The 127,494-nt window shown below is 36.5% G+C and overlaps 1 long non-coding RNA gene across 7 annotated transcripts; it reads left to right on the top strand.

Annotated features, from left to right (window-relative positions):
* LOC110396260 lies at positions 6,040–79,146 on the top strand. 7 transcript variants are annotated; one of them, XR_002436891.1, is made up of 6 exons: positions 6,040–6,164; positions 13,446–13,510; positions 25,130–25,299; positions 25,506–25,655; positions 51,579–51,687; positions 77,454–79,146. It is a non-coding gene; the product is annotated as an uncharacterized LOC110396260 (long non-coding RNA). The 7 variants fall into 7 exon arrangements; XR_002436888.1 differs by lacking the exon at positions 51,579–51,687 and adding an exon at positions 7,605–7,643 and having other exon boundaries at positions 6,056–6,164; XR_002436885.1 differs by lacking the exon at positions 51,579–51,687.

Genomic DNA, 127,494 nt, shown 5'->3' with positions numbered 1-127,494 from the left:
AAAAAAAAAAAGAATATTCTCCAGACCATGACTAAATCATCCTTTTTGTATCTCAAAGTATTGAAAAGTTTGAGGCAATTATGTAAATTAGACCTTTTGAACAGAAATGATGAATTAAGGACAGTATTTCAAAACAGTAGAACATGGCCTCTAATAGATCTTATTCTTTTGTTTTGTTTGATGATTCATTTTGCTCAGTAATTTGTAACATAGCTTCTTTGAGAATCTAGAAATACACTGTTGTTCAACACCTGTTTTTGGCAGAAGGTTTCTGGAGTAATTTTTTGAAAAATGTGAATCTCTTATCTTACCAATGAGAAAAGTTACCGGCAAAGTAATAAGCCTCAAGTCCTAAGAGAATGAAACATGCTAGGAATATTGGCACGTGGTTGAAGTAGGCATAACTAAAATATATTTTCTTAATCCAGGAACTAATGGCTCTCGTAACTGGATTCAAAGATGTCACCTCAGTTAATAAATTAACTCTTTTATACCTCTAGCTATTTATTTAGTCTGTGATATTATAGTTTCTAAAGACTTATTTACACAGCAGTAGCATCTGCTAAAGAAGTAGCTTTCAAAAACATAGAAAATTCGGTATAGCAACATGCGATGCCTCAGCCTTCTTTTTGGAATATGTTTTTTATTCTCACATTCTCTTTACACACATCATTATTGTTGTTGTTATTGTAATATTATCATTGCAGTTATTTTGTAATTGAAAAACATTCCCACCATGGTCTCTTCAGGTGAAAAAAAATCAGCATAGTTACCAATTATTGAGGAAATGCAATGATTTCTACCAGAACAGAATCTGGTGGCTTTGGTCTAAAAGTGGGATTTTAGGAAAAGGAAAATCAACCACATTTCAAAAAGTATCGTCTGAGACTATGGACTCTAAATGTCTGATCTTCTCAGCCTAAAGGATAATTTAAATATGTAGGCATATATTCCTTACATGTAAAATAATGTAGCATCCTCATAAAAGAAAAAATGTGTATAATTATATTTTCTAATTATCATATCCATTCTATCACTGACAAATTATAAAATTTTGATAGAGCAGTGGAGTTTTCTTCAGATTGCAAACCTGAATCTATTGAAAAGCAAGATGGCATAAGTGAAATCCTCTAGAAAGAAACATGAATGATGACATGAATGAAACATGAATGATACTCTTCCCGCTGAAAAGTAATTATAAAACAAACAAAAAAACCACTTCTTCCTTTGTAAGAAGAGTATTTAGCCTTAATTTGTATTTTTAAAATGACAATTAGCTTTAAAATTACCTGTATTTCTGATTAATTTTATTCATATTTAGTATTTTTAAAAGCTATTACAATTTTATTTGCTTTAAAATTGGAAACATATGCGAGGATAAATAATTTTCCTGAAGCAAAGTTAGTAATTGACAAAGTCTTGTTGACTACAACAGAAGCAACTTCCTGATACAAACCACTTTAGAACTTTATAAAACCTTTATATTTACTATTGAGACTTCAGCAAAATTAATCAGCTTCTTTTTTTTTCCCTTAATGACTGATCATCTGTTTATTGATCGCCATTTATGGGGGTACAAGAAGTCACTCGTGGAGATAAGGAGAGCAAGTTTTTGATGAAGTGTGTTAATGATTTCATCATTGCACTATAATTATACAACTGAAATCTACAGGCATTGTTTCAACCTTTTTATGTCTTTATGCAGTCAAAACATTTAGATATTTACCTCACTAGGATTCAAATATTCAGATATTTTATATAAAAAAGAGATTATGAAATAGTAATAAGCTTGCATATTTTCTTATTTTTCTTTTCAGATTTCACAAAAAGGTTTTTGTTTAAAAAGGAAATAATTCTGTTTGAGAAATAATGAAGTAAACAGAACATCTTACTATATTTAAATTCTCCTGATATGTGGAATTAAAATTTTTATGTTACTATGTAAATAATGTGACAAACATGAAATCATAGTGATATATTTCTATATTTAAAGTCACTGCATAACTCTATTGGCTATCTACAAAATTATTTTTAAGGGCTATCTACAAAATTATTTTTATAGTTTTTGGAGTGGCAAAATCACGAGACGCCCCCTTTTTCCCCTTCTGCTCGCCCCTGTTTTTAAGATAGTCCTGTTACTTTTTTGCTGAAGAAATGTAAAATACATTACAACAATGAAAATCAAAAGAACTAAAAATATATATATAATAACATTTCTTTACCATTTTATTTTCTTATGGGTTACACATGAAACTAGATGTTTTCCAATTCCTCCATTTCAAAAAAAAAAAAACCTCCCATTTTCCTTGATGAAAGTGATATGAGATCACAATTTTCAGTCCCTCAGGCTCTATTCTACGTAGTTCCACCGTTATTCATGATTTCTTAGGAGGTATAATCATTTTAGTTTCTTCTGAAAATTTGTACGCTGCTTTTTTAGCATGATACTGCCATTGTCATCATAGTTGTATCGTTTAGATTTGGATTGTCCACTCCTTGACAGTTTTTATATCTAGCATAGGGTATGCATGTTTGGCTTGTGATGTGTTAGAGATTTTTAAGATCTAGAATTTTATCCATGGAGAGTATTACATCATCTCTTTTACTGTATTGCAGTTCCTATTATTTCTTTTACAGACACAGTCAATGAACGCAAAGTCAGTGAGGGGAACTTTCCTTTCACTCATTGCTAACTTGAAGGGACCTGAATATGCAATGATTCTGTGTAAAAATACAGACTTTTATTTTTGTTTCTGTAAAAATTACCTGAACTTTTCGATTTCTGAGTCATACCTTCAAATGAAAGCTGCAAAAATACCTAGAGCCTTCTAGTATCAATCTTCCTAGACTGTTTAGTGCATGGACAGTATATTTACTGAGAGAAATAAACTGTTCGTAAAATAGATGCAGGTCAGGGAAAAATAGATATCTTGAAATATCTTCACTGAACATTTCTAGAGGTCATTCAGTACATCTGTGTGCTTTGGATACGTTACATTTGACTGCAAAATAATCTCTCTTTGTGCTTCAGTACAACCAGAGCTACTGAGAAGCCCAGAACAAGAAGGGGATTTAAAATATTTTCCTCCATATTTGGATGAAGGCTTTGGATTTTCTTTTTTTTCTATTTTCTGATGTTCATATACCCATATTTGATCAAAAACAAACTAATCACATTGAAATCAAAATGCAGTTTATCCTCCTGTTAAGTCAACATTCTGACTGAAGCCAATAACTCTGTTGATATCCTTTCATTTCAGTCACTTTCCTAACTTCTCATTCCCTTGTTTACCTTTTAAACTCTTATTTTAATTAAGTTACTTACCTCCAACACTATTTGTTCTCATTTAAAGTGTTAAATCATATTAATCCTTTTGCACACAGCTTCATATCATGCCATTCCAGAAGCCAGCTTTTTCAGATTATTCAAGGCTTCTAATTCTTCTGTTCTCTGAATGCTGTGCCATTAAACTCAAATGACATTGAAGGTACACTGAGAATGGAGGCATCTTAGCTATCAAGACATTTACATCTGCAGAGAACCAGACTAGACAAGCATGTAATTTTGAATATTTCTCTACCCTAATATTATTATAAAGTATATGATGTATTTAAGGAATTTGAGAAATGTTGATCATCTGCTTATTTCAAACACCTGATGAATTTTAATTGATTTATTGATACTTTTATTTCTGTTAGTAGAAACATTATTTTCAAAATATGTTTGTTAACTTTTGGACTAATGTTCTGCTTCATTTTTCTGTGCTCCTGTAATATTTGATGTTATCTGAAACATTAGTTTTATCTTGGTTTTTTTTAACTGTATAAACAACTTATGAAATTATTTTACAGTAAAAGTTCATAAAAAAATTAAAGTTAAAAGAAATAAACAATGCCGTACTCGAAAGGCTCTTCTTAAAACCTCAAACCTTAGAAGTATACTTGATCTTCCAAGTCTTTAATATATTTCATTCATAAGTGTCATGGTTTTATGATTTTTGGTCATTGGTTTTCCACATCATAACATCATGTAGTGCACTGAGAGTTAAAGAGTTAATGCTCCAGTTCTGTGGATCATCAATACTTCTATTGATAGATTCTATAGAAGAACTACATCTCCCAGAGGACTGTTTGCTGTTCTCTTACTATTTTTCCATTCAGCAGGAAAGGTAAAACTGTTTGCAGATCACGAGACATCCCCTTTTTCCCTTCTGCTCCCTTCCGTGTGGGTGCTCTCTAGCCATCTGCCTTCAGCATTAGAGTAAGTCCTTTGGTCTTCAGACACTATCTCTCTCATTTTATTTCATTTATTAGCTTCAATTTTAATTATATTGTATTATATTTTGTTATCTTGCATTCTGATATCTTATTTAGTAAATTAGTTTGTTTCTCCTCAGATCGTTGCTGCTGTTTTGTTTTTAGGTCCATCTCCCTACCTTTCCCCCCTTTTCCCTCTCCCCTTTCCCAGGGCATGGGTCTGTGGGTCCCCCACCCCATTAGTTACGAAACTGGGCCAAACCAGCTCATAAACCGCTGACTATAAGGAAAAGCAAAGAACAGCAACAGCACTTATTTTCAGTCATCATCTGCACCGTGTTCCTCTTGCCATAGACACTAAACTGTGGCTTTTTAGATATACAAATATATACTTTTTTTCTTAGGGATTTCTTGATTTTATGAACAGAATAAACTGCTTTGTTTGTGTAGGATGGGGAGGGCATACTTTCAGTTGCTAAGTCTCACTCTGTAGTCCCTTCTCACTTATTCTGTATCTTTGAACTCTAGAACCATGTATTAGGAAAGCTGTTAGCCTGTTAACTTCCTTCCTCTTCTATGGTCCAGTCCTTCCACCTCTGTCAATTTAAACATGCCATTTTTCTCCATGATTCTAAATATCTGATGATTTCTTCATGCAAGCAGTTTAAATGCTATAGATTAGAAAAAAAAGATGTGCAATTTTGGATGACAGCCTAGGTGAAAGAATAGTTCAGAAAGCCTGAATAAATTAAATTACTATATTATCTCAGGAAACAAATAACTGAACATTATGATATTAAATTTCTTCTTTTAGAAGTTGCTGTTAGTTATCTAATTATTGAATTAGATAAAGATTATAATCAGTACTGCTTGTATGTTTATGATATGCTATATTGGGCTGTAGGCTACTAAGTCATAGAAGGTTAGGCTGACAGAATTCTTTGGAGATCCAGGGGTCTGACAACATGCTATGCTTAGAGATGGGAATAACTGAAGTTACATGCAAATTCAAAGTTAGATTATATTCAGGATCTTGTAAAGCCAAATGTCAGGACGCCCAGGTATAGAGATTCCACAAACTCAATGGGCAACTTGTTCAATTGTTCAACCACTCTGTCTCACTCCAGTTATTGGAGGAGATGGTTCGATATAATATATATATATCTACCCAGAGGAAGATGAAGGCAGCAAACAAAGCCAATGTTGTCCAACTGATTTATTACAAATTCTAAGCAATTAAAGGATGTGGGGAAGATGGGGAAGTTAGTGATAGTAAAGAGAGAAATTCTAGCAAACTATTTGCAGAGCCAGCATAGTCACCACCAGAGATCCGGCGACATCTCATTGGTCTGTAGGGAGGCAGCAGGTCGGTCAGTGACATCTTATTGACCTGCATGGCCGCAGTTCAGCAGAGGTGGTACTTGTTCTTCCTCAGAATTCTTCAGGTTTCTATCCTCTCCATAGCATCCTTTTGTTACTGGCAGCAGCAGCTGGTTATCAGGGCACTCCTCTCTACCCCAGTTATCAGCAGCATCATGTCCTGTTTGTCATGGTGACAGTAGCTGTTGGTGTACCCACATTTTTTTCATCATGAGGAACAGCACGTCTGTCCTCTTACTGCTGTGCTCGAGGTAATTAACCATTAACTCCAAAAGCTTCTTGAGCAGGTTATGTCTCAGAAGAGTGCCACCAAACAAGCTTTGAGTGAAAAATTGTTCCAGCTCTTTACACACCCTCATGGTGAAAAAATTATTCCATCTAATGGAATTTACCTTGCTCCAGCTTGCAGGCATTGCCCCATGACCTTTCAGTGTGAACCTCAAAAAAGAATCTCAATGCACTTGCTCTGTATCATCTCATCAGAGACTTGAAGTCAAGTTGAAATTTCAAATGACAGTTATCAACAGGTAAGTTATATCAGATTTAGTTCTAATTCAGATCTAAGAAAAGTATATGTGAAAAGAAAACGTAAGTGGCAATTTGAAATGAATTAAAACTTTCTCAAAATGTGGTATCACCTTAACTTTTCTAAACCAAGTTCTGAGCTCCAGCAGCTTTAGTATTTATTTCTTCACAGGTTACAGGAGTTGTTTCATGTAGTTTAAAGGGAAAATGTGGATAAAATATGAGAGTTTCTCATGTTATTTCTCCCAGTTTCTAAAAGCTTCTCTTAACTGTCATGAAGTTACAAATAGCACCACGTGAGCTTTCATGACAAGTACTAAAAAAGAGATTAAGAATTGCTTTATGGTCACAGATATCTCTCTTAGACTTCACAGTTTTATTGTAACAAGAAACAAATCAAATTTGAAAGAAATTAAATTCATTAGCTTATTCTGATCTTAAGCACATAACACTGTGTGTTCAGAGTACATAGTTGCCTGGGTAGAAGTATTCAAACATCTAAACATCCTAAGAAAAATGAGCAAAAAGAAACTAGAAAGAAATGGGAACTGTAGCTGTATCCCTTTATTTGCACCATGACTTATAAGAAGGTGACATGTTGATTCCTCAGCTCATCTTACAATTGTCATTTGTAAGGTAAAAGGAACATATGACATCCACAGTTTTTCTAGTGTAATGTATTTTAGTATGTTGTGCTGCATACAAAAAATCTAACAGCAGTTTTCTAAATTAAGAAAGAATGAATCCTAAGTATACCTTGGATTATAATCAATTTTTAGATGCATTAGTCTACTTTAAATTAAACTGGATTCAAGATCTTTTTAGTATGAAACTGTAATGTTACTGGAAAGAAGATAATTTCTACAGCTAAAACATAAGTTTCTGTGCATTTATGCAAGTAAATGTTACACTGACATAAGAACTTTTCAACTGTATCACAACTGAATGTCTGGTTCGGAACTCTGACTACCAATACACCAAGAGTTTAGAGTAAAAATATCAGTAAAAAATATGAGAACAAATTCATCTTTCCTGCGCTATTTTGTCTCAGCTTCTGGGATTCAGCACATCAGGAACTTCCAGAGATGGAGGTTACATGTTGGCCATTGCTTCTGACACTTCCAACTACCTTCATAAATTTCTTAGTGACTTTTTCAACCTTTTTTTATACTTATGGACTTGTTATACCATGACAATTTTTCACTCAAGTTCTTTTCCTGCTTTGTTGAAAAATACTGCTTTTTTGTTTTACACCTGCTACTTCAGAATTTCATGTTGGGACCACTAGCACTTATTCTAGATTTTCAGCTTCACTATTCTTTATTATGTAGATTTATTTATGTAAAATACTACTATTGCTGCCTTGTCTAATCCTTTCCCATGTAGAAACTGTTCCATATTTATTATCATCTTTTTTTTTTTTTTTTTTTTACTTTTTCTAGTTTATTGAAAAAGAAAACAAACAAGCAAGCATGGTATAGGTAGGTTTTAAGATATACTTTGGTAATAATATCTGTGATAAGGAGTACAGGAAAAAGCATACTTTTAGAAAAATAAGTATGATTATTTTTTCACTTTTATATCTTTCACAAAGATGTTACTGCAGTGAATTACAATAACTGTTCCTTGTTTACAGAGCTGATAAAGAAGAATCATAACCACAATATTTATCATGACGATGCTTAATTGTAGTATTACTCTAGTGAAAAGAGCATACCTTCAATACGGATGAATGTTATAGGAAAGGCTGTGATATCTTCTCCATTTGAAATATCTTTTACAACTGATTTTCAGAGATTTTTACAGGATTAAATTGATTTTAAGAGTTTATTTTTTAATAATCTGTTAGATTCACAAGTTAAAATTAATTTCAGGACCAGGTACAAGGACTTCAAATGTAGGAAAAAAAATACTTAATTGAGTTCATAAACAAAGAAGCTAGTGTTTATTCATGTTGCAATCAGAAACTCTTGTAGTATTAAAAGCTTTCATTGTTTCCAAAATTGCATCAATATATTTAGAAACATTTTTGCTGAACAATGGGTTAAAATACAACAGAGTGAAGAATTTAAAGCACTTAACTATCTCTTATTTTGTACCAATTTTATACAATAGAAAGTCATGTTTGTTGTTATTTTTCCAAGTATAAAACCCTTCCTCTCTGAAAGATTCAAAAGTCTTGAGAAAATAGACTCAGATTCGGACATTAGATGCTTATGATATAACTCAAAAAAAAAAATCAGCAATATAACGATAACTTTTTTGTTTGAGTACTTCAGGACAAATTTCAAAAAGTATCCTGGAGGTATTGTTACAATCTCTCATTCAGTACAAGTAGTATTCAATATTCTTATAATTTTTTTTTTAATTTGAAAATTAAAATTTAGTTAAAAATACAAAGGAAAAAGTAATAAGTTACAAAGATTTCATTTTGAATACCGAAGAAAAAACAAGTAAAAATAGCTTTACTGTTTTTCTACTGCACTACAGTTTTAAGTCAGCTGTGATAAAATCTTTAGTCAAACAGCAGGATCATGTCTACTGTCTGCACACTACTGCTGACTGTACATGTACTCCCTATTAAACTGATTGTGGGTATGGAATCTGCATTCTGCTGAAACTGATCACTTTTCTTCAAGTTTTAGTATGTCATGTTAATGCTTCAGGGAAGAACTAGTGTCTTCATTCTAATTCTCCTATTGAGAGGTAACTACTGTTTTCAATTCTGCACATCATATTGAGAGTGGACAAGAGAAAATGTTTCTTTACTGACCTAATAAGTTGCAAGAGTTGACAATGCTTAAATAGTAGACTTCAGTGAAACTATTAAGTGAAAACATGCCATGGAACGTAGCAAATGCGTGAACTTCTTAGCTTTTCTCTATTTATTCTTTTATTGCTTTGTATATCTGCTGGAACACAAGGAATATTATCATAATCACATAACTGTAATCATATAACATCTCAAGCAGAAACAGACTATTTTCCTCAGTAATTATCATCCCCTAATCTACAGACAGAATGCTATTTTTTAAATTCTATCTGGCTCTTTATTTGAAAATGTAACATAGCATTACTTATATAGAGGGTTATCTGTACATTCAGTGAAACCAATAAAGTTTCCAAGAAGACCAATATTATACCAGTATTAAAATATTTAGCCATTGCATATTTCTTAGAACTTTAAGAACTTCATTTTATGGATTTGCATGCATAGCTCAGCAATACAGTATTGACAAATAAGACCCTAAAACTAAACCAACATTCTACTATCAGAAAGTCCCAAACTTTGTACAGTGCAATTGAATAAAAAATTTACAGCTCAAGTGTGTCTCTAATTAGAACATAGAGATCAGCCAAAATAAATATTTGATATATGACTTCCTCTCTGCATTTAAATAATTTAAACAGCATTTCAAAATTGTTTTTCTAAATATGCGGATGGTTGAAAAAATGTTTTTAAGGTGGCTTAACAATGTGCAGATCTGCTAATATGCCAAATGCTTCTCCTTAAAACTGATTAGGAAATCTATTTACTAGGCGTGTCCTATTTCCTAAAAAGTGCAAAAGATTTATTTAACATCCATACTTAGTATAAGCAAAATAATAAGACTCCAGGGAGAAAAAAAAAAATACTACACCATATCTTGATTTTGGAAATGATCACACTTCTGTGAAGCTTATACCAAATTATATCAGGAATATATTAGTAAAGGGAATAATAGTATGCATTTGAAATACATCAAACTAAGAATCCATTTTACTGAGGTTTCTCATGCTTGATTCTTCTTAACATGTAAGCAAGAATATCCTAAAATTATTTGAGGATGTCTGTCACAGAATCACAGAATCACAGAATTGTATGGGTTGGAAGGGACCTCTAGAGATCGAGTCCAACCTCCCTGCAAAGCAGGCTCCCTACAGCAGGCTGCACAGGTAGGCGTCCAAGTGGGTCGTGAATATCTCTAGAGAAGGATAATCCACAACCTCTCTGGCAGCCTGTTGCGGTGCTCCATCACCCTCACTGTGAAAAGTTCCTATGCATATTGGTGCGGAACTTCCTATGCTCCAGTTTGTGGCCATTTCCCCTTGTCCTATTGCCACGCACCACTGAAAAGAGTCTGGCCTCATCCCTTTGCCTCCCACACCTTAGATATTTATAGACATTGATCAGATCCCCCCTCGGTCTTCTTTTCCCCAGGCTGAACAGACACAGGTCACTCAATCTTTCCTCATAAGAGAAGTGCTCCTGGCCCTTTATCATCTTTGTGGCCCTCCAATGGACTCTCTCCAAGAGATCCCTGTCTTTTTTGAACTGGGGAGCCCAGAACTGTCCATTTTGTAGGAAAGATACACAGAATTCACAGAATTTCGTTTTACTGGAAGTGCTGTATTGTTGAATAAGAAATGTCATGTATAAGGATTCTGTAAAATATGATATTAAGCAAACACATGAGAAACTTATTCTGCAGAGAGTCTAAAAAATGTTTCAGTGATTTGTGTTCGATATTTGAAAATGTTTGAACAAAACGTTAGAACTGCATAAGTGAAAGGGTTGAGTTATTTTGATTTAAAAATGCAGTTTAGTCTATATATGTTGTGTTGTTTATGTTTGCTTTTTGTACAGCAAATACCAAGCAACAAGTGTTTCCTCTGAAAATATTACTTTAATGCTGGCTTTACACATTCATGTTCTTCATATTTCCTTAAAGAAAGTAAATAAATTTTATTCCAAAGAAATTTCTTCCATGATAATGTAAAAATATAGCGTTTGTTGTTTCAAAACACAACTGCATCCACTAATGAGTTTTACCTTTTACTCACAGTCTGAATGTCAACTGCAAAAGATGTTGTGATAATTTCTTAAACCTTTCAATGCTTTTCACATGTGCTTCTGTTGCATTAATGATAGAAATTTAGGAAAGAATCCTGGTCTGATAGTGAAAGGAAAAGAAGGAATGGTTTTAAACTAAAGAGGGCAGATTTAGATTAGATATTAGGAGGAAATTCTTTACTCAGAGGGCAGTGAGGCACCCAGAGAAGCTGTGGATGCCCCATCCCTGGAGGTGCTCAAGACCAGGCTGGATGGGGCCCTGAGCAGCTTGGTCTGGTGGGTGGCAGCCCTGTCCATGGCAGGGGGTTGTAACTGAATGATCTTTGAGGTCCCTTCCAAAGCAAACCATTGTGTGATTTTCTGATTCTCTGATTCTATGAATGAAAATGCTGGAGTAACATGAGAATTGAAAACTCTTTACCTGCAGTTTGGTCATGTTGTTTTTAGCTGTGGAGCAAATTTTTCTCAATTTAAAGTCATATTTCAACAATGATATCCTCGGGCAGCCTTTTTCCTTCCCAGTTTCTGCTGACTTTTTATCCAAGCAAAAACTGCACATGGTACATATATTTGTGGATCAATATAAAATGTTGTGAAGCTGATAAGTTATTTTTTTACATTGTGGCTTCTATTGACTAGGTAACGAGAATTTGGGAATGGGATGGGGCAAGAATTTGAAAATAACTGAGATTGGATTTTTCAGAGCATTTTTGCAGTAGTCTAGGGAAAGTTCTAGAAGAACAATTTTCCATTTGCCAAAGCGACCAGGGCAACAGTTCTTCTCCCACACTATTTACCTGCCTTCTAGATCTCATTCTTCCTGTTTTTCCTTTTTAAGCTTTGTTATGTTTATATTTCTTCTCTGTCGGTCTTTTTTTTCCCCTTCTAATTAATAATTTGTGTTCCATAAAGTCCTTTCCTTAAAGTGGATCTCTTTTGTGCAGGCTCTCCGTAGGTGCTTTGTTTAATACTCCCTTCTATCTTCATTTTCACTGTTGCCTTAGTACTTTCTATCTTTCTCCACTCACTCCTTCCTCTAGTACTATAAACACACTGTTACATTTTTTCAGTACTGTAATCTTAATTTCACCATTTGCTCTCTGTTCACCTATGATAAAGACTCACTATACAGAAAAATCTGAGAATGTTTATCCCTTGTTACTCTAAAAATTAGGAAGAAGCATCCTCATGTTGGTACAGCTGAAATTATGCAGCTGAAAAAGCTCTCCTCTGTCTTCCTTGTCAGCTGTCAGAGGAAACACTCACTTCATTCCTCTTGCAAGCTTTGGCTTTCTACTCTCTCCTCAACTTGTTTCAGTGGTAGACTCTTTAATGCCATTTAGAGGCAGCAGCCCTAAAGTACTTTGCCACAGTAATAGACAATGTATATTACAATTGATTAGAAAATAAGTGTATGTTGTTGTTCAGATCCGGTTAAAGTGGCCTCCTAATTTAAAAGATTGTGTTGTTGAAGAAGACTGAAGATTGTTAGAAATAAATTTAGTTATTTTGCACTTAATGTATATCTATCATGTTGCATAGTCATGAATGTTTGTCCCTGTTCATTACAGTGAGTTGGACTAGATGACCTTTAGAGTTCCCTTCCAACTCAAATGATTCTATGATTCTATGATTCTATGATTATAAGCATGATGTTGGAAAGCACTGAGATTACACTTGGTCTAATGAACCTGACACTGAAACCAGTGGCACTTAGTAGCTGACCTAAAGGGTTCAAATTTGGGGTCTTTAATATATTCTGAAAAGAAGGCAGAAAATTTGTAGAAATTCAGCTGCTATTAATATATTGATAATCTCTCTTGAATTATATGGACTAGTGCCTGCTATGACTTGTTTTATAATCCACTCAGATGGAAGTGTTTTAAGAAGTCTCTTGATGTTGAGAAGATAAAAATTTTGTGATGAATATCTATCAAATGTAGCAAAAACCAGTTAAGAGTCTACACACAATATAGCAACAGCAAAAAATAAATGAATAATATTGGGGTGTTTGGTTAAAAATAATCCAGCATATTTAAAAGTAGCTGCTCTTTAAAAGTGTTCAAATTTCTGTGATTATGGTAGTAACTCCTAAATTTCCTTCATGATGGACCATTACTTGACACACTTTCTTCCTCCTTTTTTTTACTAAGGTTAAGGCAGTTAGCGACAGGATGAGGGGAAATGGCTTTTAACTGGAAGGGGGTAGATATTAGGAAGAAATTCTTTACTGCGAGGGTGGTGAGACACTGGAACAAGCTGCCCAGTGAGGTTGTGAATGCACCCTCCCTGGAAGCATTCAAGGCCAGGCTGGATGGGGCTTTGAGCAACCTGGTCTAGAGGGAGGTGCCCCTGCCTATAGCAGGGGGGATTGGAACTAGATGGTCTTAAGGGTCCCTTCCAACCCAAACCATTCTGTGATTCTAACTAATGGCTACTCTATCTTCAGTTCTAACAGAAAGAGTTTACACTACCCAGCAACTTCATGAAGAAGAGTCAAGATAAATATTTGCTGTAAGTTGTTTGAATTATGAATGTTGTAAATGTTCTCTAAAGAACTGAATATTTCAGAATAGGTAAGGTAATAAATAGAAAGTGAATCATTCTTCTTTCACTTATGTGTCAAATTTTGCAAATGCTTACTGTTGTATTCTGAGATGTTTTAAGTGTTCTTGAATTCTAGTGAACATAAAGATATATGAATTTCATTTTAGTTCAGCAGGAACTGAAAATATGCTTTATCTTTTCAAGTTATCTTGAAAATTTGGCTTACTGTTTTGAGAGGAAAAACCACTAAATCCAGTAAAGGGGTTTGTAGAGTTGATTTTCATTCATATTAATTATGTGTTATTTGCAGTGACTAATTGGTGAAGCGATTCTTAGATGGGTATGCATATCTATGGTGAGAGCTGGCAGAAAAATAATTATTTTTAAAACAAATATTTTAAGAAAAAAGATCTGTTCTTTTTATAGATTGAATTTGAGATTTGCTGACACTTAACAATATATACAATGGGATTTTTTCTCACTAGTAATTAACAGAGTTCAGTGGTACTAATTTTCTTTTTGATGGCAAGTACTAAGGTGCTGAAAATAATAATCCATCAGTTATAAATAGGAAATCATCTTGTGGATGATTTAATTTTTTGAGAGCAAAAAAATGAAGTTTAGGCCCTGAAATTTGACAGAGAATGGCAAACTTCTAAGCTGGTAAGTACTGTGGTTGAAGTTTGAAAACTGTGTGATCTGTGTATCACAGTGCTGCTTCAAATAGTTACAGAAAATTGTTTTTAAATTAGATATGATTTAGCCCAGGGATCTAAAAGATGGTAATATCTTCATCCTCTGTGGAAAACAAACAAAAAAAGGATATCTGCTATTTAAAACTGAATCTGCAAAACTCTTGAACACTTTTGACCTTACTCCTATGCACTTGTCTTCATCAATAAAAATTTCCATCACTTTAATTTGCCTTATAAACATCTCATCTTGTAGGCAGGTAACATACAGATTTTAATCAAAAATTCCAAAGTATTTTCAGAAAGCTTTTCTTCTTAGAAGTTTCACTTTCACTTCTAAGTGGACACAAATAATGCCACGTGATAAAGGTGGCCAATCTCAGAGTAAAAAAAGCAGTGTCAGCAGCATGTCCTTGTGGCTCAGAAGGTCAGTGGTATCCTGGGTTGCATTAAAAAGTGTATGGCCCCTCTACTCTGCCCTGCTGAGGACACGTTTGGTGACATTCTTTACTTTGAGTGTGACAGAGCACTGGAACAGGCTGCCCAGAGATGTTGTGGAGTATCCTTCTCTGGAGATATTCAAAACCTGTCTGAACTTCTTCCTGTAAATCCTACTGTAGGGAACCTCATTTAGCAGGAGAGTTAGACAGGATAATCCCCAGAAGTCCCTTCCAACTCCTATGATTCTATGACTCTGAAAGTGCCGAAAATTTTATCATGGATAGAAGTGTTTGAATTGAACTGTCACTGACAAAGCTGAAGGCATAAGCAGATTAATAAAAATCAGCATTTAAAATTGGAAAAAATGCATTATGTATGGTTGAAATATATAGACTGTTTTCACAGTTCAGTTAAGTCTACTCATAACTTTGGAGCTGACAAGCATTAAAACACTGACTGTCTTTCTCTTCATGTCTCTGACAGGACTGGGATTCAGAAGTTTCTGTTTCATTAATTCTACCCCAAAACTGATACATTTACTTTATTATTCAGGAAAGTTGCTATAGATTCATGTGATTTAGAGCATTTTTTTTTTTAGTCAATATTAAAAATACATTATATTCCATAATGCCCTCGGTAGGAGTTTGGACTACTCTGCTCCAATTCTCAGTCAACTGAACATGTATAAACCTGGAGGAAATCTGATCTGGATTAATTGATTTTGGATGTAGTTACTCAAACCATATAAAATATGTTCTGCAAATCTATCATCTGACAGTCAATCTCAATTGTTATCACATTTAAAATACAGAGTGTGTCACACTGGGGGTTTCACAGAAATAAAACGTGCCCTCTCTGGAAAAAGGCCACTCTCATAGTAATTTAAGTAACAAGATAGAAATTTCTACCTATTTAGAGTCTTGATAAATAGAATGCACAATTGTCTCATAGGTTCGTATTTCTTTCTTTCTGGAGTTAATTCTTAATTTCCTCAATTTAAGATGTTAAAAATAACTTTAATACTGCCTTGGAATATTAACTCGATTACAGGATTGAAATGGCTTTAAATGATCTCATAGGTTTTTCAGAGACAGAAGTTTTCATGACATATTATGTGGGAACATTGCAACACACAGAAACACTACTAAGACACTGCATTACTTTCCAGTACTGTTCAATAGGGACTTTAATAAAGTACATAATTTCTTCAAGCACATAAACTGAGTCTATGTCCAGTGGCTGCTGAGAATCATGGAACTGTAGAATATCCAAGTTGGAAGGGATCCATAAAGATCATCAAGTCCAACTTCCGGCTCTACACAGGACAACCCAAAAATCAGACAACATACCTGGTAAGATGTAGACAGTTGTTGGCAGATGGGTGCTTTGCACAGTGCGCTCAGTGGTGGCCATGTGTACGCTGACCTACCCAGCAGCATTCACGTTCATGGTTCTCGCAACCTCCATCTCTGCTGTGTTGTTCAACATCTTGTGCGGGCATAACGTAAGATTGTGGCACCCAATGTTCCTCTTCTTTCTCCTTTAAATATCAGATAGGTATAAAATATACCTGATTAAAGTAGTTAAACTGTTACATTTACATGTAATTACATTTAGTAAAACGTAAGATCATGTGTCATAGAAACTATGAATACAGATTGATTATTCAATTCTTACCATAATTTTTTTGACCATTATACGAAATTATAATTAATGTATTAAAATCAAATCACTCTTCTCCCCCCGTTTTTTTTTTCCAAAGTGTAAATGTTCCATACAATGTTGTGGAAAGCCAAATATTTATATGAATTACAATTCAAGAATTAACCAATTATTCACAGGGAACTAATTTGTATTAAATCAAATTTGATTAATTTCATTTCCCTGTTGTTTTTGTGTGTGTGTGTGTGTGTGTGTGTGTGTGTGTGTGTGTGCAGTTGTGTGAATAGTCACACTGTTATAAGAAGAAGGCAGAAAAACAGGAGAAGACATAGAGTCCAGGACAGGTGCTTTCAGTGTTTACCTCACTGTTACATACTAACCCAATATTTGCTAGTATCTGAGGCATGATACTGGATAGAAAGGACCTCTGCTCTGATCCTTTGTGGATTATTCTTGCACTCCAACATGGTATATAAGATAGCCATTAAAAAATCCTGAATTCTTAGATAGTTTAGAAAATTATTAAAGGCACACTCCAAGATCTTTAAATTATAATGATGTTTCCTTGAGAATCCTTTCATTTTTTTTCTAATACTTACTTGGTACATTCTGATATGTTACTCAATTGCTGTATCTAGAACAAGAATTCTGTCCAAATAGTTTCTAAATTTCTACTCAGCCTGAGTTTATAAAGAGTAACACACATCATATATTTCATTGAGAAAAAACCAGGCCAGCTTCCTAAGGCAGCATGAAACTGTGAAAAAGCATACTGAAACTGAATGAAAACTGTTCGTGAAAATAAGGTAGTAATAAATTTTAAAATCTTGTTTAAGGAAAATAAGAAAATATCAGTAGAGGAGTATATTTTTCTGAGTGATTTTCAGAGATACTACACACTTCGTTATATTCCATTTTTGGAAGGAGACAATTTTCTTTGGTTCTACAGCTTTCCTGCTTAAATATATATTCGTATAGCTTTGATTCTTTTGAAATACCTTGTGGAACCTGCTAACGTTGTGAAGAATAACTCATTTTAACAGCAAACATTTGCTCCATACTTTCAAGTATGTAGCAAGTATTGTCACACAAGAAGAATGCTTGTAGAGCATCTGCAGTAATTTTTAGTTGGGACACAAAACATCATGTCAGCATTGGCTAGGTATTCTTTGGATTTGGAAGGTGTGACAAGGCATTTGTATTCCAAGTTTTGCAGTTGAAACAGCTGCACCATGGTGATCAGCATTGTTATGGTTTTGTGATTTTTGTCGTCGGTATTCCACATCATTACATCATGTAAGGTACGGGCAGTTAACGAGTTAATTCCCTGGTTACTGCAAACTGCCTTTTTTGGTGTGGCTCTCCGAGGGGGAGGGGAGGAGGTGCACTCCCCAGAGGTCTTTGCATTGGAGGGGGTGGTGAAGCCGCCTGGGAGGTGCAGGGTGGAGAAAGCATGTGGTCCTCCTGCAGTTTACTGTGTAAGATTTTCAGCCTGTAAACTCTCTATTATAATTCTACTAGCCTCATTTTGATATATTTAGTAAAATTAGTTGTTCCTCCTCAGATTGGTGCCGCTGTTTTTGTGTTAGATCTGCCTACGAGTCCCCTGCTTTTCCCCTCTTCCCTTTGTTTTCCCCAGGGTGCAGCTCTGCAGCTTCTCTGCCGCTTTAGACGCCGGACTGCCCGGGGGCCGGCCCCTACTTGCCCGCAATTTTTTTTTCCTTCCTCATTTCTCGTTTTTTTTTTCTTTTGGGCCTGTCCCCCTTGTCACGGATGCAGACCCTTAGATAATACCGTGACAAGCATAAAGAACTAAATACATCTAGTCTAGTTACTGAAATAATTTGCAGCTTCAGTCTTTAATTCCTTTTCCTGATCTATACATTATACTTTGTTGTTGTTGTTGTTAAATCTTGGAATCTGACAACACCGTGGACAACATCTTAGTGTGACAAGTTTCTATGTTTATTAACTGAAATAAAGAAGAAACTATTCATAACACCTCTGCTTATCCATTATATGTAGAGCATAGAACCACAAACTTAAAGCTGAACCAGTAAGCTTTGGGACTGGAAAACTCTATAACTACATTACATACCCCATTGACCCAGCTAATTCGACTACATATGTTGCCTCACTAATATATCAGAGAGTTAAGAGAGTTAAACTGCTATCAGAAACAGAATTCGTTCTCCATGGAGCTGGGTTGTGACAGCTAGTTCAGCATACACACTTTACACTACAAAAGTTTGGATTATAGGATTATGTTTATTCAATAAGAGGAGGAAGTCTCACTTATTCTGACTAGTTTTGCCTAGTATTTGTCAGTCTATTATGAAAAGACCTGCTTTATTGTTACAGGAAACCTCTGTCTTCATGGCTGATGGAGGCCTGAGGTTTTGAGCTGGTGGAGGTGCTTTCACATACCCTTGAATAAAGTAACTTAGTCTAGGAAAAAATGCAAAAGTCCTCTGGCAAAGGATCATCAATCTTGACACACTGGGCTTGTGTATCTCATCCTTTCTTACAAACTAACTTCACATTCATGTTGTCTAGTCCAGTTGGATGCATCAGGTGTTCTCCAAGAAACATTTCTAGATGGATCCCTACAGGAATTTGCCAGAGCGATGCCAGGTTTCTAGAACTCTTCAAATGTGAGAAAATAGACACCTAATATACAAACCTATTAGGAACAGTTTGGAGCTTCTAATGGAACTTGTGTTCTCCAAGTCATAAACTTGAAGTAGTTCTTTAGAATTTATAGGTTTCCAAAATTTAATTCTAACTGAAGTTCTTGATCAGAACATTGTGAAAAGATGTATATCAGATACATGTAAAAGAAAATTTACATATATGGACATGTCAAGCAAAAACTGAAATGTTGATCTAATCTCATTCGTTCCTCTGTGAGTAGAGGTTTATTTACTGGTATCTCTACTCTGTGCTGGTGAAACCTCAACTGGAGTACTGCGTCCAGATGTGGAGTCCTCAGTACAGGAAAGATGGATTGTGTCCAGAGGAGGACCCCAAAAATGTTCCACAGAATGGAACACCTCTCCTATGAGGACAGGTTGAGAGAGCTGGGGCTGTTCCCCCTGAAGAAGAGAAGGCTCCAAGGTGACCTGATAGCAGCATTTCAGTATCTAAAGGAGGGCTGCAGGAAAAAAGGGGACAGACTCTTTAGCAGGGTCTGTGGCAACTGAACAGGGGGAAATAGTTGCAAGCCTAAAGAGAGTAGATTTAGGTTGGATATAAGGGAAAAATATTTTACAGTGAGGGTGGTGAGGCACTGGAACAGGTTGCCTAGTGTGGTTGATGCCCCATCCCTGGAGACTTTCAAGGCAAGGCTGGATCAAACCCTGGGCAATCTGATCTAGCTGTGGATGTCCCTGTTCATTGCAGGGGAGTTGGACTAGATGGCCTTCAGAGGTCCCTTCCAACTCTAAGGATTCTATGATTCTATAGATGTTAAAAAGGAGTGACAAATTTTGAGTTAAAAAGAATTATTTTTTACAGGTTGGAGTACCATCATAGGGCTTATACTGGTCAGGATGGGAAGTTGGTATCCCATTTTGTAGATTAGGGAATAGTCTATTTCATAACAGAATTGCGAGAGTTTAGTACAGCAAACTTCTATAGCAATAACATTAGATGCTCTGTAGATTTTTTCCTGACTCCTATTCTCTTTTGGCCTATTTTCCACTTTCTTACTTTAATTTGGTGAAAAGCACTTTTTCTCATGCTGCTATGAGCAGCAGAAATTCAGAAAGCCTTTTTGAGCATGACATTCACTCCAAGAATGTCCGTAGGTACAGAAATTGCACTGATCTCGGATGGCCCCCGCTGTTTCTATGCATCAATAAAAAGGAATTTGTAGCAAATTTGGATTCACATCTGGAGAAATCCGTGAAACATCAATAATAAGCCAATGTGAGTATTTGAGAACTGCAGAACAACAACAATCTTTTATTTGTGGATGAAATAATTGGATCATATAATTGCTTGAGTTGGAAGGGACCTCTGGAGATCATTTAGTCTAACTCCCCTGCTAAAGCAGGTTCCCTACAGCAGGTTGCACAGGAAAGTGTCCAGGAGGGTTTTGAATGTCTCCAGAGAAGGAGACTCCACAATACCCTTGGGCATTGTTCCAGTGCTCTGTCACTCTCAAAGTAAAGAAGGTTTCCCCTGTGTTTGTATGCAACTTCCCATGTTCCTGTTCGTGCTCCAGAAAGTAATATTAGCCTGGAGAAGAGAAGATTCTGGAGATGCCCTATTACAACCTTTCAAAAAATTAAAGAGGGCTAATAAGAAAGTTGGAGAGAAACTCCTTATAAAGTAATTTAATGATAGAACAAGGGATAAATATTTTAACCTGAGAGTAGTTTTAGATTTGATATGAGGATGAAATTTTTCACTATGAGGATGGTGAGGCACTGGAAAGGTTGTCTAGAGAAGCTGTGGATGTTCTAAGCCTGGAAATGTTTCAGTTCAGATTGGGTGAGGCTTCAGGCTTTCAGTTCTAGTGGGTGATATCTCTGCCCTGACAGGTGTCTGGAACCAGATGATCTTAACGTTCACTTTCAACCCAAACCATTGTTTGATTCCATGATTCTCCAAAGGTCATATTCTTCAGAAAAGCACTCCTTTAGAGTGCTTGCATGAGTGAAAACTCAGAGAAATCCCTAATAAATATAAGCTACAGAGATAACATTGGACAAATATTTCTGTGCAACATCCAGACAGATTTAGAAATTTTATTTACTCTCCAACAATTACAATATGCTACTAAAATCAACTATATAAAAAAAAATCTAACATAACATTTATGAAGTTCTAACAATTTTTTCCCTAAAATAATCCAGGAAATATTTTTGAAGACTACAGTCAGCCAACACCAAACTGTTCTGAAAAAGCTTCTGAAGGTCATGTGTTTGAGCTCTGCCGCACTCTTCTGCTCAGCAAACAAGCAAGGAAAGGCATTTGAAGCCTGCATAATTTATGCAGGTCGGTGCTAGACAGAATGGGGAAGGAGAGTTTAAGCTAACAAGTTATTACTAATGAGTTCATTATGCAGATCTTTCCCTTTGCAGAAACTGCTCTTGATTCTTGAAACTCTCAGGTACATATGCACACATGTATTCTTATATACACATGCGCAAGCATAGAAAGAGAGAGAGACACAAAGAGGGAGAGATGTCTTTTTCAGATTAGAAAATGGCTTTAATGAATGTTGGTTTCTATTTTTTCCAGTTATGTGCCTGATTCTTGCTGGTCATGTGCCTATATGTGCTTAAACACCTTAACTCTTTCATACCAAAATAAATAAAAATACCATTTTTATTTATTTTTCTTTGATCAAAAGAGAATAATTTCCTTCCATTTTTATTTTTAATGATGACAGTGTAAACTCTGTAATACATCTTTACGATACATACAGGATATCAGAGTCTCCATTAAGCCTGGTTATTTACTTATAAAGGAACAATATAGTAACTGATCTACTATCAACATAGTAACTGATCTACTATATATACTCTACTAATAGCTTTACCAAACTTAATAAAAAAGAAGTTTCTTTTACATGAACATATATCCTCTCTTCACCATTCTATATGAGAGCTGAAAGTCTGAAGGGACAAATTTTCCTTCAGAAGGTCTTCAGTAGGCTCTCTCCATTGGATACACAGGCAAAATATGCATTTACTGAGGGAGTAACAGTTCAGTAAGTGAAACAGGCTAGATAGATCCCAGCCCCCTGTGGCTGCTGAAATGCCTTTTCAGCCGGCAGGTGATCCTGCAGCAACAGTGGCTTCTTACTCTGCTGTTTACACTGAGCAGTTCCAATTAAGGAGGAGGATTATCCCCTGCATGGGAGCTGGCAATGGTTCTAATGTCAGAATCATCAGGCGGATCACACAAAAAAATAAATTGCGAAGATGAAAAGCACTGACGTGATTGCACTTCAGCCAAGAAAAAGTAAATGGCAATCTAGGGTAACTAGTACAACTGGCTCTGACTGCTGGTTGCTGGCACAGGAAATAGTAGGCAGGTCTTTTATATACATAGGTTGCTCTGAAAGTAATGTCTCCTGTTTATTTCCTTGGAAGCTACAACAGATACAAATAGCACAACTACATTGTTTGATAGAGCAAATTCTCAGCTGCAAAACAGTATTTTTCACCACCATTAGGTATGGATTTTCACCAATGCTGAATAAGAGCCTTTATGTCGTGCTTGTAAATATCTGCACGGCCAACAGGAACATAGCTTGTATTTCATGTCATTGTCACCACTGCTGAAATGCAGCACCCACTGCCTCACTGTGCTCACATACACTGTTTGGTCTCCATAAACATTCAGCAAGTGTCAGTGAATATCAGTGGGTGCCATTTTTTTCACATGAAAGAATTCAGTTGCACATCTTTCCATCATATGTATTTCCATGCCAGACACCATTTTGTCAGACTGCGCTTCTGCTGCCATCTGTTGCATGGCAACAAAACTGAAAAGAATATTAGTGGGAAGGTCCAACCTCTACTGCCATACTATCAACATCCCCCCTCTGAGATCACAAGCCAGCATAAAACAGGAGGTATTACTTTCAGAGCAGCCCTCATATATATTTGGTATGTCCCTACATGTGATGATTGTGCCCAGTCTCTTTATTTGTTTAGCTGGAGTGAACCATAGCATAACATACATCAGTCATTTGACATGATTTGAAATATTCAATTAAGATACCTGCCTGCTTGTAAATATCTATCTAAATTAATATGGAAAAAAGAGGTTCTTCAGAGGGCAGCTTTACCTTCTTATAATTTGAAGTGCTTAATATTTGAGTCGTTGATTTCTATCTTTCTTTACTGCGTACTGAAAGACTGAAAATTAGATGCTTTGGTGACTAAAACTGTTACAGTGAAACCAGGCCTTACCAGATTGTTGTTACTAAGATAAAGTTATTGATCTGCTATGTTATTAACTTGGTTTTGCAAGAATCATAGAACAATACATCAAATGCATAAACTACAGACAAAAAAAGCATAGTTTTTCAAGTTTTACAGAGATAATCTACAGTTTATTAAGCTTGCAAAATATCATTCCAATTTTTTTATTATTTTTTTAATTGTTATGTAGGGAAAAAAAACAGCCAGAAGTAGCCTTACTGTGTCATTCCATGTAAAATTTATCTATATTAATTCCCTTGGTTCCACAAAGGAACAATATTACATTGAAATCAGAGGAAGTTCATGTCTTTAGAAAGTAAAATTTAATTTATATAAATGCCAATCTGAAAAGTCTGCTGATATTACAGACCCACTACTTTATAGGCAGCAATTCACATGTGAATGGGCCACACAGTTTATTAACTTGCCAAAAAAAAAAGTCCTTTTTAGTGTGTTCTATAGACATTTACTATAATCTTTGTTTCCATAATGACTGCTAGAAATCTTTTAATCATCTTCTGGTGCTGAATTCTTTATTTTTATGAAGCAAAGATAAGCCTATAGAATCCATATTTAAGATGTGATACTACTGCTTACCCATGAGAAGCTTCATTTGAAATGCCCTATGATATCTCAGAAATCCAATTGAATGAGAAAATACAGAAAGGATCTTGGAAGACATGCTCCTTGGGAGGCACAACTGAAAGTCAGGCATCTGAAATGATGCTAGACACCTATGTTTATGTAATCCAATCCTATTTCTGTGTTGTAGTTTAACCCAGCAGGCAGCTAAACACCACACAGCCTTTCACTCACTGCCCCCTCCCAATGGGATGGGAGAGAGAGAAAAAAAAAGAAGTAGAACTCATGGGTTGAGATAAAAACTGTTTACTGAAACAGAAAAGGAAGAGAGAAGTAATGCTGCTGTCCCCTCCCAGATCCTTTTGCCCCCCAGTCGCCTTGCTGGCAGGATAGTACAAGAAGCTTAAAATTTGAAATGTCTTCAGCCTCTGTACAGCACTGCTCAGCAGCAACTAAAACATCAGTGTGTTATCAACAGTGTTTTTCTCCTAAAGCCAAAACATAACATCATACCAGACATCATGAAGAAAATCACCTCTGTCCCAACTGAAACCAGGAGACCCTGGTACATGTGGATGGGCTATCAGTAAATGACTAAATATTTGGTCTCTTAGTAATGAACAGAATGCAGTCTTAACATAACTACAGCATTTGAATGTCAGGTAATTTACTTAGAGGTGTATTAAATAAGACATCCTGGGTTCAAGTTTTTGTAGGCATGAGCTCTTGTGCATATATATAAATATGTAGATAGATAGATGAAGATGACTGAGTTTATTCTTTCAGGGTTCTCACTGAAACTTTCCTGATCTTTAGTAGGAAGTCCTTCGTGTTCTGCATAGCACAGCAAAGACTTTTTGCCATCCAAAATGACACCTTCTATTCCCCAAAAGAATATAAGCGGCTCAAGGGGCTAGTCAAATTCTTGTGCTCAGATCAGTTCCCAGATTGGCACAGATCAGGTAGTCTTGTTACCCAAATTAATTTTCAGTCAAGAGTTAAACAGATATCAGACAACTGAAGAGCCAGAACTTGTATTTCTGAGAAAGTTAATGAAAGCTTCTTATAAGAAGCCTGGTCCTATCTACAAGATTTTACAACTCAGTCTTCAAATGTTGCTAAGCATGACTCTGAATATCTGATGATTCTTTCTATTCATAAAAAATATGCAGAATATGCACATTGGCATGCATAGACATCATTGTCTTGACTTGTAGATATTTATGTATATAAACTCATTAACTGCTGTATGGGAATTGCTACAGATTGAGCACCCGGTGAAGAGACACAGTCAGCCCTGGGAGCACAGGTGAAATCAATTTGGAACTTGATTCCACCCCTCCCTAAGCCTCATTTAAGGACTGGCTGCCACCAAGGAAGAATTTTGACCTGGAATCCTTTTGGAATGTTCAGGGAGCCCTGATCCTTAATGTGGGTAAGCAAATCTTTCTTTAACTGCATTGTAATCATCACTCCTTTTTGGGTAATTTACAACTGGTTATCTGCCACTGCCTTCCCCTACGTCCCCATATATGGATGGGGCCATATGTTTTTTTTTGTGTGTGTGACTCACAACTGATCTACTTATGGCTGAAATTTTTGTCTTTTCCATGCTTATTGATGTGGAACATACGAATGAAGAATTTTCTGAAAAAAAAAAAAAAAAAATTAAGCAACAGGAAGTTGAGAATATCTTTACATTGAGGAACTCCAGTGTAGACTGCAAAGGAAAATAAACCTTACTTCACTGCATGACTTCTGTAAGACCACAAGCCTGGAATTATATAGGAGGTAAGAACAATTACAGATATGTACTTCTAGTTTGCTTTAAACAGGATAGCAGTCTCCACTGTGGGAGAATTGCCAATATAGCCTACAGATGATGTTTTTGGTCAGCAGGAAGATTATTTTAGTGTCAGGTTGGAAGATTTAAAAGTAATTTGTAGAATTGTTCAAGTATGGTCCCTCTAAAAGTGAGGGACAGCAATTGTGTCAGATCAGCCATGTATTATTCTTTAAAACACTTAAAAAATTTTTCACTTTTCATTTTTAACATTTACTAGCTGTTCAGTACTGATAACAGATTATCAATGTTAAATGCTGTGGAATTTCTATGTTGATTTGTTGCAGAGCAGTGCGCCCGGGAGCACGTAGCCACCGTAGCTAATGATTCACTAATGACTTACAATGTAATCCTAGATGAAAGAAATAGATTGATAAGTACAGGTGCAGGTGCAGTGGTGTGTGTAGTACGCTACAGTTTAGCAGGGTGTTCTGTGCTCGAAAATTGCTAGGGAAACACCATTGTTCTTTGATGCGCTCGGTTGCATGAAACTTGGATTCTGTAAACAGGTATACTATATAAGATGGTTTGTTGCTACAATAAAGTTGAAGCTGCATGAACTCATATTGAGTGTCAAGCTTCCCGCGCTACAGGAGGGTAGCCCTGGGGAACGTGGGGAGTTTCCCAACATTGATTAGGTAGGAAGTAAAGATTATAAATAGACAACAAAGTTAACAATGGTATGAGTAGGTGATAGTATAACAACTTCTTAAAAAACATTGCCCAGCTCAGCAGTATCAAAATGGCATTAACTCCTAAATTCCAATCCGAATTATGAGCAATGAAAGTAGTTCAGGCAAAGAAGCAATTTTAAATTTTTCACTGAAAATAATTAAACTTGTACAAGACTTTAGAGTTTAAATTGGTGGTGTGCAAACAGCTTTTTACCTCAGTGTGATCCTCAAAATAGTTATATTTCACAAATACACTTTGGTTTTAGGTGTTGAAATATTCAGTGTTTAATTACGTTAGAAATAAATTTTTGTTATGTAAGGAAAACATATTCAAAACAGCCAGTGTATATTATGCTAGTGCTTCTCTTTCATATGAGCAAATGTACTTTTAAAGGTAAATGGATTTATGATTCCGTAAAACAATTTGTTGATATACATACATCCTATGAATGTGTATGGCTACCAAATAATTCATTATAGGCTGTAATTTCTACATTAAATATTATCTTAGATATTCTGTTAGAACTGTATTTCAGTAATATTAACTGAAAAGGAAAACATAATGTAAGTGACACATAACAAACATTCACAGTTAACTTCTATTTCATGAGTAATTCTTTCAAACTCCAGAGGACTACTGGTCATATGTAATTAAGCACATGTATTTGCAATTCTATATCCTGCCTTTAGCTGTGAGAGAAATGTCATTCTGGTCTGACACGGGAAATTGCTTCACATCCCTACTTAAGCAAACCTCCCTTCTAGATTTTAAAGGATAGCATTCTGAAGGAAGGAGGTGGCATGGAAGGGAAGGAGATATGTGCGATTACTCGACTCCGTTTTACAAAGCGCTGTGTGTGTGTGTGGGAATACTGGTCTGGTCTGATAATGTGTAACCATAGCAACTGCTTCAGAAGCCAGAGGTGGAAATAGAATATTAGGGATCTCCTTTGTTCAGACACCATTGCAGCACAAAATGAACAAAGGGAGAAATAAGAGTGGTACACACTCTTGTTGTGTCCCAAAAACCTCACTAATGTAAATTTGAGAAGCTGCACTTTTCCATCCTCTACTGAGACTGTAAAAAGTTTCTGCTTTTTTAGACAAATTCTAAAATAATATAACTAAAATATTTGAGTAGAGGACGTAAGATTAGAAGTGTAGAAGAATCTTCATTGAAGTGCTTAATTATGCCAAGAAGTTATTCATAAGGCATGTGTTTTTCCTATCTTAAATTTATTTAGCCAATTTAATTGTGAGGAATTGGTGTGTTGTTTTTTTTTTCCAGCCATGGGATACAAATGATGTTAATGTTTTTGCTTTCATGTGTAAGAGGCAGCCTTCAAAAGTGAAATGAGTACTGCAATATGCGTTCTTCTTGTGTGCACAAAGCCCTTTCCTTCAAACACTTTGAAGAATATACATCTTTTTCCTAAGGGAATTGCTTCTAATAAGAAAATCTGAATTTATGATAACTCACTTCTCCAGTTAATTTTATTGCAGATGCTGATTTTTCTGTTTGGAAGTCTTGTGGATCAAACAATAACTTTGTTAAGAAATCTTTTGCAGTATTCATAGAAATGCTGAATACCATTCTTAACAGTACTATACCATGCTATTGGGTTGTTCAATCAGCCAAAGCATATAGAATTCTATAATTACAGAATCATAGACTCCTTGAGGTTGGAAGAAACCTCTGGAATTCCTCTTATCTAACCTTCTGCTCAAGCTGGATCATCCAGAGCAGGTTACCCAGGACTGTATCCAGTCAAGATTTGATGATCCCCAGGGATGGAGGCTCCACAACCTTCCTGAGTCACCATCCTCATAGAAAAAATGTTTTCTGTTTGGTGGAATTTCATGAGTTTCATTTTGTGTTCATTGTGTCATGTTCTCTTGCTTTTAAGCAGACTTTGTGCCACTCATAACCCTCTGAGACAAGTAGTTTAAACAATCTGCTTCACTGTCCATTTATCTAACCTGTTCTTCCTCAATTTGTCTATGAGAATGCTAGAAACAGTGTACAAAAATCTACTAAAGTAGATGTAAACAATACAGTGAACATCTATGAAATTGAGGTAATATTTTGCATTAGATAGAAGTATATGTTCTGCAGTTTTTATTTATGTTAGCTTTACTGATTAATTGTATTATTTAACCAATATTTACATGTGTTATAAATAATTGAGCTGATTTGATGTATTATTAACTTGGAGTTTTTATAATGCTCTGTAAATATTAACATTTCATTGAATTATCACCAAAGATGGAACATGTTGTTCAGGGCCTAAAGAAGCACTTGGACTCTATACTTCAGGTTCAACTACTTAAGCATGAGCATAGTAACTGACATTTTAAAGAATGCTGATATGGTTACCCAATATAAGCAGACAGAAAGCTTAGGGTAAACAACTGTAATATACCACGTCTCACACATCACATTTGCTGATGTTGGGACTTGTTAAAACTTGAAATTTCCAATGAAGTCTGTACAGAAATTTGAAATTCTTTTGGTGGGAGTTTAGCTTTCCTTGTGCGCAAACATGAATGTGAACCATCAGTCTAGAACCCTCATGATTCCTAGTTGTTTTTTTGCCAATTTTTGCTTAGGTTTTTCATATGACTCTGATTTCAAATAGAAATGTGAATTTTGGTTTGTCTTGTAGCACAACAAATAAGCATTTTTCTCTGCCAAATGTTCCATCTGCTAGTTTGAACTTGCACAGATAAATTGCTGTCAGAACCTGAGCTCACCCTGGACTCAGTAATGTAGATTTATCCTTAAAAACTCATGGGAAAAGGAGCCATTTCCAGGAAAAAAAAAATGGGAAATAACATTGTGGTGATTTTTTTTCAGTTCTAAAGATGTTAATTGTTACAATGCATCTGCTAAGGAAAGTGACAAAAAGAGATATAATAAGGAATTTGTTACATGTATACATTTCCATTTTGTTTCTCTACATTTACATCCATATTTCCTTGTCAGTGGTTTATGGGCAGGTTCAGCCTGGTTCCGTGATGAATGGGGTGGGGGATCCATGGACCCACGCCTTGGGAAAGGGAAAAAGGGTAGGGAGATGGGCCTAAAAACAAAACAGCAGCAATGACCTAAGGAGAAACAAACTAATTTACTAATTAAGATATCAGAATGCAAAATAGCTTAAATTGTAATTATACTGTATTATATTGAGCTAATAAATCCAATAAAATGAGGGAGAGTGTCTAAAATTAATGTAGGCCTTACTCTAATACTGACAGTGAGATGGCTAGGGAGTGAGATGCTGCTGGGATGAGAGATGGGAAGAGGGAAAGTTCTTGTGATATGTGAATAGTTTTACCTTTCCCTCTGACTGGAAAATGGTAACAGGTCAGCAAAGTCCTCTGGGGAATGTAGTAGTTCTTATCTTCTGGGAACCAGGTACCTGGAACTATCCATGATCCAATTGGAGCATTAACTCTAACTCCCAGAACACTACATGATGCTATGATGTGGAATACTGATAACCAAAAATCATGGCATTCCTTTAATTTTTTTAACCTAAACAATATGAAAATATGACAGTGAGCTGCCACTTAGAAGGATCATGATTTTTCAGATACTGTAGGATGAAAGATTCATCCAGATGAGATGGCATCCCTTCTATTGTGTCAACTGTACCACTCAGCTTGGCATCATTAGCAGACTTGCTGAACATATGCTCAAATCCACTGTTTATGTTATTGCTGAAAGTGTTGAAGAGCACCAGCCCCAAGACAGACCCCTGGGGGGCACCACTCATGACCAGCCTCCGTCTAGGAGTGTCAGTAGTATTTTTTCCTTAATGGTATTATTTGGTTTATATTTTTATTCTTGCCTCCAAAATTGGAGATCACAAGAGGGTTTATCCCCCACACTTCATCTTATGATTCATTCTCATAATTGAACGTGCAATACTGGCATTGCTGCTATCAATATCTAGGTTTCCCCACAGGAGAAGCAAGGCCATACCACCTGCTCTACTTGTTTCCCTTGAGCTACTATATTTAGACATGTAGCTGCTCATTTCACAAATTTTGTGAGTACTTGTAAAACAAAATGTTTTGTCCTGGCTGGAACCCCTGTCTCCAGCTCTAGAGTTTTCTCACAATTTGCGTTTAATAGTGTAAATGCTGATCTTAATAAACAGCACTTCAGTCACCAAGAATTTAGGGTCTCATTAGAGAAAGTAGGATTAGATAAAGAACACCTTCCTAGTCTGTATATTCAAGCCAAAAACAGTACTATCTATCCTCAATTTATTTTTCATCTGGTAAGTAACATCAGAAATTCCCTAACTTTAAAGAAATGTTACAAATTTCTCTTTTGACAAGAAGCTGTATTTTTTCATTTTTGTCTCATCATTTCTCTCTCACTGCAAGTTGCATGATGATTGCACTGCAATTATTTGACTTGACTAAGTAATGGAAGCAAGGCCATTCTGAAGAAACCTGAAAGTAATGAATCTTAGATGTTACTAGGAAAAGTTATAAGAAATTTCTGTTGTTCATATTGAACTTTTCAGTTAAATTGTAAATATGGAAGGGGAATTCTGAAATCTAAGGCTGAAAACAACTCCTTAAAAATACAGTAATTAAACTTTTCAATTTATAGTAAGAGAAACAGAGAAAACAAAACGTAAAACCTAAAATAGGCATGTTTGCATATGTAGTGAGGACTGAGAACTCAAACTGGTATAGAATCATAGAATTAGCTAGGTTGGAAAAAACCTACAAGAACATCTAGTCCAACCATCCACCTACCACCAATATAACTCCACTAAACTATGTCTCCCAGCGCTATATCTAAATGTTTTTTTTAAAACCTCCAGGGATGGTAACTCAACCACCTTCCTGGGCAGCCCATTCCCGTGCCTGACCACTCTTTCAGAAAAGTAGTATTTCCTAATGTCCAGCCTAAATCTCCCCTGATGCAACTTGAGGCAATCCCCCTTGTCCTGTCACTAGTTATGAGAGCTGGGGCTGACCCCCAGCTCACTACAACCTCCCTTCAGGTAGCTGTAGAGAGCAGTGAGGTCTCCCCTGAGCCTCCTCTTCTCCAGACTGAACAATCCCAGCTCCCTCAGCTGCTCCTCATAAGGCCTGTGCTCCTGCCCCCTCACCAGTTTTTTTGTCCTCCTCTGAACACACTCCAGAGCCTCAATGTCTTTCTTGCAGTGAGGGGCCCAAAACTGAGCACAGTATTTGAGGTGCAGCCTCACCAGTGCTGAGTACAGAGGGATATTAACTTCCCTACTCCTACTGGCAACACTATTTCTGACACAAGCCAGGATGCCATTGGCCTTCTTGGCCACCTGGACACACTGCTGGCTCATGCTCAACCGAGCATCGACCAATACCCCCAGGTCAGTTTCCTCCACAAAATCATCCAGCCACTCTGCCCCAAGCCTGTAGTGTTGCCTGGGGTGGTTGTGGCTGAAGTGCAGGACCTGGCACTTGGTCTTGTTGAACCTCATCCCATTGGCTTCAGCCCAGAGATCCAGCCTGTCCAGATCTCTCTGTAGGGCCTTGCTACCCCCAGGCAGATCGACACTTCCTGCCAGCTTGGTGTTGTCTGCAAACTTACTGAGGGTGCTCTCAATGCCCTCATCCAGGTCATCAATAAAGATATTGAAGAGGACAGGCCCCAGCACTGACCCCTGGGGAACACCACTCGTGACTGGTCACCAGCTGGATTTAACTCCATTAACCACCACTCTCTGGGCCCGGCCCTCCAGCCAGCTCCTTATCCAGCAAAGAGTGTACCTGTCCAAGCCACGGGCTGCCAGTTTCTCCAGGAGAATACTGTGGGAGACAGTGTCAAAGGCTTTGCTGAAGTCTAGGTAGACCACATCAACAGCCTTTCTCTCATCCACCAGACGGGTCACTCGATCATAGAAGGAGATCAGGTTGGTCAAGCAGGACCTGCTCTTCACAAACCCATGCTGGCTGGGCCTGACCCCTTGGTTGTCCTGCAAATGCTGCATGATCTCCCTCAGGACAATCTGCTCCATAACCTTCCCTGGCACTGAGGTCAGGCTGACAGGTGTCATGGTTTTATGATTTTCGGTTATTGGTATTCCACATCATAACATCATGTAGTGAATGTACCTGGTTCTCAGAAGAGAAGGACTACTACAGTCCCCACGGCACTTTGCTCCTCTGTTACCATTTTCCAGCCGGAGGGAAAAGATAAAAGCTCGCAGTATAAAAACTTGCAGATCACGAGACCTTGTCCCTTTTTCCACCGTCTCTCGTCTTGGCAGCACCTCGCTCTCCAGCCGCCTTATCGTCGGTAGTAGAGTAAGGCCTACCTTGATTTTGGGACATTCTCTCTCTCTGTATTGAATTTATCAGCTTAAATTGTAATTATATTGTATTATAGTGTGTTGTTTTGCATTCCGATATTTTATTTAGTAAATTAGTTTGTTTCTCCTCAGATTGTTGCCGCTGTTCTTTGCTCTCAGGGCCATCTCCCTACCCTTTTCCCCTTTTCCCGGGACGTGGGCCCTTGGGTCCCCCGTCCCCTTTGTCATGGAATCGGGCCTAACGCCCGTAAACCGTTGACAACAGGCCTGTAGTTCCCTGGATCCTCCTTACAACCCTTCTTGTAGATGGGAGTCACACTGGCAAGTCTCCAGTCTTCTGGGACCTCTCCAGTTGACCAGGAACGCTGATAGATGATGGAAAGCGGCTTGGCTATATCCTCCACCTGCTCCCTCAGCACTCTGGGATGGATCTCATCTGGCCCCATGGACTTGTGGCAGTCCAGGTGGAGTAGTAGGTCTCTGACCGTTTCCTCCTGAATCGTGGGGGGGTTTATCCTGCTCCCCATCTGAGACTTCCAGGCCAGAGAGTAGAGTACTCTGAGAATAACTGGTCTGACTTTTAGAGACAGACATAAAGAAGGTATTGAGAACCTCAGCCTTTCCATTGTCCTCAGTGGCCACATTCCCAGCCGCGTCCAGTAAAGAATGGAGATTCTCCTTGGTCCTCCTCTTATTGTTAATATATTTGTAAAAGAGTTTCTTGTTCCCTTTTATCCCAGCAGCCAAACTGATTTCGAGCTGGGCCTTTGCCTTTCTAATTTTCTCCCTGCACATCCTAACCACCTCTTTGTACTCTCCCTGAGTTGCCCGTCCCTTCTTCCACAGGAGGTAGATTCTCTTTTTCTCCTGAAGCCTCAGGAAAAGCTCCCTGTTCATCCACGCCGGTCTCCTTCCCTGCCGGCTCATCTTGCGGCTCAGGGGGACAGCCTGTTCCTGCACCTTCAGGACTTCCTTCTTGAGGAGTGACCAGCCTTCCTGGACCCCTTTACCCTCCAAGACCGAATCCCAAGGGACCCTCCCTACCAGTCTCCTGAACAATTCAAAGTCTGCCCTCCGAAAGTCCAAGGTAGCAGTTTTGCTGTCCCCTCTCCTGGTTCCACCAAGAATTGAGAACTCTATCATTTCATGGTCACTATGTCCAAGACAGCCCCCGACTTCCACATCTTTCACCAGACCTTCCCTGTTTGTAAACAGTAGGTCTAGCAGGGCACCTCCCCTGGTAGGTTCTCTCACCAGCTGCAGAAGGAAGTTATCTTCCATACACTCTAGAAACCTCCTAGACTGCTTCTTCTGCGCCATGTTGTATTCCCAGCATATATCGGGGAAGTTGAAGTCCCCCATGAGGACAAGGGCTGGCGATCGTGCAACTTCTGCCAGCTGTTCATAGAACGCCTCAGCTGTCTCTTCATCCTGGTTAGGCGGTCTATAACAGACCCCCACCAGGATGTCTGCCTATTCAGCCTTTCCTTTGATCCTAACCCACAGAAGTTCAACATTATCTTCCCCAGTTGCAAGTTCGATAACATCAAAACACTCTCTAACATAGAGAGCCATGCCACCACCCCTCCTTCCTTGCCTATCCTTTCTGAAGAGCTTGTAGCCATCCATCACAGTGCTCCAATCATGGGAGCAATCCCACCATGTTTCAGTAATGGCAAGTAAGTCATAGTTTGCCTGCCGCACAAAGGCTTCCAGCTCATCCTGTTTGTTGCTCATGCTGTGGGCATTGGTGTAGACGGACTTCGGCTGAGCCCCTTGCCTCACCCGTAATCCCAATGCTCCCCTGGGCACACCTCTTTCAGGTCTGGTTTTATCCCCTTCCTCTCTAGTTTAAAGCCCTCTCTGTAAGCCCTGCCAGCTCCTGGGCAAGGATCAGTTTCCCCCTTTGAGACAGGACAGACCCATCAGCAGACCTCAGGCCTGGTGCCGAGTAAACCGCCTTGTGATCAAAGAACCCAAAATTCTTGCATTTGCACCAGCCTCTCAGCCATGTGTTTACTGACTTCACTGACTACAGTAGCACACAGAAAAATCAGGCCAATTCATTTTTATATAGCAGAAGCTAAGAGGATAGAGTGTGTATTTTACGAGAAGATAAGATGTATAAATCTAACTGGAGTAAAAGCACAGCAGTAGGAGTTTGAATAGTTTAAGCATACAGGAATCTTCAGGATGGAGGGACAAATCTAATTTTAAAAGTAAATAAATTGTATGCAATTGAAAAATATTATTGTTAAGAAAGCATGTCATCACAATCCCGGTAATATGCAAGAAATTGGGCACACAAACAGTTACATGTGAATTTGTGATTATTGAACATTGATGATTACTGCAAGGTGGAAAGGGATAGGAAGCTTATGAGTAGCCAGGAATACGTGTAAGACAAATGAGAGGGGGGGGGGGGAAAGAAAGGACCTTTTCTTTCCTTAGTTTTTTTTTTTTTCAGAACACCTTGTCTCTCTAAGCCCAGATCCCATCGCAGCAGAGGATCCTACTATTTGGAGTGCATACTATGAGATGAAGCCTAACTTCTTGTGTATCAGTGTTATGCTTATCAAAAGACAGTGCCACAGCTTCTCAGGAAGGTTACTGGCAAGATGAGTGAAACTACATATGGACAGAAGGAGAGGCAGAATGGGGCTAAAATATCATGGTTTTGTTAAAAAAGGTTTTTAAGGGACTGCAGGGAATCTCTAGTCTGGTAGACACCATAACTGAAGCCCAAGGCAAAGGCAGCACTGAGCCTCAGCCTTGTACCACTGAGTGACCCTCCTAATTCAGCAGTGTTCTCATATTTTCCTTGTTTACTCTTCTCCTAACAACGTAGCAATAGAAATTTTTCTTACTGTCTTTGATGTCCCTTGCAAGCAACAACTCACATTGAAGTTTGGTGGCTCCAACCTTACATGCCTAGGTAACATTTCTAAATTCGCCTTTTTGTTGCATATTATCTCCTTCTTCTTCCTATATACTGCTGATGTAAGTGAAGCATTTTCAAAGTGTCTGGAATTCAGAAAAGTAAGTTTTGCTACTTGTGAAGTGTGAATGCAGACGGTTTTCATGAGTACATTAAGAACTTATGCAGCATTCCCCAGCTGAATTTGTAGTGCTGAGGATATATTGGAAAATTTATTTCCCATTTTTTAACATTGCAGGTTTAGAAGATAGAGAAGCTGATAATATTTGCATGGATTCAGGATGATATTAGATTCAACTATGCATTCTGGCTAAATGAATAAGCAGTGTTAATTTCAACAATAAAGAACAGTATTAATTTCAAAAAATAAAGAATTGCAATTCATACCTTAATTTATGATGAAATCAACTTGTCAATTCCTTTCATAATTTCAGCATGACTGTTCATCTGGGCAAGCCTTGCAAAGTATCAAGTGTATAAATGATTATTTTCAAATAAACTGACAACAGGGTGGACTCCAAAATGATAGTACTATTGCTTAAATAAGCTTTATGTTTTAAGTAAATAAAATTGGAGGTAGCCTTCCAAACATTTTTCCTCATCAATCTCTTCAGTCTTTACTAAGATCAACATAGACTGAGTTCTTCTGAAATCCACTTCTACTCTTTACTAGACAAAGTATATTTTCCATGAAGAATATGCAAAACCAACAGTTACTGCCTTCATAAACAGAAAAGCACATCACACATCAAACATCTCAGAGACATACCTGTTAAAGACTTCCTTGGAGAGTTTGTGCAGTTTTCCTGGTAAAAAGAAATAAGTTTCCCATTTAAAATATGCAATGCTGATTTGTGGATGGTGTGCCTCTGTGCAAGATAAAGCAGACAGCAGAGGTAATGGTTTATGAAATGTTGTTCATGCTCTGCAGTGTGATTAATAGTCTGAAAGAGGTTGAAAGTGGAGAACAGAAGTCCTTTGTATGTCTGTCTATCTAACCATGCATCTGTGGCGCTTACTGAAGTTCAAATTTTTCAAAGCAAGTTTATCAGCTCACACTGCTGGCTGATGTTGTCCACCAGGACCCCCAAGTCCTTCTCTGCAGGGCTACTCTCATGGAGATCTTCCCCCAGTTTGTATAAATAACTGGGATTGCCAAGTTGCTGATTGTTGTAGTGACCTGGTCATTGCCACCAAGAATACCCTGCAAAATGCTGTGTGACCTGAATTAACCAGCCTAGGGATTCCTTCAGTGTTACTGTAATTCAAATAAGAACATAGGCTGTCCTTTTCTATTTACAGTCTTAACCCTCATCACAGCACTATAGTGCTGATTCCAAGTATTTTAGAGATAAGCTTAGCACCAGATGACTCAAAATTTGAGGTGTAGTTGTTTTTCTAGACAAATAAAGTGTCCTACATTTCTACTAGCTTTGTCTTGTTAGTAAGATGTCAATTTCTATAACCAACACAGAGAAGAATCACTTCTGTCAGCTGTGAAAATTGACATAACTGGTATAATTCACACATCTACACCTTATTGAAGAGACAATGAATTGTATATACATTCAAAGAGAATGTCATTTGATAGCAGAGCTGACTTCTGTCTGTTTATGGCTCTGCAGCATCTGCACCATGGATCAGATGGGCAGAGTGCAGATATTCACAGAAGTGATGTGCCAGTAAGCCCTTCAGCACAGCTCAGAGAGAGTAAATGGAGACAGCTGGGCTGCCGAGAGCCTAACCTATGATGGCAGGCTCAGTCACTCTTTCTGAAGGCAGTCCTTCTGTAGCAGAGAGAAGTATCATTTGTTTGCAAACGTGTAACTTAAACTTAAAAAAAAAAAAATCAATTTTCAGTATTTAAATGTATATAATGTTCAAGAGCATTCTTTTTTTGTTCTAATAAAATCTAACTTTGAAGATTGCAAGCCTTCAATGTTACTTTTTTTTTTTTTTTAACTCTAGTTCGGTGTTGTGTTATCAAACACTTTGTCATATGGGAAGGTAACACATATAAATACACATATCTACCACTAACCCAACAGTCTCACATACGCTTCTTTAAAACTCTAAGTTGCTCAGCTCAGGAGTAGAATAAAAATAGAATCAGATAGAATAAAAGAAAATGCTTTGCATGTTATGACTTTATTACAATAGCAAAGTGCAGTGTAGAGCAAACCAAAAAGGAGTATGACAGCAGGGACACTGCAAAGTAATAAGTTTGATCATTTCATAATCCTTAACTCAAAAAAGAAATGCTAAAATAATTCTTCCCTCTCCATTCTTTCTTTGCTTCATTGTCACAAGATCCTAAATGCCTTTATGCCTCTGTTTTCACTACATGCAGAATATTTTATGTATCTTGGACACGCATTTTTTTCTACTACTTCTTGTGGTCTAAGCTTGGTTCAATTTCAAGTTTTCATTTCTGTGATGACCAATTACATCATTTTCAGTTTATGTTTATTCCTTTGGGGCTTTTACCACTTTGTGTTTTTAAGTTCCTGCTAACATGTTTCTGGTCCTTGATTCATCAGAATCTCTCCGGTTTTACCCCCCCAAATTTAAGAAAAATAGACCACTTTCCCTCTTGTAGAGTCCCATCACAGCAAGTAGGCAGTATATTAACGTACCAAGTTGCCATATTTTGGACTGATACATATCTTTTTCTGCCTATTCACTAGAAACCATAGTCATTTCCTTGTTCCTCTACCAGCACTGTACTGCTGATTAATTCTCTTTTCTACTTTGTATGTAACTATGGTGAAGACTCTGAGGATACATTTTGTGCTTTGTCCTCTACAGGGATCACAGGTGTAAAATAAACTGCAGGGAACAGAAATTCCACTAATTCAATAATGAGGTTATGTAACTCAAATGCTTTTCTAGGTAACATCAAAACTAAATTTTCCTTACTCATCTGTTGGAAAACTACTTGAGAATAAATACAGCCCCGTTGTACTCTCCCTGTGGGCTAGTAACACCAGACACAATGACTTGTTTATACCGGGGTCTTTTTGTAATTTGATCAAGGTCAGGACTTGGACTCAAACACCTTCATATAACTGTGTATACTATAAAGTATCACCATGGTCTCATAAGAATTTCAGCTGGGATCAGCTAGCTAACTCTGTAGCAGTAAAATTTTACATGGTCCAGCAACCTCTGGATGCGGCTGTCCTACTCAAAAGAGGAGCAGATTCCAGTTACACAGATGTAAAACATGCCATCTCTGTTGGCTTCAGGCCTAAAGAAAGTAAGCAGTCCAATTTATTTACTAATATAAACATGGTTGATAAAAAACAACTGTATTCAATCAGCAATTTTCCAGAGAGTGTATTCACTACTCTGCTAGTCTTTTGTGTTGCATTACTCTTACTCTAAGAGGAATATAGTATTGCTCCTTTTTAACTTTAAAACTGTTGTTACCTTGAAACCCTGAAGTTATTCTAGCTCTTACTTATTCTTTATTATTATGATTGATTTTCTGTGCATTTTAGAAATGTTAAATTGTTTTCATATTTAATATCTTTTTTATTATAGTTTTGTCTGAATGATGTACTTTTTTTTTTTTCCTTGGTTTAGTTTCCTCTGGTTTGGTATATTCTTAATTTGTATCTAGTTATTTTGGCCACCTGGACAGTTTCTTGTCTCTCTTTCAAGATAACTAAATTAATTCTTTTCAATTATTTTTCAAAAGATTATTTAACATTTCCTTTCTTTTTTCTTTTTTCTTTTTTTTTCTTTTTTTCCTTTTCTTCTTGGAAATATCAAGGTAAAGTTAGCACAGAAATTCTCCCCACTTAATCAAATATCTTAGATAATCTTTCTCTCACTAATATCTCCAGATGCGCATAGAAAATCCCACTGCTTTTTGGTCTCATATTACAGATCATCACTTCCTATTAAAAGAATGGTGAAGATTTGGTGTTGTTGTTTGGTCATTTCTAATATAAACACCTAATTTGATATTTCAACTACAAATGCACCAGACTTTCAGTTTCATGGAAATACAATGTAAGCATTTGGTACATTTTCCCTCCAAAACAAACAAACAAACCAAACACGGAAGATCTATTCATATATAGATTAAAACCATGGCCATGTACATTGCTCTGTTTGAGAGCATCAGCATATTCAGCTCATGATCTATCTTTATTTTTCACATACTGTTTTGGTTAGAAAAAGACATTACTGACCACGCAGATGCCTCGTATTGTATACACAACAGATTTTCATCCACTATGTCTAGCAGCACAAAGTCTGCAGCTCTTTCTTAATGTTGTATGTGTGAAATTATGATTTGTTGGGAAAATAAGGAAGTACATTGCCTCTGATTTTTCCTTTCTTTGAAATCACTCAGCTTTTGCTGTTGCTATTTTTCATTATTCATTTTGAAATTATTCAACACAACATGTCTCTATTCCCTCTCATTTTGGTTAAATCAGCAAAAGATTTTCTTCATGGAAAATGTTTTAATCTAAACAAGCACAATAATTTCAACTCTTACACTAAGAGGAGTAGTTTATTTACTCGTCAAAATGCAACTAAGAAACCTTTCAAAATATATTAATAATTTCTAAAAGCTTTTTGCAAGATGCCATTTCAAATTCTGTCAGGAATGTAGATCTATTCATTTACATTAACCAGTTTAAATATTGAAGATACATTTTAGATTGCATTCCATAGTATAGTGAAAGTCATTGTGGGATACAGTGTCCTAAAATTCTGTTTGTATTGTAGAATTCACGGCTTAATATGGAGCAATTCTGCTCAAAGAACATTCAAAAAAAAAATAAGTTAAAGGGGGGAAAATTAATGGAAACATATTCTCCGTGTCCATCTCATTGTAATCTTGTTCTCCCTTTCTTCAGTGCATGTGTTTAAAGTAGTATTTAGTTAAATGTTAGTTATACAGTTAATTTGTCTTTACATAACACATGCTGCTATCCAGCTAAGCAGAATATCAACTTTAATTTCTTCTACTCCATACTGGCAACATTGGACCCTTATATTCTTTTATCACTATAAAATTCTGAATGATATACTGGAACGAATTACAGTTTATAGAAATATCATATTCTCTTTAAAATAATGTCTTCCATTTTTTTTTTCTCCTTCCTTCTCCTTATTCATCATTATTATATGGTCCTTCACCGAAGTTCTGCATTCTGCAAACAGTGCATACTGAGTAGTGGGTCAAGTTGCCCCTGTAATTCGGGTTAACCCATACCTCAGTGGTGAGAAATAGCTTGTATTTTGTCAAGAAAATTAATGGTTGGTGTCATTTTTGTTTATTTTAGCTTGCATTTTTGATGATGATTAGGAAGATGTTGGTGGTACTGTATCTTTCCTATGGCATAAGGAAGGATGAAAGCAGGCATTTTTGCCCCATGATCTACATGTTTTCTGCTTTGAGCCTAGTTGTAGTTTGTCTCCAGTATGGTTGAGAGAAATCTACCTTGGCATAAAAAGATTGTGGTCTGGGATGAAAAATGGTTGGCTTTCTCTGTGACTGATCTTTAGCAGTCTGGGCTAGTAGTTCTCTGTCTCTATCTGAACTTTTCCAGGTGATAATGCTTGAGATTCTGACTTGGTTTGAAGGCATGTTTAGATAGTGTGAACTTTATTAAAGTCTTTGTTCCAGAACAAACACACATCCTCAGCTAACACAAGGATGTGTGCTGAGTCAGTTTGAATACTGTGGCAAAACTGTTGACTACTGCACACAGTAATGCTCCGTGGACTCAACATTATGTGAGTAGCATGGTTAGTAAAGAAACAAGAGCTTCATACCTTGCCATGGTTCCCACAGGCACTTTGTGTTCCAGCAAGTATGTGACACCAAGTGCTGAAGGGCAAGCTTTTTGAAAGCAGGCTTAAAGGACTTGATATAGTAAAACTTTTTGAGGTGTTTCCCTTGTGTCTGCTCTGCACAGATAGAACATCTCAGAACATCTCATTGCTCAATATAGCTGAGTGCCTGAACATAACACTCCAGAGAAAAGTATCTTAATTTGCAGCATTTGAAACGATTTATGACTGTATTACATGAAAAAAGGGAAGAAACATAAACATTTACATAGCCAGACAACTGGCATTTTACAAAGACAGCTCTTGCAAATCTAGAAACCAAAGATAAAGATCTTCAAGTGCCCAAAAGAGTAAAAAAGTACTAGTCTGTGTCATCCCAGGGAAAGGATGAATATACAAACATTGCAGAGGTGACTCCCTAAGCTCTGCTTGACACTGCAGAATACTTGATGTTCATTCTCCTATCCCTTTAAGAATTTCTTTTATCTGTAATTAACAGAAATTGTGCAAACTTTTACTTTCATTTCTTGTCATAAAATCATTGTTATTTCCAGATGCAAATGAAAACATGCCTCATGAAAACTTTACATCTTGAGACATCATATTTACTTTCTTCAGTAGGTATGGCTTCAATCATAAAAATGACTTTATTTATTAATATCTAGTAGCAGAATAAGGAGGAGATACTAAAACATTTGTATTAGTCAATTTTCTGGATGGATTTTCAATTCTTTAGCAGCAGACTATACGTTATAAAATATCAAACATTAATTTTGCATTTGTTCATTGAAAGATATGCTGTACACTGGAATTTTATATCCAATGATATTCTATTCTTTCTTTTTTATTGCGTAGATCTCTGATTTTTGTTAGCATTATATTTAATCATTTAGACATAGATAGTTTGAAAGACATTCTAAATTGAGGATTCTTTTGAATTTGATTTATTCTTTGGATTCTTTTTGATGATAGTACTATAAACATTAGACTTTAAATATTCCCATAGCAGCCACAACTAAGTATTCTTCTTAATTCTCAGTGGCTGGGCTCTCCTACCATAGTCAACGGTGAGTTCAAAATATTGTAGGACAGTTAGACAGTGAAACACTGACAGTGGCCTCTGTGATTGTTTTACTACCCTCTTTTTAAGAAGATTGGCTGAGAGGTATCAACACCTGAAGAAGCTACCCAATACCATAATTAGTGACACCCTGGACATGTTTTTGAGATATCATATCTATTCCCTTCTCCTAACTGTAAGATTGCAGCAATGTTTAATTAATACCAGTTACTGACACAGTTAAAGAAACAAGATAATGAAAGGGACTATGATTCATCATGTCATCTGTCAGTCATATTTATATTATTAAGTATTGTATTACCACTTCTCTGCATACACAGGAGAATACGTAAAGACAGCATTGCTGTGTAATCTCTTGAAAATTTTACAGTAAGGTCATTTTCAAAAAGCCTTAGAAAACCTTAGATGAAGCTTTAAGCATATGACAGTTTTTGCGCACTATAACTTCACACAAGTTACTGAATACATACATGTCAACGGTTTACGGGCATTCAGCCCAGTTCCGTGACGAATGGGACGGGGGACCCACGGGTTCACACCCCGGGAAAAGGGAAAAGGGGTAAGGAGATGGCCCTGAGAGCAAAGAACAGCGGTAACAATCTGAGGAGAAACAAACTAATTTACTAAATAAAATATCGGAATGCAAAATAACACACTATAATACAATATAATTACAATTTAAGCTGATAAATCCAATACAAAGAGAGAGAGTGTCCCAAAATCAAGGTAGGCCTTACTCTACTACCGACGATAAGACGGCTGGAGAGCAAGGTGCTGCCAGGACGAGAGACAGGCGGAAAAGGGACGAGGTCTCATGATCTGCAGGTTTTTATCTTTTCCCTCTGGCCAGAAATGGTAACAGAGGAGAAAAGTACCTTGGGGAATGTAGTAGTCCTTCTCTTCTGAGAACCAGGTGCATTCACTACATGATGTTATGATGTGGAATACCAATAACCAAAAATCACAAAACCATGACAATACAGTATTTCCCCATTTTCTCTTACTTTAATTTATCACAGATACTTCAATTTTACATCTCCTGCTAAGCAGTGGTTGGAAGATTGTGTGGAAGAAATGGACTTGGGAGCGTTGGTCAATGCTTGGCGCAACATGAGCCAGCAGTCTGCCCAGGTGGCCAAGAAGGCCAACGGCATCCTGGCTTGTATGAGAAATAGTGTTGCTAGCAGGGGCAGGGAAGTGATTGACTGTCCTCAGCTCTGGTGGGACTGCACCTCGAGTACTGTGTTGAGTTTTGGACACCTCACTACAAGAAATACATCAAGGCTCTAGAGCGCATCCAGAGAAGGGCAACAAAGCTGGTGAGGGGTCTGGAGCACAGGCCTTATGAGGATCAGCTGAGGGAACTGAGATTTTTTAGTCTGGAAAAAAAGGAGGCTCAGGGGAGACCTTGTTGCTCTCTACAATTATCTGAAAGGAGGCTGTGGTAAGGTGGGTGTTGGCCTCTTCTTTCATGTAACTAGTGATAGAACTAGAGTGAATGGCCTCAAATTGTGCGAGGGGAGGTTCAGGTTGGATACTAGGAAAAATGTCTTCTCTGAAAGAGTGGTCAGTCATTGGAATGGCTGCCCAGGGAGGTGGTTGAGTCACAGTCCCTGGAGGTGTTCAAGAAATGTTTGGATGTTGTACTGAGGGACGTGGTTTAGTGGGGAAATATTGGTAGTAGGTAGACAGTCGAACTGGACAATCTTGAAGGTGTTTTCCAGCCTTGGTGATTCTGTGATTCTATGAGTCTATGATTTCAATCCTTTTTCAGTCAAAAAAAGTGTAAAATCTATATGGTTTTACCACAGCTGTCAGTATTCCTGATAATGTTCATAAAATTAATTTAAAAATGAAAAGTGGAATGTTCGCAGTAACAAAAGCAAGATTTTGCTTATTACAAGAAATTACAATATTCAGAAAAGACTACTCTAGTGCCAAAAAGAATACTAATAAAAAAATCTGATGAAATAAAAAGGGCCTAAACTGAAACAACGTCATAAATCTGAGAAATAGGGGAGATATAATCATGCACCTAAGAGGGATATGTTAAAAATTTCCCCTGAATGCACTTTCAATAAAATGCTTAGATGCAGAGCTTTTAAATCTATTTTTCTCTTATGAAGTTTTTAAAAAGTATCTTCATGGGGAAATCTGGCAGCTAACCTCAGTTCTTTTGATCTCTGTACACTCAGCCAGCGTGTTTATTTGATCTTCAGCACCCTTGGTCTCACAAACATCTTGAATAAAAGCAAAGGCACACTTTTCATATTACATTGCTGTCTTCTCTGGATTTTGCAAGATCTTGGAAAGGATCTAGAGCATAAAAATTGGCTCCATGATGTAATATTTGCATATATTTTCTTTCTCTATTGTTTTCTTCTTTCCTGCCTCTGTCTTTTTTACCTTTGATAAAGAAAACCAGCTTAGTGAAGCAAGACTATCTTTATCACAGAACTGCTGTGAGCCACAGGGAAAGAGCAGCTGAAAAGCAATCTCCTAGGTAGCCTGAAGTTTCTATGAGTTTGGAGGGTCTTAGAGGAGCAGCTGAAACTGCCTGTTGTGTGTGCTGTTCTTTTCTCCAGCCTTTTGTGTAATTTGTCTTATTTCATCTTGAGCACAGGAAAATCTGAATTCAAAAGGGACAGCAATAAAAACAGCTTTTGACCTTCTCAGCTAATAGAGCTGATTCTGCCTCAGGGCAGGAACTAGATGACCTTTCCAGACCTACAGTCTAATATTGTCCATTATAACATTTTCTCAGTTTCACAAAAGAGAAACTTATTACCACCTTTATTATCACATAAAAGATTGTCCAACAAGAAGCTTTCCTTAGAAAAACACTTAACACCTAAAGGAAAATGAAATAAAGGATGTTGTCAAATGAAAACCTTAGTGAATACTGAGAATTTTAAATACTTAATTGAATTCTTGTTGTAGATGTTGGAGAAAATTATAGTTATATAGGAATCTGAGCAGAATTATACATTACTACCTGAAACAGAAAACCAATCTGAATTCCTTGGTGGTCAGCAGTGACACTGAATGGACTTAGAAACTTATTTTCCATTACTCATGGAAGGTGCCCTTGCACCTCTACAAACTGGAGGGAAAAAATGTACAAGCTGAGCAGGCAATGGCAGAAATAATTGTGTTTTTCTTTTATTTAAATCATTTTCTTTAAATTTTATGCAGAGTTTGACATAAAAAAATTGTGAAATCATGAATCAACAAATATTTGTTCAAGTGTGCTGGGTCCATCTGAGATGGAGTCAGTTTTCCCCACAGCAGTCCATACAGTGCTGTGCTCTGCAGTTGTAGCTAAAAAGTATAGATATCAACCCATTGTTTTGTCTAATGTTGATCAGTGCTGGCATAGCATCAAGGCTCTCTCCAACCCCTCACAAAAACCTATGGGGCTAGGGGCGGTCAAGATTTAGGAAGAGGACAATGCCAGGGCAGCTAACCTAAACTGAACGAGGGGTATTCCTTACTATATGATGCAACGCTCAGCAGTAAAGATCAAGAAGGGGAGAGGGGAAGGAGGGGGACTCACATGAAAGCATTTATTTTTCAGAGAAAATGCTATGTGCATTGACACCTTGCTTCCCAAGATGTGATTGAAAATTGCTTACAGATGGGAAGCAGAGAAGAATTTTCTTCTTTTGCTTCCATGTGGGCTTTTCTTTTTCTTCTTCTTTTTACTTTAATCAAACTGCTTCTCATCTCAACCCATGATCCTTTTATCACCATATTTTCTCTCCCTGTTCTTTGGAAGAGGGTAAGACAGTAGAGTAATGGAGCTGAGCAGTCTACCAGCGTGAAATAAACACATCAAGATTGCGTACAAACTCAATGAAGTAATTATACAAAAATCTGGAGCAAATGTTAATGCCACCACAAAATTTTCATATTTGTCTGTCATATTCTGAAATTTTTTAGTGATCAGCGTCCAAGTATCACATATTTCAGAAAGTTTTCAGTTTTCCTATTTACTGTCATCAATTCTGTTATTTGTATGCTTTATTTTAGCCATACTTGAATTTCCAATGAGTAGTTTGATTTTCCCATCTATAGCTATGATAGCTGTGTTTTTGTGTGTGTTTTTTTTTTTTTGTTGTTGTTGTTTGCTTGTTTTTGTTTTCAACTGGAATAGCTTGGGTTAAAAAAAAAGAAAAAAATGTAATTTTCAAATGAAATATATTGGTTATCTTTACATTTCTTAATGAGTGAACACCTAGCAATACTTGAAAGAAGAGAAATGCACTTTATTTAAATAAAGAGAATTAAGTCCAAGTGAAGAATTCACAAATTTCATTGCATAGCTCATTTGTTATACCATACCTGGAATATTGTATCCAGTTTTGGGCTCTCCACACTAGTGGAAGGATAAGGATGTAGATAAACTGGAGTTCAGAGGTTGTCAGTGGACACGGTCTTGGGGACATTTTACAGCAGCCTACCCATGCCCATGACCAGGTTTTTTAGGAGGCAGAACCAGGCTCTTCATAGAGGTGCATGGTGGGAGGATAAAGGACATTGGACACATGTTGGAAAAATAAAAAAGATTAGAAGTATCTATAAATAAAACTTTTTCACCAATACAACAGCCCAACAGTGGTGCAGGCTTCCCTGAGATGTGGTACATCCTTTGAAATTTCCAAGACCCTTATGGTTGAAACCCTGAGCAACCTCGTCTTACTCCCTGCTTTGAGCAAGAGTCAGGATCAGAGACCTCCTAAAGTCTCTTCCAACCTGAATTATCCTACAATTCCATGGCTCTGTACTTCTGACATAACATTTGTGACTGCATCTGCTGAAGAAAACTTTACAATTTTTCATATATTGAAGAATTTCTTGCTTGAGTCCTTCAGGGATTTTAATGATATTCTGTTTCAATACTATTTTAGTCTATCAAACAGTAGGATAAAAATGTTCTTTTTTATTTATACTTTAAATATTTTCTGGGAATTTTTATCTAGGTTATGAGAAAATGAAAGACTGTTGACACTCTTCTTTTTACCAAAGAATTAGCCTTTTTGTTGTTGCTGTTGTTTTAAGAATTTCATTTAAAGTAAAAATTTGAAAGAATGAATGGAAAACTTCATCTATAATACCACTAGACTATCTTGTTTAATGGGGCTAAGCTCCCACTAAGGAAATTAAGGGAATACTGTCTTCCAAGGAAGAAACTTAACGGAAAGTACAAGTTAACACGTATGGTGCATTTTTATATGAGTATGGAAAATGTGGACATTGTTTGAGAGTGAACTAAGTGTTAAAGCCCTGTATAGCCTAGAAGTCAAATGAAATATATTCCAATTGGGAGAGTCTCTTGGTGTGGATTATCCTCTGAGTTCCTAGAGAGATTGTTGGAGCAATTCAGAGCAATTTAGAGCAAACTAAAATTGAAATGGTATAGAAGATCAAAGGTCAAATACTACAAAAAATTCAGGAGTTCCATCTCTTCATTTCAACTTTGATAGATAGAAATTTGTACAGTTGTACAATTTGTAGAGTTGTACAAATGATACAACTAAGAATAAAGTGGGGAATTCTGTTAATGTAACATTAAACTATAATTGGACAATCATACCATCATTATGAAGCTGTTCATAACAGTAGCCTTGAAGTACGTTAGATATGATTCAGCACTCATGAACTGATTCAGTCGATATTAAACTTCAAGACAGACAGAAATAAAGCTTGCTAGAAACAAGCTTTGGGATTTTAAAAAGATAAACTTCAGGATCCTGACAAATTTATCAGGCTAATTGGCTTGATAAAAGTTTTGAATTAAGCGAAGATCTGGAAGAACTCTTAAGTAATATGTGTCAAATCAATTAGAGCATATATTCAACGAGCAAACTAAATATTTGTATGACTTTCAGTATGAATATTCATTTGAAAAAGGATTTAATGGGAACAGAGACAAAAAAAAAAAGGGAAATGGGATGCATTAGGAAAAAGACAACATTTCAGAGGTTAAAGAGGTAAAGACTAAATACTTTGTAGAGCTTAGACTAGCACTGGAAACTAAAACATAAAGACTTTTTTCATGTTGATCCTTACACATTTTTTCTTTAGATAAATAAAGAGGAAACTAAAAAGAATGGAGAATTCTTTATACTCAGAACAAAAAGGTAGCAAGGATGACCTAGAAATGGCCAAAAATGTTAATTAATCTTATTCTCCATGTTTTGTTTTGCTTTATTTTTTTTAATTTGAGAGTCTTTTTGAGGGTAGTATAACATTATCTACTGCAAATGAGAGGATCATGACACAAATTAGAATACAGAAGTTAGAAGCAAAAACACGATTTCTAAGTGTGAAAGAATTAAAGGTCTTGATAACATCTATTCAAGCCCACTAAATGAATTCATGCATGGTGTTGAAAATCTAGTAGAAACCATTTAAAAATAATCCATAAATCTCACAATACCAAATATGGAGAACAAATTTAGTAGCAGGATAAAAAGCAGTGGAGAAAGAACATTATCCAAGTAGTTAGTTTTACTATGATTCCATGCAAAGCATTAAAGCAGATTTTGAACAAGAACTAATTAGGGGCATGGAGGTAAATGAAACTCACATTACAACAGGGTGTTATCCAGACTCTGTCAGATTAACTTAATGTCTTTTTAGATAACTGACTTCCTAGAGCGTCTAATAAAATAAAGCTAATCTATTCCAATTTAAGTTAAACATTTGATAAGATTCCTCAAAGAAAAATTTGCACTGAACATAGTGATGACAATGATTAATGCAAGGTGCAAAAGACACTTGTTAGAAGGGAGACTGTCCCTGGCTGTACTCAAACAGCTAGACAGGCTACAGAAAATTCTGCACAGATATGTCCCAAGCGTCAGCCTTGGGACTGACCATATGTTTTAGACATAGAAGTAAAAAAGTATGTGTATGCTTTGGAAACATCTAAGAAACAAAATGCTGAGATCATTTAAAAAAAGAAATGACACAAATAGCATGAAACTTAATGCTGCAATGTTCAGAGGTGTATTTTCAATAATTAGTAATAGAAATTTTGAGGCAACAGGGAATTTGTCAATCTACTATGAAGAAATGTGTAAGAATAGCTGGTTATACTTGTTTTAGTTGAGTATGAAGTTCCAGATGATGTAGATACAAAACAAAGCAAATGCTGTTGTAAAATGCATTGAGTGAACAACTTGTTTGAGAGAGAGGAGAATGTAAATACCTCTGTAAAAGACCTCACCTGGAATATTGTTTACATCTCTAATCACTTATCTCAGGAAAGATTAGTTTAAAAGGGACTAGTTTCAGGGAAGGGATATGATTAAAGGAATGGAAATTTTATCTTACAAAAAGGGATTAAGGAGGGCTCTGTTTATTTAGTATAGTCAGGGAAGGTTAAGAGGGGTTATAATGACTTTTTATAACTAAATTGAGAGGGGATATATCAAGGCAGGAAAAATCCTTTAATTTTAAGAACAATATTAGCACATGATAAGTGGTAATGTCTAGACTGGATATTATATAAGGTTTCAAGTCATCTGGAGAGTAAAGTTCTGATATAACCATCTGAATATGCTTGTGAGGAAAAATTCAAAATTTCTTTAAAAAGCAGTTTGTTGAGGCTATAGAAGAATTTTCAAAAACTAAAAATAAAATAAAAAATCATGGCACCAATAATCTCTTGTTAAATTGTGTTTTAGTGCCTCTGTGCAGTTTGAAAACGTATTAGAATGTATGCTGATTTTTTTTTGTAAGCTATCTATATTTTATTTCATCATATATGGCTATATATGGATTGCCTGTTCACACTCAGGATTAAATTGATTATCTAATCTGAGGTAAGAATGCCATTTTTTCCCCAAAACTGAATACTCAAGAATGAATAGGAGTCTGTGTGTGTTGCTCGGTAAGATCTTTACATGAAACCACAAGGAATTATATTTCATGAGTTATTGAATGGACCTAGATCAGCCTTGTTCTTGTCTCCTATGTTTTAAGTTAAAGTTTTCAAAGTTTATGTAGATTTTGCTGTGAGTTTATTTGTTTTGTGGGTCCCTCCACAGTCATCAAATAAGGTATATTAACTTTACATATTTTTAAATACATTAAAGTTAAATGTATAGTTCTGAGTCACTTCACCTGCCAATATATAGACACTGGGAACTTCAGAGAGTGTTGTATATGATCTAATTCATCAATTCAGCCACCTTTTAGACACTTAGACCAAAAAGCAGTATTATTCTTGTATTATTTTGTGCTTGAAATTTCACAGGATTAAATAACCTGGGAGTTCCTCCTCAGGCCTATTGAAGGCCTAAGTGTCAGAACTTTTAATCTGTTCTTCATTTCAGAAGAATGGAGAACTAGAGTATTAGCTTGTATAGCATAAATTCAGAGATTTTGTGCAATATTTGTCAGGTCTCTGGTGTTCTAGTAAAAGAAGAAAAAGAAAAGCAGAGAATTTGGAATATTTGTAGCACTTTCTTTTGTCCTGTGTACTGCTCTTTTTCCCTTTGTACCATCAATAAACCTAATCACATAGCTGTTTGCTTTGTTTTCCAAGTTCAATGTTAGTAGCTCATGTAGTATAATACTGAAAATATTTGGAGAGAAAGGAGGGCTTCCTGGAATCTACAAAAGCAACACTTATCTTGTTGAGCTTATCTTCTTTAACTTCCATCTTATAATCTCCCATCTTATAATGTGTATGCCCAATCAGTAATTTCAGCCAAATGACAAAAGGTTCAAACATCTGAAATTTTTAAGAATATTATGAAAAGCAGAAGCTGCTTTTAGATAAAGATCTAAATCTGTGTCCAAAGATAGGAAAAATCAATTACAATTCAACCTCTTATCTACACTGTGAGACAACAGCCAGCTGCCAATATCCATTATTATCAAGTAGCTTTCAATATATAGAGGCTGCTTCAAAAGTAATGTCTCCTATTTTAGTATGTTGTCCTACAATGTCAGAGGCAGATGTTGGTTATATGGCAGTAAGTGCTGAAACTTCCCACCGATATTCCATTAAATTTTGTTGCCAGGTGCCAGATGGCCGCAGAGGGGTACCCTGACAAAACAGCTGCCATTTGACCAGCTGACAAGGAGTGTGAAATGGAGACAAGGAGGGAAAACTGCAAACAAAAGAGGAAAGTAAGAGCATTGAAGAACAGAGTATAAATTCCTCATCAGTTAACAAAATTGCCTCAGATACTCAGTTGGAATTGCTTGTATTTCCTCCTAGTGAAAACTGAATTTTAGGTAACAATTCAGTCAAACAAGACAATTTTAAGAAAACAGAGACAACCATATGCTAATTTTATTTGTACTTGTAATATTACTGGGGCTGTTATTAGATTCTGATGCAAACCATTTTTCATTATTTAAAATTTTAATAGATTTATTCCCCCAACTCTAAACAACTATGATATTGTCATAAATAAAATTTCTTTCTTTCCTTCTTACCAGAGAAGATGCTGTTCTGAGAAAAACAGATCTGACAAGAACTTAAGAATAAGTAGATGCATTTTGTCACTAAGCAAATTATTAAAAAACAAACAAGGGAAGCAAGAAAAATCAGCACTGTGAAGATGCTTCTTATTACAGCATATCTTTAAAGGAAGTGACAACATTAGCATGCATACTTACTCTCTCTTTGCATAGCAAAGTACCATACTATCAGGTACTTGAACCTTATTTTCCAGTGTTTTGTCTTTGTCAATTAATCATATCATTTTAATCCCATTAAATGTTTTGAATTTTCATTAGTTTGTAGCTACTTTATCCATCTGTATATATACAAAATAAAGCAATTCAGTAGAACTGCAGTGAATATTTGTGATGATCAGTAACCTAGGATTTATGAACATCAATGTAATAAGAGTCAAATTTATCAAATAATTTCAATCCAAATCTCATATTTTGTTGAATGAACAACCAGTTTTACAAATTATAAAAATGGAGACAGACAGAAAGATATCACATACACGTATATAAAAGTCTTGTTTTACAGGAATATAGTCTTAAAAGGAATGTTTCCATATTTATATATCAGCTTAGATTATTATACAGGTTATCTGAGCTCTGCTCCCTTTTCTTAGAATTATTGATATAGAAAACTCGCTCCCTTGTTTTCCTTTTGTCTGACTTGCATACCAATGACACCCTTGTTAATAAATACTTAATATAACTGTTGGTATGAGGAATGCAAAAGCTACTTTGATTGCAGAGTGAGTTGCTTAGTCATTTAGCAAAGAAGAAAATAGGAAATACATAAGAAATTTGGTTCAAATGCATACACATGCACACACACAAGGGCTGCACAGAAAGTAATGCCTCCTATTTTATTATGTTGTCCCACAGCTTCAGAAACAGATGTTGGTGGTACGGCAGTAGAGGTTAAAACGTTCTGCTAATATTTCACTACATTTTGCTGCTATGTAACAGATGGCAGCAGAGGGGCAGTCTTGCAGCTTGGTGTATGACATGGAAGTGTATATGAAGCAAAAGTGTGGAACTGAATTTCTCTATGTGGAAAAATTTGTACCCACTGACATTTACTGATGCTTGCTGAATGTTTGTGGAGACCAAACAGCGGATGTGAGCACAGTGAAGTGGTAGGTGTTATGTTTCAGCAGTGGTGACAGTAGGTCACCTCCACTGGTACAGATTTTAACAAGCATGGCATGCAGTCTCCTGTTCATCGCTGGTAAAAAAGCATAGCTAGTGGTGGTGACACTGGTGAAAAATAGTATTTTCTAGCTGAGAATTTGCTCCAGAAAATAGTGTTATTGTGTTCTTTGTTCTAGTTTCCATGGAAATAAATAGGAGGCATTACTTTCAAAGTGATCTATGCACTTATGCATATTTATAAATATATATATTCCTAGTTATAGAACCAAAGAATCATAGAATTGCTCAGGTTGGAAAGGACCTTCAAGATCAAGTCCAACCACAACTTAACCATATTGCTCTAACAACCAACAGCTAAATCATGTCCCCAAGCACCACATCCAAACGGTTTTTAAACACATTCAGGGATGGTGACTCAACCACCTCCCTGGGGAGCCTGTTCCAGTGCTTAACAACCCTTTCTGGAAAGAAGCTTTTCCTGATATCCAACCTAAGGCCATTTCCCCTTGTCCTGTCACCTGTCACCAGTGAGAAGAGACCAGCCCTGCTCTCACTGCAATCACCTTTCAGGTATTTGAAGAGAGCAATGGGGTCTCCCGTCAGCCTCCTCTTCCCCAGGCTAAACAGCCCCAGTTCCTTCAGTTGCTCCTCATAGGGCATATTCTCCAAGCCCTTCACAAGGCTTGTTGCCCTTCTTTGGACCTGCTCCAGCACCTCCATGTCCTTTCTGTACTGAGGCGCCCAAAACTGAACACAGTATTCGAGGTGAGGCCTCACCAATGCTGAGTACAGGGGCAGGATGACTTCCCCTAGTCCTGCTCACCACACCATTCCTGATCCAAGCCAGGATGCCATTGGCCTTCTTGGCCACCTGTGCACGCTGCTGGCTCATATTCAGCCGACTGTCCATCAGCACACCAAGGTCCCTTTCTGTCAGGCAGCTTTACAGCCACTCCTCCCCTAGCCTGTAGGGTTGCCTGGGGTTGTTGTGACCAAAGGGCAGGACCCGACACTTAGCCCTGTTGAAACTCATACGGTTTACCTCAGTCTATCGATGCAGTCTATATGGTCAGTTTGATCTAGTCATACTGTGCCTCAGGTCCCAACAAAATAAAAGACTTTCTTTACACTATCTGCATATCTCTCTAAGTTTTTTTCATTCTGTTCAGTCCCTCTTTAAGTACAAAGATGGCACGTTCTGCTTTTACTTATCCTAGTGTATATCATGTCTCAATCATAAAACATGTTTTTTTGTATATATACAAAGGATTATAGGAGAAAAAATTGCCCTTTTAACACTGATTTACAGAAAGATTACATTTATATTTATTTAGCTGCAAGCAGAATTTTTTTATTTTAAACCTAGATTCAAAATCACTTTAAGCTCCCAATTTACTGTGTTGCTTAATTACTTCTGAATAGTTTTTACACCTAACATGCATTTGTACAGAATGAAAGTACTATTTTTTTGCTGTATCCTATAAATGTAAGTAAGTTCATATTTATTCATGACATTCTCCAACTAGTATTTTTTACCTGATAAGGATATTAAAGTTTTATTATGTTTTATAGCAACCCTACACTTTCATATGGTTTAAAACCAGCTTTAATGAGAGAAAATGTCTTATTTGTAGTGCAATGATAGAAAGTTTTACGTTATTAAGCTCTCTGTGCTTATTATTCATATAATGAACTTATTCTGAACTGTGGAAAATTTTGTTTTTATTTCCATCAGATGTTGAGCATGATTTTTTCCTAAATGCAAAGCTAATCTTGTGTAAAAGTATAAATTTACAATTCTATCTTTGTTTATACATACATTTATGTATGTGTCTAATAATGCTTTTCTGTTTATTGCTTCGGATAAATGTTGAGATAAATGTTTTTGCAAATCCATGCTACACATTAAAATGCTCAGAGTATTATTCCTCTGAATAATTTAAAAGATTATTGAAAAGTTATCCTCTTATCACTAATAACAATGTTCCCTTTTGTGAATCATTAGTAATTCAGATCATCAGTTAGTGTAACACAGGTATTGAAATTGATGCAAATTATTTAATTTACTCACATTTAGTAAACATCTAATCCATTAAAGACCAAGCAGCTTGATAAATTTCAGTAAATACATCTGGAAGGGATTTTATTTGTTAGAAAGTCTTTGTAATGCCCTGAAAAACAGAAGGGAGCTGTCAAGCCATGTAAAGCTTGCTTTGGTACCTATATTTGAAAGTAAAAATAAATACTATATTTATTAAAAACAGAAGCATACCTGATATTAAAGAGGAATATGCAAATAATTTCTCTATGATTTTAGTCACTGAAATGATACACTACTTGGGAAACAGAGGAAAAAAACAGATGAAAACAGTCTTGGAATGGAATGGAATGGAATGGAATGGAATNGAATAGAATAGAATAGAATAGAATAGAATAGAATAGAATAGAATAGAATAGAATAGAATAGAATAGAATAGAATAGAATAGAATTTGCTCTGTCCCAGGTGCAACACCGTGAATTTTCCTTTATTGAACAAGCTGTTGCTATTTGCCCCATGCTTAAATCTATCTAGATTCCTCTGCAAGGCTTCTCATTCCTCCTGGGAGTCAGCAGTACCTCCCAGTTTATTGTCATCAGCAAACTTGCTAATGATGCATTTCACTTCCGCATCCAGATAATTGATAAAAATGCTGAACAGGAACAGCCCTAGAGTTGAGCCCAAAGGAACACCACTTGTGACTGGCCACCAGCCAGATGTAGCCTCATTTACTACAGCTCTTTGATTTCTGCCAGAGCATTTGTGCCACGACTTGCAATTAAATTAGTTGCCTGTGCACACAGAACCTTTTGGATGTTGATTTACAGCATATGTATCTACTCAAAATTTGCTCTCCCATTTCATTTTTATACCTTTCCACTTTCCAAACATATTTATTTGATATTCTAGGGTAATTTCATAATTTATTTTCTGCCCAGCAGTGGTTAGGCATTTTTTTTTCATATTTAAGCCCATCTCAATGACATATTTTTGCTCAGTACTAAAGATATTCTGTGACTACTTATGATTTTTTTTCTACAAATGTCTACAAATAGCCTACTTCAAAAATTTCTGCAGAGCTGTAGAAATTTGTTTGTACAACTATTTGTTAATCATTAGAAGGGAAAGCTTCAGGTCTGTTTCATATAAAATAGCATTAATATAGATTAAAACCCACATATATATATAGAAGTTGCTCAGAAGAGGGAAGACAGTGAAAATTTCCAGTAGTTTCTGATCCTTTTATTCCAGGACAATAACACCTTAGATGGGATGTGAAAATTTCTGTAGGACTTCTAGTGGTTCAGGGTTGTTGGACTGTTAATCTTTAGTGGTTTCTGTTGGTTTTGCTTCTGCTGTTGTTTTCTAGTCTTAGTCTTCAGATTCACAAAGCTCATTTTCCTTTAAGTGATAACAGCTGGCAGAATCTTATTCTTAAGAAGTGTTGATCAGCCCTGGGAAGATTTCTAAGAGATATATGCAACAAAATTAAATGCTTAAAAGATATTAAATTAAAATAAAAATCTCACAGAGCACCACTGGCACCAATGGAGTTTGTACATAACAGATAAGGAGATATCTTCAATGGACACAAAACTTTTGGCTTGAGGAGAGTTCTTGATATTTCGTTACTGTTGAGAATTTGTAGGATAATATTTAAATAAACTTGGGGTATAGGCACCAGTGAAAGATCACCTACTACATGTCAAATAATAGAATAATTTTCCCTCTATTTAAACTGAATATGGAATTCATAAGCCTCTTGTTCTTTCTGTATATCTTATGTATTCTGTGGATATTCTGTGGATTCTGTGGTCTTTTTATTTGTCTTGATTTTAGAAAAAACAATGTATAGACTGTGAAAAAGTGTACTTCTGAAAGTAACTACTTTGTTAAATGCAAAGTTTTCTCTTTACGAATACATCAAAAAAAACCCCATCTCCTCTAACACCACTGAAGAAAAAACAGGCTAGAGCAGTGTGTTCAGGTGAACCTCATGAGGTCAAAAAAGCCTAGTGCAAGGTCTTGCATCTGGGTCAAGGCAGCATCTACTAGCAATAAAAGATGAAAAGGATGAGCCCTGCTAAAAAAGACCTTGGAGTACCAGTAGATGGCCAGATGGATGTGAGCCAGCAGTGTACCCTCACAGCCCAGAAAGCCAACTGTACCCTAAGGCTGCATCAAAAGAAGCATGGCTGGCAGGTCAAGGGAGGTGATCCTGCCTCTTTGTGCTGGTGAGACCTCACCTGGAGTACTGCATCCAGATGTGGAGTCCTCAGTACAGGAGAGACATAGACCTGTTGGAACATGTCCAGAGGAGGGCCACAAAAGTGATCCAAGGGACGGAACACCCCTCCTATGAGGACAAGCTGAGAGAGCTGGGGCTGTTCAGCCTGGAGAAGAGAAGGCTGCGAGGTGACCTAATAGTGGCCTTTTGGTATCTTAAGGGGAGCTACAGGAAAGAAAAGGACAGAATCTTTAGCAGAATCTGTTTTAACAAGGGGAAATGGTTTCAAGCTTAAAGAGGGTAGATTTTGGTTGGATATAAGGAAACAGACTTTTACAGTGATGAGGCACTGGAACAGGTTGTCTAGAGATGTGGTTGATGCCCCATCCCTGGAGACTTTCAAGGCAAGGCTGGATCTGGCCCTGGGCAACCTGATCTAGCTGTGGTGTCCCTGTTCACTGCAGGGGAGTTGGACTAGATGACCTTTAAATGTACCTTCCAGTTCTAAGGATTCTATGATTCTATGACTCTGAATAAATTTAAAATGTGATATGCACAGCTGAATTATTCCTAGCACTAGACAACATGGACAGGGTAGAAAAAGACGTTTTTTTTTTTTGTTTTTTTTTTTTTCCGAAATCTGTAATATGATTGAGGGGAAGAAAGGCAAAGTAACAGCCATCTTTCCACAGGAACATCAGGACCACATATGTGTGTTGTCAAATAGTTATTTGTGGGGTGAGATTTAACAACAAAGAGCTCAACAGACTCTGGTAGATCTTATCGCTTTGAGGCCTCTGGAGTCTGGAGACAGGGCTAAGGCTAAAAACAGAATACTCTTTAGTATGCACAACTAATGTGGTCACATCTAGGACAGTTAAGGAACTCTTTGTTTGTTATCTATGTTGTTGTGAAGAACTTAAGGATAATTAACCGTGAGTGGATTTACTGCTTACGAGTGAAGGATATATAAGATGTGTGTAAAACACAATAAAGAGGACTTATTATTCTGATGCCACACTGACTGAGAATTTCTCTAACGGGACAAGCGCTGGCAGTTATTGACTCCAAAATCTGACAGAAATTCCTGAAGATTGTATGTCTTCAGTGATTCTGATTACCAGAATTAGTGAAAGATCAACCAGAATAAGGTTGAAAGCACACACAGCAAGAATATAATAAACCCTTTTATGGGTTGCTGAGAAAAGAACTACACACTATATACTTCCAAGCCTCGAGTGCTCATACTCTGAAAATAGTCCAAGCTAAGAAAAATTAATATGCAAGACAAATAATACTGATTTTAGGAACATCATAGGAAGGACATATTTTCTTCTCTCTTTCCCTCTTCAAATACCTGAAAGGTGATTGCAGTGAGAGCGGGGTTGGTCTCTTCTCAGTGGTACAGGTGACAGGATAAGGGGAAATGGCCTCAAGTTGTGCCAGGGAAGGTTTGGATATTAGGAAAAACTTTACAGAAAGGGTTGTTAAGCATTGGAACTGGCTCCCCAGGGAGGTGGTTGAGTCACCATCCCTGAATGTGTTTAAAAACCGTTTGGGTGTGGTGCTCGGGGACATGATTTAGTGGTGGGTTGATAGGGTAGTATGGTTAGGTTGTGGTTGGACTAAATGATCTTGAAGGTCTTTTCCAACCTGAGCAATTCTATGATTCTATGATTCTCGTCTATCTTCATTTTTGCTGAAGTAAGGTGTAATGAAAAAATATATACAATGGATAAATAAAAGAACAATTGATAAAGTAAACACTGTTACAAGCTGTTTTTGAAAACTTCAGGCTCTTTAGATTTATTGTCTTGCTTCCATCACATTTTCTTCTCGCCAGTTCTGTCTTTCTTTTCCTGGATGATGTTTATATCATCCTGACAACACTTAGTGCAATAGGCTGAATGATATGTTTGTTGTCAGATTATATCCTAGCTACTGAATTTTGAAAACAATTTTAAGACACAAGAGAAGGGCACAGATCAGTAGTGAGTAATCTTTTAGAAATACAAGACCTTAGTGAATATTTCTACCTTTTACATTCTATGGCTTCACAAGACAGTCTTGTGCTATAGAGGAAAATTTAGATCCATCAGTAATTGGATACATGTAGGGTAAACAAATCTTTGATGTAAGAACAAGTGATTATTGAATTAAAATCTGAATAGTCCACCTACTAGATCCCTTTCTCACACTGACATTTGAAAACATAGAGAGCTGACCTACTATTTATTTATTTTGAATTTTCTATTTTTAATTACAAAATTATTCTGAAAAGTTACTATTTCTTAATGTTCTTTTTAAAAGATGGTTGAAAAGCTATATCAATTTCCAATTATTTTCCATTCAGTGGCTAACATACCCCATTCTAAAATGCTGGTGGTGCACAGCCAATCTAGTTCTTTATAAAATTCTGTTCTTAAATAGTGACAAATATAAATTCCCACATAATTACCTGAATATTTTACAACATATTTTTTTAGAAACATGAATGTACAATATATTTTTTAATATTTAAAACTTCGCATTAAAAGCTAGTATGATTGATCTGTAGGATGGAGATACAAGAGATTTCTTATAGGATGAAGTTTTCCTCAAGCAATGTACTTTCTTGAACACTTAACACTGAACTGCAGATCTAAAACTATTTCATGAAACTGTACAATATATTTTTAAAAGCATTGGAACATCCACCCCATACAGTTCATTCACTTAAAAAGAAAAATGTAAAATATCCAGTCTTTTGTATACACTCAAAATTTCCATTAACATTATTAATTAAAAAATATGGAAAATCATGACATTCTTCTCCTTTCTGGAGGAAAAAGTAGTAAATTGTCTTGATTCACATTCAATCTCTAGTATAAATCTGAGATTCATTTAACAGCTCATCTTAGCCAGTCTAAGTGTCAACGGTTTACGGGCGTTCGGCCCGATTCCGTGACAAAGGGGACGGGGGACCCAAAGGGCCCACGTCCCGGGAAAAGGGGAAAGGGGAAAAGGGTAGGGAGATGGCCCTGAGAGCAAAGAACAGCGGCAACAATCTGAGGAGAAACAAACTAATTTACTAAATAAGATATCGGAATGCAAAACAACACACTATAATACAATACAATTACAATTTAAGCTGATAAATCCAATACAGAGAGAGAGAATGTCTCAAAATCAAGGTAGGCCTTACTCTACTACCGACAATAAGACAGCTGGAGAGCGAGGTGCTGCCAAGACGAGAGACGGCGGAAAAAGGGACGAGGTCTCGTGATCTGCAAGTTTTTATACTGCGAGCTTTTATCTTTTCCCTCCGGCTGGAAAATGGTAACAGAGGAGCAAAGTACCGTGGGGACTGTAGTAGTCCTTCTCTTCTGAGAACTAGGTACATCCACTACATGATGTTATGATGTGGAATACCAATAACCGAAAATCACAAAACCATGACACTAAGAATAGTCTTCTATGCTTTCTTTATAATCTTTGGAGTTGCTACACACTTTTGGGCACTAAAACTCACTGTATAGTAAGCAGAAATAGCCAAGGGATAGAAAGACTATCATTTGCCCTTGTTTGCATAATCTAGATATGGACATATTACTTTTTTAGATAGCTGGTGGAAGGCAAGTCACATCTTCAGTGCTTTTAGGTTTTACTGATCTAGATATTTTCAAATACTTTTTAATGATAATAAAAAAAAGAATATTAATAAGTAATTATATGAAATATCAGTACTGTGGCAAGCTTTCAGTAATGTAATGGTGCTTTATATTATTAACATGAATTTAATGTTTAAAAATATCACCAAGATCTTTCAGATTTTTTTGAGTGAGTGGTTGTAAATTATTGCTTGGACAACAGCTCTACTACTTATAGTCTGTGATTCTCCCTTTTGTAACACTCAAATGTTAATTTGGTTGCCAAAGCACTCAACATGATTACATCATTTTGCTTGGCAGACAATCCAATAGCTTCTGAGCAGTGACAAATTTCAAGTAATGTGGTTTTAATAGCCAGAAGAAATGGTAATTAGTGCAGTACTAGAAAGCAAACAAAAATACAGGCTTCTTCCACCGAAATCTACGTGTTTATGTTTGTGTCTCAAAGAACTTTGTGGGAAAATTGATGCTACTGGAATAATGTATCTCTGCTAGTGTTTATTCTCAGAACCCTATCTCAAGGCTTCCCTCTTATAACTGAATTATCTTTTAAGATCTATGAAATCCTTCTTTACATCTATTACTCCATTTAATCACTCTATTCCTACAAATTATGCAGTAAAATTCAGCTGGTTGATTAGGAAGATGTTGGAATACTCAGGAATTCCGAAGAAAATGAGAAAAAGATGTGATCTTGATGTTTAAGTACACAACTAACCACAAGCAGTGATTCTTATCTTTGGTTCTGTCAAGAACTGGTTGAGATATTAGGGAAAATGGTACAGTACCAGAAATCAAAAGACATGAAAATGAATTAAGATGCATGTTACCTTGCAATTACAGCTCATGGACAGAGCAAGGAACTATGGCAAAAGAAGGAGATCATAGAATCAGCAGGGTTGGAAACCCCCAGGCAGATTGACACCTCCTCCCAACTTGGTGTCATCTGCAAACTCACTGAGGGTATACTTCATGCCCTCATCCAGGTAACCAATAAAGATATTGAACAGGACAGGCCCCAGTGCAAACCCTGGGGAACACCACTTGTGACCAGTCACCTGCTGAATATGACTCCATTTGCCACTACTCACTGGGCCCAGCCCTCCAGCCAGATCTTTACCTAGCAAGGAGTGTATCTGTCCAAGCCACAGGATGCCAGTTTCTACAGGAGAATACTGTGGAGACAGTGTCAAAGGCTTCACTGAGGTCTAGGTAGACTACGTCAACAGCCTTTCCCTCATCCACCAGGTGGGTCACTCGATCATAGATGAAGATCAGAGATGAGAACTTCATTCAATTTAGGGGTGGATCTGTGCCCAGTCTTCCATCTTCTAATATAAAAAGTTTTGCTTTATTCCAAAGTGAGATGAGAAATTTTGAAACACAATATGAAATGACATTCTTGTCTTCTTTCTTACTCTAGCAGCTATTTAATGGTGTTTGCAAACTCAAAGTACTATCAAGAAGTTACATTGAGTAGTAGATTAACTACCACAGTTCCTCAATGTGTAGACATCACTAATAGATTTGATCTTCTAGGAGAGGTTCATTTTTAGAATTTCAGTCACTAGAGCAAAATTTATGTATAATGGATTCCAATGGCCTATTATAGGTATCTTTTAGAAATTTACATTGCTATTAAAATGTTTATCTTATAATTATGTATTCTGAATTATCTTTACCTCCTCATCTTTGAAATGAAAATAACTGATATAATAAGATACAATTTTATATAATATAAAAAGATAAACAAAGAAAATAATATTATCCATGTGAACATGAAAAAACTGGCGTCAGGATCAAAACAGTGTGTGTGATTAAGTGAGATACGAAGTAGAATTGGTATTAATATTGTCTCATTACTATATTGAGAAATGAATGAAATACTGCCATAGAAATGTTTTGATTTATATTCCTGCATTATTTATCTAAATTGTGATATGAAACAATGACAACAGATCAAGGGGCTATGAAAGGACTAGCATTATAGTAAAAATGTACTCTGAGGAGACGTTACTTGCTTTTTTCATAAAATCTAACATACTTTGAAGGCAATAGAATGAAGGTTGAAGTAGAAGTCAGTAGTTCAAAGACAGTAAGAGGCGTTCAGTGCTGAGGAATCAAGACAAAATTGTTTATTAAAAAAAAAACAGAAAAAAAAGGAATTTTTCTGGACATTAATCGTGGTCTGGCTATACCTATATTATAGGTATAATATGAGGTAGGTATACATATAGGATATTTTTACATATATCCTGTAGATAATTAAGATTGATTTTCTTCTACTAATGGCATATGACTGTGAAATATAGTACATATATATATATCTATAACTCTAATATGTATTTAAATATAAAAAATATTAAAACTTTCAATTTAATCAAAATTCTTGATATGTTGTAAAGTATGTGGGTTCTAGTTTTGTGAGAGGGGAATCAAATGCTTATTAAAGTTTTTCGAAACCAATTTAAGTCATTCCAAGGCTTGCCGATCCCAGGGATGTAAGAAGTGTGGATCCCAGGGGACATAAGAAGCCCTCATTCAAGTGAATATATCAAGTACTTTTTTTTTTTTTTACAGAAGGAATTGTGCTGAAGGTCTAATTCAATTTTTTACTTTCTAACTAATCAATCAATATTGTTTCATCTCATTTATTTCCAGAAACAAAAAAATAATAATAATAACAGTAATCTGCTGTGTTGTAATTACAAGTGGGCAAGGCAATGGTGTACTTGCTTACTGATCAAAAAATAAAGACATAGAGCAATATAGCAGTATATATTTGCAAATTAGCAACAATTCCAGAAGAAATTGGTAGAAAATCTGAAAACTGATCACAACTGATCTGAAAGCTGATCAGAATATTCCCTGAGAAGCAAGTTATCTATTATAAATTCAAGGAGAAAGATTTTTTTGGAAAGTATCTTAGGAGGTCATTTGATCCAAGCCATTGCTGAAAGCAGAACCCATTTGCTTGCTCAGGATCTTCTCAAAGAGTCTGTTTATGAAAACCTCAAGAGGTTCCACAGTTCCCCTAGGCAAAGTGTTCCAGTGCTGAGTACAGAGGGACAATGACTTCCCTACTCCTACTGGCAACACTATTTCTGACACAAGCCAGGATGCCATTGGCCTTCTTGGCCACCTGGACACACTGCTGGCTCATGCTCAACCGAGCATCGACCAATACCCCCAGGTCAGTTTCTTCCACACAATCTTCCAGCCATTCTGCCCCAAGCCTGTAGCATTGCCTGGGGTGGTTGCAGCCGAAGTGCAGGACCCAGCACTTGGTCTTGTTGAACCTCATCCCATTGGCTTCAGCCCAGAGATCCAGCCTGTCCAGATCTCTCTGTAGGGCCTTGCTACCCCCAGGCAGATCGACACTTCCTGCCAGCTTGATGTCATCTGCAAACTTACTGAGGGTGCTCTCAATGCCCTCATCCAGGTCATCAATAAAGATATTGAAGAGGACAGGCCCCAGCACCGACCCCTGGGGAACACCACTCGTGACCAGTCGCCAGCTGGATTTAACTCCATTAACCACCACTCTCTGGGCCCGGCCCTCCAGCCAGCTCCTCACCCAGCAAGGAGTGTACCTGTCCAAGCCACGGGCTGCCAGTTTGTCCAGGAGAATACTGTGGGAGACAGTGTCAAAGGCTTTGCTGAAGTCTAGGTAGACCACATCAACAGCCTTTCTCTCATCCACCAGACGGGTCACTCAATCATAGAAGGAGATCAGGTTGGTCAAGCAGGACCTGCTCTTCACAAACCCATGCTGGCTGGGCCTGACCCCTTGGTTGTCCTGCAAATGCTGCATGATCTCCCTCAGGACATAGTTTTGAACATTTCCAAAAATCTTTATGAGACAAAGATGAGTTTGTATTTTGTCTCCCTTCCAAGAAATTCCTTGTAGAATGATTTCAAATGTAAGTATAACTAGCTCAATTTCAAATAGAATCATAGATTCATTAAGGTTGGAAAAGACCACTAAGATCATCTAGTCCAACCATTGACCCATAATCACCTTGCCCACTGAACTGGGTGCCACATCTACCCTTTTCTTGAAAACCTCCAGGGACAGTGAGTCTACCACCACCCTGGGCAGCCTAGTCCAATGTCTCACCACTCTTTCTGAGAATAATTTTTTCCTAATATCCAACTTGAAATAAAATAATATAATAATATAACCAGAAATAATGTGAGAAAAGTAAATACTAAGTATTTTCCTGGAACTTTCTGACTGTTAGTATTTACTTCATCAACTCATATAACAGATCATGCAAATTCTTTTTTTATTATTTATTTTTCAGATCAATGCAGAAACAAAGATTGTGTATCTCAAATATTATAAAATTTAAAGCTTATGAACACCTCTGTGAACTTTTGTTAAAAGCCTTTTAGTGTCTAATGTGACTTCAAGTTCTTGTGTAACTCAGTATTTGATGGATTACTATCTATACTATGTTATTTGAATTAGCTTTTGTCTTTGGTATATGCAAGAAATAACAGAACCTCCAAATGTAAAAATGCAGATCAAAAGGGTAAACCCATGACTTGATTAACTTATTCTGACATAGTGAGAAAGAAGATACAGATATTGACGTGCGGAATCAGACTATAACCCACATAAAGTTACAAAGCAGGTATGTTTATTCAGCGCTGCGCACACTCTGGGTGCAAGGGGGATTGCTCCTCCTAACTTGCACACGAGATGACAAGAAAGGCAGATATTTAAAGAACAAGCGGCTTACATATACATTAGATTTCCAAGAAAAGGTTGGGTTACTAGAATGAGTTCCCCGCCCCGGGTCCCAGTCCTGTTATGCATGTGTGGTATTTCCTTGGTGGTCATTTGGGGTCTTTTTCTGATGAAAGGTCGCAGTGTCCCTTGCTGTGTACTCCTGACCTGGTTCAAGTTGGAAGACGCTGACTAGCTCTAGCCAGCTGTCTCACCGGCTGCAACTCTGTCGACCAATCTGCTGCTTTTCTGTTAATTCTTGTGGTGTACTGTTCTAGCTGATTGCCTTGCATTCCAGAGATAGGTAGCTATCAGTTTTATTTGGAGAAATAGGAGACCTGCTGGCTGTAGAATAACTGCTTACATATAAAAAAAGGATCTGCAATCAGTAAACTCTCATGGGGTGCCATCCCCCTAACTGTTTCACCTAATACTGTATACCACTGTCTTTTACAAGGTCTACATGCCCCAGACTTTCTCCTTGTCTGTCTTTTCAGCACAAAAATTTCATGTTGCAAACCTAAGCTACTCACTAAGCTAACCTATTCAGTCGCCTTTTCTATAGTCTAAGCTAACTTTCACACTTTCAATATGTAACTTTAGATCTATATTAATTGCCTTCATAGCAACCATGTGTTCAGTTTCACATGTTGTATAAGTCAGGAAAAGTTAAAACCTGAGTAAGGATCAAAAAGACCTAGGAAAATTGAGAAGCTCATGCTGATTCTGTTTTACACAGCTAGGAGAGGTAATACTTTTGATATTTAGTGAATTTTCATGTTTTTATCCAATTGTCTGTATTCCACAAAGCCCACTGAAAATGAATTTAAAACAATTTTCACCATTTACTTTGGCTTGCTAATACTAAATTTTGTCACTTAATTTTTCTAGTAATTTTTTTTCCAGATTTCATAACCTCTACTAGTCGTACTACTGTTTGATCTTTATCTAGATTAAAGGTCTCTAAGAAGATCAGCAGTCATCTTATGATCCTCAAAGGCCATCAAGAGAAAAATATAGGCAGCTTATATTGTGCAGTCTTTTCATTGCATATGAGATTTTTCAGATTCAAAAGCAGATAACAGTCAATGTTTCTAACAACAACTATAAATTTAAGAGACTTAATATATAGATGTCTTCATCCATCATGAGTGTCAAACCAGTTGCCAGCACAGTCAGTGCTGTTTCCTTAGTGTAACTTGATTTAATGCCATATCACTTAAGGTCAAGGAAATCTGAAGTCCTGCAAATGACTGTGTTTACCTACTCCAAAATTGCTGAAATGCAAAATTTGAGACAGACAATGAATATATATCCACATAGGAGGCGGTTGGTAAGAATTATATGTAAAAGATATCATGGTTGTTTCTGTAAAAGAAAGCTAATACAATAAAGTTTGAAATGACAAGTATCAGAAAATCTTATGATTGGTGATAGTTTGCAAGACTCATGCTCCAAATTTTACATTGCTCATCCAGTGTAAGGATTTTATATTTAGCCTAACCGGTAGATACTTCTCTAAATATTTCAGGAATATCTGACCTTTATAGTTGTTACCAAGAATGATATATTTTATTATGCCTTCTGATTAAATTACAACTACTTCTCAGATGATCTTTGAGCTTGTTAGTTAAAATAATTCATTATTTTTAATTAGCATCTGGCTTCAGAGCAGTTGTCTCCACTTAATGCCTAGATTTTTCTAAAATATTTTTGAGGAGAAACTAGAGGTTCATTAAAAACTACAGTCTGTTAAAAGCTACCTCATAGTCACTTGAGAAATTTGAAAGGTTGTTGATGCCCCATGCCTGTCAATGTTCAAGAGGCATTTGTAATATCCTTCCCTTCCCTTCCCCTTAAGGGAAGGGGATGAAGGGGATGGGAATGACCCAAGGCATGACACTGCTGTGCAGATAAAGGATTATCTGAAGGTGGTTTCATTTCATGCTTCTCATCTAACATGTTCTGCAGTCGCCACAAGCTATAAGGAATACAACAGCTTTTGGTGCTTGTTTTATGGTGTAAAGCCTATCTGAAAACACCGCTCAAAGAAATAAGACTTCAAATAGATCTGCCCGGTTCTAAGTGACTAGATTATCCTGGTGCAAGCTGGAAAACAACACAATAAAGAAGCTTTAGATCTTCTAACACCAAGGGGATGATAGAAATCCAATGACAGTAACTGATCAGTGATGCAAGTGATGCTTGTGCCAGCAATCTGATATCAAAATTATATATATACATATATATACAATTTTTTTTCCTCCCCTCAATCCAGTAGCACAGAGGAAGACACACATGTATGTCTAGTACCAATGGGAAAGACAAGCCAAAAGGGGAGCTGCTCTGTGTAAGAGATGGCTACCACCAGATCTTGACATGTGGAATCCTGGAGTGAGTGTCTTGCTTATTGCTTTTTTTGATTTGTATGTACCACAGAACAGTAGTCATAAAATAAATGTCAACATCCAATCATTGTGTTTGGGAATGACCAGTGATTATGGTGGTCTGCTCTTGCAGCCACCTTGCCTAAATAGTACTGTGACAGCTAGAAGTTGCTTTTGAAGTAGGAAGACAAAAGGAAAAAAAAAAAAAAAAAAGAATCTTGAAATTACAGCATAAAAGCAAAAATGAAAAGGTGCTGATTTCCCGTCCCTGGTGCTCAGAGATAGAACACTGGGGAACAGCATGAAGTTACAATAGAGGAAATTCAGGTTAGGGATTAGGAAAAAGTTCTGTACCAGAGGGTGGTCAGGCAGTGGAACAAGCTGCCCAGGGCAGTGGTCACGGTCTCAAAATACAGAGTTCAAGAAGCATTTGGACAATGCTCTCAGACATAGGGTTTGAATTTTGGGTGGTCTTGTGGGGAGCCAGGAGCTGGACTCAGTGATCTTTATGGGTCCCTTCCATTATGGGATATTCTGTGATTCTTTGTACATATTCTATCTTTTTTCCTCATTTTTTTTTCCTATGTTAAAAACTTAGACTTTGGGTAAAATAAAGAAATAAATTACTTTCTATCAAAGTGGTGCAAGAATACAGGTCTAGGGTTATGAAACTGACTTCATTAGCAGCATATGTCTTCAATTTTTTTTTTTTTGCTGTTATTTTATCTGCCCTGAGAAACTTTAGATAATGAAACTTAGCACTAATAGTCCTGAAATAATACTTCTAACTTTAGCCTAGAATCTTGTATGCCTTATATTATAAATAAGAATTTGTCTGTCTTTCACATAATAAAATGCCGAAAGTTTTACAAATGAGCTATTGTATGAATATATTGGATTTGTCACTCTTTAGCTGAGATTTTATGTAACTGCAGAAAAGGCATCCACAGTGTTCCATCATTAGTAATGGTTTCCAATGTAACACTGCAGAGAAACTTGTAACTTTTTTGTGAAATCATTTTCAATCACTCTAGAGAGAGGAAAAAAAAAAAAAAGATGTAATCCAATTGCTATTATTCTATATGATGTGAAGTCTGAGTATTTCATTTTTTGCCCACAGTTCTTTTTTCTGTTGATAGGAAATAGAAAACGGGGAAACTAGTATAATATTAAAAATTATAATAACAATAACTCCATTTTTTTTTTTAAGTCAGAAAGGATGTTTCCACTGAGTTGTCATGCTGAGAGTTTTTCAAAGCATCTCATTGAACATACAGTTCTCCCTGTTTTCTAACCATACTTGTAGATGGCAGTGCCATTTAAAATTAAATGCAGATGTTATTTCATTGTTAGAATGTCTATCAGAGAAGAGCAGTCCACAAATAACTTTCGATATACTTTTCTCTTTCTCCTTAAATCAACCAAATGCCCAAATGTAACCTAAGAATGCTGGAGTCTGAATTATTGTACTTGTTTCAGCTGGGACAGAACTGATTTTTTTTTCAAAATATCTGGTATGATGCTACATTTTAGCTTTAGGAGAAAAACACTGTTGATAACATTGCTGTTTTAGTTGTTGCTGAACAGTGCTGTACAGTGCCAAGGACATTTCAGCAAGGGGAGGAGGAGGGGGCACAAGGCAGAACAGACAGAGCTGGCCTAAAGTAACCAAAGGGATAGTCTGTAGCATATGACATCATGTGGAAAAACTATGAAATAAATAATTATCCTGGGAGTTTGGCAAGGAGGCTGCAGCTGCTCAGGCTGAACATCAGTTGGCAGGTGGTGAGCTTAGTTCAATACTTGTTTTGTGTATATGTACATATATATACATGTTTATGTGACTGTCATTACTGTTATTTCTGTCTTCATTTTCTGTCTTAGTAAATAATTTTTATCTCAACTCATGAGTTCTGCCTTTATTTTTTTTTCCTGATTCTTCACTTTGCTAATTCTTCATTTTATGTTTTTCTAAATTTCTTACAAAGTATTGGTCTCAGTTTACAACTTCTCAGTTTAAAGCTTCTCAGTGAATTTCACATGAAAAGTAAACAGCTCCTCTGCTTCTCAGCCACAGGTGAACTTGTGGATGGACTTTGAATAGTAGTCTTTTGATCATATTCAAACTGAGCAATTAAGGCCCTGAATATATAAAACTGGATTCTCCATTTTGAGTGTTTCAAATGGGAAAAGACACTATAATGGCCACAGTGATTTATATTCAGCTCTGAAATTTACTTTATTGGTCTGTTCATCCCAAGCAAATGACAAAACATACATTTTCAGAAGATTTTTCTGTGGCAGCATGGGCACAACAGGAAAAAAAAAAAATGGAATTTGGTCACTTCGAGATTTAATGTTCTAACATAAATTATAACATTAAACATTAATAAAAAAATATGAAACATGCAGTTTGCCACTTCCCTGCCTAAAAATTTCTAATCTGTTGCCAGGACTTCTAGATATCAAAGGGAAAGAAATACCTGAAAGTTTAGTACATATCAATGGCTATAAGTAGATATATCTATACTGATTTGCAAGGGAGCAAAGAAGAGATCAGCTCTTTGGCCTTGACACCAGTAGGTGCACTCTGGTGCATGTTCTGCACAGCCAGGCACTTCCACAACACTGTTTGGGCACTTTTTCCTTGTGCTGTCTGGCACAAGGCAGTAACCACGGCTATTGCAATGAAGTTTGGGATAGTGAGTAAAGGACAGATGAGGTGGAGAACTGCTTCAGTAGCTGCAGGCTGATTTTTTTTTCCTTAGGTAATATGTAACTATAGAATTAGAGCTGAATTACCAAGTTAGACAAAATTCAAAATTCAGGGCTTACTTGTTGGCTTGATTTTCGTGAGAAGTAGATTAGGAATTTGAGAAAGGACAGATTCTGCAGCACATATAAATTGCCAACAGTGACACCTTTACTTGAGTCTTATAATTACACTCAGCCTTGTTGAGACAGTTGGTAGAATTGTAGGGTGGGAAGAAATTTGTGTCAGAGTCCTGCTTATCCTCTTCCTTGCCTGGATCTTTCTTCCCTCACATGAGGGAAGAAAGTTGACAGGGATGTTGCCTTTAGCACTCAGGCAAGAGGGTGTGGTTTACTGGGGTAACGTAACTCTTTTCAGTACCCAGCCTGTTGAGCAGTAGTGATGAAGGAATGCTGCTATAAATGTGGTTGAAGGGTCAAATGATCCATTAGTCTGTGCTTCTTTCTTTCTCACTTCATGTTATGCATGAATATGTAATACTTGGTCTATGCTTTAGCCCAACCTCTGAGGCTAATTTGGTTGGATTCCTTGTTACAATTTTGTGTTCAAATTGTTTCGCAATGAGTTTAAGTATTGGATGAATCAATAAATAATTATTTCATGTCAAGTAAAAAATTAAAAAAGCAAATTAACTGAAAAGAGTAATAATAAGAATATGTTGCATTCTATTCACTTACCAAGTTACTTTGAAGTTTGGATATTATTTAAATATCTAAATTCTTGAAAATGCTACTACTTTACATACAATTAAAATCAAATATATTAACTTACATATGCTGGGAACAGCAGAACTTCTCTCCAGACTGAAACATAAGGAGTCTTTGTTGCCTCAATACTGGACAACTTTTGCAGTACTTCTCTTCATACTCCGTCCTAGGTTTTACATTCAGTGTAAAACGTTTCTATAAGAATAAAAAAAATCAGAACATCTATAAATAACATTTTTTCTTTTTCAGAATAAAATTTGTTACATAAGTATATATGCATTTATATAAACCTACATTTCTCTTTCTTCCTCCAGTAAGAAAAATAAAAATTCTGGTAATGAGAAGATTACTAAATTCCTTCATGATTTTATAGACCTTAATCTACTATCTTTAGATAATTATTTACATTTCATAACACACACATTGGGGAAGTGAGAGAAAATAAACTGGGAGACCAGTGTAAAGAACATTAGATGGGGTGGAGCTCATGTCTATCTGGTTATTCAGCTTAATCTATTACATATATAATTCAACAAATTTTCCTTAAAACTGTTTATTTGGCATTTATATTTTGCTAAGTGGATGTTATGCTTAGTCTTCATTAATTTTTGCTTGTTTAATAAAATTAAAATGTTACAGTTCTTTTTTAAAGTCTTTATTTTCTCTCTTCCTAACAATAATTTGCAACTCGGTTTCAAAGAATCACAGAATAGTTAAGGTTAGAAGGAATCTCTTGAGGCCATCTGATCCAGCCCCTTTGCTCAAGCGAGGACACCCAGGACAGTGTCTGGACTCCTGACAATGTCAGGATGGCTTCTGAATGTCTCCAAGGAGGAGACTCCATTCCTGTCTGACTCTTGTCTCAGGCACTGTCATGTAAAGCAAATGCAAACAAGGGTTACTAATATGGATTTAAATGAAGTGTTTTGTTTGACTTTGTTCAATTCTGTCTCATCAAATCCATTATTCTGACTCTCTTATTTCTACAGCTAATATAAATGCAAAATTCAGAATGCTCGGCAGTTACTATTCCTCTGCTCAGTTAAGATGAAACTGACCAAAGATTTAAAGTAGTTAGAAAACAGATTTAAATGGTAGTAGAAGGACACCACACACCTTGTTTCCATAGAAGCCCAGCCAAAAACTTAGAAACTCTAAAACATTTTTTTTAATAAAGAAAAATAAAGAATTATTTATCCAAATAATAACACTTACAGAAACAGAAAGGAACACCAAGACATTTGCTTGAACAAGAAAACATGGCTGCAGTGGAATCATGGTACCATATCAGAAATGCCTCATGCAATAATTTGGTACTCTCATGCAATCACTGAGAATAACACTGTACTTTGCATAATCATTAAAATGGGTGTACAAATACACATTAGTACACAAATAAAATTGAATACTTCATAGTAGTGCTTATTTCTTTGTTCATTTGGCAGATTTTCAGCTGCAGATTTTAGTAGCCTGTAGATAGAACATTTGAAAATAATTGCCTGAAGTCTTTTTTCTTTTTTTTTTCTCCTTTTTTAAAAAAATTCTTTTTTATTTGGGAAGACATATTTCACAAGTATATTTAAGAAATTCTTGGAAATAGATGAATTACTTAATTTGTGTTTCCATTTCTGAAATTGCATCTAAGAAATCTTATATAAAATAATGAATTTTTCAATGTTATCTATCACATGTTCCTCAAAATTTGTATAAAAGTAATAATAATTGAATAAAATCTGTTGCTCGTCTAATCACTTTTCTCTCTAATTCTAGAGTAAAAATTTTCCTTACTCCAAATAGAATCATAGAATCATAGAATTAGCTAGGTTGGAAAAGACCTACAAATTCACCTAGTCCAACCATCCACCTACCACCAACAACCACACTAAACCATGTCTCCCAACGCTATATCTAAACGTTTCTTGAACACCTCCAGGGACGGTGACTCAACCACCTCCCTGGGCAGCCTGTTCCAGCGTCTGACCACTCTTTCAGAAAAGTAGTATTTCCTAATGTCCAGCCTAAATCTCCCCTGGCGCAACTTGAAGCCATTCCCCCTCGTCCTGTCACTAGTTACAAGAGAGAAGAGGCTGACCCCCAGCTCACTACAACCTCCCTTCAGGTAGTTATAGAGAGCGATGAGGTCTCCCCTGAGCCTCCTCTTCTCCAGACTGAACAATCCCAGCTCCCTCAGCCACTCCTCATAAGGCCTGTGCTCCAGACCCCTCACCAGCTTCGTCGCCCTCCTCTGAACACACTCCAGGGCCTCAATGTCTTTTTTGCAGTGATAATAGATAGTTTTTCAGAAATTCAAAACAGGTATTCCAAGCTCCTTTAATGGGAGACTATTATCAACCACAGTTTAATTAAAATGTTCTTGCAATCAAGGCTCCCCAACAGTTACCAAAAGATCTTTCTTTGACTCACTCTTACTGCCATGTATATGCACATTTACTAAAATGATGACTTGAGTATGATGAATGCAAGTTGATATCTCTGTGATATGCTCTGCCAAGAAGGCTTAAGAAGTAATAGATTTGGCCTCCAGGTGATTCTTGTAAGAACATTACAACTTGGCTTTGATTAGAGCTGAGTGATTAAGCAACATCAGCTGTGGCAGACAGGACAACACAAACAAGACCCGAATGCGGTGTGTCTTGGTAGGGCCTTGTAGCAATCAGTGACAGCAGAAAACTGGCTGAGACTGTTGTATACGTGCAATATCACTGTGGACAGGCTTGATTGAAGGCCTGTAACAACACCTACCTACAACCCCTTACCCCACAAGGATAGAGTCTAGGTTAACTCTACTGCAGAGATGTCCAGCATTACACATGAACAGAGTCCAGACCAGTGCCAAGCCTCTGCATAGAACATGACGTTGAGCATAGCTGGGTAACTACTGCCTTTTTCCATGATGCACTGAACTGGTGCTAACATAGTCTCAGCTAATTGCAACTCATCATGAATATGTGTGTTTTGCAATGACAAGATTGAATGACACATTCGGTTGGAATTGCAGTAAGAAAATGCACTAATACTCACGGCTTGTGATTCCAATGTCTATCCTTTGAAGTTTTGAATGAGTACATCTTCACTGATCCACAGTGTCACTTGAGATAAAATGTTACTTGCATAACTCTGCTGTATTGGCTGTAATGGTTGTAACAATGGTTCCATAAAACCCAAAGAGAGCAAATTCATGTGTTTTTAAATAGATGACTTGGAACACTGAAAATAAAGAATACATAAATGCCAACCCTATGATGACCTATAAATGGCATCTCTAATTACAGAAAGATAAGGCATGTCCTTCTATCACATAATATCAGAAATAAATGAAATTCTAAACTGAACCCCTGAGCTGTTACATGGAAGAGAAATAAAACAGGTGAAATCCTTGGATCACTTTTTTATTCTCCTCTTAATTTGATAGACATATGTCATGACATGTGCTTATTGTTTCTTTCCCAGATTGGAAAATTCAGTTTTCTTTTTGTGATTACTGGTGATTATCCACATAATACATGTGTGTTGTTGTTTTTTTGTTGTTGTTGTTTTGTCTTTGTTTTGTTCTGCATCTGGTGGCAGGATTACATTACACCATAAAACAGGGAAATATACAAATATGAAAGAGGAAAAATGACCAAGCATATACTGCAAAGCTTCCTGTTTTGACATCTGCAATCAAGAAAATTAATTTCTGCTCATTGAAAAATATGTGAATGGAAAGTTCACATACTGTGTATATAAAAGAAGTTGGTATATGTCTGCACATAATTTGTAAATGTTTTTACTATGATTACTTCACAATTGCTTAAATCTAAAATACTGTAAGCTGGATTGCTTATATTAAATTAGTTAAAAGTTGCATATGTACTTTACTTAGTAAAACTGATTATTTCTCTTCTTCATAATTCCATTATTGAGCCAGTGGCAAATGATGTAACACTGGCAATGAAATCGTTTCCTACAAAATACTGTAAACTAGAGAGTGATTAAAGTCTAACAAAATGAAGGCAAGAAAAAAAGCATAATTTTGCTACTGGGACTGTGAGTAAATTATTTGTTTTAAAAAGAAAAGGTTAATGTGTGACTTGGGGGAAATGGAATTGCTTGATAACTCAATAGAGAACTGACCCACCTGTATCTCAGACTTCCAATAGTATGAACTAGTATCATAAATTACAAGAAAAGCTTTGTGGGTTTAGTGAAGGTTATGGCACTTAACCTTTTAAGCTGTTGTATTAGCTAAGATCTCTTATCAGTCCAGTGAAGAAAATGTTTCCTTTGATTGTGGAAACTGTACAAAATCACCTGGTCCCTAAACTGATGATGACTTTAGAATATTTCCACTTTTATTTTATTTTATTTTTATTTTATTTTATTTTATTTTATTTTATTTTATTTTATTTTATTTTATTTTATTTTATTTTATTTTATTTGTAGTGCCTGAATTAAGGAAATTAACAGAGCATTGCCAGTTCAGTGAGCTTAAGTGATCCATTAAGGGACTAGTTAGTGCATGTATGTACTAAAGAAAACAACCCAAAAGTGGCTATTAAGTGAGGGTAATTTGACCCCACCACATGCCTAGAATTTCCGAAACAATCAAGAGAGCTACTAATGATGCCAGGGAGATGCATCTAGATTATGGAATCTGTGCAACAAGCAGGAAAAACTGCAACAACAGTATGCTCAGATGCCATGAGTTTTCTTTTTCATCTCATGATTCAAGTAATTGTCAGTCAAAGAACAAAGTGCCATCAAAAGTACAGTAATGTGAAGCAAAACAAAAGCAGGTTATTTTAAAACATAAGTAATTTACAAAGGCTATAGAAAAGTATATGTAAACTAATTAGTTTGTAAATTAGGGTTGAATTATCGTGGAATCTTAGAATGGCTTAGGTTGTAAGGGAGCATAAAGGTCATCTAGTTCTAACCACTCTGCCACTGGCAGGCTAGCTGACCACTAAATCAGACACCAGATCAAGAAAAAAGGATGGAAATTCTGGTGATACAACTATTCTTGCAATTTACTGATCTGTGAAACCCATGGGTCATGATTCCTAGTTCTATGAAAGGCAGCTGTCATGGAGCTATGTAGAATAGAAGGGTTTAACAAGTGATCAGGATCTCTGATGGCATAAATCCACAACTCAACAGATATATGTAGGTTTATAAAATTTGAGGTTATTGTCCATTGACTACTAGAAGACATTTGCTGGCACACAGAGATACCTTCATTTCACAATGAAATCAACTTTGTAATTATCAAAATCTGATTCATTCCCAAAAAGTCCTAATGATACCTATGCTGCTGATTTGGAAGAAATAATGCAATATCATTCAGATGCTGGCTATTCTTAAAAGAAAGAACTTTTCTTCCTTTTGGTAGAAAGAAGTATAATTTTTCAGATATCAGTGTGGGTCCCAGGTGCTTAAGACCCCAGAAAATATGGCAATATATCAATGAAATATGTTAATAAACATATATACAAGATTATTAGAGCAATAAAGCAAGTAATTAACATTTCTGGGACATTTTTTTCACTCTGGCAGCTTAGGTTGTAAAAATGTATCCATTACTGTGTTTTACTATTTGAGAAATTGTAAGTTCTTATGCTCACATAAATGTTTAAAGAAAATCCCTATTAGAAGATATGATATCTGATATAGTGCTATTATGTAAATGGTGTTTATAACACATCAGTGTTTATTTGTTGCTGAGCAGTGCTTTCACAGAGTTAAGAACTTTTCTATTTTTCACAGTGCCCTGCTAGCAAGGAGAATGCTGGTGCAAAAGAGAGGACATTACGAGGACAGCTGACCCAAATGATGCAAAGGAATGTACACAATATGATCTCATGATCAGCAATAAGGAATGGGAGAAAGAAGGAGGAAGAGATGTTCAGAATTACAGCATTTGTCTTCCCAAGAAACTGTTAACTGCGATGGAGATCTGCTTTCTTGGAAATGGCTAAACATCTGCCTGCTGATGGGAAGTAGTGAATGAATTCCTTAGATTGCTTTGCATGAGCATGAAGAATTTGCTTTATCTATTAAGCTGTCTTTATCTCAATCCATGAGTTTTCTCACTTTTACTTTGGAAAAAACCTTCAAGATCATCAAGTCCATGAACCTCATCTACTGTGTTCCAGCACTAAACCATGTCCCTTAGAGCCAAGTCCACTTATATGGGGACTCCAGTACTTCCTTGGCATCTCATTCCAATGCTTGACCACTTGGTGTCTTCAGGGTTGTTTCTCACATTTTCTTACTCCTCTCTTCCAGATGCGGTTGAACAGATTTTTTTCCATTTTCTGCTCTCCTAGAGGCATAAATATTGTAGCCCACAGCTTACTTCTGGACATCAGCTGGACCCTTTTGTAACAGGCTAGAGCTAGATCTTATCTAACATGGGAATGTTAATACTCTTCACAGAAACCACTCCTGCAGCTCCGCTCCCTCCTACCAAAACTTCTTCAAGTAAACTCATTAGAACACTCCATGTAAGCAGTATGGATGAGCCTATCCTGTTTTTGCAGATAAAGATTAGATACTTGTATGCAAGTTCTGCTGCACAGTTTGCTATCAGAGCCAGAGAATGGTCCTTGGTAGTGCTTATTGGTATAGACAAAACCGTTCCTGTTTGCTATCCAATGACTGCACTGATATAGCACTATAGTGCTAGCTGAATGAACAGAATATTTGTGAAATTGGCTCAAGTCTCATCTCAAGTACATACAGATAATTGGGTAGATACAAAGAGTGAGATCCAATTTACCTAATATATTTAATTTCCTTGTAGTCACTGGTAGGAAGCAGTCTCCTTAATGTAGTTCCCATCCTGTCTTGTCAAAGGCAAGTGATAGGAGTCTTTCAGGGTCATGAGTAAGACTTTTTTTCCCCATCTGGGGCACTACACTTAAAGAATAGATGTAGATACAGAATTGAGCTGTCTGGTTGCTTTCATGACCTACCTCTGAGTACTGTCTGATTCTTTGTCAGTGATTAAACATTCATACTCACATCACTTCTGTAAGTTGAGGAGATAGCCTCCATTTATAAGCATATAACTGAGATGTGGAGAGATTAAACAGACAAATGTCAAAACCTAATAAAGGCTGCTATTGATTTGAATGAGAATTAGATCAGGCCATTTGTGAATTAACTTCCCAAATGCTCTGCTATCTTTTCAATAAAGGTATGTATTTACTTCTGTATAATAAATATGTACTATGTGGGATATCTGTTTAACTGGAAATAATTAAAACATTTTTTAAAAGTCTTACATTTTGTCAGACAGTAATGCAAATATAGTTGAAGTAGTAATTTAATATTTTATATTAGTTATATAACTAATAAAATGAGAATTAGTGAAAATGAGAATTTATGAAAAATAATACAAGTCAGAAGCAATTACACATGCAGAAAGAATTCTGAAATATATATCTTGATCTTTCCTGTGAGTCCGATTATCTTAATATGTTAACAATAGTCCTTTTAAATTCTGAATTCATAAGTTCCTCTGAAACAGTGAAAGAGAAGAAAGGGATTTTATATTCATTTTATAGGAAATCTATAGCATCTTTTCTTCACATCAATTGTAGCAGCTTCAAGATCTAGAGATCACTGCAAAGCCTTAAAGACATCCCAGAGGAGAAGATGACAGAGCTTTGTGTGTATTTTTAAGTCACAGTTATACAGAAACATAATGAAAATTTCTTAGGGATTATTTTTGGATGAAATGAAGACCAGCTTTGATGTTGTTAACATTCCATGACCCAATTTACCAGCACAACAGACAAGCATTTCAGTGACTACAGACATATGATTACTAGAAATAATTCAGAAATGAGCACTGTTACTTGCTGTATACAATTGTACTGGGTTCAAATGAGAAAAAAAAGCGATCTTATTTCCATATGTTTAAGAAAAAGCACTTGTAGTGAGAAAATGCTTCTTATTACAGAAAAAAATGGAAGGATGTTTTGATAGATGGAGATGGGTGTGAAAACAACATCAGAGTAAAAGGATTCTTTCAAGTCAGAGTAAGACTAAATAATTCATTATTTAGTATGTGGTGCAGCAGATTAGAATTTCTTGATAGGGTGGAAAGACTGTTGCCTCTAGTCATTATACACTTTTAGTGATTTATTTATAAATATTATACTTTGCTCTAATTTCTCAGTGAAATTATCAAAGATGTTGTTATCGTTACGTCTGTAAAGTTTTAATGCAGTTAACATCAATAGACAATTCGTATTCCAGACTGCTATTAAATTCCAAGAAATACTTGCTTACTTCAAAAGCAAGATGCCAAATCTGATAAGGATCAATCACTGCTCAGAAACAGATTCTGATTTTATTCTTCTGTAGCTGAAATCTTCTGGCCCAGTATTTAGGTATTGTTAGTGACATGTTTAGAGGAAGCTCTTGAGGGGAATGAGTACAGATGAAACATTGATATTACAGATACGCATGACATTAATTTTATATTCGTGTTATAGTTAGCCTCTTATATCAAAGGCAGACATTGCTTTTCACTGTTTCTGCTAAACTAAATCAGACCTATCTTTATGCAAAGTTCTTTTTGAAATTTTCAAGCTGATGTTGTAATGGTTTCAAAATAAGACAAAGCCATCCTTTCTGACCAGTTAAGCCTGACGGAAGTTTACTTGGAAAGCAATACATGATCCAAAAATGTCAAACTGATTTAATCCAAACATTAATACTTCTTATTTTTTTTTAATTAACGGAGAACTTGAAGGAGGTAAATAACACAGTAAAGGAGTTCGAATCATAGAATCATAGTATCCTTAGAGTTGGAAGGGACCTCTGAAGGCCAACTAGTCCAACTCCCCTGCAATGAACAGGGACACCACAGCTAGATCAGGTTGCCCAGGGCCTGATCCAGCCTCACCTTGAAAGTCTCCAGGGACGGGACATCAACCACACTAGGCAACCTGTTCCATTGCCTCACCTTACACCTCACTTTACAGACTTTTCCCTTATATCTAACCTAACCCTACCCTCTTTGAGCTTGAAGCCATTTCCCCTTGTTCTATCACCACAGATCCTGCTAAGGAGTCTTTTAGACCAACACATGCAGAGTTTAACTGCAATATACAAATATGCAAAACAAATAACTTCTGTTGTGCAGTTGTTCACTTTTATTCTATGTCATGTCTAAGACCTTGTGCCCTCACGTTTCTGTGAAGTGAATAGTTATGGTTACTTACTCCGTTTTTTCAGCTCTTGGAGAGAGAAACACTCACTGCTAAATACAGAGTTACATAAATTCAATTCTTCTTTATTAAGAAATGTATCCTACAATTAATGGGCTAGTGAGCAAGTATTCACTCCTATAGAAGTCTTTTTTCATACTTTTCTTGAGAAAAGTATCTTTCAACGTATCATATTTTACAAATAATAAACAAAAAAGAAAATGAAATGTACATCTAAGTGCTAAAGAGAATTTGTGCTGTTTCTTGTTATGTACACAATGGTAGCAAACTAATGACTGAGTAGACTATGACACAGGAGAGCTCGGTCTAATGTTCTGAATGTCCTCTGGGAAGATATGCTTCTCTTAAAGCTTCATTTTCAAAATCTGCATTATATTTATAAACACACTGTTAAGAGGGCTTTGGGAGAAAGTCATTGAATTAAAGAATAAAATAAAACAAGGGTTTTTTTTAGTTTGTCAGAAGAACTGGAAACAACCTCTACTTTCTCCACAGTCTCATCCGGAAATAATTTATTCATTATTTGCAGTGTTATCATTTGAATTCATCAGTTCTTAAGGGAAGGAGAGATATTGCTAAATTTTCTCACTGCTGCTTTGCTACAGAACATTCTTCATTTATACAGAGGATATGTTTTATTGATTAAAATCCATTTTAAAATGTGTTATACAATGAAAAAATCAAGCATGTCTTTGTAGAAGAATTACTCCTGTTTCTGAATGTTAGGGATGGCTACAAAGCTGTAACATAACCTACTTTGCAAGGTTTATGGGAAAAGTTATGTGCACATTGGTATTTTTGTTATTACTATGGCAGTGAGCTGAAAAAACTTAGCTATACATAGACTTAAAGCAGCAGTGGAAGCCTTTCTGGAGACTGCACTTCCTGGAGGCTTCAGCCTCTATCCTAAGAGCCCACAGCAGTGGGTAGCTGTACTTTAATTATTTTCTCATTTTGTTTTTCCCTGCACAACATTGTAGGTATGATTATGAGGAAGCATAGCTTTGCATGCAGTTCTTGAAGAGTTTACATTGCCTTAGAAAACAAAATTCCCTCAGCCCAAGACTGCACTATTCCAGTTCTTTGGTATCCATTTATCAGTCAGTGCATTCAGTCATAAGAAAGTAGAAATTGTCCCTGTGATTACACTGAATTTCTAGGATATACTGGGTATGTTTTTCCTTACCAGAGCAGATGATAAACTGTACATATCTGACATCTTTAAGAACCAATTTCAGCTCTCAATTTTTGAAGACACATTGTTTTGTACTATTTGACATAGTGGAAAATGACAGACAGATGCATTAAAAAATCTGGTTATTTCAAAGAAGAAATGGATTGTAAACCTATTATCCTTTTTTTCTGATGAGTGTGTATTATTATGTGATAGAATGTGCTTTAAAATATAAATTAATAACTGAAAAGATGATCCTATTTCTTTTCAACAAATTATATATTAGCAATTTAATGCTCTAGACATTTTGCACAAGTTTGCCATAGTCTGGATATTTTAATTCAAAATTCTTCTAATTGGGCCACATTACCTCCTGTTTGCAATTGCTCAAATCATAAATGTGTAGGAAAGCAATCAGATATTGTCCTTGAAATTACTGCAGAAATTGTTTAAATGGAAATTGAAAATAGGAAAAATTTATATGCATTATTAGCTGCCTTTTAATGTTGCCATCCAAAGGAAAACAAGGAGTAACATTTTCATGTCAGCCATTCAGCTTTTTGTAGACATCCACTCGTGCCTCCTGTAGAATTTACAGGAGAAATCCATTTTTGAACTATTTTTCTCCATAGTGGGGTAATACACAGGGCAGGTTGCTAAGTTACTTCTGACCTTGAGACCAGGAGCATTTCCGTTATCCCTGTGGTGCCTCTGGTTCATTAGGCTATCTAGGTAGATCAAGTAAATGCAGATCTGGCAAGGATGAGAGTCAAGGACTGTGGAAATGTGCAAGATCTGTTTAAGGGTAAACACCAAAGGCAGCAAGAAGATGAAACCAAGGAGAACCTAGCACAAATGCAGGAAAATAGAGGGAGAATCTGGGAAAAGAGGATGGGTTGCATGCATGTAAATTGCTGTCTTGTCAATATGCTTGCGTCTAGCTGAGACTTGCCCTTGATTATTGAACTCAAACTGAATAAATCCTTTATCTAAGTGCCTCCCATGTGAGTGCACTTGCTGCTCTGATCCTGTGCGTGAGCATTAGTACACCTGAATCCAGACTAGCTGAAGAGTGGGGTGAGAAGTCTGAATGCCAGCAACCAGAGTGAGAAACCATGAGAAGAAGGGACATAGAGGTCTGAACAGACCTGCTACAAGACAACACTTGTTTGTCTATGAATGGCGAACTCAGTCCTCATCAGCCAGAGAGAAAGAAGAGAAACAGGATATCTGTGATGCTCAGTGTTTATGTGAGGGGATTGTATTTATATGGGTATTGGTGAAGACACTGAGCTATGTCCATCTTGAATTGCATAATGGGTTGTGTTAGTAGTGTACATGCGTGCATGCGCACCTATGTGCCTGGCTACTGGTCAGCTTGAAGGCATAGCATGGGAGGAGCCTTGCACATATAGGAATTGGACTCGGTCCTGAATCCCACTGCTTTCATAAAACCTAACATGGTTCATTTTACACTTTTTACACATTGTGACCTTACATAGCCTCAAACTAAGTAGAAAAGGTAGATAAGATGGATTGGTCAGATAACAGTTTATCTCCGTCTTGCTTAGATAGACCTTCAAATTATTAAATTATATAATTAGTAATACAAGCAATAAAGGCAACAATTTCTGCCTCAGTCTCCTTGGCAGCTCTTGGCAACTCCTGTGTATCCTGACATGTCCATATAGGAATTTCTGTACCAGAGCCAGTATCACAATGTTTTGACTGTGCTCACATGAGTGTATGCATGTGCAAGTTTTAAGAAGGCCTGCTACCCTAAACAATCCCACGTATAATTCTCAGGGTAAGTAGTTAATGACCAGCTTTATTAACTAAAGCCTTGTCTCTAATGGACTTAATTCCCTGATTTTTCCATTGAACTAACTTTATTAATATAACAACATATTTTAAGAATAAATTTAAAAAAGAATTTATAATTAGATAAATGTTAAAATAATAATTTGAATATATAATTTCATTTGAAATTAACAGAATAATCAATTTTTAAGTCACTTTATCTTGTGTACATAAAATATATATTTCAGTTTAAAATTGTTCCAGTGAGAGAATACTTATGCTCTACTTTGCATGAGACGTGCTCTACTTAAATGGAAATAGTGATAAAGTCGCTGTCTTCATTAAGCTGCATATTGTCATGAATATTAAGAGCCTGATAATTTACCATCAAAAATGCAGTTGAACTTGGTTAATGACTTGAAAATTATTTGAATATACAAACACACAGATAACATGCTCACATATTTTATTTCCTGAGGAAAGCAGGATAAAAATCAATTCACTGGGCATTCCCACTTCTGCTTCATCCCATTTTTTTCACTTCATACCAATAGAGTCAACAATTAGGCATATGCCTGAAATAGCTCTTGCAGAACATCTCTAAGACAGTTTTTCTTTCATCTTCCCTCCATAAGAGTTTTGTGCCAAGCCCATGTCTCCTACTTTGCATTTTCACTAGGAGCTCATTATACACCACAAAAGCTTTCAAAGTTTACTTTTAGATTTTGTATCTATCCATGATTTTTTTTTTTTTTAGAATTCACAGATTGACTTCAAGCATTTCAGTCAAACTCTTTATATTTGAATACTGAAATTCCAACACTTTGAAAAAAGTGGCCTTACTTTCCACAGAAGTCAGTGAAAACTCTTGTTGTTCATTAGTTCTAAAAAACTTTCACTTTAATACAGGTGGTTAGATTAGGATCAGAGGAACAATTCTTAAGAGAACCTAAGGGACAAAATAAAAATCCCATTGAAAGTCACTGGACCATGAGAGCATAAGCAATTTAGTTTCCTTTGAAAATCCTACTTTCACTATCTAAAATTAGAGCCACACTTTTTAAAGTGAAGCATCCGCCATTTCAAGATTCTGAAATAATTTCTTTCTTCCTCGAGGAACATGATAAAATGGAAGCAGAAAAATGACAAAATTAAAATAAATATTAAAATTGTGAGGAAACTTACATTTTTAGGAGTTTATTGTTTAAGTATTTGTAACTACATTCATAGGTCCCAATAGCAATGAAAAAAAAAGAGCTTTATTTAAATAAATTTCATATGGAATTTTGATGTCCTAAACAGATTTTAAATCTTCTAAGGCTGAGGACTAAACTTAGACCATGTCTACACATTGGATGTGTTCCCACTGAGGGAATATTATTCTATGCATTTATTGTCTTTCGACTTAAATTATCCTTATAAAATATCAGTGACCTTGATACTCCAAAGCAACCCCAGGCTAATCTTTTTGATCTTGTCCATATCTAAAGACAATTAGCAGTTATTACCTAGCTTTCTATCCCCTTGTGGCCTCCTGCTTCATATTACCAGAACATAATGTTTTAGAGTTTTTCTGGTCTCCACTGTTTCTCTCTTGTGTGAAAATTATTATGGAGGCAGAGTTAGGCCAGATATTTTTGGTAAACCTTTACTATGGGAGTTACCTGTGCTTCTTTCTTTTTCCAGTGTTAAATAGTGTTGGGCAGATGTAGTCCAGGTCTTGGTTATTCTGAGTGGGTAGATTTTCCCTGTGACATTATACGCTAGAAGAGCTCCACTCTAATTCCTGGGTGAGAAAGGAAACACTAATCTTACCAGATGAAGTGTTACAAAACAGTACGTGCTTGTGAGTCCATTTCCCTCCCTAACTTCCCTCCTTAGCTCAAGATGCTTCATGTCTAATTCAGTGTTTAAGGCAGCCTTTGTACATCCTCCACAGAATTTAGTTCACTAATAGCTTAACCAAATTCAGTCTAGTGTTGGTTTTTAAATTGTATGTTCTGAATGATACTCCTGGGGCCAAGTATTTATATTTTTGGATATGGCCATGACTTCTTTGGTAATATCTACGTGGAGCTTATGTATTCATGTGAGTATTTATATCAAAAATTTTGTCACCAAATAAAGCCATAACAATTCAACTCAGTATCTGTTTAAATCCAAAAGATCCTATGAACTAATGTTTAGAAGTGATCTGAGTATGCAAGTTTCAGAAAATTCTTGCCATACCTTTTTGATCTCTGTATTGGAAACAAAATCACAAGGGCTTCCTAAACACTACCTCAAAGACTAAAGCCATAAAAGATTGCAAAGGTCACACTTATGTGCAAATGTAGTTAATTTCACGACTAATTAAGATATTCCCCCAAAGAACTCTGGGCACCTTCACAACAAACTACAAGCAGTATTACTAGTCTACAAAATACAGGCAATAATTATATTTCAAGTGTTTCCCCAGACTGACCTACCAAAAACTAATCATAAATATAGCCTACTGTTACAAGTTTACCTTTTTTTTAATAAAACAGAAAAACTGCATACATTGCAGAATTCATTAGTATCATTTCATTTCTGCCAGACATGCTAAAAATACTTACTACCCGTTACTTGATACAGAAAGCTTTGATTTTCACAGAACCTTTTGAGCATGTAATTGGTAGAGTTCAGTGATTCACAGCTTTATAATTCAGCTGATATTTTGATAAGTTATTACCCAACTGACACTCATTAAAGCTGATGTTTTGACAATTTTATTCATGGTTCAAGGTTACAGTTAGTACAAAGAAGGCTGTATCCCTCTTTTTATCGGAGTTTGTAGCAAAACCACAGACATCATCATGAAAATCAGCTTCAGAAACTTGGTGTTGCCCAAGCTCATCCCCCATTACTTCATATTTTTCCTGAATTTCTTCTTTCATTTTCTCCTTCTAATGGCCAACTTTCTTCAATTTTTCTTTCCATGTTAGTGAAGCTTGTATTTTGTTTTCACACTCTCAGCTTCCAGGCTTCTTTCATATTAAGTTCTGCAAATGAGAATGTCCTTCCCTTAGTTCTTTTCAGCCCTTCACCTCTTTTTCTTTCACTTTCTCTGACATAAAACTGAATATTCAATAGAGGCTATTTTCTTGCTCTGCCTTCTTCAATGATCATTCTGCATATCTCACAAATAAGTCACAGATTTGTAGTTCAGAATAATGGACAAACCCAGACTTGCAACCTCTCTGGGGGAGGGAATGGGGTTTGTGTCTAATATTTTTGTTCATTGTAAATATTAGTGTGAAATCATATATCTTCTGTGTAGAACATGATTGGAATTGAAAAAGTTTGCAGGATTATTTCTTTAAAGTCTGAGATAATTAATATTTGATTCATTACTTATATTTCCCAATACTTCAAATATCTCTACCAGTACCTGAAAGGAGGTTGTAGAAAGGTGCGGGTTGGCCTTTTCTCCCAGGTAACTGTGACAGGATGAGAGGTAATGGCCTTAAGTTGCACCAGGGGAGATTCAGGTTGGATTTTAGGAAAATTTTCTTCTCAGAAAAAGTGGTCAGGTGTTGGAACAGGTTGCCCAGGAGTCCCTGTTCCTATAGACTTTAAAGAAAAGGGTAGATATGGCACTTAGGAACATGGTTTGGTGGGCATGGTAGTTAAGGGTCAGTGTTTGGACTACATCTTAGTGGCCTTTTCCAACCTTAACAACTTTATGATCTGTGGTATACTATAAAAGATAAGGGGACAATGACAATCATGAGATAGATAGCAGGAGTTGAATTTAAGAATTGGAACATTAAAAATATGAAAAATATTTGAGATAAACATTGAATACTGTTGTAATTAATCTATTGATTTCCTTTATAGCACAGGAATTTATTGATACACTTAGTAATCCTGGTTGCTATTGTTACTATTTTATTAGTGTATTTTTAACTCTAGATCAACTGATCAAATCTAGGTAGTCTCTATGCAACAAAAGCCATCCTCCTTACTCCACTTGTATTTTTAATAGACAACTTTTCTAATCTCTAACTTGTCACTTGTACATAACTAGGTATGATCAGTGCATACAGTAATTGCATTCAAATGTGAGGAGTGCTATTGTGATTAGTCTTTTCCATGGCAATTTAGAAAGTTATAAAATGAATATATGTTTCTTGTATTGCCACAAAATGACTTTCTGCTAGATATTCTCATATAGTCACAGTACAAAAATGATCTAGCTTCTGAAGTCCCAGGTGAATGAGACAGAAAAACCATGACTTCCCTGGAACAGATGTTTTGTATGCATAGGGAAGTCATGCATAACACATTTTAATTTAAACTTCGAAGAAGACATAAATTTATGTTCTAAAAATCAATATGATAATTTGGTATGAGACAAGGTAAAGTCAGATGCTATTCTCAGATTAATTAAAGGCAAGATCTCAACAGATAATGAATCTGACTTCAAATATAGAAATCTATATGTGAAATGCTTGGTGGAAAAGAAATAAATGTTTTGTACTTGGCTTTAAGTCAGAGGACATGAGAGTAAATCTATTCATGCAGAGGTTGATTGCAGCTAAAATTTACGAAAGTCATTTGACATAATAAAAATACTGAGATATTGGTTTATTTGGGTCAGAAAACTAATGCGTCTCTCAAATTTATTAGTGTTTTGGTTTAACCTGGCAGGGAGCTAAGCTCCACAGACACGTTTGCTCACACCCACCCCTAGTGGGTGGAGGAAGAGAACTGGAAACAAAATAATGTGACAAAAATGTTACTTAACATGGACTAAACCCCTGCCTAATTCAGGGCACCTGCCCTGGCTGCATCTCATGCCACTGTGCCATAATGAGTAGCTCTCTCCTGCCAAGTGGCCTGGCCCCAGGCAACATACCCATCACTCAGCAACAACCTGCACAAGCCAGGACAGCTGGAAAAACCTGTAGCACAACTGTTGCTAGTGGTCTTTGAAAATGACTAAGAGCAACAAACTGAAGCTAAATGGAGTTACTCTTCCACATTCTGCAACCAATATTGGAAGAAAATCTCTAGAAGTAAATTTTACATAGTATAATCAATGCTATCTTCTAGATTTACTTATGAAAGTATAAACAATTTGAAATATAAAGTTCATCCTGAAATCCCATGAAATTTTATGTGACAGTTAAGGAATCAGTTACCTAATTTATTTTTGAAAGCTTCTGCTTCCTGAAGAACTACTCTGGCTATTGTCATGAAGTTTGGATAATCATGAAAAAAGTAACATAAGATGTTTATTTAGATAAATTACAACTAGCTATTTATCTTTCAGTACCATAGGCAGTCATTCAACCAACACTTACCTGTTGCATAAAAGTATTGTGAAAGTAGCAGTAGTATGAAAAAGTTCAAAATAATTAAGATGGAAGTAAATGTTATTTTCTAGCTTTAAGTTATAACAACAGTACAACACTGTGGATCTCACTGACAGCTATGCACATAGACCCATTTGTTAACTTTTCTGTTCTTCAATACTGAAAGCAATGGTGAATGCACCCTCAGAGGTACACAAGTGCTTCCTACTTTATTGAAGTACAGCTCAGAAAATCACTACATCCTTCATTCCTCTTTATTACAGAATGTTAAAAGGCTCTAAATACATTTTCCCTACACACTGATCAAAATGAACTTCACAGAACATTTATACTATTTGCCAGATGGCCAGCTGCATCCGTCTATGAAAGACATGGACTCCTTTATCTGGAAAAGTTTTCCTGAATAGTTTTAAACTCTCATAACTGCATCTGTGTTGTTGTTGTAGTTATATTGTTTGCTTTGTATTGAACGACACAGCAAAGATGCAAATTTGAGTTGAATTTGAAAAGCTTGAGTAAGCATTGAGATCTACAGGTTAAACAGATCTCAGTACCACTTATTTTGATTAATATGAATACGATATATGTATGAGATAACTGTACATAATTTACTTTACAAATCTGTCAACGTACTGCTAGCAAGCAGCACAAAGCCAAGTTCTTACAGATGGAGTCTGTAGTCTATACATCTATGCATGTCCACATGCTCCACTCTGTCTGTTGTTTGTTTCTTCATCTTCAAAAGTTAATATATTCACATGAATCATGTTATGACCACTATTTGTTATAGAAAATTAAGTGACAAAAGACAATCACTGCAGAAAAATAGCTTGTGTTGATAATTAACAAATAAACCTGCATTTTTCATTAATATATTGAACACATAACAAATAAGGCTTTCCTAATTTTAACAAAATGTTCTTTTCATAGATTTTCTGTTACTAAGCACCTTTTTAAATCTCTGTCATGGACAACATTACTATAATTATAATATTTTAGATGATATTGTTGTAATAATAATCAACAATAATTTGCAAAAAAGTTTTCAAGGCTTTATAGAACATTTCCCTATTTTTCCCCACTTTTTGTGCATGAAAATTAGATCTCACTACACAAAGTATTCATACTTTCTGAAACAAATAATCAGTTAAATCATTTAAAATTAGTTAATTATGTACATACTAATTCTCTGTTTGAATAGAAAGCAATTCTAGCTTAACTGAACAATTATATATGGATATTTAAAAAACTCTTCTATTTTAAGGTGCTTAAATGCAGGAAATACATGACTTTCCTTCTAACTGTAGACACTTTTATATTCCTTGAGTTTTTGGAGTTTATTCAATTAAAAAAAGAGCAATGCAAAATGCAAAACTTCTGTTATTTCCTCTTTATCAATAGTGACCATGTTCCATGTTTTTAAATTAATAATTAAAAAAACTAAACTACAACAGTTCCTAAGGATTCATTATTGACTATGATGCTAAAGCACCTTTTGATACTTTACTGAATCTATTCAGTTTCACATTGTTGTTAACCTCAGTAGGCAGCTAAACATAACAGATCTGCTCACTCACTTTTCTCCATGACTCCAGTGGGATGGGGAAAGAGAAAAGGAAAAGTAAGAAAGCTCATTGGTCAGGATAAATATAGTTTAATAAGTGAAGGAAAAGTGGAAGAAAGAGAAAATAAATGCTGCAAAGGCAATTACTCACCACCTCCCAGAGATAGACTTATGCCCAGCCCATTCCTGAACAAAGATGACTAACTTAACAGAAGCTTGCTCTAGTCCATTTTAATGCTGAGTGTGATGTTATACAACAGTGACTATCCCTTTTGTTAGCTTGGGTCATTTGCCTGGTTGTGCTCCTTCCCAGCCTCTTCTCCACCCTCCCTCTATTAACTGTCAGGGCAGGATGAGCAACAGCAAAGGCCTTGATACAGTGCAGATGCTACTCAGCCACAGCTAAAACACTGGTGTGCTATCATCCTGGTTTCACCTGGGACAGAATTGATTTTTCTTCATAGTGTCCGATAATATGCTACATTTTATTTTTAGGAGAAAGACACTGTTGATTACACACTGATGTTTTACTTGTTGCTGAGCAGTGCTGTACAGAGCCAAGGACATTTTTGCCTTTCAGCTTCTCATACTGTTCTGCCAGCAAGGGTGGGGCCACAAGGAGTTGGGAGGGAACAGAATTAGGACAGTTAACCTAAACTAGCCAAAGATATATTCCATAGCATATGGCATCAGTGAGGAAATTGACAGGGTGGTGGCTGTACTCGGGAACTGGCTGGGCATTGGTGGGTGGTGAGCAATTTCTTGTTCATCAATTGTTTTGTGTATATATATACATACACACAGTTATCATCACTATAATTTCTCTCTTCTTTTTCTGTTTTACTAAATAGTTCTTACGTTTTTTTTATTCTCCTATACCACAGGATGTGAGAGTGGTGAGCAAAAGGTTGTGTGGTGCTTAACTCCCTGCCAGGTTAAACCACAACACAAATCTATGAATAATTTACTTCTGAATTATTCTAAGGCTCTGAGAATAAGTTTTTAGAGATCCTAAGGAAAGCATCATAGAAAAAGCTGAAAATATATATGGGTTGCTGTGAAAGCGATACCTCCTATTTATTTCCATGGAAACTACAACAGATACTAATAGATAACAATAACACTAATAGAGCAAATTCTCAGCTACAAAACAGTATTTTTCAACAGTCATCACAATTAGCTATGCATTTTTTCTTGCCACTGATGAACAAGATCCTGCATCCCACACTTGTGAAAAACTGCATGGTGATCTGGAATGTACTTCATCTTTCACTTTGCTGTCATCACTGCTGAAATGCACCCCCACCACCTCACTGTGCTAACATCCACTGTTTGGTCTCCATAAGTGTTCAACAAGTGGAAATGAATGTCAATGAATGCCATTTTTCTTGGCACAGAGGCATTCAGTTATGCACCTTTGCTTCATACGCATGGAAACAAAATTAAATATAATACTGTTGGAAAGGTTCAAGCCCTACTACCAACATCTGCCTCTGACATCGTGGGCCAATATAATAAAATAGGAGACATTACTTTTGGAGCAGCCCTCATATATATCTGTCAGCTTCCTAGTGTGAAGGTTTCACATCAGTAGCAGACATAGATCTTTATGCAAGGCAAAATATTAATATGACAAATGAATCAATTATCTTTTTGTTAAAAACACTATAGACCATTACATAAAATGAAATGATAAGGAAAATATTATAATACAGTAACATTTACTACGTTTTCCTTTGTGTTGGAGTAGTCTATTAATTTTGTGTTTGTATTTTACATAAATACATGCACAGGAAAGATGACTTTGCAGCACATCATGTTATTGATAGCCCCGATTTCCAACTACAAATTGTTGAGCTACATGCTTCTTTTTTCAATTTTAATATTTTACACCTATAGACAGCAAAATGTTAACATTTAATGAAAATATGTCACTTTGAATGTCATCCATTGTAATGTATAATGATTTCTACTACAAGAGATCCTTAGCATGCTTCTAAACTGCCATTCTTTCCCAAATGAACGTAATGGAAGAGAGCACCAGTCTTCAGCAAACTGTTATTCCTCCAGTTAGAGCAACAGCTGTGAATCAGACATTTAAACTACAATATTCTCCCTGTTTATTATGCATCACATAAAATTATAAAGAAAGCCATTTTTGTATACCTTAGGAATATCACTATAATTAAAATATAGTAATTAATATATAGCAACTTGCATGTCAAAGGACTAACAAGCTATTTAATCAATGATTAAATACACCTGGCATTTTAATAATACAATATTCTTGTTGTCACACTGATAAATGTATACACTGCACCGCTTTGGACAGGGCTGCCACCAGACCAGACCAGGCTACCCAGGGCTCCACCCAACCTGACTTTGAACATCTCCAGAGATGGGACATCCACAACCTCTCTGGGCAAACTGTTCCAGTGCCTCACCACTCTAAGTGAAAAATACCCCCCCCCAACACCTAACCTAGATCTTCCCTCTTTTAACTTAAAACCATTCCCCTTGTCCTGTTATCATCTACCCATGTAAAAAGTTCTAAACAAGAGGGAAATAAGCTACCTTTAAGCATGGGAAGGCCACAATGAGGTCTCCTCAGAGCTGTCTCTTCTCCAGAATGAAGAAGCCTAACTCCATCACAGCCTGTCTTCATAGGAGAGGAGAGGTCCCTCAGAACATCTTCGTAGCCCTCCTCTGGATGTGCTCCAGCTTTACGTCATTCTTGCGCTGCGGACCCCAGACCTGGACACAGGCTCAGGGGATAATCAGCTCCCTCACCCTGCTTCTGATGCAGTCCAGGATATAGTTAGCCTTCTGGGCTTTAAGTGCAACCTGCTGGCTAATGTTTAGTTTATCATCTACCAGTAACCCTAGATCCTTCTCAGCACGGCTGTTCTCAAGGAGTTCTTCTCCCAGTCTGTACTTATATCTGAGATTACTCCAACTGAAGTGCAACACCTTGCACTTGGAATAATCCTCTCCGTATGTTTCATTTTAGTTTGAGATAAGAAAAAGAGAGATGAAGTTTCCTCAAAGCATTTTCACCAACATAGTCCACAAACTAATCTTTCAGAGCCATTTTGTGCTTTTATGTTTAGAATACTGAAGTCAGTCTTCATTCTGTTGAACTCTAAATAAAAATACAGAAGTCACTAAAATCGGTAGAAAGAAATAATTCCTCAAGGCAAATCATGGACATAACTAATTATTTAAATATATAGGATCTTGGATGTGCTTTGCAGTTCTCCAGGATTAAATACAGGCAAAATAATGATGGCTATTAACTTTGACTACTTTTTAATAGCACTACAGGGAAAAGGAAAACACCAAAAAAAACAGAGCAGGAAAGGTAAGCAGTGGTTACCTCTGTCAGAGATTATATTTTATGTTGTCTCTGTGAAGGACTTTCCTGAGAATTACACCATGAAGATTGTCTTACTTGGAGAATCAAGGCACTATATTTGCAGGAATAATAGCTTGTACCATTTACCAAATCAGTAAATAATGATTGCTAAAGATGTATTTAGGACTTGCTGAACCCTCTCTGGTAGAAGATAATGATATCAACAGCAGTAACAATAATAATACACTTAGAAAAGCTTAACCCTATAAAGCAAAGTATTTACAGGAAAAGGAGTCATTCAACATGTTCTTTTGAAAAAAGCAATTAAATGAATATTTATACCTTAAATTTAAACCAAATTCTGCTCTATTAACTGTAAGTTAGCCTATTCTTTCTATTCAAGAATGTATAGCACAAGTGAAAAATAGATGGAAGAATCTGCTAGCATCTTGAATTACAGCTGCATTTCAATGACTGATCAACCTTATTCCTAGAAAATACAAACAATTGTCTTTAGAGGTAAGTAGAGACACCTAGTTTTATCTCACCAGCATATGCTGACTTTCTGGTGATGCTGTAATTCATTCTATTGTTATCAATTACTTTCTGTTCCTCTGAATCATTATAGTGATGCTTGCCTTCACAGGAAGTAAGATAAACTATGATGAATTACATGAAACTAAAAATGAGAAAAAATGAAATACTTAATTAAAAGACTAAAAAAACTTCAAAAAGATATTTCTCTAATAGTATTTAGTATTCTAAAACTTAATTATTTATGTTGACAGTGTGAAAATAAATTATAAAAGTATTCTAAAAGTTATTATGTCTGAAAAAATGTAAAGTGCCACACACATTTGAGGATTGTTGATATACAGCTTATTCAGCTTCCTGGGAACATAAAATACAAGAAACACATAGAAGTTGACAGGCAACAATCAGTTTTCATTTAACTCAGATAATTTATTAGCTTTCACTTCTAAAGTGAAAGAAAAAGCTTCAGTAAAAACAATGAGAGGCACACCATTATTTTTATCATCTTAGTCATCTGAAGAGTCATTGCAATAATCTTGGATTCAGAGTTACTTAAATAGTTTGAAAAAAGTAATAAAATTTATGGTTTAATTGGGTGTCATTGGTTAATGCAACTCATGTAAAAAAAATTCACAGCTCAGCATAATTGCATACTGAATATATTACACAGTTTTATTATGTATGGTAAATTCATATGAGTGCCAGCTTAACATTTGTTCACTTGTGAAATAAGGTGAGAACACTGCAAACAGTTAAATAAATAGAAATCTAGTTTCACAGTAGTTTACTCTGGTCATCACCATCAGGGATTTACTGTGTAATATTTATTTGTACCTGCAGTATTTTAAATCTTTGACTGTGGTGGTAGCAATTTCCCATTGCAGTATGCTTATGCTCTATGAGTTAGTGATAATGGCAGGACTGTAAATCTAGGAGTGTTAAATTAACTATGTACCTTCTCATATTGATCCAAGAATTAAAACCTCCTACCTAAGCATATACAAAGTAGCACTGGATGATATTATATAGATATTCAAGAATGGTTTTGGATCTGGAGTTATTTCATTCCTTCATGAGGATGAAACTGCTCAGTGATGAGGTCTTCTTTATCACGTAAGCCTTACACAGATTTTATCATCTCTTACAGACTACTTTGTACTACAGTGTAAACTCAATCACTATTATGTTTATATTTGCACTTTAATACACAGTTAATTTAACACTCCTAGATCTCTTCACTTTATCCTAAAATCATCCATTAGAAAATATGGCAGGCATTTATTTTATCAATAAATCAAACCCATAGGTTTTTTTGAGTAACTTTTTTCAATATGATATCACTCAGTGATTAAACACAATCAGCAAAGAGCAATGTAAATGCTAACATATTTTAGTTTTATGGTATTAGAGAATACCTATGACCATGACAAGGGAACATTTTAACCAGCAGATACTGTAAAACTAACTTCGATATTTTCCTTCACATGTGATACAGGCTAGAAAACTGTTTTCTACAATTGTCTTCTGTGCTTTGAATCAGAAGAGAGGAAAAGAGCTCATTATTCCTGTAACACCATAATGTGTACAATAAGTACAGCAATAACAGGGTGGCAAAGTCTTCAGCTAAAGCAAATGAGAACAAGTCCAAAAAAAGTGAAACTTCCCTAAATATCAAAAGTATTACTTTTTAAGAACAAGATGCAGAAATGAAGGGAAAAAAGCTGCTTACCTTTGGAAAGCCTCAGGTAGGTAGGGATCTCCAGCAAGATACCCTTGCCTCCACTGCCAACCCTTAAATGAGGTCCGGGAAGGGGTGGAGCCCCTTCTGGTCACTCAGGTGAATTGTCTTCCCACCAGGTGCTCAATCACTGTTTCAGGCTATGACTTAGCATTTCCGCTACAATTTGAAGAAGTGAATGAAAACCAGCACATAAATGCAAAATATTGCTACTATCTCCATTATCAATAGTAGAAGTTCTGACGTCTGAAATGTCCTAGCCTGTATCTAGAGGAACTCCAAAAATTATATAGACAAAGGTGGAAAGATATGATATCTATTTTAACTTATAACATTTAATGCTTTACCTATTTTATTTAATTCCTTCTATACTTCAAGGAGTTGTCCACCTTAACATGTCCATCTTAATAATGAAATGTACACAGCAAGGAGTTTAAGACCAAAGTCTTAAAGAGTGTTGGCTGAGTAATTTCTTTAATAGACTGTAACATTCCTTTGAAATCTCTAATTAGTCTAATACCTGTATTGTACTACAAATGCCACTCATATAGCATTTTAATGACTGGTTATTATTTTGTCTTCTCTCTTCACCTCTCATTTCTGACCTTTGATTGCTAGCTAAGTAGCTAAAATGCTTTTGGAATTTTGGTTGGTTATTTTGTTTGTTTGTTACATGTAAGGCTATTAGAATATGCTACCTCAAGTTATTTTTCTTATTATGTTTTATTTATTACTAATTACTTCCTATTCGAAAAGCAATAAAAATTATCTATTAGCAAGTTAATAAGAATTTAAAACTGGATTATGACATGTATTTGCTTAATTTTAAGGTTACTTATGAAAGCTGCTCCAAAAGCAATGCTTCCTATCTTAGAATGTTCACCCATGACATCAGAGACAGATGCTGACGGTATGACTGTAGAGGTTGAACCTGGGGGAGTAATGTCCACTCCACTGTAAGTGAATGACAGGTTCACCATTGCCTGAGGAACCTGAACATGCATAAGTCTATGGGTCTCAACAAGATGCATCCCAGAGTCCTGAGGGAATTGGCTGATGTAATCACCAAGCCATTCTCAATGATATTTGAAAAGTTGTGGCAGTCAGGTGAAAACCCTGGTGACTGGAAAAAAAAAGGCAATGTCACACCCATTTTTAACTAGGGTAGAAAGGATGACCCTGGGAACTAACGATCTGTCAGTCTCACTTCTGTGATGGGTAAGAACACGGAACAGATCCTCATGGAAGTTATGCTAAGGCATAATGAAGAGAGGGGGGTGATGCTAATCAATCAGCATGGCTTAACTAAGGGCAAGTCCTCCCTGATCAACCTAGTGGGCTTCTATCATGGCATAACTGCATGAGTGGACAAGGGAAGAGCCACAGATGTAATCTATCTAGACTTCACAAAGTCTTTCACAAGGCCTTTCACAAGGTCCCCCACAACATCTTTCTCTTCAATTTGGAAAGATATGGATTTGACATGTGGCCTGTTCAGTGAACGAAGAACTGGTTGCAAAGTCTTATGCAGAATGTAGTGGTCAATGGCTTAATGTCTGGTGGAGATCAGTGATGAGTGGTGTCCCTCAGGGGTCAGTAATGAAACCAGTGCACTTTAATATCTTCATCAATAACATCGACAGTGAGATGGAGTGTACCATCAGCAAGTTTGCAGAAGACACCAAGCTGTGGGGTGCTGTTGACACACACGAGGGGCAGGATGCCATCCTGAGAGAGACCTAGACAGGCTTGAGTAGTGAGCCCAGGTGAACTTCATGACATTCAACAAAACCAAGTGCAAGGTCTTGCACCTTGGTCATGGCAATCCTCACTATATCAATACAAGCTGGAGGACAAAAGGATAGAACACAGCTCTGCCAAAAAGGACTTGGAGGTACCAGTGGATGGGAAGCTGGACATGAGCCAGCAATGTTCCCTTGCTGCCCAGAAAGCTAACCATATCCTGGACTGCATCAAAAGAAAAATGATCAGCAGGTCAAGGAAGGTGATCCTGCCCCTTTGCTCTGGTCTGGTGAGATCTCACCTGGAATAGTGTGTCCAGATGTGGAGTCCTCAGTACAGGAGAGACACAGACCTGTTGGAGTGTGTCCAGAGGAGGGCCACAAAAATGATTCAAGCGATGGAACACCTCTCCTACAAGGACAAGCTGAAAGAGCTAGGGCTGTTTAGCCTGGAAAAGAGAAAGAAGGCTCCAAAGAGACCTGATGGTGTCCTTTCAGTATCTGAAGGGAGGCTGTAAGAAGGGGACAGACTCTATAGCAGGGTCTATTGTGACAGAACAAGAGGAAATGGTTTCACACTAAAAGAGGTAAGATTTAGACTGGATATAAGGAAAAAGTTTTTTAGTATAAGGTTGGTGAAGCACTGGAACAGGCTGCCCAGAGAGGTGCCCCATCCCTGAGGACACTGAAGGTCAGATCGGATGGAGCTCTGAGCAGCCTGATCTAACTGTAGCTGTCCCTGCACATTGCAGGGGAGCTGGACTGGATGACCTTTAAAGGTCCCTTCCATCTCAAATGATTCTGTGATTCTGTTAACCCAAACCATTCTATGATCTGAGATAACACAAAATAATTGTGCTAAAGAAATTGTCATTGTTATTGCCATTCTGTGTAAAATGAATTGTTTATGGTTATTTTCCAAAGGTTGTGTTGAAATTCTATATAGTAAGGCAAGCTTACACAGAGGTTAAACATCTTGTCTTGTCTAATTGTACATAGTTTAGTGTATACTAAGCTCAGTGAGGAATTCTGACTTCCATATGTTAAATTGTGGGAAAAATAAAAACAAAAATACTGATGCCAAAAACAACAATATAATATTAACTTAATTAGTAATAACTGTAATAAATAATGCAGTCAAGATTTAGGTGAAAATCTACATTTTGTAAACATGTATGACATTTTTATCCCTCATTCTCAAGTAGGTTGATGAATGAATGAATATCTGCATGGAGGAAAGCAGCCACATTTCTGCAGAATACCAGAAACATTACAACACAAGCGATTAATTTCAACTCTAAAATCCAACCCATCAGCACCTAAGCTATCCGTACATACTTGAAAATTAGAAATTTTGACATGATTAATGAAGATTTGAACCATGACTTTGTCAAAGACAAATTATGGGCATGACAGAAGAGATGTAAATTAGAATTGATTTCAATGAGGGACAATGAAAGCTGACATGGATGTATGTTGGCAAAATTCCAAGTTTAGACAAAGTAATATTTTAATTAAAAGACCTAAGTCTTAAGTAATGTCAAAACAAATAAAAAAAGCAAACAAAGAAAAAAAAAAGAAAAATGTTGCAGTATTCACTGTAAATGAAAAGTAAAAAAAAAAAAAAAAAAACAAATCCAAATCTTTTAATGGTAGAAACGTTTTCTGAAAAGTTTTATCCCATAGATTTCGTTTAGGTTGGCTTACAGATATCCTTGTCTAGGGGTCATTATTTTTTAAGATATGTGCACATTCAGATAGGGAACTACGTTAAAATGCTGCAAAGATGGTAAATGCACCAGAGATGACATGACAGAAACTTTTTCTAAGTGATTAGTTAACAAAAAATGATAGTCCTTTTAAAAGAATTTTCCTAAAGCCCATGAAATCAAGGTAACAGCTTCCTATAGAACCAATGAAAGCTGCTGTTGTAGCAATTTAGGCATTTCTACAACACATCAAGAACACAATAACTCTCCTGCTTCTTCTCCTGTTTGCCGGCTGCCAGACTCCCACACAGGTGCTCACTCATCCTCTTGCTCAAGAAGGCAAAGGGAGAAAATGAAAGGAAAATAAGACAAGAATCATGTGATATGAGGAAACAACAGGAATCATGGCATCATAGAATCATAGAATCATAGAATCATAGAATCATAGAATCATAGAATCATAGAATCATAGAACCATAGCTAGGTTGGAAAAGACCTACAAGACCATCCAGTCCAACCATCCACCTACCACCAATATAACTCCACTAAACTATGTCTCCCAACGCTATATCTAAACGTTTCTTGAACACCTCCAGGGACGGTGACTCCACCACCTCCCTGGGCAACCCATTCCAGCACCTGACCACTCTTTCAGAAAAGTAGTATTTCCTAATGTCCAGCCTGAATCTCCCCCAGCGCAACTTTGAGGCCACTCCCCCTCATCCTGTCACTAGTTACAAGAGAGAAGAGGCTGACACCCATCTCACTACAACCTCCCTTCAGGTAGTTATAGAGACCGATAATGTCTCCCCCAAGCCTCCTCTTCTCCAAGCTGAACAATCCCAGCTCCCTCAGCCGCTCCTCATCCAGCCTGTGCTCCAGCCTCCACACCAGCTTCGTTGCCCTCCTCTGAACACACTCCAGAGCCTCAATGTCTTTCTTGCAGTGAGGGGCCCAAAACTGAACACAGTACTCGAGGTGCGGCCTCACCAGTGCTGAGTACAGAGGGACAATGACTTCCCTACTCCTACTGGCAACACTATTTCTGACACAAGCCAGGATGCCATTGGCCTTCTTGGCCACCTGGACACACTGCTGGCTCATGCTCAACCGAGCATCGACCAATACCCCCAGGTCAGTTTCTTCCACACAATCTTCCAGCCATTCTGCCCCAAGCCTGTAGCGTTGCCTGGGGTGGTTGTGGCTGAAGTGCAGGACCCGGCACTTGGTCTTGTTGAACTTCATCCCATTGGCTTCAGCCCAGAGATCCAGCCTGTCCAGATCTCTCTGTAGGGCCTTGCTACCCCCAGGCAGATCGACACTTCCTGCCAGCTTGATGTCATCTGCAAACTTACTGAGGGTGCTCTCAATGCCCTCATCCAGGTCATCAATAAAGATATTGAAGAGGACAGGCCCAAGAAGATCACTTAGAAGGAAGAACAAATAAGCTAACTTAAAAAGCAGAACCTATCTGGAGGCACTCAAGAAAAATTTGTAGTCCTGGGCATCCTGATCTAGCATTTGGCAACTCTGCCCACAGCAGGGGGTGGGGTGGAACTAGATGATCCTTAAGGTCCTTTCCAAGTCAAGCCATTTCATGATTCTATGAATAATACACAATTCTAAGGTTATGCAGAATTTTTATAGCATATGTTAAATCAATTCCATAATTATGTTCCTGTTTCTTTTGGAGAGTTTCTACAATAGCAATTAAAAAGAAAAAGAAGACATAATCCCTCTCCATCTTTCCAGGTCAGAGCTGATGCGTACTGGGGAAACGCTGTGTAAGAACTGCAGCTGTTCCAGATGTGTTTGCTATGTACAGAAATCTGTCTTTTTCAGTTCTCATATACTGTACTTCACTAGCATTGGAGCAGGTACAACTCAAAATCCCAAAGTAAGATAGTTTAAGGAGAAAAGCCTATATGTAGCAAAGTGCCCAGGCATTACTTTAGACTATAAATTTTGAAAGGTTGTTTGAAAAATATAGAACTAATACTTTTATATAATATTTTGTTCCTTTTAATTAATAGCTTTTTTTTTTTTAAGTCAGACAGAAAATAGAACATTTTATTAGAATTTTGGAAGAATTGTGACCTACTTACATTAGCCATCATTATTAACAAGTAATGCATTGTAATGGTGTTATTGCCTTGACATTACATCACCCAAATTCAGTTGATAGAATCATAGAATCATAGATGCTATAAACTGCTTCTGTGAAGTAACGTAACGTAACTCAAATGCCACTGCTGTGATGACACAGGTATCTCAAGCACGGCATCCAATGGCATAAAAATGGTTTGAAGATTCAAATTTAAACAGAAATAGCTAAGAGAATAATACAAATAAGTTTGTATGCATATTTCATTTAAATGTGTTTATATAGATCAATTAAAGTAAATTATTTAGAAGAGCACAGATTTGTAGGCAAAAGAATGTTGCTGTCATGGTTTTATCAGCATTCCATATGACCACATCATGTGGCAAGCTGTTAGTGCTGGAATATGGTACCTGGGAACTGCAATTCCTGGCTTCTAGCTCCTGGCAGTCTTGGCTATTCTTACATGAGTTCCAGCTCCCTGAGAGGAAGATACACTGAGAAGGGACAGACTAGCATTCCCTGAAGTCTCCCATACTCCCCACGTGATTTCCAATTCCAGGCAAAAGAGGTAGAAGGCACAGTGATGGGAGAGAATGGTCTCTTCCATTTCCAAGCAGCCTGGTGAGTGGCATGGCTGGAAATTCTTTCTCTCCCATTTGTTTATTACCCGTCATTCCCTTTTTATATCATTATCTTACATTCTTTTACCATTTGTAGTAAATTAGTTATCTCTCTCTATCTCACTTGGGTCATCTCCATTCCTTTTCCACAAAAGGAGGAGGGGGATGGGAAAGGCCCCTGTTGCTTGTGATAACATCAACCAACCCACAACAGTTTCCTTCATAATAACAGAAAGCAATAACGATTCAGATTTTAATAGCTGCTTAAAAATGTATGTTTATATTAATGAACATGAAATAAATGCTTTGGAGTAGCTAAAGAAAAAAACTGAATCAGAAGGAAAATATCAAACAGCTTGATGGTTTCTCTTTAATGAATGTTTAAGGAAGTTCTCTATCCTGACATTCAATAGAAGAACAATATGTGTATATCTGCGTACTGAGTTTTGATAAGAGAAAACTGTTTATGTGTGTGCACATGTGAGTGTCTGTGTGGCAGCAGCAGTTATATTTTAAAATGTACAACCCCCTTCCATTATATTTTTATGGCTGCCAGCGTTCTAGCTTTTAGGATGTAGCTTGTTAGATTGATTCTCAAGCTATGGAATAACATTTTGCACAGATTCAGCAATCTACTCTGTTTTCAAGAACAAAATACATGTTCCATAAAAAAAGGCTTATAACTTTTCTGAACAAAGTTAGAGACTGGGCAGAAAATGATCAAGACAGGAAGTGTGACAGGAGAATATCCCTTAGGTAAGTAAAAGTCTGTTGAGGAATAGATGAATACCAGTTGTTATCTTCCTAGAACTTACAGATGCTTTAAGAGTATACTCAGACTACTTTATAATCTGAGTTTTGTTTTATCAACCAACATTTGTTTAACTCTTCCAAATACATTATTAATGTTAGGAAGGACAGAAAATTATGTAATTAAGAGAGGGTTTTTTTTTTTTTTAATCTATCACAGATTCATAGGGGTAGGAAGGAATCTCTGTAGATTATCTAATCAAACCCCCCTGATTAAGCAGGATCCCTAGATAGGCTGCAAATTCTAATTGACACAGAACCTTGAAAAGTAGAAATATATAGCAGATTATATCGATAACAGTTTATATAAATATATAACAACGGTTACACATTGTCTGAGAATGGAAGATATTTATAAAAGCAAATTCCACTAAAAGAAGCCATCTGTATGACAGTATAGAAATATATGCACTCACTTGATTGTGAACTAATCTAAAAACTCTGACGTTTCAACTGTTTAGCCTTTAAAAAACAAGAGATATTGTTTCCTTTTTTTTATGGTAAAAGAATACGTTTTCTATGTGATAGGAAATATCCACATATTCAAGTTAAGTCTTCAAAATCTATCTATACTAACAGAATCTCCACCATGGGAGAAAAGAGTGACTCCAGGTTACTCTGTCTATCATTCCATCCCAAGTCAGGATCAGCCCAAAGAAGTGGCTGTCTATCCTGGCCTTAAAGATCCTCAAATTCCAGTCTTCTCAGATAATTCAGTGCCTCTGAACAGTCTGCATTAGAGAGGTCAATAATTCTCTATGAATCTTTCATACAATTTTTTAAATCTTTAGCTCTATTCATCATATGAAGACTTATTATGCCACCTCAAAGAGGCTTTGGAGTCAATTTACTGAAAAAAGTTTTTGTTTTTTTTTTCTCATAGGTCATGCCTTTAGACGCCCAATCATTTACAAAGCTATCTGCAGTAATCTCTTGTACACGCATCTCTTAACTGCAAGAGCCTAAAATGACTTCAATCCCCAGCTAAAAGCTCAATAATATTGAAAATACTTGAAGGATTCAGATTTCATGTAAGTTATACTGATATTTATCACAGAATCATAGAATCATTTGAGTTAGAAGAGACCTTTAAAGCTCATTGATTCCAACTCTCCTGCAATGAACAGGGACTCATACAGCTAGATCATGTTGCTCAAAGCCCTGTCCAGCCTGACCTTGAGTGTCTCCAGGGACAGGTCATCCACCACAACTCTGGGCAATCTGTTTCAATGCTTCACCACCTGTATTGCAAAAATCTTCCTTATATCCAGTCTAAATCTCCCCTCTTTTAGATTGAAATCTATCAGTTGTGTTCTATCACAACAGACCCTGCTAGAGAGTTTGTTGCCTCACAGGGAAAGTGGCCCAGCAAGTGGTGGCTTCTGATGAACTCGTTCAAGTTTACTGATTCCTTTTTATTGTGGGGTGAGGAAGGGAAGAAAAGTGCTAATATTTAGCAGAGTATTCCAGATGTAGGTAGAGCCATGTAAAGGGAAATAAATCACTTCTCTCCATCACAGTTGCTGCCAGAACTCACTGCTGGCTCATGACCATGCCCAGTTCACTTCTCATCAGGACCTCTAGAGTCTCTTCAGCAGAACTGTCCCCCTAGCCTTTGTCACTGCCAGATGCTTCCCTTTCCCAGGTGCATAATTTTGCACTTACCTTCACTGAAATTCATAAAGTTTCCTTTTGCCCTTTCTACCAACCTTTCTAGCTTTCTCTGAATGGTAGCCCTGCCTTGAAGCTTATCAAGTGACCATCTGGTTTGGCATCATATGAAAACTTGTTCAGGATGCATTTTGTCATCTTCTTCAGATGACATATGAAGATGCTAAACAGGATGTGTTCTATGATAGATCTCTCTAGTCCTCCACTTGTTCATCAGCCTCCAGATCAACCTATAATTGTGACCCTCTGAGCCCAACAATTTATCCAAATTTATTTATGTATGAGTCTATGTAACCATCTTTTAATGATCTAATTTTCCATTCATTCATACCTTCACCTGCCAAATTGAATACAATCATATTGCAAGATATAGTCAACAACCTTTCTAATGTCAAGGTAAGTGGCATACACTGCTTTTATCTCAGCCACATCTATGGTCATTTTATTATGGAAAGCAATCAGGTGTTTCAGGCATGCTTTAACCTTTGTAAATCTATACTAACTGTTCCCATTTCATTTAGTTTCTTCATGTGCCCAGAAATGTCCTCCAAGAGGATTCATGCTTTGATTTTCCTAGAGTCTAAGGTGAAACTGATAGGTATGTAATTCCTTGAATTTTCCTCCAAACCTATTGAGGACAATAGAAACAGCTTTTCATATGACTAAACACTCATTAAAAGATCATATAAATCAATCAGATGCAACTTCCAGTTAACAGAATGTTCTGACCAATCATAAGAAATGAATGAGAACAAAAACCTGCATGTTCTAATATTATCTATCAGTGTCCGAGGGATTCTGCAAAATCTAGAAAGCAGTAAAAGAGATTTTTTACTACGCATTGAGTAAAGAATTAGCTCTTTTTCTTTGTTTTGAATCTGCAACCCAATGTCTTTATTTAATAACTGCTGTCTTTTTTTGTTGATGTTGTTTTTCTTTTTGGCTTGTTTTTAAATTTAAATAGAGGCAAGTTCTCTGTTGACCTTTTTTTCACAATCTAGGATACTACACATTTCTGTGATATTCTTCCCTGCTCTATCTCTCCTTTTCCAGACTACTGGTTCTGAGTATATTTCAACACTTCTCATGAAAAATAAACCATACGTTTGATCACATGTCAAGGCTCTTTCGTTTTCAATTTCTACTATATATTTTTTGAGCTGGAATTCCAGAACTACACTGCATATTCAAAGAGCATTTACACAGTGAATTAATAGTTAATGATATCTTATTCCTACTTAGACATCTAGCCTGCTTAGATTGCCATCTGAAACCAAAGGCTCCAATATATTTCCTGTAACTTGCCATAAAGTACCTAAATGTCTGTGGGATTTAGGTAATATATTATCAAAATCAACTTCAAGAATAAAATGAAATTCTAAATATTTCTAGTTCTAAAATTCTAAAAATATTCTAAAAATATTTACACACAGTGCCTAGCTATTAGAAAGAAATCAAATGTATTACATTGTCTGTTTGAGGAAGTCCATGCACAAAGGTTTAGAGGTGACGATAAACAGTGTACTATCTGAAATTAACTTTCTGTAAAGTGTTGTTGTGGTTTTATGATTTTCGGTTATTGGTACTCCACATCATAACATCATGTAGTGAATGTACCTGGTTCTCAGAAGAGAAGGACTACTACATTCCCCAGGGTACTTTGCTCCTCTGTTACCATTTTCCAGCCGGAGGGAAAAGATAAAAGCTCACAGAATAAAAACTTGCAGATCACGAGACCTCGTCCCTTTTCCGCCTGTCTCTCATCTTGGCAGCACCTCGCTCTCCAGCCGTCTTATTGTCGGTAGTAGAGTAAGGCCTACCTTGATTTTGGGACATTCTCTCTCTCTGTATTGGATTTATCAGCTTAAATTGTAATTATATTGTATTATAGTGTGTTGTTCTGCATTCCGATATCTTATTTAGTAAATTAGTTTGTTTCTCCTCAGATTGTTGCTGCTGTTCTTTGCTCTCAGGGCCATCTCCTTACCCTTTTCCCCTTTTCCCTTTTACGGGGTGTGGGCCCGTGGATCCCCGGCCCCTTCGTCACGGAACCGGGCCAAATGCCCGTAAACCGTTGACAAGTGTAAACTGTCATAAAAGGGATATTCAGCATGTCTTAAATGCGAAACATTTCTCTCAGTTTTTAAAGTGGAGTCAACCACTTCATGTAGAGTCATTCCCATTTCACAGTGAAAGTGACCACAGAAGGAGTTACTAAGAAGTAACATGCATACTGCTGATAAACACAACTTAATTAACATTTTCCTCCTGATGTTGGCAACTCCTGTAATACCTGAGTAATACAGTAGGATTACAGGTCTTGCTCATTCTATACAGAATACCTGATAAGCCACAGTACTCATAGGTGTCTGCTCTGACAGCGTGACATTTTTACAGACTACTTCTAGTAAATCTTTCAAGACATCTTTAGAAAGCTCTTGACTTTGTTCAGAACTGTTTGGTTGTTTTTTTGTTTTTGTTTTTGTTTTTGACAAATCTAGCGTACAGCTTTATGTATCTCTGGACATCTAGATTTCTCCTTTAATTATGTAGCAACTGATCAAAAGATTTATATTTAGATGCATGACCTGCTTAGTCCTTCTCTTAATCCTTTTGGTGGAAGAAAACATTGTTCTCAAATACTGAATACAAATTGTGGTCAATAATTTCATACAGTTTTTTTTTTCTTTTCAAAATTATCACTGTGCCAACAAAAACGATATTAACTGGAATTGTCTCCAATTTATCTTTAATGATTTTCTGAAATCATTGCTTAAAATATTTTAAATATTTCATAGTCAAGTATTTCATGAAATGGACTCAAAGCAAAAAGGAGGAGGAAGAAAAAAAGAAGAAGGAGGAGAAGAAGGGGAAAAGAAAGGGAAGGGGAAGAAGGAAAAGAGGGAAAAGGTAAATGATTTAACAGCATTAACATTCACTGGAAACTTTTTGTTGTTATATATAGTAAAAGTTTCCATGGATAAAATTTCGCATTTCATCACAGTGATTTCATTGTACTCCAGCGAAGAATTACCACATAGTTCTCAGGAAAACAAAAATAATTTTATTGTCAAAGTAATTATCTCTGAAAAAAGCTCTTAAATGACTTCAAAAAAATCAAAATGAAATAAAATAAAAACCTGTATTAACAATTAACCACAATATTGCATAAGGTGCTTTTGTTCACAAAAATTTTTCTGGAGTTTTTCACTATCTCTGCACCAATAAGCCACATCAGGCAATACTGAAGAAAACGTATGATATTCACACCAAAACTGGCTTTATTTCATTCATTGTGGTTTACTGTACTCTGATGATATATCATATTTTCTATAAGCAGGACTTGTGATTTCTTACCCATCATGCTGAGTATATATATATTGAAATCTTGTTATACCAATCATTTGAAAATGAAAATATTTCAGTCTTCAAGGTCCATGCTCTTTTCTTTTTTTCCTTTCCATCCCTCCTTCTTCATGCTGTTCCTCCTCCTTATACACTTATAATCCCTTTGTCCCTCACAATGTAGCTTTCCTCTGTCCCTCCACCAAATACCATCTTGCAAACACTTTGCCTTTAGCTACAACTGACCTAATCTTCCTGGTTCAACCCCACCAGCAATCACTTCCTCTCCCTACTAAATTCTTACTAATGAAAAAGCATCCTAGGAAGTGAGAAAGAGTTTGAGCACACAGGAAAGAAAGTCTAGGCCTGCTTCTACCACTGTTTTATATTTCTGTAACAGTAAATTATAATATGTAATTGGACAATGTACAACTTACAAAAAAAATGTGAGAACACCTTTTTTCTTTCTTTTTTTTTTTTTTTTGTATCAACTGCGTATTCAAAATTGTAAAAGACCGTTACTTCCAAAATGAGGATTTTACACCTTTTTGGTACTGGCATTGTACTAGAAGCATGAATTGTATTAATGGGAACCTTCATCCTTTTATTGAAGGAAAATCTCTATGTCTTGGTGAATTCAGATTGAAATCATGTATCCTTGAAAATATGTTTTCTATTTTTAAAACTCAGTGTGGATATAATTAGATGAAAATAGTTGTGTAAAAACTAAATGATATTAGAATTGTAATTAAGAGATAAAACACACTGAAATGCATTATTATAACTCTACTGTGATCTACAGCCAGTCTATAATTATACCTGTAGTGCTTTCTTCTGACATATTTCTTGTTATGCTCTCACAAACAATTCCTACTGACTCAAATCCTACAGATAGCTTAGAATGCACATATAGTGAATGTTTCAAATACTATGACCAAATGCTTAAACTTAATAAGCTGTGTCAATTAACAGTTAATCAATTAAAGAATTAAAATAAATTTTATTCATGAGTTTTGAATCACAGAATCATAGAAGTTTAATTCCTTTTGTTTGTAAAACAATCTTGTAGCATTAGAACAGACAAATAATTTCATCTTTTTGATGTTATTTATCAGATTATATTTTCTTGCTTTCCAGTAGCACATGATAACTCCTACAAGGTTGTTTCTATTTCTTAGTAGTATGCAGTGTCTCATCTAAATAAAATATTTAAAGTATTTTCACCTGGAATATCCTTAGGGACTACTAAATTGCAATCAGTTTAACTATGTGCTGGATGTCACTATTGCTGTTTTATATGGGGGAAAAAAAAAGAAGGAAAAATAAAAAAATAAAAAAAAATAAAGACAATACAAAGTGTAACCAGAAATAGGATGTAGAAGATGCCTAACTGAATAATTCTGAGCAGGTAGAAGGTAATCAGTATTCTCATGTTAGGAAGAACATGCTGGCATTAAAGAAAAAACTTTTCATAAAGGTTTTGATTTTTATTAAGTACAAATATACAGGCAAACAAATACTTAAACTAAATGGACATTATAGGATTCTGTCACAGGTCTTTTTACCTGGTAATTAACATTCCACATTCTTTTTAATCAGAATGATGAACAGCACACAGAATGGGTGATGGTATGGTTAATTTTGTACATGGCTTTCCAAAAAATGCCTTGATTTAAGTCACTCCAAAGTGACTTAAAGACCTTAAAGGAGCTGTTTATTTTTAAATCTGGTTTTTATTGTGCAATTAGTTCTGAAAGGGATTTTAACAAGATAATGAAGATTAGAAATATAATTGCATAAATAAAAGGCTACACACTAACCAGAATTGTCCATCCCCTACAGTCACTTTGAAGCAAATTTTACCAAAGACTGAATTTAAAGTACTGGACTTCAGAGTCAGTTCAATCCCTTTGAGGTCTGTTGGAAAAGTTATTTTGCCTGCAGCTTCAAGCCTCCCTGCAGAATAAAACCCAGTATTAGTATAAATGTAATCTCAAAGAGACAATATCCCATTTTACCATAAACACTTTTCAATGTATCCTGTTTCAAAAACAAATACTGTTTAAGACAGCATGCTAGAAAAAGTAAATCCTTAGAAATCTTCACAAAAAATGAAAATTCCTCACCATACTAGGAAATATTATTCTGCTGTATTTCTTATAAATGCATTCAGCTGTCCTCATGATGAATCTATTCAAGCATCTAAGCAGAAGAGCTGAAAAGAGACAGTATGAAAAATGAATGCTTTTTTTTCTTTTTTTGAAGTTCTTGCTTGAACAACACATACCACCTTGCTCCCTCCCCCCCCCCCAAAAAAAAATCTAAGCATCAAAAATCATTACTGAATTGTCAATTTGCTCTTCAGATTCTTTATTTTAAAAATGAGCACATTTCACCAGATGGTAACCTGCAACAAACAGTAAGCATACAGATCCACTATCAAACTGAAATGGATGGGAGAGAGCAAATAAATAATTTGGTTTTCTAAAAAACATCACAGAAACTTCCCTAGAGAGGTTAAGTATGTCAGAATTGAAAAATTTCCATCAAGAATACTTCAATAAGAGTTCATTACAGTATCCTTAGAGAAGAAGGAAAAGAAGAAAAAAAAAAACGATGGATGGAGAGCAGCAGCAATCACTCTGAGGCTTTTATCACTCCAGAAATGCTGATTACTATCACTCTTGGTCTCAGTCAAAAGTTAGGAATGAGCTACACACATTTATCCCTTTAGATGTCTAGATCAAATATTTTGGCAACATAGAAACTTACATAAAAGATATTTCAGATATTTTACATTGAGCTGTGAAGGCAGTCACAAAGAAAAGGGAATGTTATTTTTTAAGAATAAATGGTATTAATTAATATATTTAATAGAAAAGACTATCTTTGCTATAATAATTTATCTCCAGTGATATAAGACTGCTGAACCGGAGTGTCTAAAAGTGTCTCCTGAATTAATCAGAAATGTGTAAGTTTAAAGAAATGGGGAAGTGAAGAGGTGCAGAGGAGAGATAAAATCACTTAGGGCTTCCTGGTCAATGAAGGAAATAAGATTAATTATAAAAGACATTAAACTTCACAGACAAATGGTTTTCTATCATAAAAAGCTTCTTCCATGATGGAAATGGTGACTCCTTCCTGATGATCTGCTACACATAGTCAAGGGACAGAAGCTTTCAACAGGCATAACTGGCAAGACAAGAGATCTCATGAAAAGGGAGACGAATGAGCAGAGCTATAGCAGATATGTGAAAGACATTGAGAGCTACAGCAGACATGTTTGTGTATCAAAATATATATTAAAAAAATCAATTTTTCATACATATCGAGTTATAGCTGTGTGGTGCCTGATACAACCCAAAAAGCTGCTGAAAGTTACTGGCAGGTGTCTAGAGAGAGTGTCCCTTTCTTTGAGTCATTAATTTGTATTCACCTTTACGCTTAGTGCTTCTATGCTCCTCTGGGTTTTTGGGGATGGTTCTTTGATTGGCAGATGGGTGCTGAGATGGGTCTGGGATCAGTCAGGGTAGGGTGCTGTTTGGAGCAGACACAAAAGTTCAAATTCAAGTTTAGGTCTATATTCTACATTTATCAGAAATTCTACCTTATTTAAAAAAATATTTACAAAGAAATTTCCTTTTCAATAGTTATGATCCTACAAAATATTGTTTCTAGAAAAATAAATTCCATTGCTAAATGCCAAAGAAATGCTTTTATAGAGGCTAGGTTGTTAATCTATTCTATCAGTGAATCACACAACTTTGTTTGTAATAATATTTTGATAATTAATCAATCACGGTTTCTTCAAATGATTTGATGGGTTTATCTTTTGGGCTATAGAAATTCTGTGCGATGATTCCCTTACATTGCTAACAATCATACCAACCGATTTGCTGTTATTTTCTATTTTACATTTAGAGTTGAATATTAAGATTTATGAGGAGACCAGTAATAGCTCTACGTGCTCTGAAAACCTGAGATGACTGAGTTGCTCTCAATTTACTCTGACACCAAGATTTATACAAGAAAGAGTGAACCAATGAAATTTGCTTTTTTTTTCATATTTTACTATGTACTTCTCTAAGTTAGGACTGCCATTTTTACTTGCACACGTCAACACAAGCAGAATTATGAAAAACTTCTAATATTTCTTTCATTTTTTTCTCTATTGTAGATGTTTGTGAGTATTTCCTGAAGTCTTTTTTTCCCCTCCATTCTTTAAAACAGAAATCAAATGAAAAAGAATATCTTATTGCGTTCATATCTACATGGCTCCAGTATCTGTATGAAGACTGGATGGAATAATACAGGTTTCTGCAAAAAATTTGCAATACAAACCTACTTTTTATTTACTTAGTGCTTTAGTAAAACAAGAATAATTGGTAAAAATATATCTCAAAAGGAAATGAAAACACACGATATATATTTTCCCTTGTTGATCGTATGGATCAAAGCTATCATGCTATTTTCAAATCAAAATTAAACTACTGTATCTGCAGTGATTCCCAGTACTGACATTAGTGCTTTTTGCCTTAAAATTATAACATCCTGTTTGTTCATAAAACTTCAGGGATTGAACGCTGACAGCTAGTCAAGTGAATTATTTATTACAGGCATGTGCAACTGCACATATTTTTCAATTTTATCACAGAATCTGGATCAATCTGCTGAAGCCTTAGTCCCTCTGGATTTCCACAGGCCTCTTGTAAAGAAACAACCAAGAAATGGAGAGCTCGTTTGTATTCTCCAGAGCTACTGTTTCATACTGCAGAACTAAGTGCACCCTCAGCAGTTCTGCAGAGGACACCAAGTTGAGTGGTGCAGTTTATAGAACAGAAGGAAGGGATGCCATCCAGAGGGAACAACATTTGGTCTCCTCACATTCAAAGCAAAACTACGTCACTGCTTAGACTTACCACAATATGAAAAATAGAAGAATAATAAGGAAAAGGAAAAGAAAATGGAAAAAGGAAAAGAAAAAGAAAATGGGAAAAGGGAAGGAAAAGGAAAAAGAAAAAAATAATAAAAAGAGAAGGAAAAGGAGAAAAAAAATAAAAGAAGTAACTGTTTAAACAGCATATTTAAGGTATAATACATATTCTTTCCTTAGGAAGAATCATAGAACTGCTCAGGTTGGAAAAGACCTTGAAGATCATCAAGTCCAACCACAACTTAACCATACTGCTCTAACAACCCACCACTAAATCATGTCCCCAAGCACCACATCCAAACGGTTTTTAAACACATTCAAGGATGGTGACTCAACCACCTCCCTGGGGAGCCTGTTCCAGTGCTTAACAACCCTTTCTGGAAAGAAGCTTTTCCTGATATCCAACCTAAACCTCCCCTGGCACAACTTGAGGCCATTTCCCCTTGTCCTGTCACCTGTCACCAGTGAGGATAGACCAGCCCTGCTCTCGCTGCAATCACCTTTCAGGTATTTGAAGAGAGCAATGGGGTCTCCCGTCAGCCTCCTCTTCCCCAGACTAAACAACGCCAGTTCCTTTAGTCACTCCTTGTAGGGCATATTCTCCAAGCCCTTCACAAGGCTTGTTGCCCTTCTTTGGACCCGCTCCAGCACCTCCATGTCCTTTCTGTACTGAGGCACCCAAAACTGAACACAGTACTCAAGGTGGGGCCTCACCAGTGTCAAGTACAGGGGCAGGATGACTTCCCTAGTCCTGCTCACCACACCATTCCTGATCCAAGCCAGGATGCCGTTGGTCTTCTTGATATGCTTAAATAATGCTTGAAAAGGAAATGAGGGTAAAAAATGGAAGATGCTTCATGGTGCAAACTGAGAGGTAAGGCAAAATGCAGCTGCCCAGTCCATTCCCAGCTCCCAGCAGAGAAAATGGAAGGGAAACAACAGATGTTTTCAGTTGAAATGCTACGTTCTAGACACAGGTGCTCTACCACTCTTTAGATTCACTAGTCTGACCCATGAATTATTTCCTTTTTATTGGTCTTGTACATGTAGCACCGAAGTAACACATTGTAAAGACTTCATTATCACTTTAATAAGCCACAGTTCTAACAACTGTGGAATAGAAACAGTGTATGTTGTTCTACATACCACTAAAAAAATATATTATGTTTTCTGCCTCTCACTCTTGCCATTCCTTCTTGTGTGATGGAACTCAAATTTATATGGGGAATAAATGGAGACATGAACATTTGAGGAGAAACAGAAATGGGTTTGGAGAGGAAAAATGAGACCAAAGTTGAGGGGGATGATGGGGAAGATGAAAGCTAGGATATGAAAGGAGACCAAGATCACGTGAAAGAATATGTAGATTACATGAGAATCTATAGAAGGGTGAGTCTGAAGGGACAAGGAGATTGAGGGGTAGATCAGAAGGGGTGAGCGGGGGAGAAGAAATAAAATAAAAATGTAAAAATACGTTAGACATGACAGTAAACAGGTTTCAAGAGATGAACTGGCATTAATCAGAGAATGAACAAACAAAAAAACTGAGAGGACATCCTGTACAAGTTCCCTGGTATTAGACAATGAACTCAGCAAGAAAGCTTAGTTGTGGTTTATTAATGGTAGCGCAGTTGGAGACAAAAATCACAGACAAAATGATTAGGGGCCTGTGAAGAGGGGGACTGGAACTGAAAGGACAAGGAAAAAAAAAATGTTGGAAGAAAAAAAAAGCTTGGGAATAAGAAAGTGGGCAGATGGTAATAAGAGTTAATGAAAAAGGAGAACAGGAAGAAAAATCTGACTGCAATTGAAACTTGTCCATGTAAACTAAACAGAGCCAAGGCAGACAGGAGCACTGCTCCATATTTATTCATCCTGTTTGTTAGCACACTTCCTGATGCAACACTGCTTGCTATGCTACTAGGCAAGTTTTAAGGAATAGCCCGAACTTTTCATTTCTTCCATCAAGTAATATGGAAAAAATCATCCTGCCTGACTAGGAGTGAATTTAGCTGTATAGATCCAGAATATGCCACGTCATTTGTCCTGGAAGACAGAATAGGGTCCTGTCTAGCCACAGGCATAGCGACAGACTAAGTTGAGAGTAAGAACACCATGATAAGATACAGAAGAAAACAGTAAGAAAATTGCAGTGAAAAATATTTGAGAAAAAAATACATTTGAGAACACATGGATGGGTGGTCTGTAAGTGTAAAAAAAAGTACATGTTTGTAGTACTCAACTGAGTTTTTACAGCCATTTGAACGTGAATTTGAATGAGGCAGAAAATAGAGAGAGGGACTTAATTCTTACTGCGCGTGAAGTTGCCTGGGTGATTAATGTCAATGTCTGTATTTTTCCAGGAGCGCATACCTCTTATCAATAAAGATGCTTCTATTTCTGTTGGCCACTAATTATTTGTTTTGCATTATCAGAGTATCTGACATTGAACATTGCAGAGGTCTCATAAAAAAATATTTTACATCTCTACAATGAAAATCTGTTTCTTAAACATATGGTCAGTAGAAGGACAGTCCTGGTCAACTGGAGAGGTCCCAGAAGACTGGAGACTTGCCAAAGTGACTTCCATCTACAAGAAGGGTCGTAAGGAGGATCCGGGGAACTACAGGTTCTGCTTTTTAAGTTAGCTTATTTGTTCTTCCTTCTAAGTGATCTTCTTGGGCCTGTCCTCTTCAATATCTTTATTGATGACCTGGATGAAGGCATTGAGAGCACCCTCAGTAAGTTTGCAGATGACATCAAGCTGGCAGGAAGTGTCGATCTGCCTGGGGGTAGCAAGGCCCTACAGAGAGATCTGGACAGGCTGGATCTCTGGGCTGAAGCCAATGGGATGAGGTTCAACAAGACCAAGTGCCGGGTCCTGCACTTCAGCCACAACCACCCCAGGCAACGCTACAGGCTTGGGGCAGAATGGCTGGAAGATTGTGTGGAAGAAACTGACCTGGGGGTATTGGTCGATGCTCGGTTGAGCATGAGCCAGCAGTGTGTCCAGGTGGCCAAGAAGGCCAATGGCATCCTGGCTTGTGTCAGAAATAGTGTTGCCAGTAGGAGTAGGGAAGTCATTGTCCCTCTGTACTCAGCACTGGTGAGGCCGCACCTCGAGTACTGTGTTCAGTTTTGGGCCCCTCACTGCAAGAAAGACATTGAGGCTCTGGAGTGTGTTCAGAGGAGGGCAACGAAGCTGGTGTGGAGGCTGGAGCACAGGCCGGATGAGGAGCGGCTGAGGGAGCTGGGATTGTTCAGCCTGGAGAAGAGGAGGCTTGGGGGAGACATTATCGGTCTCTATAACTACCTGAAGGGAGGTTGTAGTGAGATGGGTGTCAGCCTCTTCTCTCTTGTAACTAGTGACAGGATGAGGGGGAGTGGCCTCAAAGTTGCGCTGGGGGAGATTCAGGCTGGACATTAGGAAATACTACTTTTCTGAAAGAGTGGTCAGGTGCTGGAATGGGTTGCCCAGGGAGGTGGTGGAGTCACCGTCCCTGGAGGTGTTCAAGAAACGTTTAGATATAGCGTTGGGAGACATAGTTTAGTGGAGTTATATTGGTGGTAGGTGGATGGTTGGACTGGATGGTCTTGTAGGTCTTTTCCAACCTAGCTATGGTTCTATGATTCTATGATTCTATGATTCTATGGAGTTAAACTGAGTTGCAAAAGCATCCAGCTTCCTAGCATTTCCCGAAGCCCAAACTTTTCACTTATAAAGCCTGAAATAATATTCAAAGCATGGAGCCATACACGTGCATGTACATGGGCATACTCACAGATACAGACACATGCATATATATAACAACAGAAAAAAGCACCATCAGAACCAGATATAAAACAAAATAATCTTTCTTCTTTTTTTTTCTGTTTTTAATTGAATAAATAAATAAATTATATGATGAGATTATTTTGCCTTGTATTTTCTCTGTTACTTGTTCTCTCCTGGTATTTCAGAAAATCTAGCTCACAAGACCAGGCACTGCTAGAGTGGATTAAATATTCTATACTGCAGTATTTTCCCACAGCCAGAATATAAGTCAAAATGAAAAAAAATAATGGCAAGGAGGTCACTAAACGGATGATGTTTTCAATAAAATATCCAGCCATTATGTTTCAACCTTAAGGCATCCATGTCTCTAAACAGTAGAGAATCTCTGAATTTAGATTAGGGAAGAGAACATTTGGTATCCTTGAGGTGTTACAAGCATTGTTGGAAGCCAAAGAACTGCTCAGATGCAAAAAAAAAAATATTGCTTTCTGAAATTACAGACATAGATACCAAATACCGCAAACCTAGTTAGAGATGTAGAATAATGTCAACCATCGAGTACCTTCTCAATGTTTCTGGTCACTGACTCCCTGAAGAACATACATTTGAACATTAATCTCACTCATAAAAATTTATCTTTACAAAATTTTTTAGATAGTTTAATCTGTTGTCAGTTTTTCAACCTAACAGAGACAGAGTAACACAATAACCCAAAACAAAATTTTCTGCAACAACAAGGTGTGGTTTTGCTGCTATAAACTGGCTGACGTAGCAGTTGATTTTACTGAAGCGGACAAATTATTACAGTGGTTAGTCATAAGGCAGTGAGTTTTAGTGGTATTAGGTAGTGCATTGTAATACTTCATGATGCAATTCTAGGAGGTAAACAGTGCTTTGCAGAAAAACATTTAACTTGGTAAAACATAGCCATCGGTAAAATGATCAAATAATATTACTTCTAATTTTGGGGAAAATAAGTAAGTGAATACTTAGCAGCAGACAAAGTATGCTTTGTCCTTGATTAATTACATTGCTACAATATAGCACAAATCACTAAAATACTATAATAATGATATGAATATAAGATGAGTCATTAAAATTACCCAGGTGCCAAAATAAAACACTTGAAAAGAGAAATGGATAGATACGGATAAATGGAAAGATATGAATTTGATGACTTTGATTGACTGTTCAGTGGATGAGGAACTGGTTGTGAGATAGTACCCAGAGAGTTGTGGTCAATAGCTCAATGTCCAGATGGAGATCAGTGATGAGTAGTGTCCCCCAGGGGTCAGTACTGCGACCAATGCTCTTTAATAGATGACATCAGTGACACTGTCAGTAGGATTGAGTGCACCCTCAGCAAGTTTGCAGACAACTCCAACTGTGGGGTGTAGTCAACACAACTGAGGGATGCAATGACATTTAGAGAGACCCAGACAGTAAACCTCGTGAGGTTGAACAAAGCCAAGTGCAAAGTCTTGCACCTGTGTCAGGGCAATAACAATATACAATACAAGCTGGAGGACAAAATAATAGAGTATACCCTTGCCAAAAAGGACTTGGGAGTATTTGTGGGTGGCAAGCTGGACATGAGCCAGCAATGTGCCCTCACAGCCCAGAAGGCCAACTGTCTCCTCAGCTGCACCAAAAGAAACAGTCAGTAGATTAAGGGAAGAGATCCTGCTCCTCTACTCTGCACTGGTGAGACCTCACTTGGAGTCCTCTGACCAGATGTGGAGTCCTCAGTACAGGTAGAGTGAAATGGACTTGTAGGAGCACGTCGAGAGGAGGGCCACAAAAATGGTCCAACAGATGGAACACCTCTCCTACAAGGACAGGCTGAGAGAGCTGGAGCTGTTCAGCCTGGAGAAGAGAAAGAGCGCTTTAGGGAGACCTGATCATAGCCTTTCAGTGAACTGATAGTGGCCTTTCAACATTTAAAGGGAGGCTGTAAGAAAGAAAGGAAAGACAATTTAGCAGGGCCTTTTGTGATAGGACAAGAGGATATAGCTTCAAACCAAAAGAGGGGGGCCTTAAACTGGATATAAGGAAAATGTTTTCTTAAAATAAGGGTAGTGAAGCATGGGAACAGGTTTCCTAGAGAGGTGGTGGATGCCCCAACCCTAGAGACACTTAGGTCAGGCTGGACAGGGCTCTGAGCAACCTGATCTAGCTATAGGTGACTCTGTTCATTACAGGGGAGTTGGACTACGTCACCTTTAAAGGTACCTTCCAACTCAATCGATTCTATGGATTTATGAAAAATACAATGTTAGTGCTTGAGTGCACAATTTGAGAAGCTTGTATTTTGACTATGTTTTAAAAAAGCATCCAACAAGTTCTGCCTTTGGGACAGCTGTCTTAGTTCATGTTTTTCATTTTTGGTCTAGTTCCTCATGCAATTTTTCAGTTTTTCTTTCCTGAATCATGCTCCTGGAACTACTATTCAAAGAGAACAAAGCACACCTAAAGCTTATCTAACAGCTGATACTGAGTCATCTGTTGAGATTTTTAACTGTGGGAAATCAATGTGGTATGAACTTACCTCCCCTTACCCACTTCAAAACTACTTTCACTACCAGGCAGTTAAAAGCAGTCTGTTTATTCCCTCCTTTTTGACTTCACTGTCTTATTTTGTTTATTATGTATACCACTGGTGAGCTAGCAAGCATCACACTTCCTGAAGTCTGCATCTGTTCTTAATTTCTCTCTCTCCCATTTACTTTTACATCTGTTAAGTTCATGCAATTTCCTTTCTGTATTGTTGAGCTCTTCCATTCTTATTCTGAAATAATTAAACCTCATGTATTTGATGTTTGGTTGTTTCTAAATACAATCTTCTTTAAGAAACTTTGAAGGTCTTCTATAATTGCAATTAACAAAAGAAACCTAAAAAGCTGTTTATTCAATTTGGAATTAAATCAGCAATAAATATATGCAAAATTAGACTAAATCTAATATTTAACTTTCAAAGTTGCAATAAACTAGTGAGCCAGTATTCAATTTTATGCTATTAATCTATTAGCATTAAAATCATTGCTTATTAAAAAAATCTATTTAAGTCACTCCAAAAGTAATGCATCCCATTTATTTCCATGGAAACAACAACAGATGATACAAAGAGCACAATAACATTAGTTGTTAGAGCAAGTTCTCAGCTACAGTTACTCAGTTACTTGGTTACTGAGCTGGTTTTTTTCCTGATATTTTATCTTCCTGTATAATGCTTCCTACTGCAGTCATTCTCCTTTGGTTACCTTGCAAACAAATATGACTACAAAAGAAGATTAAAGCATGTGGATTTCTGATTTCAATCACAAAGGAAAATTATTAGCACAAGTCTATGGTACAGTCCAAGAAAAATAATTGTTACACAAGAGAAAATTTTCTGCTGTCATTCTCATCCGTTCTCTTTCTTTGATCAGTGCCTCAGGCTAAACAAACACTGAGTCTGGGCAGAAGACTTTATTTCAAAGTAGAGCATCTACTTGTGACTGTGTGTAAACAGAGACCTGGGGAAAGAGTAGTCTATTAGATTCTCAAATTTATCTATTTGGTATTTAAAAATGTCATAAAAGTGGACTGAAACCCTCTATCTTGCTTCCCTTTGCCAACTTTTAAAATTCACTATGGCATAAATTATGATACTATGTAGGAGCATCTATCCATTTCTTCTAATTCAGCTCTTTATTAGAAAGTACAGTCAAATTTTCTACATTGACTATGCAAGAAGTGCATATGTCAGTTCAGAATAAAGTGAACCGATTCCATAACCGTTGCCTTGAACAAAAATGTTAGTGTGCTTATAATGACTAAATTTAGCTCCTATGATAGATGGTCTGAATTAACATAAGTGTAAGAATCAGAAATGCTGAATGTGGGGTGCATGAAAAAAGAGCATAATCAGTAGGTCAAGGGAGGTTACGCTTCCCCACTGTTCTTCTCTGGTGAAGCTACATCTGGAGTACTGTGTTCAGTTCTCAACTTCCCTGTTCAAGTAAGACAGTAATTCCCTAGAGAGAGTCCAGCAGAGGTCCACAAAGATGATGACCCACAAGGGTGGTGAATCTGCCCCTCTACTCTGCTCTCATGAGACCCCACCTGGAGTACTGTCTCCAGCTCTGGAGACCCCAACACAAGAAGGACATAGAGCTGTTGGAGCAGGTCCAGAAGAAGGCCACAAAGATGATCAGCGGGCTGGAGCACTTCCCCTACAGGGACAGGCTGAGAGAGCTGGGACTCTACAGCCTAGAGTAAAGAAGGATCCAGGGAGAAACGATAGCGGCCTTCCAGTACCTGAAGGGAGCCTACAGGAAAGCTGAGGAGAGACTTTTTAGAGGGACATATAGTGACAGGACAAGGGGAAATGGCTTTGAACTGGAAGAGGGTAGATTTAGACTAGATATTAGGAAGATATTATTTCCTGTGAGGGTAATGAGACACTGGAACAGGTTGCCCAGTGAAGTTGTGAATGCCCCCTCCCTGGAAGCATTCAAAGCCAGACTGGATGGGGCTTTGAGTAACCTTGTCTAGAGCGAGGTGTCCTTGTCCATAGCAGGGAGTTGGTGCTACATGATCTTAAAGGTCCCTTCCAATCTAAGCCATTCTGTAATTCTATGATTTTAAGGTGAGGCACCTGAAGCATCACCTTGATGAGGAAAGGCTGAGAGATCCGGGACTATTCAGCCTGGGGATGAGAAGGCTGAGAGGGGATCTCCTCAATGTTTATAAATATCTAATGGGAGAGTGTCAATTGGATAGGCCCAGATTCTTTTTGGTGTGCCCAGTGACAGAACAAGGGGCACAGGAAACAAACTGGAATACAGGAAGTTATATACGAACACAAGAAAACATTAATCAGAAATACAACTCCCTTTTGTTTGCTTGTTTTTACCTAGGCCATTTAACTGCAATAAATCTTCTTATATCTAAAGGAAAGAATGTGCAGACTAATTATGAGCATCATGAAATAATAGTAAAATATTTTAGATATTACTATTTTAATTCATTTCAGCTTCTAATCATACACATAATTTGCCAGCTGTATAAGTAGACAGCATAATGTATGAATCAAAATAATATTCTGACACAATTAGCCTTACTTGCCTGATCACTGTGCAGTTGATACAATTTTTGCACACAGAATAACACTATTTTTTATCATATTTGAGCCCCAACTAAAGTTGTGAAACACATTTACTATATACAGTTTAAAATGTTATTGTTTCCTTGCAGAAAACATGTTTTAAACCTATATTTGCAATGTGCAACAATTTCTAGTTTGTTTTTGACTTCAGTTTTCAGTAGCATGTTTGAAAATTGTATGAGCTTTTCCCATTCATTAACATAAGAAAAATGCATAACCCTGACAAGTGAAACCTCTCAAAACCACAGAGTTAGAAAATATAAGAGTGAATATGTATTGACTGTAGAAAAGCAAAAATGATGCTGTTAAAATTCTGCAAGTCCTTGCAAAAAAATAATGGCATAGTCTGATTCAACTCACCCCCACACCAGTCTTCCGCAGAATTCATTATAGAATGCAAACAGCTATGAATGTTACTGAACTTTTTTACTTTCTTTTTTTTTTTTTAGTATCTATACACCGTGGGTATATTTATTTATATTGTTACTTATTTGTGTACATGAAGTTTAAAAAATGAAACAAAACCTAGGTCATCTGCACTACTAGTATTTTGTAATGGAATGCTGTAGTTCACCATTATTTCTACAAATGTGTCTAAAAGATAAATTAATCCAATTACACACTGCTTTTCTACAGATGCCCTCCACTTTGATTTCAAATCTGCATGTAAATTAACAATCTATAATGGCTTCAGAGCAGCCTCTGTCAAAAGACCCTTGTATGCTTGGGCAAAGTCACTCATGCAAAGGCTGCTGAAATCAATGGAAAAACAGCTTGATACATGCTCAGGCTATTAGACAAGTAGCATAAAATGAAGGAATCACAAACATATATATTTCGGTCAAATACTTCATTAGAAAAATGCATAATAAATTATTCAGAAAATATGACTGAACTTCATGTTAGTTTCTACAGAGACTAGATGAACATTAGTAGACCATTCATAAAAGCTAGAATAATACTGAAAATTAGTTACATCAATTGTATTCTACATATCTTTGCAAATTATTGGACTGAATTTTCAGAACTAGTGAATCACTGCAACATTTTGATAAACAGTGTACTGTTTTTTTTCATATATACTTTCAGTGAATATTATTCACAGAACATATTGCTTGAAATATTTTGCACAGTAGTTTGAATGAACCTCGGACAAATACATGTTTAATTTATTAGACCAGCAGCACAAAATGATTGAATCTCAGACATATATATTTGTCAAACATTTCATTAGAAATGTACATAATAAATTATTCAGAATACATGACTGAACTTGGTTAATGTCCAACCTCCTACTCTACAGAAAGCATGAATATGCAAACAGAAATAAATGTGATCTACAAAACACTGGAAATTTTAATTCCACAATAGTTATAATCATATGTATTCTATTAAATAAAAATTAAATTAAAAACAAAGATGATACAAAATTCCCAACCAAACTGCTTGCTAAATCAACAGATTCTGAGTCTAGAAATCTGAGCTCCTGTTTACCATAGCCCATGTAACTTCTCCCATTAGCTCTGTCATGGAATTCATAATTTCTTGCTGAGGGAGAATCTCTCAGAAAGATGTCCTGCTCTGATTTAGAATTTACTGCCAGCAACAGTAAATTATTCCAGTGTATAATTAAAAATATATACTTATTAAATTTTTATCTTGCAACTAATCTGCATTTTCTTAACTCTCTTATTATTGGATTCATTTTTTTTTTTCTACCAAGAGGAGTATAATTTTTGCTATCAAATGTCTTTTCTTCTGGTTTTCAACACTCAGCAATCCCTAGGGAGTTGCCATTCTCCTTCTCTCTGATAAAATAAAGAGATTATATTACAAAGCTAATCTTCTAGGAACCCTATGATTCTCGTACTTCTTTTCTGTATCAGCTCCCATTCCAATAACTACTTATGTGTAAGCACCACAGCTGAATAAGGTAATGTTTTCATCAGTGATAGATATCATCTGCTACTTCAGATCAGTAATCTGCTTCTGTTAAAGACCATCTTGACCATAGGACAATGACTATGATAATTTCTGCGTAACCTTTAGTACTTCTTTTCATTACTTTCTTAGTTTGCGTGATCTAATTTGTTGCTGTTATTGTTTTCTCTGTATATATTCCCTTACATCTGCCAATATTAAAACAAACATAAAATTTATTCTCAGTTTGATGTTATTAGACAATACCACAGCACCACCGGAACAGTACTTAATAAAAATTGGAAGATGGCAGTAGAGTTCGAACTTTCCAGTCAATATTCCTTTACATTTTGTTGCCATGAGAGAGATAGCAGTAGAGGGGTGGTCTGACAAAATGGCATCTGACGTGGAAGTGGGTATGAAGCAAAGGTGTGTAACTGAATGCTAAAACGTGGAAAAAAAAAGGCATGCATGTACATAATTGATGCTTGCTGAATGCTTATGGAGACCAAACAGTGGATGTGAGTAAAGTGAAGTGGTGGGCGGTGTGCTTCAGCAGTGACAACAGCGACAGAGGGTCATTTCTGCTTGTGCAGATTTTTACAAGTGTGGCATGCAGGCTCTTGTTCATCACTGGCAAAAATGCATAGTTAATAGAGGTGACTGTGTTGAAAAAGAGGCATTAATTTCAGGGCAACCTTTTCCTAGACCAAGAAGTTAAAAATATTTTTTCTACTTTTAGATGTGAAAAGGTAACTTTTTAAAATTACTTCTAAAAATTACTTTTTAATGTTCCTGTATTGGAATGAACAAATCATATGGAGCAGTTGGGTACTCTTTGTCACTTGCTTCATTTTCATTGCAGTACAGAGACAGCAAATCCATGCATAATGCAGTTAACAATGGTGGTGTCCAGTGACAGGACAAGGGTGAACAGGCACAAACTGGAACACAGAAAGTTCCATATTAACAAGAGAAAGAAGTTTCTTACCATGAGGGTGACAGAGCACTGGAACAAGCTAACCAGAGCAGCTGCAGAGTCTCCTAACCTGGAGATACTGAAAACTCATCTGGTACTTTCTGTGTAACCTACTGCAGGGAATCTGCTTTAGTGAAAGACTAGACTAGGTGATCTCCAGAGGTCCCTTCCAACTCTTATGATTCTGTGATTCTGTGAAAGCACTGTATTATTAAAAATGTTTAGTATCAACAAAATCATTACACTTTGTTACCTTTTATATCATATTTCTTTTGTGTTACTTTTTCATTTTTCCTCTCCTTCCCTTGCCTTTTCCTTCCTTTTCAGAGGGACTGGGATAGGGATACTTTCTCCTGATTTTTATCCAATGATAAATATTATTCTAAAACCACCATAAAAATTTATATATATACAGTAACACTGTATTTTATATAATTAATTAGATCGTTATTGTTTGCTTTCTAATACTTCCGTTTTCATTTATTTCAAAGTCACTTTGCTGTAAAATGTTGTAAAGCATTGTAATTATGATTGGTTTATTGTATTAGTAGATTTTTTGTAATAATTATAACTATTGTACAGTTAGTAATAACAACATGACAAAGGATGAAGTAGCTTGGTTTGCTACGTTGTCACCAATTCTACTCATTCCGTACACGCTGTTTTGCTCCCAGGCTGTAGTCTGGAGTGATGACTGCAAGTCTCTCAGCCAGGAAACTCACACATGGAAGGAGAATGTTCTCAACAGTCTGCACCCTACAGGCAGTTTAAGAACAAACTGTGATAGATTTCACTTTCTCTGCAAAAAGCAATCTTGACATGAAAGTCCCAACAGAAATGACTTGCTGTTTGGGTTTGCTACCAAAATACACTCTCAGAAGAAGGATGTAGATTCCTAGAAAACATCCACTTAGATCTCCAGGATCAGGAATTATCTTACAGCTAATGCCAGGTACATATGGATTCATTCTCTAGAAGCACTTGGTAAAGATAGGGTCCTGAAAGGGTCACCATGACTAGGTAACAAATTTCTATCCTCACAGAGAAGAAAAGTGCAAACTGACATTTCACTCTCAGAGTATGTCTATCATCAGTTCAAGCAGGCACACTGTACATTTATTTTTTTCTAGGCTGGCTTATCTTTCACATTCAGATCAGAATGACAAATCTTATAATCGATGGCCCAGTTGGACTATATTTGATTTTCAGACCAGGAAAGTATTTGATCTTTGTGAGTATTTGATATTTAAATTTGGAGTTGCATGGATTTGAGGATCCCTTGGTTTTTCTTTTCCTTCCCTAAATCACCAGTGCATTCTCCTGACAGAGAGAGAAATGATATTTGGGCTGCAGCAGACACAGAGGTTAGGTGGGAAGAGTGTCTGAATACTCAGAGCATATTTGACCAAAGAACATGTATCTGAAGGTGGCCTTCTCTCTTTCTTCCAGTATTTGCTTTTCCCTTTGGCTTCAGCTTTGCTTAATATTTGGCTGCAGAAATTCAGGTGTATAAAAGTAGGACAGAACTCTCATTTTGGGAGTCAGGCTATTAAAAAAAAAAAAAAAAAAAAAAGAAAAAAAAAAAAAAACAAGAAAACAAACAAAACCAATATGCAATTATTTTATCATAGTGTGATTTAGTTGGAAGGGATCCCTGGAGTTCAAGACCCTCTGCAGTAAAAAAAAAAATAAAATCTACTTTCACTTATAAAGACACAAAAGAATATTTGAGCTTCAGTGTCTTTCTCTAAAGCTCGTAATAGTCACAGCAACTGTACAAAGACCTTAAAATCACATATCTGATTTTGTCCTCCTTGAGCACCACTGTTCCTCAGTGGTCATCTCCCAATTTCAGGCCTGTGAGAGGTGTGCTAATGTGTAACATCCCTCATATTGACTTTAATCATTTTAGTTATCTGAGGTGCTGCTAACAGCACAGAAGAAACTTGCAGCTCTTTCTCCTCCTTAGAAGCTCTTCTTTCAGCGTCTGCTAGCCAAATATGTGACTTGCAGCCCATAAGGAGCTATACATCTCATTCTCACATATGCATGAGCCCTTCTCCAAGTGTTTGTTAGCTTTCCAGATGCTATATATTTAGGACTTCTCTTAGTTGTGGCTTCCAACATAGATTTCTTATTAACTACCACCTAAGCACTGTACCCTACAGCCCTTATTTGAAGTTCCCCTTTAAAAAGAGCTACATGGTTGAACTTGAAATCACTGGCCATTTGTGCGCAAAGTTATTTTGGAATGTGGAAAACACCTGCTTCATAACAGTCATGTTGTCTTTGTTATAC

The sequence above is a fragment of the Numida meleagris genome, chromosome 3, assembly GCF_002078875.1.
Source record: "Numida meleagris isolate 19003 breed g44 Domestic line chromosome 3, NumMel1.0, whole genome shotgun sequence".
NCBI classification, from domain to species: Eukaryota; Metazoa; Chordata; class Aves; order Galliformes; family Numididae; genus Numida; species Numida meleagris.
This window is presented reverse-complemented; position numbering and strand designations above follow the sequence as displayed.